Consider the following 144,179-nt stretch of genomic DNA (forward strand, 5'->3'; position numbering starts at 1 on the left):
TGGAGCTAATAATACATTATATGTTAATTTAAAAAATTATTTTAAATCCCCTTTTTCTGCTCCAAGGTCCAATCCAGAGTGCCATGTTGTATTTTGTTGTTATGTCTCCCTAGTTTCTTTCGGTCCTTAACACTTGCTCAGTCTTTCCTTGTTTTCCATGACCTTGACACTCATGAGGCATACTGACCTTGTGTTTTATAGAATGTCCCTCGATCTGGGTTTGTTTGATGGTTTTCTCAGGATTATACTAGTGTTATGAGTCTGGAGAAGAATACCACAAAGAGGAAGTGCTTTTTTAATATATCTGGTGACATACGTTATCAACATCACTTATTACTGATGTCGTTAACCTTCATCACTTGCTTAATGTGGTGTTTGCCATGTCTTTCTGCTGTAAAGTTTTCTTTTTCCTTTCCTCTACTCTAATCTGGATATGAGTCGCTAAGTCTAGCCCACCCTAGGAGATGGGGCATTAAGTTCACTTCCTGCAGGAGGGAGTATCTACCTGTATTATTTAGAATTCTTTTGTAAGCAAGACTTGTCTCTTCTCCCCATTTATCTATGTATTTGACCATTTCTGATTCACTTGGGAAAACAGTTTTGTCTGACATTCTAACGCTAAATACAAAAAGGACCATACATAAACACTGTATTCTAGTTGATAAATTTCTTTTTTTTTTAAAGAAGATTTTATTTATTTATTCGACAGAGAGAGATCACAAGTAGGCAGAGAGGCAGGCGGAGAGAGAGGAGGAAGCAGGCTCCCTGCCGAGCAGAGAGCCCGATGCGGGGCTCGATCCCAGGACCCTGGGACCATGACCTGAGCCGAAGGCAGAGGCTTTAACCCACTGGCACCCCAGCTAGTTGATAAATTTCTCACGGGGTTTAGCCATTCCCAAAATACCTTACATGTATGTTAGGGTTGAACAAAGGAGTACAACAGTTGCTCCTTGCCTGCAAGAGGATATGTTCCAATACCCTCAGGCGATGCCTGAAAACACAGATAGTAGCAAACTCTATACATTCTATACTTTTCCCTATACGTGCATTACCTATGATAAAGTTCAACTTCTAAATTAGGTGCAATAGGAGATTCACAACAATAACTAATAATAAAATAGAACAGTTATGACAATATACTGTAATAAAAGTTATGTGAATGTGGTCTCTTCCAAAATATCTTATTTTACTGTATACATCTTTCTTCTTGTGATGATGTGACATGATAAAATGCCTATGTGATGAAATAAAGTGAGGTGAATGATGTAGGCATTGTGATGTAGTGGTAGGCTACTACTGACCTTATGACGATATACCAGAAGGAGGATCATGACCTGAGCCATAGTCAGATGCTTAACCGACTGAGTCGCCCGGGTGCCCCATGAGTCGTTCACTTTTTTTAAAGATTTTATTTGTTTATTTGATGGGTGGAGGAGAGCATAAGCAGGGGGAGCAGCAGGCAGAGAGAGAGGGAGAAGCAGACTCCCCACCAAGCAAGGAGCCAATAAGGGGCTCGATCCCAGGACCCTGAGATCCTGACCTGAGCCGAAGGCAGTTGCTAAGCGACCGAGCCACCCAGGTGCCCGAGTCTTTCATTTTTAAAAATTACCACCAAAACCACCACCAGAGCCAAATGCAATTATGTTCATTTGCCTGCTGTGCTTTTCCTTTCTCCATCTGGCTAATATTTTTTTTTTTCATATTTCAAGACTCAATGTTGATGTCACTTTCTTCAGAAGCTTCCTGAATCCTCTCCCATCCCTAGAGCGCTGATGCTCTGTTGTACTCCATAGTATGCCATTATTTCTATCATATAGTGATAGTATCTTTCCACTTTGGTGCCCTTTATTAAGACATAAGGCCCTTCAGGCAGAAACTGTGCCTTCATCAGTAATTTCTATCTCCCTAGTTCTGAACACTGTCAATATCTAGCTGCTATTTGAAAAGTGCTTACTGAACAAAACTCATTCATTTAATCAATCATTCATTTATTCATCAAATATTTACTAAGTGTGGAAATACTTGCTGGGCAATATGCTAAACTTAAATACACAGCAGTGAATAAATCAGATCACACATCTGTGCCTTCATCATATGTTAGATAGTAAAAAGTGCTGTGGACAGAAATAAGGCAAGAAATGGTGTAGAGAGTCTTAAGAGTGCAATTATAAATACAGTGGTCACAAAAGGCCTTGGTAAAAGGTGGTATATGAGGAAACACCTAAAGGAGAAAGAGGAAGCCAAGTGGATGTTTAGAGGAAGAGGCACAAGCCTGTGCAAAGGCCCTGAGACACAGGAGAAAATTGGTATATCTGTAGCTGAGTAAACCAAGGCAGGAGTTATTAGTGATGGGGCCAGAGACACCAGATTATGGTGGTATTACATTATGTAGGTGGGCAAGGGAAAGAAGAAATGAGAAGAAACAGGGTATTATAGTAAACAGAAATGAGATGACTGAAAAAGTCTAAATGTATCAGCAATCATAATAAAAGTGAAAAGCTTAAATTCCTCTATTAAAACAAAAGTAAATACTGGACTTTTGATATTTTAAAAGGCAAAATGGCAAAAAAATATTGAAGATAAATGGATTGCCAAAGATACACCATGACATTTCTACAAAAATATAAACAAAAATTTTATCAGACAAAATTGAATTCAAGTCAAAAAACAGTAACTAATATAATAGTGTGTGTTAATTATACTGGAATTTTGAAACAAATAGACAAAGTGTATTTTGTACTGATAAAAGGATAGTCTACAAAGAAGCTCTATCAGGGGCACCTGGGTGGCTCAGTTGGTTAAGCATCCAACTATTGATTTCGGCTCAGGTCATGATCTCAGGGTTCTAAGATGGAACCTGTTTAATATTCTCTCTCTCTCTCTTTCTCTCTCCGTCTCCCTCTCTCCCCCTCCCTCCCTCTTCAAAAAAAGGAAGTTCTAGGGGCACCTGGGTGGCTCAGTGGGTTAAAGCCTCTGCCTTCGGCTCAGGTCATGGTCCCAGGGTCCTGGGATCGAGCCCCGCATCGGGCTCTCTGCTCAGCGGGGAGGCTGCTTCCCCCTCTCTCTCTGCCTGCCTCTCCACCTACTTGTGATCTCTCTCTCTGTCAAATAAATAAATAAATAAAAATCTTTTTTAAAAAAATTCTTTAAATCATAATGGAAGGGGAACCGGGGTGGCTCAGTTGGTTAAGTATCTGCCTTCCGCTCAGGTCATGATCCCAAGGTACTGGCATCGGGCCTCACATCAGGCTCAGCAGGGAGCCTGCTTCTCCCTCTTCCTCTGCCTCTCCCCTAACTTGTGTTTGCATGCTCTCACTCTCTTTCTCTGTCTCTCTTAAATAAATAAATAAAATCTTTTTAAAGAAATTAAATAAATCATAGTGGAAAAAGGGAGGTAGAGAAAAGGTATATACCAGGAAAGATAAATACAGTGGAGCTTGTCTTATAGCCAATGAGAAATAATTGCACTGGGCATCACTTGTTCTCTCCCACTTTCTGGGCTTAGAAACTCTACTATTTGCTTTGGGAGGCCAATACACCAGTATGCTCCATAACCCATCCATCTCCTTGGCAGGATTTAACAGTCTGGAGAGTATACATTTCTGTTTGATGCTAAGTCCTCAATTTCACTCATACTTGTCCTTCACTCAACTCTCCTTTGAAATATGACCTCCACCTCCTCCTCTCACCTAAATCTTACCTACCCTTCTAAATACAGATAAATCTCACCCCTGCACCTTTCCTTGACCTTATCCTAGACATCACTGTCTTCTCTGAATTCCCAAATCACTTCTCAGTGGCAATGCACGGCCAGCAAGTCACTGTGAGGAACACAAATGTTAAACCTTGTCCATCACTCCGCCCAAGGGCTTTCTTTTCTATTAAGGCAAACAAATCAGAACAAAAATATACCAAAACATTGCCAGGAATTAATGAACTGCAAGAGAATTTAGACAAGAGAGAAATCATTGAGCCCTGAAGTAGTTTGGGAAAGATTTACCAAGAAGACACTTGACCTAAGTCTAAGGGAAATGGGTAGGATTTAGAGAGATGAAGAAGAGGGCATTATAGTGGGCACAACAGAAGTAAATGAAGAATCTAGATAGAAAAGAACAAGATACGTTCAAGGAGAAGGAAACAGGAAAAACTCTGGACTGTATTCTTGAATGCTCCTGGGCCTGTGCCTTGCCATAGTAGGTGCTCAGAAAGTATTATTGATTGAATGAACTGCAGAAGGTAATAATATTTTTGCCACATAATAATCTGCCACTCAGCTGATATACAAACAGAAGATAACATTGTGTTATGGAAGTATAAGAGCATGCATGTCTCCCAGATGTGAAATATTAGCTTGTTATCATTAGCAGTATCAGTAAGACAAACTAAAGAGATGTCATCTTTTAAAATGTAGTCAAAATTTAATAAAAGAAATATAAATAGGACCTCGGGGCACCTGGGTGACTGTCAGCTAAGTGTCCAACTCTTGATTTCGGCTCAGGTCATGATCTCAGGATAGTGGGATTGAGCCTCGCGTTGGGCTCTGTGCTAGGCATGGAGCTTCCTTCAGACTCTCTCTCTCCCTTTACTTCTGCCCTCCCCATCCCCAGCTTGCTATCTCCCTCTCTCTCTCTCTCTCTCAAAAAAAAAGAAAAGAAAAGAAAAAAGCAATATAAATATGACCTCAATCACCAACATTGCCAATGGTCTTTCTCCATTTATATTTAGTGATCCAAAATGTCAATATTTAAGTCAAATATCTACAAAAATATGTGCATTAGGTTTTAGCACAGTTCCCTTTTATTTTTTTTAATTTTTGAAAATGCTTTTTGAGATGTTCTTTTGAGAACCTGCTTCATGATGTCTTCTACAAATAAGGACTTCTGTACTCAATTAACCATTGGATATATTGCTTCTGTGAGAGCAATATATGACTACAAGAAGAGCATATCTATTTCTGGTTTCCAGAACCACCATTCCACAATTGTTTGAGGCATAATCACAGAGCTCTTGAGTAAAGGCTTTCTTCTACCGAAATCTATGACATGGCGGGAAGAATTGGGCTCTTTGCTATGAAGTTAAGGGAACCAGTTCCCTCATGCGTGGCTCCGAGCATCAAACTGATCACATACCAGTCCTTTTTCCCCTAAGTGTCAGACACCCTGACTCAACTATGAAAAACCTACCAGTCCAGTTGCTTAGTTTCATTAGTCAAGTAATCTGTCAAGGTTCGTGTTGTGTGAGTGTATATGCATATGTGTTACGTATGCATGCACTGAGAAGGCAATTTACAGACAATAAGAACTCAAATTTAGGGGCGCCTGGGTGGTTCAGTGGGTTAAGCCTCTGCCTTCAGCTCAGGTCATGATCTCAGGGTCCTAGGATTGAGTCCCACACTGGGCTCTCTGCTCAGCGGGGAGCCTGCTTTCCCCTCTCTCCTCTCTGCCTGCGTCTCTGCCTACTTGTGATCTCTCTCTCTGTGTCAGATAAATAAATAAATAATCATTTTTAAAAAAAAGAACTCAAATTTAAAAACAAAACAAGATAACTAGGTCTCAGGGACCATAAACCAGTATTTCCAAGCCATGACTGCATGTGGGGAAGAGGTCACATTTTCCTCCACTTAAGGCATCTTTGACAAGGTCAGCTTTTTCACTCCCATGAATAACCTTTTGTGGGTCATTAATTAGACCCTTAAATAATAACAAAAAAATTAATAAGAAAGTTTGATATTAAATCAAAGAGATGAGAAAATAATTCATCCTCACTAAGAAAGAGAAAAGCTATTTTCATACAGTTAAACAAATGGACGGAAGTGTTTTGTTGAGTTAAACACAGGTTTAGTTAATTCATTGAAAGCTACCCGGGGGTGGGGGGGGAAGATCTTTTAGTAGAGATGTTATCCTCAAAGAATACTCATTAGAGAGGAAAAAATGCAAATGAAATCAAACTGGCAGAGAAAATTAATACGTATGATTGCTACAAAAGACCAGCTAATGTTGGTCTTAAAACTCAGTTATGAGGGGTACTTGGGGGGCTCAGTCAGTTAAGTGTCTGACTTTGATTTCAGCTCAGGTCATGAACTCAGGGTCTTGAGATCCAGCCCCACGTTGGGCTCCACGCTGAGCACAGAGCCTGCTTGAGATTCGCTTTCTCCCTCCTCCTCTGCCCCTCCCCCTGCTCTCGCTTGCTCTTTCTCTCTCTCTCTAAAAGTAAATAAATAAAATCTTTTTAAAAACTCAGGCAAACTGTATACAAGCTGAACATGCCTTAATTAAGCGAGAATGAGCACATCACTTTCTGTCCCTAATTGTACAAAGAACTCCAAGGGAAAAGCATGCTCAAAATAGTACAGAAAATAGAGATGGGCAGGGAGCAAAGTTTACAGCTTCCGCCTCACAGCTAACCATCCTCAAACATACCATGCTTTGAAATCAAAGTAGGCACGACACATAAAAGCCCTCCTAGATCTTGTTCTAGACACAACTCTTTTCATCTTTTACTCAAAAAAGGCCAGTACTCCCCAGAATGATAGAATTTGCCAGTTCTCTGAAAACATGATGGGGAAAACACACAGGTAACAACTTTGCTTTGACAGTCAACTCATGCTTATATGACTGTCCGTGTCAATTATTTCTCCAATTAGGAAATATATATATTTTTAAAGATTTTATTTTTATTTATTTGACAGACAGAGATTACAAGTAAGCAGAGAATCAGGCAGAGAGAGAGGAAAGCAGGCTCCCCGCTGAGCAGAGAGCCCAATGTGGGACTTGATGCCAGGACCCCGAGATCTTGACCTGAGCTGAAGGCAGCAGCTTAACCCACTGAGCCACCCAGGTGCCCCTCCAATTAGGAAATGTATTTTAATTGAATACATAATTCCATCACTCAGCATCCTTTTTTTTCCCTTCTGATTTTTTTGGCTTGGACTAGAGTTATCTAGTTTCCAATGAGAAGAGTTTCAGGACCATAGCCCTTTATCGGCCCTCCCACACCACTCATATCACAAGGCCAAAAGTACAAGTAACCTCCCCATAGCAAATAGGTCCAGTATATTTGCTCACAAATTCCCAAATCCTATGGAAAGCAGGCCAAAAGCACCCAAGAAACTAGAAGGCAGTGCATTTAAAAACAACCTAACAAAACATATCTTTTCTTATGTATTTTATCACGACTTTGCTTGTGGCGCTGGTAAGGGGAGGAGCAAAGGCCTTATTTTCTATACTAACTCTTTACTACTTAATTCAAAGGATTCCCGCCCCCCCCCAAAAAAACACTCAATCGAAAGCAGAAAGTCCTTCAGGAGGATGGTCAATTGTGATGGCTAATTTTATGAGTTAATTTGACTGTGCTAAGGAATGCCCAGATAGTTGGCAAAGCATGATTTCTGGCTGTGTCTGTCTTTGAGTGTTTCTGGAAGAGATTAACATTTGAGTCAGTAGATTGAATAAAGAAAATCACCATCACCAATGCAAGGGAATCATCCATCCATTGAGGGCCCAAATAGAACAAAAAGGGGGAGGAAGGGCAAGTTCACTCTCTCTGCTTGAGCTGAGACATCTAACTTCTCCTGCCCTTGGACATGGGTGCTCCTCGTTCTCAGAACTTTGGACTGAGACAGAATTAGACCATCAGGTTTCCTGGTTCTCCGGCTGGCAGATGAAGATCATGGGACTTCTCAGCCTCCATGAACGCATGAGCCAATTTCTCTAATAAATCTCTTCTATCTATGTATCCATCTATGTATCTATCTATTGTACTGCTTCTGATTCTCTGGAGAATCATCAATAACACAACAATGTTCTTGCAGAATGTGGAAAGCATGGTTTTTACCTGGGGTGGTATAAATACTCTTAGAAGGCTAACTCCAAACTTCCAAGGCAGATAGTAAGAGTGGAGAGATGATCATGTTCAAATGGTTAACATATCCATAGGGATGACACATAAATCTATAAAGCTTCAGTCTATTAGACATCTCATCCCGACACTAAGCCTCAAGTTCACCTTCTGAAAACTTGAACTTAAGGAAGAATGGGGGAAGTGAAAACTCAAACTTTTGAAGAAAAACAAACTCTTCCCCATACCTAAACAATTTCCCCCAAAAGAGACAGAAGAGCTAATGTGGTGTCTTTAGAAGAGAAATTAAAAAATGGGAATCCTTTGGGTTGCTGAGCAGAGGCGCACAGAGTACCAGCCACATCAACATCAGGACTGCTCATGAAGCAAAGGATGACCATCCCCAATAGAAATATAACCATTGTGGGGCACCTGGGTGGCTCAGTTGGTTGGGCATCTGCCTTTGGCTCAGGTCATGATCCTGGAGTCCCAGGATCAAGGTCCGCATCGGGCTTCCTGGCCATCGGGGAGCCTTCTTCTCCCTCTGCCCCTCACCCCACTTGTGCTCTCTGTTGCTCTATCTGTCTCAAATAAATAAAATCTTTATTGAAAATAAAGATTTTACTTACTTATTTGACAGAGAGAGACACAGCGAAAGAGGTAGCACAAGTAGGGGGAGAGAGAGAAGGAGAGGGAGAAGCAGGCTCCCCACTGAGCAGGGTGCCCGATGCTGGGCTTAATCCCGGGACCCTGGGATCATGACCCGAGCTGAAGGCAGACTCAACAACTGAGCCACCCAGGTGCCCCTAAATAAAATCTTTTAAAATAACAAACAAACAAAAAAAGAAATATAACTGTAGCTGACACTGACCATGGCCAGCCCCATACCAGCTGCTTTCTACTAGCATTTGATCATTTAACTCTCATGGCAGTGTTTTTATTCCCATCTTAAAAGGAGGAGACGGAGGCACTGTGGGGCTAACTAATCTATCAAACTAGGTGTATAGAGGCTAACACAACTACTGAGTGACAAAGTCAGGGGGCAGTCCTTGTCTTTCTGATGCCTCCTTTTATGCAACTTTGCCTCCCTTTGGTAGGGACTGACTGTTCACTCCCACCGCTTCCGTGGCCTATTCTTTCCAGACATTCAAGACAGTGGCATGGTTAACTCATGGAAAATGTCATTATAAAAATCACAGAGGTTTTCTCTAGTCTAGAGAAAGCCAAACATCAGACGGAAAACAGGGAGCTTGGGCGGCTCAGTTGGTTAAGCGTCTGCCTTTGGTTCAGATCATGATCTCAGATTCCTGGGACCAAGTCCTGGGATCAGGTCCTGGGTTGGGCTCCCTGCTCAGCAGAGAGCCTGCCTCTCCCTCTGCCCTTCCGCCCTGCTCTCTCTCTCGCTCTCTCTCTCTCTCTCTCTCAAATAAATAAATAAAATCTTTTAAAAAAAGAAAGAAAAACAAAACTCACAGTCCATCCGACATTAATTTACCATGTCCTTAGGATTGAGTGCTACATTTTTTTATTTGCTAATATATCCCCTTTCTAAAGAGTCTTATATAGCTGATATTTTTGTTTTCAATACAAATGGAAAAATATAGGTTTCAAAACTGTTAAAGACATCATGACTGTGCTTGAAATTCTTTTTTTCAGACCGGGAAGTCTCAAAACCAGACCAGGGAATAGCTAGTTTGAATGATTTTTTTAAAAGATTTTATTTATTTATTTGACAGAAAGAGATCACAAGTAGTCAGAAAGGCAGGCGGGGGTGGCGGGGGGCAAGCAGGCTCCCTGCTGAGCAGAGAGCCCGATGCAGGGCTCTATCCCAGGACCCTGAGACCATGACCTAAGCTGAAGGCAGAGGCTTAACCCACAGAGCCACTCAGGCACTCCGATGTTTCTAAGATAATACGTTTGGGACATCTGGATGGCTCAGTCGGTTAAGGGTCCTAGGATCCAGTCCTACATCAGGATCCTTGCTCAGTGGGGAGCCTGCTTTTCCCTCTGCCTGCCACTCCCCCTGCTTGAGTGCTCTCTCTCTCTCTGTCTCTGACAAATAAATAAATGCAATCTTAAAATTAAAAAATAAAATAAGTTTAGCAGACTTATCCAGATGAAGCTCACATGTTGGCACTGCAAAGTTGTGAACCGTCCTTTGGCAGAGGGAAGCAGGGAAGTAATCTATTATAACCCACACCTCAACTTCCCCTTCCCAGCTTCTAGTCTTTGGAATAACAATAACTTGTCTCTGTCTCTCCAGCTTCAATCCTCAGCAACATCTCTATGTTCTGTCAATTGCTACTTACTTTCCTTCTATCTCTGCTATCTTTTCTTCCCACTTCCTTTCTGTTGCAACTGCCTGCATCCTCATTCAGATGCTTCTTCACTCTGGCCTCTAAAGCGGCTTCCTTCTCTGCCCCCAGTTCTTCCTTTTATTAAGCCAGAGTTTATCTTCTTTTTTTTTTTAAGATTTTATTTATTTATTTGACAGAGAGAGATCACAAGTAGGCAGAGAGGCAGGCAGAGAGAGTGAGAGGGAAGCAGGCTCCCTGCCGAGCAGAGAGCCGGATGCGGGACTCGATCCCAGGACCCTGAGATCATGACTTGAGCCGAAGGCAGCAGCTTAAACCACTGAGCCACCCAGGCACCCCAGAGTTTATGTTCTAAAGCATATCAGTCTATTAACAGAAAGCACACAGATGATCTGCAAACCCTTCCAGGGGTTCCCTAGTGCAAAGTCAGAAACAAGAAAAACAATGGAAAGTAAAATGCAAGGCAAAACACAGTTCTCAGTTTGGCATTAACGGACACCCCCCCCCCCCAGCGGAAACAGATCTCTATTTACTTTTCCAGACAAGATGGCTTCCCAGTACCCTATCCCCCTGCAGCCTCCTCTCTAGTCACAGAAGACAACGCAATCGCTTCCTGAAACACCTGCCATTTTCCTACCAGAGCATTTTTGCTTCAAAACACTGATCACTTCTCTGGCATGGAAGTTCTGTGAAGGCAGAAACTTCATTTGGCGTGCTATAAAGGACTGTTGAATGAATGAGTGAATGACCAGAATTCTCCCCGTGTGGAATGTTCTTTTCTCCCATCCTTCCCTGTCTAGGTACTATCAGTTCCTTCCAGGCATCATTTAAATCATTCTTCCTCCACAATCCCTCCCTGCTGATCCTCACAGAGTCTGTCCCTTGACTCTGTCCACTCGCCTCCTGTTTGGTTCTTCTCTGTTCTAACCCTTCCATGGGCTGCCTCAGATTCAAGCACCCCCGTCTCTGGTTCTCCCTGCTAGAAAAGCCCCTGGAGGGCAGAGGTAAAGGGTATGTTCCAAGCACAGGGCCTGGCACATGGTAGAAGCTCAAAAAAAAAAAATCATGTATTAAACTGAAGTTTATTAACAGTAGTCAGACCACACAATACCTTTCTCTATACAATGTTTTTATCTGCTTGAGATTTTTTATCTTCAGGGACAAAATGTGGACTATATATATTTAATACACTATATATGATTAAATCAAAAATTATAACTTCTTCTGAAAAGAGCCAGATAGTCAATGTTTAAGGCTTTATGGACCCTAAGATCTCTGTTACTCTTTTTTTTTTAAAGATTTTATTTATTTATTTGACAGCGAGAGACGGAACACAAGAAGGGGGAGTAGGAGAGGGGGAAGCAGGTGAGCAGGGAGCCCAATGTGGGACTTGATCCTAGGACCAGGGGATCATGACCTGAGCCGAAGCCAGATGCTTAATGACTAAACCACCCAGGCGCCCCATCTCCATTACTCTTATGGCAAAAGTAGCCATAGGCAATGTATAAATAAATGGGCGTGGATGTATTCTAATAAAGCATTATTTATAAAAGCAAGCCATGAAAGTGATCAGGATATCACCCCCAAAATATGCCACTTTGATATAAGAATTATTTTGAGTGGAAGGCATTTGAGTTCCCAGAATCTTTTATGTGCTAAAAGCAAAGCCTCCCCAAAGAGCTCAACTGCCTTAATCTCCTTCCTGGGAACAACTCTGATCTTCTTTTCTCTAGGAGAGGAGAAGGTGACACCACACCCAAACAGGGCCACGACACTACCGTATCTCCCATCTCTTCTCCTAAGGGCCTCTGCTCCTCCCCATACCGCACTGAGATGATATATAAACTCCAAATTCTAACTTCCCTCTGAGTCACATTTTTCTGTGAACTACTGAGTGCCTCTGTGAATCAATGCTAATCCAACTTTTGTCAATTTAATTTGCAGGCCTGCAAGAACAGAGCCTAAGAGGGTAGAGAAAAAGGTGGGGCTTTTTTTCTCCCCCAAAGTTGGGTTTGACCCAAGGGGCACAATTTTCCAACCTCACATTGAATCATAACACCAAATTAGCAGGAACAATGGCTGTTTCTTCAGCTTCTCCACTCATCGAGGTAGACAAAGTTCTGTTTCTAATTAGGATCAAAACACACTCATTCCTGTACTTCAATAAAGGGCTTCTCAGTGCTGATGTCTACGTTCCTGCTGGAAGGATGCAAAAACAAATATGTGAAAAGTCACTTGTGAGAGTCCAGTACATAAATATCTGACATTTTGTGGTATCATTTCCTTCCTTTCTAAATTTCCTAATTTATATCCTGTTGATGTTTAAACTTTGCTAATTTTTGGCATTGAAAATAGATTCTGTTTTCAGAATGATGTGTCATTCTATACATATCTAACATTTTCCCCTTCTAAAGAATTCCTATTCAATGGAGGAGTGAAAAGCACAAAAAATAAATCAAAATACTGGGCTAAAAATTCATTATGGTCTCAAATATGTAACAATGTTCATAGAATTGGTAAGTAAATAATTCTCAAGGGCAGAGACAAATTTTGTTTCAGTAGAGATCTCTGCATTATTTCTAGCACACCCTTCCAGGCTGTCAGACTGTGGCCCTGTTCGTTGCCAATGAACTAGTTTGCATCTCTTTCTAAATTGCTGGTAATTGATAGATATACACACTCTATCTTGTCTGACAGAGATTTCGTTGACTTCTTCTCCCTCTGGAAAGAAACAATGTTGGTCCTTACCTGCAAATTGGACTGGATCCTGTTACTTTGCCCAAATTACCATTCTTTCTAAATTGTCAATTCTTCCAGTTTTCTTCAGCATCCGGCTACAACACTTCAAACTCACAGATCCAGTCTCTTTCCCTCCCACCTGAATGACCGTGAACTAAAACCTGACTGGCCAGAGACTCTAGCTGTGGAGACTCTGGACTCCCTTGCAACTGGCTTTTCCCTTCTAGGACCTGAAGAAACCTTGCAAGCTGAAATCAAAGACTTGATCTAAACCTTGAAAGACCCACTATAGCAACAGACCAAAACCACTGTCTGGACCACTAAAGAGCTCAGTGAAATGTTCAGGTCATGCATACTCTGATATGAGTAGTAACCAAGACTGGGCAGCATGACCAAGAGTGTGAACATATTAACTTAAGAGCTTCCAGAAGGTCAGTGAGCTGTGCTGCCTGACTGGTACTCACAGAATTCTGGCCTCCAGAGAACGTGTATGTGTACTGTTTGGAAGCAACTGCTACCCATTTGTTCCCCCAAAACTTCTCTGATGTCTTTCCAGTTGATAAACTTTATAGTTGATAATCACGTTCAAGGCACCAGCAAAGAAATATGTCAAACATCTACAATTCTCCTGACCCCTGAGCTAAAGATTTTTCTCCACCCATTTTTGGGGATCTACTTGTGTTATTTTTTTTTTTAATTTTTATATCAGCGTTTCTCTTTTTCACTTCAGGCAACCCTGTTTTGAAATGCCTGGTCTCCAGGATCCTAAAACAACTTACCTTTGCCAGCAAATCTCAACTGATGGTTTAACTGGTTTTACAGGAACAATGGCAACAAGAGTCCAGGGAAGACTATTTCTTAGACCTTCCTTCCTCCACTCGGGTTTTCATGATCACCTCTGAGTTGTTAAGTGACTCATGCTATTTGCCTTCAACAAAAGTGGGGGTGAGTGCTGCCTACATTAAATTTTATCTGAGCCCCATGCTCCTAGGAAGCAGCAATGGTTAAGAAATTCCTCCTCCGGGCGCCTGGGTGGCTCAGTGGGTTAAGCCGCTGCCTTCGGCTCAGGTCATGATCTCAGGGTCCTGGGATCGAGTCCCGTATCGGGCTCTCTGCTCGGCAGGGAGCCTGCTTGCCTCTTTCTCTGCCTGCCTCTCTGTCTACTTGTGATCTCTCTCTGTCAAATAAATAAATAAAATCTTAAAAAAAAAATTCCTCCTCCTTTTCTAGGGAAGAACAAATGCAAAGGACCAACCTATTTTTGGAATTCAGAGATAAGACCTACCTCCACCTTTTCTCATGACTCCTGATGACTCCCATTAGTTTCCTTGCCCACCTGCCCCAGGACACCCTTGTTCACTTGCCTCTATAAAACCTCAAGTGTTCTCTTTCTTCTTTGAGATGTTTCTAATTAATAAACATTCTTCCTTTTGCAATGGCCTTAATAAAATCATCTCCTTAACTGTCCAGTGTATTTTGTCTTTTTTGCTATGTTCAAAATTTTTATAATCGACATTTATTGTTGTAGAAGAAGAAAAACTTTAATTTTTTTCATCTACCCTCTTAGGTTCTTGGACTGGGGCTTTGCAAATCAGACTGACAACAGGGAGATTAACAAGAGAAAACAGTTGATTAACATGTACATCGTACATATACACAGGACTACTCAGTGATGAGTATTATTAAGTAATAACTCAAAGAGGTGGTTAGAACTTGGACTTACACAGCATCTTAACAAAAGAACAACACATTTTAGAGAACTGACAAAGGAGAAGGACTTTGAGTTTTGGGAGGAAGCAAATTGTGGGAAAGCAAATATATGGGGAAATGAATGGAAAATCAGGACTAGTTAGTAGTGCCTCCAGTGTCGTCTCTGAGCTGATAAGAGTCTAGAGTTGTCTTCCATGATTAAGAATTTTCCTGTCCTTCCTGGGAAAGAAAGAGAAAGCAGAGAGTTCAAAGTTCTGTAGCTGTTGGACACATGAGAGAAATGTCAAAAGAACAAGATATCAGGTAGGTATTCATTCTATACATTGAAAAGTTCCATCAAGAGGACACTACAGTGGTGCCAGTTTCTAGTCTAAGAAACCTGAGTCCTACCCAAACTCTCCCCCTCCATCATGTAGGGCCTGCTGTATCTGGGGTGAAGGAGGGGGCTCCAGGCCAAAGTCCACCTTTTGGCACTAGCCCATCACTTCTGACATCACCTCCTTTTTTCCCTTCTGGCTTAGCACCTCACCAACTCTAGGTGTCCATCTCATTAATCCCTATTAATTGGTCAGAACTGAAAGTGTGACAGGCTCCCAGGATTTGAATTCCAACAAGAAATACCCAAGTAAAGCCTTCTCCAACCCTGTCCCTTCTCTTGAGAACACAGGTGAAGGAGGATTTAGCAGACCACTTCAGATACATCTCAAAACTCTGATTTAACCCACACCCATAAAACATGATACAGACACTATTCCTATAAGATAGGAGTCTGCCCTTTACTTAGAAATTTTTAGAAAAAGTCTCCCTGCTAACAGGTTCTCATTTCAAAGAATTCAAACATAAAACATAGGGGTTACTACTAGGCTCTTACCAAACCAAGGCACAGAAGGATGGCTTAAATATAAAACTATAAAAACTATGGTCTCTCTACCCTTGGAAATGTGTGAGGACTGGTGTCAAGGCATTTAGGAAGAGTACTTTAACTTCTACCCTCATCTGCAACTTCTCCATGGATCAAGCAGATTTCTTTTGACTGCTGTCAGACTAGAAACAGGAATAGCCTGCATGCATGTGAAGACACACACACACACACACACACACACACACAACCTCTTTTCTACCTCCAATCTTTCTCAATTGTGTTATCGAAAATTAAATAAATATTGACTCTTCCCGTACACACACATTATTCGCAAAAACCTTTAGGTTAAATTCCCAGCTGTTATCAGCGTTAAGGGTACAGTCCAAGACAGCGCCTAGGGTGAGCCTCACCAAACCCTCTCCCCTGATGGGTAAAATATTGGGCAGTTCAAATCATTTCCACTTCAAAAAGGTTTTAAGGGTTGCTCACTGGTCTCCTCTGACAAAAGTCTTTTGAGTCTTTAACAGAGTGTCTTACTTTTTCAAAGATCAAAGTCACACAGCTCTATGAATAAGTGCATTCAAGACTAAGGCATTCAAGCTTGGTCTAAAAACCTATCCTCTGGTCCATGTTGGGACCTCCTTTTAACAAATATTTTTTTTTACCTTAAATTTAATTTTAAAAAAATCATGCCTGCCTGCAACTCTCCATGCCTGCTCATTTTTCTGCACATCCTTCTTCCATTTAGTGTATTCCACAACTACATTTGAGAACTCCTTTGTTTGCAACCCAGAAATGTAATCTTTGTTAACAATCGTAAGGCTTTAAATTTTCCCTGTTCTAGCACATAGATGAGATCCTTTAACACCCTATATAGATTTTTTCTTTCTGATGTTTAATATTCGAGTAGGAAATTGAAGCTCAGTGACACCCATGGTTTCACTCCAGGTGTGGCGAAATAGGATAAGAACTCAGGTCCTTCCAAGATGCAAATTCTGGGACCTGCCCCAGATACCCAGAATCAGAAACTCTAGGGATGGGATGCCTGGGTGGTTCAGTCGGTTGAATGGCTGCCTTCGGCTCTGGTCATGATCCCAGCGTCCTGGGATCAAGTCCCACATGGGGCTCCCTGCTCAGCAGGGAGCCTGCTTCTCCCTCTGCCTCTGCCTGCCACTCTGACTGCCTGTCACTCTGACTGCCTGTGTTCTCTCTCTCTCGCTCTCTCTCTGACAAATAAAAAAAATCTTAAAAAAGAAAAAGAAAAAGAAGCTCTAGGGATGAGGCCCAAGAACCTGTACTGAGTTTAACAAGTCCTCCAGGTGATTTCAATGCTCACTCAAGTTTGGGAACCACTGACCTACAAGATCCTGCACAGTCTGGCCCTTGCCAACATTTCTGACCTCATCTAGTTCAACTCTTTCCCCAGTGCAGTCCACTCCAACCGCTCTGGCTTTGTCTCTCTACCTGTCGAATACTCCAGGCTGGAGATATTTCACTTACTATTCCCTCTGCCTGGAATGCATTTCCTGAGGTTTTGGTATGCCCTGTGCCTTTCTACCTTACAGGCCTCAACAAAGATGTCATCTCCTCAGATGAGCCTTCCCTAACTACCTTAAGTCACCTCCGGCAATCCCCTATCTCATTACTTTCTTTTATTTTCTTAATAACTGTTATCACCAATGTAGGGGAGGATTAAGTGTTTCCTCTACCCTCTTAGGTTCTATACCAGAAGCCTGCGAATTAAAATGACAAAAGACAGGCTAACAGGAGGGGAAAAAAAACACACACATTTCATTGATATTTTTAATTTCATGTGTGCATAACAGAGGGTGGGGAACAATGTGGAAAAGAAGTGAAAACTCCAAAGTGGTGATTAGACCCAGGGGCTTATATCCCATTTGAGGAAAGGAATGATAAATTGTGAAAAAGTGATGGGACAAAGGAAAAGGGATTTGGGTTCCTAGGGGAAGTAAATTGTGGGAAACTAAGTATATGGGGGAAACTAATGGTAGATAAGAGCTGTTTTATACAGTTCATTATGCAGACTCGAGTCAATGCCATCTCCAGGGATGAGAGTCAACTCTGGTGATTAAGGATTATTCTCTTCTTCCTGGTATGTGAGAAGGAGATGCCATTGACAAGATGGATATTTTTGCCCTGCTTTTAGGCAGAAAGGGGGAAGGCAGAGAGTTCCTCCTGTGTCTATCGTTTCTCAATTGCCTTTGGTTCAAAATAATCCTTATGCCAAAGTGGTATATTTTGGGGAAGGGGTATATTCTGACCCTCTTTACCACCTTAAATTATCGTATTAAGTTTCGCTTCTTAAATCTCTGTCTCCTCTCCACAAGACTATAAGCTCCATGAAGGCAAGGACCTTATCTGTACATCTGGCTCAACTGTTGTTTGCTGAGTGAACGGACCTGGAGCTCTTCTGTCCCTGCTCAAGTGTTCCCTCAGAGCCATCTCACCTCAAGTAACGAACAGAGGGATATTGCTATAAATTGACTGGACGGGTTTTTCCTTCTATCTTTGACTTAAAGAGGCAAAAATATGTGAAAATAATTTGCAAAATAAGTGACACCGAAAAAGGCGCTTCTAAAGAAAACTTGATACGTACTCACAGAAGAGATCACAGTATGCCAGCCCAAAATGTGCCTCTTTGACATAGGAATTATTTTGAACTAAAGGCAATGGAGAACCAGCAGACACAGGAGAAGCTCTTCACCTCCCCCTCGCTACCTAAAAATAGGGTACAAATTTTCCCTTTTGTAAAGGAAATTTACATTTATAAAGGAAATTTCCATTTGTAAAGATGTCTCCTACCAGGAAGAGAGCTGCCCCTCAGGAGACAACTTATCACCAAAGAGACTCTTACCTGTTTCCAAGACAACACTTATTTACCGTACATTTTCTCCCCTTACCTTCCCATAACCCACCTCCCCTGCCCAGAAACCCCAACCCTCTTTTCCTTCCTTTTGCCTAAGCCGGTATATAAGCCTCACAATGGTCTGCTTCCTTGAGCCACATTTTTCTTTGTGAACCCCTGTGTGCACATATGTAATTAAAACTGTTTTCTCCTGTTAATCGGTTCTTTCATCAGCTTGATTCACAGGCCTTGGCCAGTGAACCTAGGAGGGTAGAGGGGGAACAATTTTTCCTCCCCTGCACCACCATGAAATATTGTCTGCAAGAAGTATTTTAGGCTTATGTAATAAAATTCGTTTTGTCCCTTTGAATTTATCTTTATCAAGTGGGAGGCATCTTCCTTCTCAGGCCACTAGAAGTTACCTGAAATGAAACACACACACACCACTTTATTATTTATTTATTTATTTATTTATTTTTTAAAAGATTTTATTTATTTATATGAGGAGAGAGAGCGGAAGTGGGGAGGGGGGGAGAGGGAGAAGCGGGCTCCCCGCTGAGCAAGGAGCCAGATCCTAGGACTCTGGGATCATGACCTGAAGTGAAGGCAGATGCTTAACTGACTGAGCCACCCAGGGGCCCCAAAGCACACAGATTTTAAAATCAAGACCCTTGGTACACACCCAGCAAGTTTTCTCCCACCCAACCCTCTTCTTTTTTTTTTTTTTTAATTTGTCAGAGAGAGAGAGAGCGAGCACAGGCAGACAGAGTGGCAGAGGGAGAAGCAGGCTCCCTGCGGAGCAAGGAGCCCGATGTGGGACTCGATCCCAGGACGCTGGGATCATGACCTGAGCCGAAGGCAGCCGCTTAACCAACTGAGCCACCCAGGCGTCCCCCACCCAACCCTCTTCTAAAATCCTCTTCCTCCTCCTCTTCCTCCTCCCTCCTTCTCTGCATCACCAGTACTTTGCTGTGTTAATTCTCTCCTCATTCACGCATCTCGTTTTAGATATTTGGCTGATCTATTTCTTCTCAATGGAAAGCTATTGATTTTCACTGTTTACGTGTATGTCCAATGGAGATAATAAATGTTTTTGATTCAAAAGTACTATATAAAGGACAGGTATTATTATGGGATTATTACATTATTTTTCAAGGATATCTGCATGGGAGAAGGGCCAGATGCTTATCGATTCCCTGTAAGCCATACCCTGTCATCTGTAACCTCCACCCAACATGCATTGATTTGACATAGAATTGAGCAAGATTGATTACTCCTATAGAGACCCAACCTTAAGTAAACGAAGCTAGGAAGTATGGAATCTGAATCAGAATGCATCTTTAGGGAGAATCGGAAGGAAATGAACATTAAAAAAACTAATCAGTGTCCGGCTAGAAGGGCCAGAGGAAGGTCTGTCGCCCCAACAGCACCTATCACTCATCAGATCAGCTCGACTTCAGAAAGCCAGTGATGTCAAAAGCTACAAGTAGAATGAGCCACAACCACATCTCACTGCATCCGAAATTCTCTTTAGAGAATGCCTCTTTGCACCAATTGGAAATCTCTAGAAATATTGCAGTTCTCTCTATCTTACGAGTCTTCTGTTGTGCAAGCTGCTGTTTCTATAGAACTAGAAGTCTGGAGCTCTGTTCAAGACCCCCCAACCTCCTGAGTACCTCCTTAACCGGCAAAAAGAGAAAAACTGTGTTCCAAGAGAAGAACTTGGATTGTGAAAGAACGTGATGCAGCATTTTATGTGATTTCTTTTTCTATGGCCAGGATTTGCATCAGGTCCGCAGCGTGGCATGCCTGTTATTTGTAAGAGCACATCACATAAGAATTGGCACAGAATACCATAAACGCGACTCAAATTTACAGGACAGTTACGAAGTCAGAATCATATAACACCTTGTAATAATGTCATTCCTGCCCCTGTAGGAGCCTCTGGAGCCTCATAGACATTTCTCTGTGGTCAGCTCGTGCTCTACAAACTAGCACTGAGCTTTCTTCACCTCACCTCAGTAGGGTGAGTGAAAGAAATTTTGTCTTCACTATTTTTTTTAAAGATTTTATTTATTTATTTGAGAGAGAGAGAGAGAGAGAGAGCACAAGCAGGGGCAGCGGCAGGCAGGGAGAGAAGCAGATTCCCTGCCAAGCAGGGAGCCCGACGTGGGGCTTGATCCCAGACCCCTGGGATCATGACCAGAGCTGAAGGCAGTCGCTTAACCCACTGAGCCACCCAGGCACCCCTGTCTTCACTATTCTTGAACCAGCCCTCCAAAGCAGAGGTTCTGGTACGAGTTCTCTGGTTAGGTAAGAAATTACCACAAATGGAGCAGCAGCTGAAAACGATGCAAATTTAGTATCTCTCAGTTCTGTAGGTCAGAAGTCAGGCATAGGGTGGCTGGTTCTCTGCTCACAGTGTGACGTGGTTGAAATCAAGGTGTTGACCTGGCTGAATTCCTATCTGGAGACTCTGGGGAGAAAATCCACTTCTAAGCTTATTCTAACTGTTGGCAGAATTCAGTTCATTGCAGCTTTAGGACTGAGGTCCCCATTTCCTTGCTCGTTCTCAACTGGGGGCTATGCTCCCCTCTTAGAAATTCACCTACATTCTTTTTCACACTGCCCCCTTCATCCTCAAGCCAGCAACGGTGCATTGAATCCTTGTGCTTCAAATCTCTGCCTTGCACTTTTGAAGGGAAGGACCTGTTTTTTCCTCTGCTTTTAAAGGGAACATCTGATTAGGTCAGCCCTACCCAGGATAATCTCCCTTTTGCTACACAACATAACATCAGCAGGGGCCTATTATCTTTTATTCACAGGTTTTAACCACCCTCCAAGGGGAGAAGATTATACAAAGATGAAGTTCATTGGGAGCCATCTTAGAATTCTGCCTACTTGGGCCCACAGGGACAAAGGTGGTGGAAGCAGTGGATGTGGGCGAATAGGGGGCATAACAAGTCTCCAAGGTCACTTCAAAGACATGAAGTCCTTCAGCTTCCTCATTCCTCTAAGTCTGCTCACCACAATACTGAATTCACAACACAGTTCAGGTGGCAATACTTTCTCTAAAAATTGTGCTTAGTACGGGAACTTCCCCCAAAACCCCAAATTCAACATAACCTCTCATGTTCACCTTGTCACACATTTAATCACAAAGGGGCTCTGACAGGCTTTTGTTGCATTTGCTACAAGATGCCAAGTTACAGGTAAGACTGCGTATTTGTCATGGCCGTATCCCCATACCGCTCCCTCGCCCCCACTCCCGTGCTTGTGGACAGTAAATTCTGAATGTATGGCTGCTAAATGGACAGCATACATAATGATAGAACTGTCCGGCCATTCCCCCGTGACATACTCATGACTGATCGAATTTACTGGCTTCACTAACCATTGTTTTTGCCAGTCTGTGTGTTATTTATAAAACCCTGTTTACATGAACCGGCATTTATCAAATGTCTTTTATGTGCAAAATTTCATGAGGGATGCAAAAAAACAATGAATATAAAATCCTTCTCTAGGAATTGGCTCTCTCCTCGGAAATACTGGCATATAAACAACTAGAACAATAACATAAATCTGACCCTGCCACTCTACTGATTAAAATTCTCAGATAAACCCCAGCTGTACTTGGGTGAAAATCGAAAAGACTCATTATGGTATTCAAGGCCCTGTATGCCTTGGTCTGCTCCACCCTTCGGTATGGTCCAGCCCTACTAGACTCAGGGTCTTTTTTGGACTCAAGGTCTTCCAACTCATGGTATACTGGTTGAATGTTTAACAATCGCCTCTCTAGACAAGCGAAGAAACTCCAGACTCTGAACTCTAGAGAACAGACTGCTGGTTACCAGAAGGGAGGTGGCTGGGGGAACAGGTCAAACAGGTGATGAGGATTAACGAGAGCACTTGTCTCCATGAGCACCGGGTGATGTCCAGCAGTGTTGAGATCGCTATGTCGTACACCTGAAACTAATACAATACTCTATGTTAACTACCTGAAATTAAAATAAAAACTTAAAAAGAAAAAAAAGTCTCTCCAAAAGAAAAATAACTAAACCCGATTTGTAGCATTTGGCAGTTTCCATGGTGTAAATATTCATTCCCATGGTGCCAGTTTCAAGCTACTGATGCAAAGTGAACCAGGTAACAAAATTGCTAAAAACTTGACAATCAGCTCTTCCAAGTGGGTTCAAACCAGCTCCAGCATATCACTGCTTCGAATGTATTATATCTTCCAGTCATCTTCTGTAATGGAGTGCATAGTGCCCCCCCCATTCATGTCTACTCAGAATCTCAGAGTATGACCTTATTTGGAAATAGGGTCTTTGCTGGTGCAATGAGTTAAGGATCTTGTGAGGAAATCATGCTAGATTTCATGGAGGGCTTATATCCAGTCACTGATGTTGGATGAGAAGAGAGGACACAGAAAAGACCATGTAAAGACAGGGACAGAGACTGGAGGGATGCTGCCACAGGTCAATGAGTGCCTGGGGCTACAAAAGCTGGAATTAGCCAGAAAGGATGCTTCCCTAGAGCCTCCAGAGAGAGCCTGACCTTGCTGTACCTTGATTTCTGACTTCCAGCTGCCAGGACTGTAAAAGAATAAAATTCTGTGGCTTTTAAGCCACCCAGTTTATGGTATGTCATTATGGCAGCCCTAGCAAACTCATATATCCCCCACATTTTACCTTGGATAATCCCTTTCTATCCTTCAGGCTTTAACTTAAATATCACTTCCTCAGAGGAAGCCATTCCTAACTAAAGCAGATCCCCCCTATAAATATTTGCATTGTACCTTTTTTTAAAAAGATTTTTATTTATTTATATGACACAGAGAGAGATCACAAGTAGGCAGAGAGGCAGGCAGGGTAGGGGGGAAGCAGGCTCCCTGCTGAGCAGAGAGCCTGATGCGGGACTCGATCCCAGGACCCTGAGATCATGACCTGAGCCGAAGGCAGAGGCTTAACCCACCAAGCCACCCAGGCGCCCCCTTGACTTTTTTTTTTTTTAAGATTATTTATTTATTTGACAGAGAGAGAGAGAGAGATCACAAGTAGGCAGAGAGGCAGGCAGAGAGATAGGGGGTAGCAGGCTTCCCACTAAGCAGAACCCAATGTGGGGCTTGATCCCAGGACCCTAAGATCGTGACCTGAGCCGAACACAGCGAGTCAACCCGCTGAGCCACCCAGACGCCCCTGACTTTTCTTTTTTAAGAAGATTTTATTTATCTGACAGAGACAGAGAGAGAGAGAGCGCATGCACAAGCGAGGGAGTAGCAGAAGGAGAGGGAGAAGCAGGCTCCCTGCTGAGCAGGGACACTCCCTCCCCCAACACGGGGCTTGATCCCAGGACCCTGAATTCATGACCTGAGCCAAAGGCAGAGGCTTAACCGACTGAGCCACCCGGGTGCCCTGTCATTGTGCTTTTTCTTCAGAGCTTGTTTCATACTTTGTAATGAGATGATAGATAGATAGATAGATAGATAAGATGATTTTTTTTTTTACCTGTCTGTGTACCTTACTTGACATAAGCTTCTTGAGGGGAGGGACACTGTCAGTCTTACTCACTGCTTTATCTCCAATATCTAGCAGAATTCATGTACTTAGATTCTTCCTTTCTTCTCACTCTCTCTTGGTGTGTCCTACTTCACTGTCTGCTCCTTCTCAGTCTCCTTTACTGTGTTCTGTTCATCTCTCCACAATCATTAGATGTTAGAAGGTCCCACAGCTTTGTCCTCAAACATCTTCTCTACCCACACCCACTTCATAGGTGATTTCACCTTGTTTCAAGGCTTTAACTACCATACTATCTATATGGTGACAAATCTCAAATTTGTATCTCCCCTGAACAACACAGCTGCTATCCAGATACCTACTTGAAATCACTACTTCCGTGTCTTTGACAGTGTTTTATTCCTTGATCTGGATGCAGGTTTCAGGGGAAGTCATTTTGTGAAAAATCAGTGTCTATTTTTCTGTTAGAATATGATATTTCAATTAAAAATATTTTTTAGGGCGCCTGGGTGGCTCAGTCGGTTGAACATCTGCCTTTGGCTCTGGTCATGGTCCCAGGGCCCTGGGATCAGGCTCCTTGCTTGGTGGGGAGCCTGTTTCTCCCTCTCCCTCTGCTGCTCCCCCTACTTGTGTGCGCTCTCTCTCTCTCTCTCTCTTTCTCTCTGTGAAATAAATAGATAAAAACCTTTTTAAAAATAAAAATATTTTTTATGATTTTATTGTATTTATTTGAGAGAAAGAGAGAGAAAGATCACAGAGGCAGAGGGAGAGGGAGAAGACTCACTGCTGAGCAGGGAACCTGATGCAGGGCTCGATCCCAGGACCCTGAGATCATGACCTGAGCCGAAGGCAGATGCCTAACCGACTGAGCCACCCAGGTGCCTCTAAAAATTATTTGTTTTTAATAAAAAATAATGAACAACAAGAAGAACAAACCCCTCCTGATGTTGAGCCCCTCACCTGCTCCCTATTTTCCCCTGTATTTGGCAGTTCCATTTTTCCAGCTGTTCAGGGAAGAAAGTTTGGAGTCAACCTTGATTTCTGACACTCCATGTCCAATCCATCATTTCTCCCACTCTGCTCTACCTTCGAAATACATCCAGAATTTGACCTCTTCTCACTATTTCCCAGTGGGAACCACCATTATCTTCTTCTCTCCCTCTGCCTGCCAACAGTCTGTTCTCAACACCGTAGCTTTGTCACGCCTCAACTCAACACCTTCCAGGGACTTTGCATTCCACCCCGAGTAAAAATCCAAGTCCTGCTCCTAGCCTGATCTTATCTCCTCCAGCATTCCCCCTCACTCACTCCACATCCTTGTTTTTCCTTGTTTATTCCTCAAATATGCCAAGCACAGTTCTGCCTTAGGGCCTTTGTACTTGTTCTTCCCTGGGCTTCAAATGTGATTCCCCCAAAATCACTGCACCCTTCCTTCAGATTTTTGCTCAACAGTCACCTTCCCAACAAAGCATTCCCCAGCCACGCAATAAAAAAAAAATAGTAACATCTCTCTCTCTCTCTCTCTCTCTCTCCAGTAGTCCCTACCTCCCTTACCTAGCTTTGTCTTTCTCTCAATACTAATTCATTTATTGTCTGTCTACACCCACTAGAATATAATCTCCATGAGACTGGAGGTTTTGTCCCATGTTCTACACCTGGGCCTAGACCAGTGCCTAGCATGTAGTGGGTACTCAACAAATAAATGAAACCCAGAGGCAGATTTAAATTAAGCACTGGAGGAGATGTATAAAGAAACAGGTTTAAGAATATTGAAGGCATGGGGTGCCTGGGTGGCTCAGTTGGTTAGGCAACTGCCTTCGGCTCAGGTCTTGATCCTGGAGTCCTGGGATCGAGTCCCACATCAGGTTTCCAGCTCCATGGGGAGTCTGCTTCTCCCTCTGACCTCCCCTCTCATGCTGTCTCACTCTGTCTCTCTCTCTCTCAAATAAATAAATAAATTCTTTTTTTTAAAAAAGAATATTGAAGGCGAAGGAATTTCTTCTGATACCTGTGGAGGGGTAGAAATCAACAATGTCTCATAAAGAAAGTAGTATTTGAACATAGTCTGGGAACATGAGTAGGATTTCCATTCTCCAAGAAAGGATAAAAAGCATTCCGTAATTCCTATACAAGCAAAAGTAGAATATGACTTGAAAACAAAATCCTGAAATAAATAAAAAGAGAAAGAGGGATTGTCTCATATTATAATCCAGGATCTTTCCCTACCAGCTGTGAGATTAACTGAAGATACATGAGAGGGCTCCAGGCTGGCTCAGTCAGAAAAGCACATGACTCTTGATATCGGGGTTGTGAGTTCGAGCCCCATGTTGGGTGTAGAGATTATTTAAAAATTAAAAAAAAATTAAGAAAATAAAGGGTAAAGCCTATGCTGGATTAAACAATCTCAAGTAATATATAACTCTTAATAGAATCTGTTCAGTAGCAAAAAATTCACCAACTTAACCGTCAGAGCAAAAACATGTTAAAATTAGACGAGCAACGCCTCTCAAACTTCAGCTGATAAACCTGCTTCAATCTGGTTTCAATTTATTCTAAGCCTGTGCCTATAGGAAAACAAGTTTTTTTGACTACTGGGTTGAATTGCAGTTTCTTATATTAAAAGTAGACTTTTAAAAAAAAAACAGAAACATTGATAAACGTGTCTTCTAAGATTTCTAGACCTAACACTATAAAAAATGACTTCTTCAATTTTGTATGTGTTTCATGTGATGTAACAGGTAAATACGAGTGCAGACAATGCAATGTCAACATTTCTTTGCTGTACTACTATTTGTAAGAAAAGGCATAAAATGTAAGACTGAATGACTCTACAGTAGACTTCATTTGATAAATGTTATCATCACCAACTTGAACAATTGAGGTGGCCGAAGGGAGGGAACACTAAGGAAACTTGTTCGGGTGACAAAGTCCTGCTTTCTGATATTCTGGTCTTGGTTTTACCAATTATTAGCCTGGACAAGCAAGTCACTGGGCCTCATTTGATCTATACTATTTACAAAGTCAACTCCAGCTCTCATTTCCATCTGTAGGAGGTAAATACATTTGGAATTAAGTCAAGCAGGCATCACGGAAGCTCAGATGTTTCGAAATGCTGGTACAGAAAATCACACACTTTCCCAAGGTAATCTGAGATTCAAGAGGAAGTTATTTTAATTAGCACAGATTCTGATTTTGACGTGCCTCTGGCTTACACCATGGGTCATTGTTTCCCCCTTCTAAATTCATTCCACCATGAACCATGGAATGTTACCATCCATCATTCAAGTATTAAAATAATCAATCCACAAGCCAGGTAAATCAGTTGTGAATCTGAGACGTCCCATAAGATTCAAATAAATTACATGATACCAGCCTACACTCAATAAGATCCAAGTAAAATTATGAGCTATTTTTCTTCTAGTCCATTCTCATGTGACAGCAAAGGAAAGGAGGGAAAAAAAAAAAACCCACCACCACTTCTTCATCTTGTGCCTCTACGAATTCCTTCCTAACTGGTGTTGAATCATGGATGGGGGAGCTATTCTTCAAGCCAACAGCTACCATTTCTTTCTCAGTCTGCTTACAGGATAGCACACGCACACTGCCTAAAATCTGACCTCAGACACCGGTCTCTACGTGACCCTGTGAACCTCGCCTGGAACAGTTTGCTTATACACATTCATGAATCATGGCTATCACTTTCCCCTGTCACAGCTGGTTAACCTCAGGGAATTACCATGGGAACTCTCGTGCCCCATCAAGCACTAACAAGATCCAGTGTAGATACCGTGTACCTGGCTAAACTAAGTTCCCTGGGAAGCACTCCTTTTTTCTCCCCAGCCTCCGTCTCCCCGCAGTGAGAGAAGGACTTCTTATGCTCCCACGGACCCTGAGAATTGCACATCTGTAACAAATTGCAAACCCAGGAGACTGACTCCCTCGCTTTCCTGTTGTTTATATTTGAACTGCGATCTTTGAAACCTAGCAGTTTCCTCATTATTATATTAGTTCAGGAATTCCAAATATTTTAACTCAGGTGTAGGGCAGGAGTCATTTGAACATTGAGAAAAGGACTCTCCTGGACACCAGGGAACCCAGGGTCATGCCAGTGGCTTCCACATGCTTAGGTCTCGTTCTGGAAATTCCAGTGGTGCTTCTGGAGGGCTCCCAGTGCAAGAGAAAATCCTAAAGTTCTACAGTTCTCTGACAAATTGCCTGGGTCTGGAAATACTCAGCAGACTTGCAGCCTTTTGCTGTTGGAGTTAAGAATATGCTCAGAAAAGTGCAGCCTTCAGCCCTCAAACAGAATGATGTAGGCTCTAAATAGCTCCCGTGACAGTCTGTCTCAGAAAAAGAATGCATTTCACAAACATATTTGGGGATTCCATTTTAAAGAGTTCTTGCAAGCTGGGAAGAATCACGCACATAAGATATTAGAGAGAAAACAAAGCATGGGAAAATCTCCTTTAGAAGGCACTCCTGAGAAAGGCAATTTGAGGTTCTTAAAAAAAAAAAAATCACTGCTACCATTTGCCAACCAGAGATCTGGTGGAGAAGAGAGGGTCAGGCTCACAGGGAACTTCAATTCACTTCCAGAACATAAGACAAACATCAATATTAGTAGCACAGGTGTTTGCTTAAGCTCACTGACATCATTGGTATAACACGCACTGAGCATTAAATGCCCACAACAAATATGCAATGGCAACTTTCTCAGCGAGTTGGAACCAAAAAGTACTTAGCTACTGTTCTCACGCTCAAGACAACTCCAAAAAGAGAGCCAAACACCAAGTGCATGGGTCGGGCCATTTCTGAATTCACAGACTTTCACTGCTGCTTGAATCAACAAGGCTTTTTGGAAACCAGAAGAACAAAAGTCAAGTCCAGAGGAGAGCTCTTTATCGACACACAAGTGTCCAACAGCTGTAGGTCACTGGAGAGGGCCTGTAAACTTCTCTGTTCGTAGAGAAGGCACCAAACAAAATTATCGTCCTTCCCCCGTGATGCAGACTTCAAGAACAATATCTTGCTGTTCATTCTCAGAAGGCCAGAGAAGAAACAGTGAGGGCAGTTCATGGGTAGGGATGAGGTCTGGGGTGAGAAAGAGAAGATGTGGGTCCAGATCCCAGAAGGAACAAAAAAGCATTACCTGTTCTAGAAACTATTTTCACTTATGTCAAGTTTATTAACTCCAAAGCTAGGCATGTGAAAATTCACTCAAAAGGAGAAAACAACCTATTCCCCACCTCATCATAAATTGTAGGAAATGCCAGGCACTTTGAATATTATGGCCCATATGCCACGAATTCATTAAAACACAGACCTGTTTAAGTTACAGGAAACATGGATTTCTGGAATGAGCGCCAGAGCGCGTCCAGGCTGGGCTGTTCTCGTTTACATGATGCCAGGCAATTCGCTTTAGGTCTTTTTCTGTTTTCTAACTTGCAAACTGTTAAGAAGGTTCGTGGAGAAAGAGAGAAGGGCAGGAAGGAAAGAAATTCTCCGTTTCTCAGGCTTAACATTCAGAGATGCTGTGAGAATCGATAAATAGCATCCTTAGAACACTGAGGGGCTTCTGGAAGCCCCATGTGGGGCATCTCCCAGAGCTGAAGGCCTGGAGCTTGGCCTCTATCACCATAGGACTCCACAGTGGCTGAGGCGTTGAGAGGTTCATGCTACAAATTTCCTCCTTCAGGAAGTCCCACTTGTAAATTATGGCTCATTTGTATTCTCTGATGTTCCTTGTGTGGGAGGTAGGAACTGACTGCCTCTTTCTAAAATAATTTCCTTCCTAAGAGGGATTTTTTTTTAATACCAAGGCATTTTAACTGGGGAGAAGAAGGGAAGGAAATGAAACATCTCATTCAGTGGTAAGTGGATTGATTCATTTACTCATTCCGCCAACATGGATGGAGCCACTCCAGTGTGTCAGAAATGGGGCTAGACTCTGCGAATGCAAAGCCCAATAAGGCAGGGCTCTGGCCTCAGGGAGCTTATGGTCTCATAACAGAGGAAAATGAAGAGTCTGCGATCTCATCCTATGTTGAGGGTAAGGCTGAGGGCTACGAACCCATTGCAGCCGCGTCTCAACTGCAGTAGGGATGGACAGTCGCAGCATGCCTTGGGCTGGACTTTGAAGACATAGAGGGATTAGCTCGAGAAGAAGAAACGGGTATTCCAGGCAGAAGGAACAGCACCTGCGAAATGAGGGTGTAAGCCAGCTTTCCTACAGTGTAAAGACATAAGACCTGAGATCTGTAAGGAGCACCTAAGAAAAAGTAGGCATTCAACAAATGGGTTAAACAAATAGTGTTGGGCCAGTGAAAGGTAAAAAAGTGTTACCCTTAAAAAGAAAATAGCCTGGCATGCCTGGGTGGCTCAGTTGGTTAAGCGGCTGCCTTCGGCTCAGGTCATGATCCCAGCGTCCTGGGATGGAGTCCCACATTGGGCTCCTTGCTCGGCAGGGAGCCTGCTTCTCTCTCTGTCTCTGCCTGCCACTCTGCCTGTGCTCGCTCTCTCTCTCTCTCTCTCTCTCTCTCTGACAAATAAATAAATAAAATCTTTAAAAAAAAAAAAAAGAAAGAAAATAGCCAGCTATCTTAATAGCAAAAAAAAAAAAATGGGTTTATTCCAGAGTAGGTGAAAATTATAATTTGGGACATGCAAGCGATGGCAAAACCATCGTTTGTTGGTAAGTCCAACAAATGGAGGAGAGAATCCTATTTTTTGGAGAAAGAGGAAATTGGGAGAGGTTGTTTGGAGTGAAAGTCTGCTGAAGAAAAGCAGGGGTGCAGCGAGATGATGGTTTCTCTTTGGTCGAGTGGCAGGGATAGTCAGTTTCTAATAGAAGGCGAAAGCGCACCTATAATTGATTATTCTTTCCTGTTGAGGACTCTTCCATTAGGGTCTGTAATTGACATTGAGTGGTATGCTCCCCCTTCTAGCTTTGCTGTTTCACTTTAGGGAGGTTTCCCCTTTTAATCTTCACAAGAGTGAAGGCAGCTGGTGCCCTCATGAGTGCCACACCTCATCCAGGAGACCAGTGTTTATAGCTCGTAGGGGAACAAGCAAGACAGATGGAGTAGTGGGCACAGGATTGCAACCTTGCCCTCCCACCTTCAATTCCCACCCCCAGACCTCCAACTGTAGTTTTGGTGCTGGCACCATATAGGTTGTTAACCTTAAAAATAAAACAGCCAGTTATTTTACCAGCAAAAATAGGTTTATTTGGAAGAGCAGAGAATTGCAATCCCAAAAAAACAAGGTTCGGCAAAGCCATATGCAGGTCCAACGAGGAAAAGAGAGGAACATTATTTTATGGAGAAGAAGGAGGGAGTTGGGAGGGGTTGTTTTGAACAAAAGCCCATCCAAGAGAAGCAAGAGTTCAGGGGACGATGGGTTTCTCAGTGGCTGAGTTGCAGGGGCAGTCTGTTTCTTGTAAGAGATGCAGAGTACATCTTTTCCCTACTGGATCCTGTAATTGATCATTCTTTCTTCCTGCAGATTCTTCTGTTAGGGGTCTGTAAATGACAATTTCCTGTAACTGACATTCCTGGTAGGCTTCCTCTACAGGTCCCCCCTTCTAGCATCCTGAGTCCGCTTTAATGAGGTTTCCTTTTATTAATTTTCATGAGTAAATAAAAAGTAACCATGCCACATATGCTTTCTCAGAATCACCAATTTTTGTTTAAGTTCCTTGAGAAGCTGGGAACTGAATCCTGTCAAATTCACAACCTTAGAACTATAGAAAAGGTGCAGATCTGCTAGACAGTGTGAGTACCCTCAGCTGAAAAGATGTGGGTCCCTCTGGATGCGGTGGTCTGAAAGCTTAGAGATTATGCTTTGTTGAGTTGGAGCAGTTGCCTTCTAAAGACACTAATGACAACCAAAATTTATTAAGCTCTCAGGAGATGCCAGGCGCTATGACTGCCCTGAGGCTATCCAATAACTAAGAAATAGTCCCTTGCTTTTGGTGACCTCTGAAAAACTAGCCACTTAGGAAAAAAAAATCAAGCTCTTACCCAACCTCTTAATTAACATGTGAGGTCTCTGTTGTTAGTATTTTAAGGACAGTCCTTTCTCTCGCTTTAGCAGTCTGGAAAAGACATTTAAATCAAAGAAAGTAATGTGTATGATCACTCCATTTATTACGGTTCTAAGCGAGAAAGCTAGAAAAGCCAAGTGTCTGCTGCCCCAGTGTGGCCACAGTACAGCCTTTGCTATCAGCAACCACATGAATGTAGATTTCCTATACCAACATCAGACATGTGAAATTAACTAGTTTGGGGAATAAGGCTACAATGTTGGGTAAGGTGGGGGGGGGGGTTCTCTTTTACCATGTCCCAAGGGAAGTCCTATGATAAAAACTGGAAAAAAACATTACATCTCTCCAGGACAGCTTAAGAGATCCCAGTATTAAATTCTGGTTTATCCTTTTTGAATTGAAGACCCTTGTTCTGGCATTCTGATTTCTGTTTCTGCAGTGTCCAAACTGGCAAAAAAAAAAAAAAAAAGGTTCATCCTGGAATTCAGTAAACAAATTTTGGAAACCAGTTTTGATCAATGTCTTAGCTATGAGCTGTGTGAATTGTGAGGAATTTCAACCGAATTTCAAACTGGTTAAGTCTTCTTCAACTAACCTCTCCATCTTCCACCCACTCCTTAAAAATCTGCTACAGAATAAGGTTAGCCAACCAATGCATTTGTTCTTCTCCATACACAGTCCAACAAAAACTGTATCAAATTATTCTCCCATATGTATTTCCCTTTCCTGGAGCATTTACTTTATGCTTTTCACCCTACCAATTCCTTCCACTCCAGGAAATTTCTACCCGTAAATTCATCCTTTCTGCAAAATGTTTCCAGACTCCACTCAGAAAACTTAGTCAAACCAATCATTTCAGCATCTTCTACTTGGAGGGGAAAAAAAAAACAGAGACTGAGATAGAGACAGAGAGAGAATGTCGGGGAAACTGCTGCTCTTCGTGTACTTACATATAAACTACTCGAAAGCAAGCATTCCATCTAGTCTTTCCATGTAGTCTTCTACACTATTTCAATGGTAGATAGATAATGGATGGATTAACGATAGAGGAGAGAGAGAGAGAAAGAGAGAGGCTTAATATGAGAGATTTCAGGATGCTGTTATTTAAATCCATCTTTTCCAAGGAGAGGGTTGGACTTTGAGATCAGGTGTGAAACATAATTAGAAAACCATAACATATTAAATATACTTCTATAAATGAAATTAGCTCAAATTATAACATTTGCAGATGTGTCTGTCTCTTCTGTTAAATGTCAGGCACCCTGCATCTTGTGGATAAGAACTGGGCCCGCTTTGACTTTTTTTTTTTAAACGGATTTATTGATGAATAATTTGTACACCGCAAAACTGGCCCATTTTGAATATACGACTCGATGATTTTTTTTTTTAATTTACAGAGTTGAGAAACCATCAACACAATCCAGTTTAAGAACATCTCTGGGGCACCTGGGTGGCTCAGTGGGTTAAGCATCATAACCTACCTTGGGCTCAGGTCATGATCCCAGGGTCCTGGGACAGAGCCCTGCATTGGGCTCCCTGCTCAGCAAGGAGTCTGCTTCCCCCTCTCCCTCTGCCCCTCCTCCCTGCTCATGCTCTCTCTCACTCTCAAATGAATAAGTAGATAAAATCTTTTTTAAAAAAGAACATTTCCATCACTCCAAAAATATCCTACATGGTGTTTGCCATCCCCACTCTCACCACCTAGCCCCAGCCAACCATTAAGCTGCTTTCTGTCCCTATAGATTTGCCTCCTCTGGACTTTTCATAGAAATGGAATCACACAGTATATGGTCTTTGCCTCTGGCTTCTTTCTCTCAGCATGTTTTTGAGATGCATCCATGTTCTGACATGTATCAGTACTTTATCCTTTTTTATTGTCCATTGAATGGCTATAACACATTTTATTTATCCGTCTGTCAATTGATGGACATTTTAATTCTTTTCACTTTTTGGCTATTACAAATAGCGTGGTTATGAACGTGGGCATACAAGTCTTTGCCCAATTATGTTTTCATTTCTCTTGAGTAGATACCTCAAGAATTGCTCGGTCTTATCGTAACTTTGTTTATGTAAGAAACTGCCAAACTGTTTTTCCAGAGTGGTTGTCCTGTTTTAACCATCCCACCAGCAACACATGAGGCTTCTGATTTTCCCACATCTTCACTAACATTCTGGGTAGGAAAGGTGTCACGTTGTGGTTTTTATTTTCATTTCCCTGAAGATGAATTGTGTAGGGCATCTTTTCCTGCACTTACTGGTCGTTTGTAGATTTTCCTTGGTGAAACGTGCATTCAAAATTTTTGCCCATCTTTAAGCTTTTTGTCACATTATTGAGTTGTAAGAGTTTTTTGTACACTCTGGACACAAATCTTGTGCCAGAAATATGATTTGCGAATATTTTTTCTGGTCTGTGGATTGTCTTTCCATTTTCTTCACAGTGTATTTTGAAGCGCAAAGGTTTTATAACTGTGATGAAGATCAACTTATCAATGTGTTCTTTCATGTACTGTGTTTGGTGTTACACCTAAGAAATTTTTGCCTAATCCACCATAAACCACAATATGTTCCCATGTTTTTTCTCTGAAAGTTTTATAGCTTTAGCACTTACATTTATTTGTTTTGGTTTGGTTTTTTGTTTTGTTTTTAATTTAGTTTTATTTTTTCAGTGTTCCAAGATTCATTGTTTATGCACCACACCCAGTGCTATTAACATTTACATTTAGATCCATGACCCACCATGAGGGAATTTTTGGGTATGTTGCAAGGTAAGGGTACAAATCCATGCTTTTGCGTGTGGATATCCAATTGCCACAGCACCATCTGTTGAAAAGACTTTCCTGGGACGCCTGGGTGGCTCAGTTGGTTAAGCGGCTGCCTTCGGCTCAGGTCATGATTCCAGCGTCCTGGGATCGAGTCCCACATCGGGCTCTCTGCTCAGCAGGAAGCCTGCTTCCTCCCTTCTCTCTCTGCCTGCCTCTCTGCCTACTTGCGATCTGTCAAATAAATAAATAAAATCTTTAAAAAAAAAAAAAAAAAGAAAAGACTTTCCTTTCTCCACTGGGTTGTCTTGGCATCTTTGCCAAAAATAAATTAACCATAAAGGTAAGGGTTTATTTCTGGACTCCAATTCTATACCATTCTGTCCTCATGACAATACCACACTGTCTTGATTACTGAAACTTTGTTGTTTTTATTTATTTATTTATTTATTTTTGAAACCCGGAAGTGAAGTCCTTCAACTTTGTTCTTCTTTTTCAAAATATTTTTGCTATTCTGGGTCCTTTTGGAATCAGCTTGTACATTTCTGGGGATGGGGGAGCCAGTTGGGATTTTTATAAGGATTGAGTTAAATCTATAGATCTATTTGCTATCTATACCAATCTATAGATCTACCTAACAGTATTTGGTTTTCTAATCCATCAACATGGAATGTCCCTTCATTTACTTAGATCTTCCTTAATTTTTCAACGTTTTGTACAAATCTTACATTTCTTTTGTTACATTGACTTCTAAATATTTCATATCTTCAGTGCTATTGTGTATGGAATCCCTTCCTTAAATTTCATTTGCAGATTGTTTATTACTAGTATATGAAAACATAATTGATTTTTATGTGTTGATCTTATGTCCTGTAGCCTTGTTCAACTTGCTTATTAGCTCTAGTAATATTTGTGTATACCCTAGGAATTTGAAAATAAAATTCTAAAGTTTTAAAAATTTAAAATAAAATAAAATTTTAAAAAATTTTGAAATACAGGTGGATACCCTAGGAATTTAAAAATTTTTTAAATCACATCATCTGCAAATTAAGATCATTTTTACTTCCTCCTTTCCAATCTGGATGCCTTTTTTTCTTACCCCCGTGGGCAAGAAGATCCAGCTCAATACTGAATAAAGATGACATGGCAAGAGTGAAGATTCTTGCTTTGTTCCTAATTCAGGGAAAGCATTTAATTTTCATCATTAAGTATGATTTCAGTTGTGGCTTTTTCATAGATGCTATTTATCTAATTGAGGAAGTTCCTGCCTATTACTAGTTTCCAGAGAGGTTTTGTTTTTTGGTTTTTAAAATCATGAATGGGTGTAAGATTTTACCAAATGTTTTTTTCTGTATCTACTTGAGATGAAAGTGTGTTTTTTAATCCATTATGCCATTGGTATGACTTATTATATAAATTGATTTTCAAATGATAAATCAATCTTGCATTTGTGAAATAAATTCCACTGGGTCACAGGGTATGATATTTCTTATATGTTGCTGGATTTGGTTTGCTAATATCTTGTTGGAGATTATTATGCCCATATTCATCTGTCAGTTTTTTTTTCTTGTGCTGCCTTTATCTGGCTTTGGTATCAGGGCAATACCATTCTCATAGAATGAGTTGGAAAGTGTTCTCTTCTCCATTTTCTGGAAAAATTTGTGACAGTCAAAGTTAATTCTTGTTATATATTACATAGAACTCACCAGTGAAGCCATCTGAACCTGGACTTTTCTTCACAAGCAGAATTTTATTTTATTTTTTATTTTTTAGAGATTTTATTTATTTATTTGTAAGAGAGAGCGAGTGCGCAAGCACAAGCAGAGGGAGTGGCAGGCAGAGGGAGAAGCAGGCTCCCGACTGAGCAAGGAGCCTGATGCGGGACTTGATGCCAGGACTCTGGGATCATGACCTGAGCCAGAAGCAGATGCTTAAATGACTAAGCCACCCAGGCATCCCACAAGCAAAATTTTAATTACTAATTCAATGCCCTTACTTATTATAAGTCTATTTAAATTCTTTATTTGTACTTAAGTCCATTTTGGTCATTTGTGTATTTCTAGCAACTTATCTATTTTACCTACATTTTCTAATTTGTTGGCATAAAGTTGATCATGATGTTTCCTAACAGTTCTTTTACTTTCTGTTAGACCAATACTGATGATTCCTTTTTCATTCCAGATTGGGAACTTGTGCCTCCTCTCTTTTTTTCTTGGTCACTCTAACCAAAGGTTGTTAAAATGCATGGGACTTTCCCAAGAACCAGCTTTTTGTTTCATTGATTTTCTTAATTTTTTCTTGTTGTCATTTTTCTATTTCATTTATTTGTGCTCGAATTTCTATTATATTCTTTCTTCTGTTTGCTTTGTATTTAGTTTGCTCTTCTTTTTCTAATTTCTTAAGGTAGAAACTTAAGTTATTGATTTGGATTTTTTTTTTTTTTACTTTTCTCATATAGGTACTTAAGCTAGAAAACACTCCTCTAAGCACTGCCTTAGCTGCATCCCATAAATTTTGATATGTTGTATTTTCATCTTCTTTCACTTCAACATATTTTTAAATTCCTTTTGCAATTTTTTCTTTCACTCATGAGCTATTTAGAAGTATGTGATGTAGGGGCAGCTGGATGGCTCAGTCAGTGGAGCATGAGACTCTTGATCTTGGGGTCATGAGTTCAAGCCCCACGTTGGGCATAGGGCCTACTTAAAAAAAAGTGTTATTTAATTTCCAAATATTTGGAAATTTCCCAAATTTCATTCTTTGTGGTTTCTAATTCAGGTCTGCTGTGTTCGAAGAATATGTTTTATATGATTTCAAATCTTTTAAATTTACTGAGGATTTTCATGGCTGAGCACATTGTCTATCCTGGAGAATGTTCCATTGGCACATGAAAAGAATGTGTGTTCTACTCCTGCTGGATGGACTGTTTTATAGATGTCAGTCAGTTCAAGTGTGTTGATGGTGTTGTTCAAGTGTTCTATATCCCTTCTGATATTCTGCTTGGCTTTTCTCTTCATTATTGAGAGATGGGGTGTTGACAGCTCCAACTGTTACTGTTAAATTGTCCATTTCTCCTTTCAGTTCTGTCTGTTCTTGCTTCATGTATGTTGGGGCTCTGTTGTTACATGCATATAGGTTCAAATTGTTCTATGTGCCTGGTAAATTTACACTTTTTTAAAAAAAATTTTTAAGATTTTATTTATTTATTTGACAGAGAGAGATCACAAGTAGGCAGAGAGGCAGGCAGAGAGAGAGGGGGAAGAAGGCTCCCCGCTGAGCAGAGAGCCCCATGCGGGACTCGATTCCAGGACCCCTGGATCACGACCCGATCTGAAGGCGGAGGCTTTAACCCACTGAGCCACCCAGGTGCCCTAAATTTACACTTTTATCATTACGAAATACCCCCTTTGACTCTGATATTTTTTGTCTTAATGTCTATTTTGTCAGGTATTAGTATGGCTACCCAAGCACTTTTACAGTTGTTCTTTGAATGGTGTATCTTTCCTCATCCTTTTTCAATGTAGCTATTCCTCCAGAATAAAGTGTGTCTCTTGTAGACAGCATATAATCAAACCTTTTTTCTTTTTTTTTTTTTTTTGAGATTTTATTTATTTGGGAGAGAGACAGTATGAGAGAGAGCACACAAGTGGGGGTGAAGAGCTGAGGGAGAGGGACAAGCAGACTCCCCGCTGAGCAGGGAGCCCAATGTGGGACTCGATGCCAGGACCCTAAGATCATGACTTGAGCTGAAGGCAGACACTCATCTGACTAAGCTACCCAGGCACCCCTGAATCTTGTTTTCTGACATAACAGTCCATGCTTTTTTACCAGAATGTGTAATCTATTCACACTTAATCTGATTATTTACATGATGAATTTATATTTCCCATTCTGTTATTTCTTTTCTATATGTTTGGTGTCTTTTTTGTTTTACTCTTCCTTCTCTTTCTTTTTTGTGTTAGATTTTTTTTTCCCATTATACCATTTAAATTCCTTTGTTGAATTATTTTACCGTATTTTTAAAAATCATGTTATTAATTATTGCTTTAGGGATTATAAAGCACTATCTACTTCATGTTAATACTAACTTACTTTTGGTAAAATATAGAAAACTTGCACTAATATAGCTCCATTTCTTCCTTTCCCCTCTTTGTGTCATTGTTGTCATATATATTATATCTTTATATGTTATATCTTTATACGTTATAAGCTCAGTAACAGAGTTTTATAATTATTATTTTATGCAATATTATATCTTTTAAATCTGTTAGAAGATTTTAAAACATACAGCATTTTAAATTTACCTACATATTTACCTTTTCTGGAGATTTTAATTTCTTCAAGTGAATTAGAATTATCTAGTGTCATTTTCTGGCAACCTGAAGGACTACTATTTCTAGAAAAACACATCCATCCATGAAAAAAATAAGATTATTTTGGCTTTATAAAATACCAGGTAACCCAAGCTAGAGGCAGGTACAAGGATAAAATAAGAAGAGCACAAATATTTTATTGGTATCCATTAATTCCAGTCATACTCATATTCATGAGGTGTCTACACATATTCTAGAAAATTTAACTGTGAGGTGCCAGCAACTTCTTGGACTATCAGCCCATCCTCCTCCTCCAGCTGATGTGAGAGCAGGTTGGAGATTCCTTTTTAACAATTATTTTTTGGGGCACCTGGGTGGCTCAGTCATTAAGTGTCTGCCTTTGGCTCAGGTCATGATCTCAGGGCCCTGGGATCAAGCCCCGCATCGGGCTCCCTGTTTCTCCCTCTCCCATTCCCTTGCTTGTGTTCCCTCTCTCACTGTCTCTGTCAATTAGATAACTAAATTCTTTTTAAAAAATTATTTTTTGAAAGGAAATTTTGCAGTAGGGAGCACTTTGCCCCTTTCTTCTGGACCTCTGCACCACCACCTCAAGCTAAGAGAGGGGGCCCCAAGGTGATTCAGAATCATGGAGGTTGCCTTCTAGATGGGGAGACTAACATCTGGTCTGCAGAAACTCACCCACCCATCCAATCTTGTCTCTGTGGCACAGCTTGAGAGTTTTTGGTAAAGCTTGCCCTTAAGATTTGGGGGTGGGAGGCTATACTGATGACTGCTCCCACCTGGATGAACCTGTAAAGAGCAGGCTGGTGTGGCAGCCTGGAATGGCCAGGTGAAGAAAGAGAGTGGCAGTGTAGACAGTGTGCAGTTCTAGAGTCTGGTGGAGTGAGGGTGTGAGTTTTCCCAGGGGTCAGGCGGATGCCACAGAAGGCAGCCACCTGGAAGAATCTTGAGGGGTCTTGACCTAAGTTGAGAGTTTGTCAGTGGAGGAGACTGGGGGTTAGGAGTAACCCCTGTGGTAGAAACTGATGCAGTAAGTAACTGAGCTGAGGAGTGTTTGTATGAATTTAATGTCTTTTGGCATGGGACCACCAGAATGACCCTACGGTCCCTCTGCTACTCTTCTGTATCACTGCTAAGCCTGTGCAGAACTTGTGAAGCTCTTGCTATTGTCAATGGTTTGGTTTCACCCATTTGCATTCCGGGGCTCCTGGGGATGCTTGTCACCTTGTTTTGTTCAAAAGGTAGCCAGTGATTTTTTTTTCTTTCACTGTAATGGTTCTGTTTTGAGACCGTGTTTAGGGAAATCAAAAACTACACTGCCATCAGCACCTTCCCCCAGCCCGGTTAACACTGGCTTTTTGAAGAAAAGCTAGTCCAGTTGGCTTGGACTCTCACACTCTGTATCCTCTGTTTCCTCATGATGTCACCTAAACTTTTCCTTTATCTCTTGTACTTTCTATAGAATTAAAGTTACGTCTCCAGACTTGATCAGTTTCAGGTTAAGCATTTTTTTTAAATTTTATTTATTTATTTGACAGAGAGAGAGATCACAAGTAGGCAGAGAGAGAGAGAGAAAGAGGGAAGCAGACTCCCTGCTGAGCAGAGAGCCCAATGCGGGGCTCGATCCCAGGACCTTGAGATCATGACCTGAGCTGAAGGCAGAGGCCCAACCCACTAAGCCACCCAGGCGCTCCCAGATTAAGCATTTTTGCCAAGAATATGTCATAGGTGCTACAGTGCAACCTGCTGTTTGTGATGATAAGTTTTCTATGCAAGGAGCAAATACTCTTAGAGTGATGTTTTGATTCTACACTTAAGGACCTGTTCTAAAACCACCTTTTATCAAATGCTTTCAACATCTGCTGTGGACTGAATGTTTGTACCCCCCCCTTCAAATTCATTTGTTGAAATCTAACCCCCAATATGATAGTGTTAGGAGGTGGGGGCCTTTGGGAGGTGATTAGGTCATGAGTGTGGATTCATGAATGGAATTAGTGCCCTTATAAGAAAAGGCCAGAGAGCTAGCTCACCCCTCTCCCACCATGTGAGGATACAACAGGAACACAGTCATTTGCAACTTGAAAGTGGGCTCTCGCCAAGAAGCCAGCCATACTGGCACCATGATTTTTGACTTCCAGCCTCCAGAACTATGAAAAGTAAATTTCTGCTGTTGATAAGCTACTCAGGTTATGGTATTTTGTTGTAACAGTTCAAACTAAGAAAATATCCCTTAAGCTTCCTTGCTTGAATCTATTATGATTACATGGAGGTATGTAAAATAGTGATTTTATATTTACATCAATTTTTATTATTTATTAGGTGGCATTCTTATAGAATAGCTGCTGTACTGAAAGGGGCGCCTGGGTGGATCCGTTGGTTAAGTGTCTGCTTTCGGCTCAGGCCATGATCCCAGAGTCCCAGGATTGAGCCCCACATCGGGCTCCCTGCTCAGTGGGGAGTCTGCTTCTCCCTCTGACCCTCCCCTTCTTGTGCTTTCTCTCACACTCAAATAAATTTTTTTTTCATTTATTATGTTATGTTAGTCACCACACAGTACATCATTAGTTTTTGATGTTGTGTTCCAAGATTCATTGTTTGCATATAACACCCAGTGCTCCATGTAATAGATACCCATCACCTGGGTCACCCACCCCCCCCACCCCCCTCCCTTCTAAAACCCTCAGTTTGTTTCCCGGAGTCCAGTCTCTCATGGGTCATCTCCCACTCCAATCCCCCCACCTTCATCTTCCCTTCCTTCTCCTAATGTCCTCCATTTTATTCCTTATGTTCCACAATTAAGTGAAACCATATGATAATTGACTTTCTGCTTGACTTATTTCACTCAGCATAATCTCCTCCAGTACCATCCATGTTGATGCAAACCCATGTTGGGTATTCATCCTTTCTGATGGCTGAGTAATATTCCACTGTATATACAGACCACATCTTCTTTATCTTTTTTAAAAAAGCGTCAGACAATACGCCCTCTTTGGTGTCTTGCTTGTTATAGAAACAGAGAAAGATTTGCTGTAGTGAATACTGTAGTACTCATTCAGAGCTCCTGTTGAGAGCCAATACATCGTCCCCCCAGCTTCTGGGAGAATCAGCTTCTGACCTCACAGCTGTCTCTTCCTGGAAACTGCTCTCAGCCACAGAGAACTGCTTCACTCGAAGTTATACCTTCACCCCCCACCACTGCCCAGGGAGCAGGCGGTAGTCAATGAGTGTCTGATGTAGGAATAAAAGTCCAGCCCAATCTCCTCAACTTGGGACAACTCTGAAGGGCCAGCTCAGCTCCAGAGCTCCCCGTAGGGTTGTCTGAGGCCTTGGTTGCGATTACATTCTGGGCAAATCCTCCCTCTGTCCAATCCTATCTTTTTCACCCTCTTGCAGATGTTTTTCCCCAATAAATTTGTATGCAGTTCCCTCGCTATTAAGTTGGAACTCATTCTAAGAATAAGACAAAGAGCTTTGTCCTTTTCTTCTTTTATCTTTTTTGTTCCTTTTTTGAGTATCACGATGAACTCATGGATTTTTATCTATTTATTTAATGTATTACAATAAATTGTAGCCATTACTTTTTGGTGTTCAAATGATCTCAGATGTGGCCAGCAAAGGTCCTTCATGATGCTTCCTGCGTCCTTTAGACAAGTCCCATTAGGCTTTGAGTCCATCTTTGCTTTCTAGAGCGTAAGATCAGTGTGTAAGTTACCCATGCTCACCATGTAGTCTCCCAGCCCCAGAATCAAACATTCCTCTAAAACTCTCTCGCTTCCTTTTAGGGGGCATGGTACTAAAAATCAAGATCTGGGTACTAGGAGGAAACTGTTCTTTTAATTTCACTTTCTAAATGTCTTCTGTTGGTATACAGAAATATAATTTATTTTTATACAGATATTTCACTGTGGTCACATCAGATTACAATCAAGTTCTACTGAATGTCATTCTCTATCAGTTAGAAATATTTCCAGCTATAAATTACAGGAAGGTGGCTCATAATCACCTGGAAAAGCAAGATATTTAGTTTGTTCATCTAATAAGGAGTCTGGTGATAGCTAGTCTGTGACGCAACGGCTCAATGATCCTGTCAGGGAGAGGACACATGATTAGAAAATCTAAATTGTCCTGTATCTATTATACACATTTAATCTATAATTAAAAACTTTTCCACAAGGAAAACTCAAGGTTCACATGGCTTGCCTGATGAATTTTATCAGGTGGCTAAGGAAGAACACTAATGTTACACAAACTCTTCCAAAGAAAAAGAACTCTTCCAGAGAAAAGAAGGAAACTTTCCCATCTTGTTCTTTGAGATCAGCATTACTTTGATCCAAGACCTGACAAGAACGTTACAAGAATGAAAATTCAGTTCAGTCTTTTCCAATATATTCTAAATGAAATGTTAGTACACTGAATCCATAAATACGTTAACAAATAATGCATCATTACAAAACTGGGTTTATTCTGGAAATGCAATATTTGTAAATCAATGAATACGTTACACTGATAGAATAAAGGAGAAAAATCACATCTCACCAGATACAGAAAAGACGTTTTAAAAATGCAACATTCAATCATTTTAAAGCCTCTCTGTGAACCAAGGATAGAAGGGAACTTTCTTAAACTGGTAACTGGTAGCTACAGAAACTGTATAGAAGGGATTCTTCTTCCAAATAGGACAGGTTATCTCGTCTCATACTAATTCTTTGGCTGATAGAAACCATAAAAACTAGATAAAATACCCCCAAGCCTCAGCTTTTTTAAAGGTGTCATATATAAACCCAGGAAACATCTTTAGAGTGGTCTAGATGATTAAATGAAGATAAATACACTGAAGTGAGCTGCTTCTTTTTCCCTTGATGCATTTGTTAATCCTGAAGCTGTATGGAGCCAAGCTTAAGAGCAGAAATGGTAATTCAGAGCTTTGAGAAGTCTCATGAAGTAGGGCATAAAAATTTACTGCTTCCTGCTAAGGTAACCAGAACTTGAAGGTCAAGACCAATAAAAAAAAAAAAAAAGGCACCACAGAAAATGGAACTCCAAATAGTGGGCACAGTTCAATTTCTAAACTACACAAGACAGGATGTCATGAAATCAAGCAGAAAGCAGAAGTAGGGGTGCCTGGGTGACTCAGTGGGTTAAAGCCTCTGCCTTCAGCTTGGGTCATGATCTCAGGGTCCTGGGATCAAGCCCCACATCGGTTCTCTGCTTGGCGGGGGCCTACTTCCCCTCTCTCTGCCTGCCTCTCTGCCTACTTGTGATCTCTCTCTGTCAAATAAATAAATAAATAAGGTTTAAAAAGAAAAAAGAAAAAAGAAAGCAGCAAGTAAGTGGCCTAAAACTTAAGGAGAGCTTTTAGAAATCTCATAGTGACAGAGAGACAAAAATCAGAGATCAAGGTCTGTCAGGGTTTCAGGTAAAAATCCTGAATGGCTTCGACCTAGGAGGGGCAAAGCAGATAAAGATGGGGTCTCATAAACACAAAATAGGGCCTCAAATTATCTTATTCCTTGAGAAGATCAAGGTTATTGGTTTCTACTCTATTGGGCTACCAGAAAAAAGGAAACTGTTTCTGGAAGATAATACCCAGAGAAATCTTTTTTTTAATTTTTTAAAAAGATTTTACTTATTTATTTATTTAACAGACAGAGATCACAAGTAGGCAGAGAGGCAGGCAGAGAGAGAGGGGGGAAGCAGGCTCCCCGCCAAGCAGAGCCCGATGCAGGGCTCGACCCCAGGACCCTGGGATCATGACCTGAGCTGAAGACAGAGGCTCCAACCCACTGAGCCACCCAGGCACCCCAGAGAAATCTTTTAAAACTTTGCATATACAATTTCTGGTGTTCAAAAAAAAAATCACAGGCTGCCATGAGTTGGATGAAGGAAACCAAGATAAAACAGATGATACAAATAAACCCAACAGCAATCCAAATATTTGCATTATCAGACACAAACTTAAAAAAAAAAAGACACTATGATTACTATGTCAAGAAATTAGGTGACAAAATGATTGATATCTATTACAAAGAATGGAATGGAAATTCTAGAACTGAAAACATAGCTTAAATTAAGCACTAAATAGATGTTAGATGTAGCATAATAGAAACTTGGTGAATTGGAAGAGAGTTAGTAGAGAATGTCCAGGCTGAAGCACTGTGGGGAAAAAAAAAGAAAAACAATGGAAAGAATGTAAGAGACATGGAACACGGTAGAAAGATCCAATATATGTTTAACTGAAGGGATACCAATTTGAAGAGATATCAAAATTCACAAAAGATAATGAGCCATCAATTCAAAAAGCTCTCTACTCATGCAAAGCAGAATGAATACAAAGGAAATCAGAGCTAGGCAAATCATAGTGAAACTGCTGAAAACAAGAGAAAAAGGGAAAATCTAATTGCTGCCAGAGAAAAAAGGCATATCACCTTCACAGGAGAAACAATAAAAATGGCAGCTGCCTTTTCAACAAATTCAATGAAAACCAGAATACAATGAAGTGCTACCTTTATTTTCCCTTTCTTTCTTTTTTTTTTTTTTCTGAGAGAGCCTGCGTGTGTGAGCAGGCGGGAGAGGCAAAAGGAGAGAATCTCTTTTTCTTAAAAGATTTTATTTATTTATTTGAGAGAGAGGGAGAGAACATGAGCAGGGGGTGGTGGTGGAGGGAATCAGAGGGAGAAAGACAAGCAGACTGCCCACTGAGCACTGAACGCCATGCAGTGGCTCGAACCCAGGACCCTGAGATCACGACCTGAGCCGAAGGCAGATGCTTAGCAAACAGAGCCACCCAGGCACCCCACAGAGAGAATCTCAAGCAGGGTTCACACTCAGTGCAGAGCCCAGTGAGGGGCTCCTCCATCCCACAAACCTGAAATCATGACCAGAGCAGAAATCAAGAGTTGGACACTCAACTGACTGAATGAAATGGCATCTTTAAAGGGCTGAAATGAAAGTACTGCTAACTTGGAATTCTATTCCCAGATTTTATAAGATTTATTTATTTATTTCAGAGAGTGAGAGAGAGACAGAGTGAGACCCAGCACACGGTGGGGAAAGGCAGTGGGAGAGAGAGGGAGAAACTCAAGCAGATTCCGAGCCAATCATGGAGCCCCAGGCAGGGCTTGATCTCATGACCAGGAGATTATGGTCAGGGCCAAAACCAAGAGTCTGACACTTAACTAACTTTGCCACCCAGGCACCCTGAGAAAACACCCTTTTAAAATAAGGATGGAATAAAGTTGGTTTCAGAAAAAACAAAACTGATCAAATTAATTTTCAGCAACCTATGCTAAAATAAATACTCAAGATACGCCTTAAAGTTAGAAAATAATGATCCTTTAAAAAATAAAAGGGCAAAAAGGAATGGAGAGGACTGCAAAGAGAAAATAAGTGGGTAAATCTATATAGACACTGATGGTCTTAAACAACTATAGTATCACATCGAGAGGAATAAAATATACGTAGAGTTAAAATCCAGGTTGACAACAGAACAAAAGGATGGAACTGAGCAACAATTTTTTACATCACTGAATTCTGGAGGAAGTAATGGCATTCATCTACAGGAGATCAATAAATCAGTGGTGTCTGTCATAAGCTCTAGGGTAACTATACAAGTAGAACTAAAAACTGTAAGAAAGCAGACTTTCTCAGCTCCTGCACAGGGCATGCACCAGGCCCTCTGCTCCTCAGCCATGGAAAAGCACTGCCGTGCCTTCCAGGCCTCCCAGATGCCACTGCTGAGACTCTGGCGTTGCTGAAGGCAGACTCAAACTGGGTTCAGAAGGTCCATGTCCTGGGATGACAAAAACACACCAGAGAGTGAGTAACTACATGAGCATTTGGAGCAATGGTGTGACACGGGTCTCCAAGGCCCCCCTCGGGCTCCATGATGCCCTAGGACTCAGGACTCAGAAACGCTGTTCTGCTTCTCAGAAACCTGTGAGGCCTCCTGGGCTGTTTGATGCAGGGACTTCTGCAGCTGGGGGTTTCTCAGCTGTCCTCGGGACACTAGCATACCAACTCTGCTGAACTTTTCCTGCCTTCCGACGGTGATGGCCGAAAAGAAGGACAGCAGGTCTCTTCTCTAGAAATAAACAGGCGGCGTCTCTAAGCCTGGCCGTCACTTACAAACGCACACGGAATGCATTCACAGTGGGCAGCAGTACCCAGTCACGCACCTCAGGGAATGCGGGCTCTTCTCCTGGGATCCTGAAGGCTTGGGCCGTCACTTCCCAGAACTCTGCGCTGTCGATCCGGGCTAGGAATCCCCCAAACCACCGAGGAACCTTAGTTCACTCCTAGAGGGCAAAGGGAAAGACAGGGAGAAAGCAGTATGTTCCCGTGGAAGCTTACCTACGTGTACGCGGAACTGCGTGATGGTTTTTGCCACAGGCTTCCCTCACGGTGCGTGGCACCTGTGGCTCGAGCTCACGAGGAATCGGGCACATCTGACCTGAGACCCGACCACGCACGGCCCAGGGTTCTGCTCGGGGCCCAGGCAGCTACAAGGGCGCCACACACTTGGCCTCTTTTCCCCCACACCCTGACGGAAACAGCAAACTTTCCTCAACGGCACTGACAGGCTTTATTAGCGGCCACGCTACCAGTGGCTGCCGCTGTCAGAGACCAAAACTCTCTGCTTCTTTAGGCGGCGCTGTCAGCAAAACCACACTCTCCCAGGTCGCCCGGGGTCCCTGAAACTGGAGCAACCCGATTTCTTTCACGAGAATCGGGCAGGGGCGGCCTCGTCTGTGGGTGTGGCTGCCCTCCAGCCCCGCGCCCAGGCTCTCCTTGGGGACTCTTCCCCCCGACGGGGCCTGACCCCTGCCCTCTGACCCCCTCGGACCCGGGACCCGCACGGCTCCCAGGGAACGGCCACGCCCCAAGATGGCCGCGCCCCTGTGCCGCTGAGGACGGCAGCAGGAGCCGCTACCGTTTCTTATTCCGACGAGCTGAAGGAAGCGGAGAGCGTGGCTTTGCGGGGTGGCCGGTGCGCAGCAGAACGGCGCGGGACACAGCGCCTCGGCCTCCGAGGCAGCGGGAGTGAAGCCCCTGAACCCATCCGCAGGCGCCTCGCCGCCGGGAGGCGCCATTCCCGCCCCGCCCCAGCCCGTCCCGCGCCTGAATGTGCGACTCGTCGCGGAAAATGTTCGCACGCTCTGGTCGCCGCTTCGCTCCGCAGAGGAACCCCGAAAGAATCACTGTCCGCCACACGGCCCGTCTCGCCCATCGACAGTGCGGACCCGGCCCCCTCGCCCCGTCTCCGTGCGCGTGCGCCGCGCTCCGACCTCGGGCTGCGGGGCTACAAGAGCGGAAGTGCTCCGCTGACCCGAGGGCGTCGCGCTGTCGCGCCGGTTGTTGTTATCCGCCGCGACCGTCGGGTGGTGGGAGTCGAGTACGGGAAGGCGGAGCGGACACCGGCTGCAGGGGAGGGCGGGGGTGGTGGGTTCGCGCCTCTGCGGGCTCGAGTCACTGGGCGGAGGGCGGGCATCGGGATGCGGGCGGCGGCGAGTGATACAGTGAGTGAGTTTGCCGAGTGCCTAGTAAGTGCGAGGCACCTTTGCGGTCCCCGCTCATCTTCCTGACGGTCTGCGAGCAGGTGCTACGATTATCTTCGTTTTATTGCGAGGAAGCAAGTACAGAAAGGCTGACACCTGTCCCAAGTCACACAGCTACGCAACCCCGGGGGATCCTTCTGCCTATTCCCCCCCTGCCTGGCGCTTGGCCTTTCTAACTAACGTTTCCGAAATTGATCGAGTTTGTGCTTGCTGTCTGCCTTCCCTGCTCGAATAGAGCTCCACAAGGTCGGGGACCTCTGACGAGTTTGTTCCCTGGTGGATCTGCAGCGCGTAGTATAGGCACATAGCGGGCCCTCCCCATTTTCACTGGACGAATAAAAGCGACAGAGCAGGCAGTGAGTTGATTGCAGAGGCAGTGCTCAGCTCCTTGTCTGGTGGTAATAGGGTCCTACTAAATAAACATCGCTCTTCAAACTCAGATGAGGCCTTGGGCTTCCTCGCATAAAGTAAAACACTGGAGTTTTCCTCAGCTTCACTCCATCACAGGGGTTGCTGATTGCATCTCCTGTGTGGTCCTTCTTTCCAGGAGCGGGGTGCGTCACTGGGACCACCGCTCACCGCTGCGGGTCCCAGCTCACCTGCACCTGGGCTTCCGAGTCTACAGAAGAGCCAGTCTGAGGCCTCAGAAGGTGAGTCCCCCTGGGTCAGAGGCACAGATGGGGTGCCGCAGGGATGGCCCCAGCTGAAACGCGTTTGTCTCTGAATCCTTAGGTCCTGCATCCTTAGGAACAAGAGAGCTCTCCTGAGGGGCCTGAGAGGAAGAGCCTCAGCCCAGACCCAGAGCCCAGGGCAGAGGGACGAGGCTCAAAGGACAGACCCAGAGCTCAGGGCAGAATGGCAGGGACTCGGACAGATCCAGAACCCAGTGCAGAGGGTGTAGGTTCCCGGGACAGATCCGGACCCTAGGGCAGGGGGTGGAGGCTTAGAGGATGAGCAGGTCCAAGAAGAGCTGGACCTGCAGTGGCCTCTGTCCCTCCTCCAGCTGAGAGAGAGCATGCCCACTGTGTGACGGTGGGCACTTGGACCCCATCGGAGGAGAGAGATGAGATGTCCAAGTGGATGGAGGGATGGTGCCATGAGGCAGGGGCCCTGCCGCCGTCCTGCAAGGGCAGGTCCAGGGTGACGAGTGACACTGCCGGCCTCGAAGGACTGTCTCCTCTGTTGACATGCCTGTATGCACAGCATAATGGCCCCCTTCTTTCCATTGGCTGTTTCTGACACCCACCTCTACACAAATGTTGACACTCCCCCTGGTCTGAGTAAAGTGCAGAACACTTTTGTATGGTTTTCTTTTTTCCTTAGTAAAATTTTCAAGTAGTCTGGAGGTACGCTGTCTTCTGGTTCTGCTGCCTCGTTTTGGTGCTGCTGTGACTGGGTCTGAGAGCCTGAGACGTTAAGCGCCTGCAGCTGAACCCTGGTGTCCTGAGGCTGCCCCAGGGGTGCTGCGGTGACAGCAGCTACTCCGTGCAGAAACTCCTTGCGGAGACTTTGTTTTGAAAACTGCCAACCAGGTGTGCCTGGGTGGCTCAGGTGGGTAAGCTTCTGCTTTTGGCTCAGGTCATGATCCCAGGGTTCTGGCATTGAGCCCCACTGGAGCTTTCTGCTGGGTGGGGAGCCTGCTTTTCCTTCTTCTGCTAGCAACGTCTCCTGCTTGCACGCATACACTCTCTCTCTCTCACTCTTTGTATGTCAAATAGATACGTGAAATCTTAAAAAAAAAAAAAAAGGGAAGAAAGAAAGAAAACTGCCCAGCAGGGAAGAGCAGGAAAGGAGGACGTCACCAGCCGGGAACAGGGTGGAGGAGGGCAGTGAAGGGCAGTGTTCACAGGCGGCCAAGGTCAGTGGTTTCCAGCTCCTCGGGGAATGACCAGTGCTGGGCTCTTCACCTCCCTCTCTGCCTCCTGCCCCCCCATTCCCTGCCCCTTCTCCAGCCCTGGTTTGTCTCCCTCCTGCAAACCACAGGCAGGGGTCCCTGTCCTCCAGACTCTGCCCAGGTTCTATCACCTCTGGGGCTCAGTGTAATCCGTTTCATGAGTGATAATATCCACATTCAAAAATGCAAGTAAACAAAAGAGAACTGAAATCGCCAGTCAGAGAAAACCAGTGTCAATATTTTAGTAACCACTTTGGGACACTGCCGTTCCTCGGTGTGTACATAATTGGGGAACAAATGAGCTTGTGCTGCACCTGCATTTTTGTAATCTGCTTTTATATATGTTAGGAAGAGAAACTAGATTCACATTGGGCATTTTGAAAGCCCATAGACACAGGTCCTGTGCAAAGCCCACACGAACTTTTCCACATCCCAGGGACCATGCTGGAGCTCCCAAGTTCACTGCACATTATTCTCCCCAGGTGCACGGGTGATTGCCCTCAGGCTGGTGGGGATGGTCTCATGGCTGAACGCACTGATCTCGACCCCCCTCATTCTGTCTTCCTAGATCTCCGCCCTTTGTCCAGGGCAGAACAGGATGGCTATGGCCCAGGTAAGTTCCTTATCCCCCTCCCTCTAGTTTTCAGGGAACTTGAGGCAGCTTTGGGACATCTGGATTGTAAGCTCGACAAACCTGTCCCTCCCTTCTGCTGTGGCTGTTTTCCATTCCAGCTGTAATCCAGCTCCGGTTTCTCCAGTCCTTCCCCTCGCCACAAAAACCAACAATCTAAAATGAGAAAAGACGGAAGGAAAGTGACAGGTCTCATCTGCTTCTTCCCCTGGGAAATGCACCTCCTCTTTGTTCTTCTGCTTCTCAGGGAAGCTCACTGAAGCCCAGAGACCCACTTTTTCTTTGTCTTCGCTTCCACCTCACTGTTTACTTTTTTATTCTATTCAAATAATGAAAGTAAATCCGTGCTTGACATTCTGTGCACTAGGAAGAGTCCCAGCGTCTCCGTTTCTTCTGTGCCCAGTGCCATGCTTCTCCTCAGAGTGCCCGCTGGTACAGTGTGTGGATGGGGTGGGGTGGCTGTGTTTCCGTCAGTTTTGTGAGCTGAAAACGGGTCTGCAGGCTTTGTTGGATGAGTGTTTGCACAAGTGCCATCCGAGTCCCAGTGCCATCTTCCTTTTCCTGCCGGGTTCTCTTCTGGGTGGTGGTCCTCCTCAGCGCAGAAAGATTTCCGTTTCGTGCAGTGCTCTGGGCGTGTCATTCACCTGTTGCTCTGTTTGTACATACTCAGCTCTTGAATTTTCTTTTTCTGTTCTATATGGTGGCTCCTGGATGACTCGTTATGTGTGTGTTCAGGAGTGCAGCTGTTTATGGAGACTACATCGGGAAGTTGGATTTGGGGGTCAAAGGAATTCACACTTGAATTGGCTGTCCCAGATCCTAGACTAATTATGACTGTCGCAAAATGTTAAAGACCAGATCATTTCTGCGTTCAGCTTTTCCGGGCTGTTGAAAGTTGAAAAGGAAACTAGTTGGTTTTATGGAACCGTTTAACCTTGGATTTGATAAAGATGCTACAGAAAATAAATGATACACCTGATTGACTTGAGACCCTGGATGTCAATATCCTCAACACATACTCTGAATACAGGGTTAATACATTGAATTGAGCACTGTGAAAAATGATTGGTATATACGGTAAAACATTAAAAGCTTGTTTAACAAAAGGTGGAAATGAATTCTCCCTGTCACCCCATGCCCCATCTCCTTCCTTGTTTCATATGATCTTGGAGAGATCACGTGTGTACATCTCTTTCCATGTAAGAGTGCCATTTACTTTGGATCTCTTCCTTCTTTGTGTAGTACAACACATTCTGGACTTTTCCACAATCATTGTATTTCACTGTGTGTCTGAACAACCCGTTTTCCCACCTGGGCACGCTTGACATTTGGGGCCAGGCAGTGCTGTGTTGTGGAGGGCAGTTGTGTGCATTGGAGGATATCTAACTGACTCTGCCATGGACTCCCCTGATGCCAGTGTCCCCACCCCTTGCCCCTTGTGGTGACAACAAAGAGTTTCTACAGACCTTGCCAGCTGTACCCTGAAGGGCTCTATCACCCCCAGGTGGTATGCCATTGGCACAAACAGCTCTGTGACATTCCACTGGCTGGAAATACCATATTATATATTTGCTTTCTGCCAGGGGCATACATTGAGGATGTTCTGGTCTTTTGATATCATCAAGATGCAGTGATACTTAGCCGTGTATTGTTCTGTTGGTTCCTTGTGAGCGGGTCTCCTCTGCAAGATAGCTTTCCAGGGGTGAGGCTTCTAGGTCAGAGGCTCTGTGCATCGTGAATTTTGACAGCTGAGGGCCTCTGAGCCAGGGGTTCCCCTCTGCTTACCAGTGTGGTCATGGTCCCTGACACCTGCACTGTCCCCTGGGAAGGTGACAGGAGGGGTGGGCTGCTCTGAGTGCTCCTCCTGCTGGCGACACCTGCCTGTCACTGTCCTGCCACACAAGGCGTGTCCTGGCTCATCTCCATCGGCAGCGCTGGGAAACCGGCTGCCCCATGTGGCCTGTTGGGGCCCCGTGGGTGCCACCCGGGCCACCTGGACTAAAGACCAGTCAGTGCAGGGGGAACAGGCAGGGTGTCAGCGTGTCAGCAGGGGGGTCTTGCTCTCTCTCTGATAGGACTATGGGCCCTCTGAAAAGTGAGCATTTGTTTGGTGCTGCCAAGACCAAACACAGACCTTTCCTTTTTCACCTCCATCTCTGCTGCCCATGCAGACTCCCACCCTCCTGCTTCCGGTTACCTCTCAGGCTGGATTAGCCACAATTAGCGGTCGGGTTCTGTGGGGCCTTCTTCTGTATGGAAACAGCCCAGCCCTTCTCTACTGTGTCTTTCTCCAGCGTGTCTCCTCTGGTCTCACGTAGAACACTTTATCTCTGACACTTCTGGTCACTGATGTGTGGAAGGTTCCCCCACACCAGACACTGCTGCACCTGCTCGGGTGTCCTACACATAACTCAGTTGGAATACTGTGTCCTCGTAGATAGCATCGGATTCCCCAGGTTAAGGGTTCCATCCTACCAGACTGCTGCCCCCCACACCTCCCGGCAGATGCCAGCCCCCAGTTGCAGGCTTTTGACCCACTGGCCATAGGTCAGAGGTCTGGTGGCCCCCTCCTTGGATTCGACTGTTTGCTAGAGCGTCTTGTAGGACTCGGGGACATGCTGACTTACATTTCCGGTTTATTAAAGGATATGAAGAAGGATACACATGAACAGCCAGATGAACATACACATAGGGCCTGGGAGGACCCTGAGCACAAGAGCTTCTGTCCGTGTGGACTCAGCAAGCATCGTCCTCCCAGATGTGGATGCGTTCCCGCACCTGGAGGCTCCCCGAAACCCATGCTATGGGGATTTTATGGCGGCTTCATAACGCAACGATGATCAGTTGTCAACTCCATTTCCAGCCCCTCTTCTGTCTCTGGAGAAGGTGGTGGGGCTGAAAATCCAGAACTTCCAGTCATGGCTTGGCCTTTCTGGTCCCCAGCCCCCGCCGTGCACCTCCAGTCTCCTCATAAGAACATGAGATGCTCCTTGTATTCTTCTCATGTGGGGACTTGTAAGGGTTTTAGGGGCTCTGCAACAGGGACCTAGAGCCAAGACTAGGATATATTTTCTGTCACCTCACAGTCCTGACTGAAGAGCTGTGTTTGTAACTGTTGTCCTAGCTCTCTGTCCTCTGCAAGGCCTTCTCCGCCCGCCCCAAGCAAAATTGACTTCTTTCTATTCTCTTTTCCCTATACTGCCCCTCCCGTTGCCCTTGGAGGACAGGCAGCCGGCCCTCCTGCCCTCTGTCCCTTGCCTGTGTGCGTTTCTAAATGTGGTGTTTCTCTACCAGACGGACGCGCCTTCAGTTCAGAAAGGGTGTCTGTTTTTATCAATGCTGATATTCTCTGGACTTACCGGCTTGGTCGGTGTTCAGTCAGTGAGCTGAGATTGCATTTCTGGAGGAAGATATCTTTACCACCTCTTCTGTTTCTTTATAAAGTTTAAACTAATGTAGGTGACAGAAGCATTCCATACACTACATGGTCTCAAATTGGGCAGGGAACGGCAGGGAACAGTTGTGTCGAGAAAGGCAGTGCAGTGTCGTCTTGAGAAACGTGGGTGTAGAATGCAGAACACATGCATTTTCATCCCTCTTTCCTTGCTTTGTGACCCTGGGCAAGTGACCTTCCGCTCCGCGGAAAGCCAGTCTGTCCTCCACTGTCCGGGGTCTCCTGGGGCGGGCGCCGGATTGAATCTCTGCCATGTGTGGAAGACTGTGGATGGGACACAGTGTCCCGCTCCCCGAGCCCAGCACTTTGGGCTCATACAGAATGTGCTGTTGCAGGAATCCTTGACCTTCAGGGACGTATTCGTGGACTTTACCCTGGAGGAGTGGCAGCAACTGGACTCCGCTCAGAGGAGCCTCTACAGAGATGTCACGCTGGAGAACTACAGCCACCTGGTGTCCGTGGGTGAGGGACGGCTGCGCAGGGTGACTGGGACACATGCATTCGGCTCACCTCAGCTGCTACCCGCTCTGGGGCCTCTGAAGCCCAGAATGAGCCGGGGCCTCGGGTTCGCCACTAGGAAGTTACAGTCCCACCCGGGGTGTCTGTGCTCTCGTCCTCTTGATGAATGTTCTGCACTGAGGAGCACAGAGCTGTCCTCATGGGGCTGCACCGAGGCGAAACTGTCTCGGTTGTCAAGGCTAGGTCTCGGTTCTGGAACACCTGTGGCATTACTAATGACGTCCTGTGTCCTTTTCCTTCTTCAGGATACCTTATTGCCAAACCAGATGAGGTCTTGAGACCGGGACAAGTAGAAGAGGCCATGGGGGCAGAGGGAGAGCTGCCCGCCCGGAATCATCCAGGTGAGCACGCACAGGGCCTGTTGGGCCAGGGCCAGGGACCTAGAAGGTCAGCAAGAGCTGGGTGTCAGGGGCAGGCCTGGGAGTGCTTCTCAAAGCCCCTAGGCTCGGGGACATGACTTGGGTTCACAGAAACCAGCCACCATGGTATCCACGTGATGCCCCCACCCAGCGCCCTTCTGCAGCCCCCTTGTCTTTCTTAGGGTTCCAACCGCGTGGCCACCGCTGCTGTTCAGATCCCATTTCCAAATCCCGGTGCTACTTTCCTGCTCTCCCTTCTTTCTGGAAGCCTTGAGGGTGTTTCCCTTTCTTGGGCATTTGCCTTTTCCTCAGAAGAGGTGTGGTGTCAGTGTGACACGTCCTCTTTATGTGCCATCCTGTGAGCCCTTTACAGCTGACGCTGGGGTTCCTCTTCAGCCTCGAAAAGTCATCTTGCCTGGCTTGCTGGAGCTGGTGGGGACCAAAAGCTTTGCTGGCGGCCTCCAGCTTGGCCGGGGTGGGAAGCCCCCATGTTCTCTGCTCCTGTCGTGCTCAACAGCATCAGCCTTCATGGGATCGAGTCCCTGCTTCTCAGTCCCTCTGTCTCTTGTAATTGTAGCTCCACTCCGCCTGTCATCAGCTTCCTGCTCTTACCACACCGCCTCCCTCCCACTCACCTGTTCTGTCTTCCATGTCATCTCTGTCCTTACTTAGAACACAAGGGACCCAGAGAGGACATTCCTCCCAGGCGGCCTGTTCCAGTGAGCGCCGCCTCCGTCCTGGGCACTGCAACTCGTTCCTCATTCGTGGGTTTGGTTGGTTTGGCTCTGGGCCCCTTGTGGGGATCCACACACCCTCACACACCTGTCCTCCTCGTCTTCTGGCATTGTTACGGTGGCCACTCCGGGCGCCCACCCTGGAGGGCTTCCCTAGAGCCCGCCTTCACTGGACCATGTACCCTATTTCTCTCGGGGCTTACCTGGGCTTGCCTGCACCGGCCTCTCCCATGACTGTTTGGGGGAACAGTGTCCTCTTCATGCTCCATCAACCCCATATCCGCTGCCTTGTTCAGATTTGTCAGCATTGCTGCTCTGCTCATGGCCTGCCTTTTCCTACCTCCAGGGTTTTCAGGAATCGAAGTGGCTGAGTCTCCTTCTCGGTTCAGTGGTGCCCTGGAAGGAGGAAGTGCCAAGTCAGAGGCACAGTCCTCAAGTCCAGTAACCACACGTGAAAACCTGTTCTGTCGGAAGGAGCTGTCCCCGCGTTTGGTGTCGTGTCAGCACATTCCCAGCCCCACCTCCAAGTTCTGCCTCTTCTCGGGGTTTCTCTTTGTCATTCTGTGGATGGCAACCTCCTGGGTCCCGGGAATCCCTTCACACCTACATTTCTGGAGATTGCTAGTTTATCTTCTTCTATGAAAAGTCAGGATTTATCTCAAGTACACCTTGGCCTTCTCCTCAGCTTTTCACAATGCTTGTTAAGTTATTTGTAGTTTCTCTGTTGGTTACATTAATGTGGAAGTAACAGAGCTAAGCTTCTATTTCTGCATTCCATTTGGTAACTTTAAATTTTTTAATTGTTTTTTATTATTTTTAAAAGATTTTATTTGGGACACCTGGGTGGCTCAGTCGGTTAAGCCGCTGCCTTTGGCTCAGGTCATGATCCCAGGGTCCTGGGATTGAGTCCCGCATCCAGCTCCTTGCTCAGCAGGGAGCCTGCTTTTCTCTCTGCCTCTGCCTGCCTCTCTGCCTGCTTGTGCGCTCGTTCTCTCTCTCTCTCTCTCTGACAAATAAATGAATAAATAAAATCTTTAAAAAAGATTTTTAATAAATAAAAATTTAATTTAATTAATTAATTTAAATTTAATTTAAACAATTTTAATAAATAAAAAGATTTTATTTATTTATTTGACAGAGTGAGACAGCGAGAGAGGGCACACAAGCAGGGGAAGTGGGAGACAGAAAAGCAGGCTTCTCATCGGACCTGACGTGGGGCCCAGTCCTAAGTTGTCAGGGTCATGACCTGAACCAAAGGCAGATGCCCAGCGACTGAGCCATTTATTTGACAGAGAGAGACACAGCAAGAGAGGAAACACAAGGAGGGGGAGTGGGAGAAGGAGAAGCAGGCTTCCTGCTGGGCAGAGAACCCGACTCGGGGCTCCATCCCAGGACCCCAGGATCATGACCGAGCTGAAGGCAGACACTTAATGACCAAGCCACCCAGACACCCCTGGTAACTGTTTTTAAACCTGCCTAAGTGTCTGTGGCTTATTCTTTGCCTAGAATACAAAACCTAGAGAGAACGCCTGCATCTTTTTACCTACGTGGCTCTGGTGGGACATTCGATAGATAATCTTCCCTTCTGGAGGAGGGCTGAGCGAGGAGGTTCGGTGTTCATCCACAGCTGGCGGTCACTAGCTCTGGCTTTGGAGCCACAGTCCGGATTGCATTTCTGGCATCTTCACTTGCTAGCTGTCCCTCTGCACACTCGCCTCAGAGCCCCTTTGCCTGTTTGTAGAATGGGGCTCATGCTAGAACTTATGGGATTGCCAGAATTTAATGAGGGGATGAAGTAAAGCACCAAAAAAGGGTGCCTGGCCCCCAGGAGCTTTCCGGAGATGTTACCACTGTTTCTATTGTTGTTGATGGTAAAATAAGTCTTACCACTGTCTTTGTTAACCCAAGGCATTCATGTAGTGACCTGTGGACCTCTCAGGATCCTCACGGTTAGGCCCCATCCTGTGGTAATTGTTCCAGAAAGCCCGGGGTGGTTCTGGTTCTGTGCACTGTGAGTCACACTGCAGATAGTCTGACGCCCATGGCCATGTAGGATCCACTGGTATAACTATCCCCTGGGAAGGGTTCAAAGGCTCAGCCAGGCCTCACCCAGGAGCATGGGGTCAGGTGGGATGAGACGATGGGAGCAGGTGGACTCACTACTGGAAAGCTTTTTCTCTTCTCCCATTCCTCCAGACTTTAAGCTACCTCAGACTGGCTATTCCCCTGGGCCCTGGAAGAAATTTCTGGCAGGTCCCAGGAATTCTCTGGTTGTTCTGATGGGACTTCTGAGTGGCTCAGCTGGTTGGGTGTGTGACTCTTGATTTTGGCTCAGGTGGTGATCGGGGTGTCCAGGGCTCGAGCCCTGCACTGGGCTCTCGACTCAGCGGGGAGTCTGCTCGTCTCCCTCTGCCCCACCCTCTGCTCCCTCTCTGTCTCTCTGTCTCTCCCGCTCTCTTTCTCTCAATAGATCTTTAAAAAAATTCTCTGGTTCTTCTGAAATAAGAGAAATCTTCTAGGAATGGTTAGTTCCAGGAGTGGCCTCACTGTAGTAATCCAATTTGTCTAATCCCATGTAGTGAGATTCACAGTACTTCACATGTACTGTGAAGTCTGAAGTCCATCAAAATGTTGTTGAGCTTTTCACAGAAAAGTCTTTGCCTTTCTGAATTTTCCCTGTCTTCTTTTTTTTTTTAAGATTTTATTTTATTTATTTGACAGAGATCACAAGTAGGCAGAGATGCAGGCAGAGAGAGAGGGGGAAGCAGGCTCCCTGCTGAGCAGAGAGCCTGATGCGGGGCTTGATCCCAGGACCCTGAGATCATGACCTGAGCTGAAGGCAGAGGCTTAACCCACTGAGCCACCCAGGCGCCCCTCCCTGTCTTCTGTGTTCTGTTTTGTTCACTTCTCCTTTTACCTTTATTTCTTTTTTTTTCTACTTATTTCGGGTTTACTTTGCTATTCTTTTTTTTGTTTAAGATTTTATTTATTTATTTATTTATTTATTTGACAGAGAGAGAGAGAGAGAGTGAGAGAGGGAATACAAGCAGGGGAGTGGGAGAGGGAGAAGCAGGCTTCCTGCTGAGCAGGGAGCCGGATGCGGGGCTTGATCCCAGGACCCTGGGATATGACCTGAGCCAAAGGCAGACCCTTAACGACTGAGTCTCCCCTGGGCCCCTTACTTTGCTATTCTTTATCTAGCCTTTCCCTCCAACACTCTATTACAAAAATTTTCACAGCGAACAAGTGAAAGAATTATAGCCTGAACACCCACAGAATTCCCCCTAGATTCTACAGTGACCGTTTTGCTGTATTTGGTTTGTCTTCTAAGTACTAATTCCTCTGTGCTTTCATCAGTCCTCTTTCTTTTTGTGATGACTTTCATAGTAAGTTTCAGAGATCGGTACACTTCACCCCTAAATACTTGCACAGGCAAATCATTAACTAGAGGTCACAACTTTTTAATATTGTTTAGTCTTAATGCTTAATAGCTATTTTAATAAAAGGAAATTCATAAATAGCAGCATACGGTATTTGGTTATATACAATAATGTTTTAATATAATATACATATCTTTCACATATTTTCATTATATATTTATGCAGATATGACTATTCTTTTTTTAAGTGAGGTTTATTGAGGTATAATTTATATATCCTGAACTTCACCTTTGTTAGGTGTATAGTTCTATAGATTTGACAAGGATTTAGTCATGTAACCACCAACACCATCAACATATTGGACCTCTTCATTCCCCTAAAGCATCCCCTTGTGCCCCTTCGTAATTAAAAATTCTTTCTCACTCCCATATCTGAGATTTGGGTTTGGATTCTTCTCGTTTCTGTTCTTCTAGTTTTATTCTTTCTACACTACCGTATAAATGCATTTTATAGTAAAAAACTTCATGTGTCTTGCTTCTTTCACTTGATGCTTTTTTAGGTTCATCCATGTTTGAGATATATTAGCATTTTGTTCCTTTTCGAAGGTAAATTATGTTGTATTTGTTTATTCACTAAGCAGTTCATGCATATTTGAATTTTTTGAATTTTTCGTTATTATGAAAGAAACTGGTATGAAATTTCACGTCCACACGTTTGTATGGACACGTATTTATCTTCTTGGGTAAATACCCGGATTGGGATTACTCGGTCATATGGTGAACATATGTTTCACTTCACAGGACCTCACCACACCGTTTCCCAGTGTGGCTGTACCATTCGTGTCGACCATCAACAGTGCGAGAGTTCTAGGTGTTTTGCATCGTTGCTAGCACTTGGTGTTATGAGTACTGTTAGTCTTTCTAACTAACGTTCAGCATCTTTTCAAGTGCTTATTTGCCATCTCTACGTCTTGGGCGAACTCTCTGTGGTAACGTTTTGCCATTTTTGTTACTATCAAATGGTTCCGAGTTCTTTATATATTCTGCATGCAGGTCCTTTAGCACCTGTGTGTTTTCCGTGCATTTACTCCCAGGCTGTGGCTTGTTTTTATCTTAATATGATCTTTCAAAAAAAGACATGCTTTATTTTGATAATGCCCAGTTTGTCAAGCTTTGCTTTTATGATCCATGCCTTTTGTGCTCTATTAAACAATTCTCATTCTAATTCATGGTAACAGAGTTTCTCATGTGATTTAATTCAGAAGATTTACAATTTTAGCTCTTATATTTAGGCCAATGGACATAATGAGAGAAGTATGTTTTACCTGGTGTGAGGTAAAGATCAGTGTTCTTTCTTTTTGCCTAAACATATTCAGTTACTCCAGCAGCATTTTTGAAAATACTGTATTTCCTCTATCGGTTTACCTTGGTCCACTTGTTGAAAACAGTTGAACACATATGTGTTGGTCTGTGTGCCTATACCACACTTTTTTTTTTTTACACTTCTTAATTACCGTAGCCTTACATTAAGTGTTCAGATCAGGTGTTGTGACTCCTCCAGCTTTGTTCTTCCTTTTCATAACATTTTGGCTATTTTAGATCCTTGAGAGTTTCATATAAATTTTAGAATCAGCTTGCCAGTTCCTGCATAATAACCTCCAGGGATTTTGTTTGGGATTGCATTGAATCTGGATCATTGAAATGCTAACAATATTGAGTCTTCCAATTTATGAACGTGATGTATCTATTTATTTAGGTCTTTTAAAATCTATCTCAGTGATATTGTAGTTTTGTATTGGAAGTGCACTTGTAATTTATTCTCTTTTTAATATATTTACTTTTTGTCAATATCTCATTGTTTTAGTTCAATAGTTGCTCTAGGGATTAAGATACAGAGTTAACCTTTTATAGTCTACTTAGACATGTATTTTAGTTTGCTTTGTTGTTTTCATAACTTTCAGTTTTGATATAGTTTAAACTTTACAGAAAAGTTCAAAATCAATACCAAAGACTCCTGTTGATTCTGCCCAGATTCACCAGCGGGTTGCATTTTGCCCTGTTTGCTTTGCTGTGTCCTGTGTCCATGTCTGTCTGTTATCTATAGGCATATATTTAAATGCACTTTTCTGAACCATTGAAGACTGGAGGTCCAATGTCCCTTCACCCATAACACATCACTGTTCATTTTCTAAAAACCAGGATTCCCACAATTGGGAACTTTGACATTGATACAGTACTGGTATCTAACACACTCTCTGTATTCAAATGTCACCAGCTGCTCCAAGGATGTCCCACTGGGGAGCCTTGGTAACCTAGCAGGTTGCCATGGCAACAGATTCTGGCAGGCTTAGCAGCAGCCAGCAGCTCAGAGGAGCCTGGGCCATGCCTCCTCCTCCTGGGAAGCAGCCTGGGGGAGGAGGGTCCAGAGGGGGCAGGAAGGCAGTCCCCACCAGGCTTGGAGATAGTCCTTGCCCCAGGGTTAGAGTTAATGGAGCCTTTGGGATCACACACAGTGAAGTTCCTCCTGGCTACTCAGGCTTGTTTTAACATTTCAAACAATATGTGGAAGTTTTAATATAGGTCCCTTTACCCTATCTCCTCTTTGTTATAGTTTTCAAATTATATCTACATACATTTTAACCCCCCCCAGACAATGTTATAATTTTTGCTTCCAAATACCGTACGTATCTTAAAGACTTCAAAAGGAGAAAAATAATCTGTTATGCTTATGCAGATATTTTATGCTTTTTGCTGCTCTTTATTTATTCCCGAAGTTCTGTGCTTCCCTCTGATATTATTTCCCTTCACTCTGAAGATCTGTCATTCCTCTTACAACAGATCTACTGGTGACAGTATCTCTTCGCTTTCCTTGTGTGAATTTTTAAATTTTATCTTCATTCTTGAAGGATATTTTTGCTGGATATAGAATTCTGTTGACATTTCTTGACCTATAGTATTTTTAAGATGTTCCTTTATCAGTGTGCCTCAATGGCTCAGTTAAGCATCTGACTTTTTATTTCGGCTGAGGTCATGATCTTGGGGTTGTTAGATCAAGCCCCACATGGCACTCCATGCTGGACATGGAGCCTGCTTCAGATTCTCCCTCTCCCTCTGCCCTTTCCCACCCTCCTCTCTTAAAAAAAATTCTGAAAACAACAAAAGAAGATGTTCCATTATCTTCTGGCCTCCAATGTTTCTGACGATAACTTCACAGTCATTTGGATCATTGTTTCCTCATATGCAGTTCAAGGTTTTGTTTTGTTTTGTTTTCAACTTTCCTTTCCAGCAATTTGATTATATTTTTTTCTAGGGTGCTCAGCTTCTTTTTTTTTTTTTTTTTGTAAGATTTTATTTATTCATTAGAGAGAGAGAGAGCAGGGGGAGCAGCAGAGGGAGAGGGACAAGCAGACTCTGGCTGAGCTGAGGGCCAAGTGTGGAGCTGGATCCCATGACCCAGAGATCATCACCTGAACTGAAACCAAGAGCCAGACACCCAACCGACTGAGCCACCCAGGTGCCCCTGTGGTGAGCTTCTTGAACCTGTAAATTTATGTCTTTCTCCAAATTTGGAGACTTTAACATTTTTTTTAATTTTTAAGTATTTTTTTAAAGATTTTATTTATTTGAGAGAGAGTGAGAAAGCTAAAAAGAGAGCACAAGTGGGGATGGGGGGCTGGAGAGGGAGAGGGACAAGGAAACTTCCTGCTGAGCAGGGAGCCTGATGTGGGGCTTGATCCCAGGACTCTAGGATCATGACCTGAGCTGAAGGCAGATGCCTAACCAGCTGAGCCACCGAGATGCCCCCAAATTTGGAAATTTTTTGGCCATTATTTCTTCCAATCTTTTTTTTCTACACTAGTCTCTTTTTGTTTGAGAACTCTAATGACATGAATATTGGATCTTTTGATATTGTCCTGTAGGTATCTGATACTGTTTTTCCTTTCTTGTTTTTCCCAGTCTTTTTCCTCACTGTTCTGCTGGTTGGCAGGTTGGATCATCTTTGTCAGCTTAACTCCAAGTTCATTGACTCTTGCCTCTGTCATTGTCATTCTCCTAAGTCCATCCCATGAGTTGGTTTTCTAATTTCAGATAATTGTGTCTTTTAGTTCTAAATTTTCTTTCTTTTTTTTTTTTAAAGATTTCATTTATTTATTTGACAGACAGAGATCACAAGTAGGCAGAGAGGCAGGCAGAGAGAGAGAGGAGGAAGCAGGCTTTCTGCTGAGCAGAGAGCCCAATTCAGGGCTCGATCCCAGAACCCCGAGATCATGACCTGAACCGAAGGCAGAGGCTTTAAGCCACTGAGCCACCTAAGTGCCCCTAGTTCTAAATCTTCAATTTCTTCTTTACAGTTTCTGTAATCTTGAGAATTTCTATCTATCCATTTATTTCAAGTGTATTTACCTTTATCTCATAGAGCTTAGTTGTAATTGTTGCTTAAATGTCTTTGATAATTCTAGTACCCGAGTGATCTCAGGATTGGCATCAGTTGATTGTGTTTTCCCTTAAGAATTGGTCAGACTTTGCTGGCTGGTTGTTACATTGAATAATTTTGGGTTCTATCTTGAATAATGGAGATGGTTTTGTTGTTTTTAACCTTTGTTTACTACATAATACACCTGGTTAGATTCAGACCACCAATTTTGTCTCACCTTCTGTGGGTGTTAATTCCATTCAGTTCAGTTTTCAAAGACTTTGCCGTGCTTGTTTGGATCTTTCCTGTGTATGTACCATTCAAGGGTTAGTTTGAGACTTGAGTGGTGATTTAAGTCTTTGTGCAATTATCAAAGACTTTGCTGTCCTGCGTTGGGTCTGTCTCATGCATTTGTTACTCCGGTGTTACTCTCAGACTTGAGCTGCGGGTTTTGTTATATAATAATAATAATTATTATTATTATTATTTTTAGAGACTTTACTCATTTATTTGTCAGAGAGAGAGCACGAGCAGGGGGAGCGGCAGGCAGAGGGAGCAGCAGGCTCCCCACCAAGCAAGGAGTCCAATGTGGGACTTGATCCCAACACCCTGGGATCATGACCTGAGCCGAAGGCAGATGCTTAACCGACTGAGCCACCCAGGCGTCCCTGGAGCTGTTTAAATCTTAGTTTAGTTCAGTTCTTAAAGCTTTGGTGTAAGACTTTCCTTACCCCTGCATGTATAACCCTTGGATGAGCTCATATGCCATGGGGACAGAGTCTTGCAAAAATATGAGGGGGGACAAAAAGGAAACCCACTCTATGAGCTGCTTCTCTACCTTTCAACTCCCCTTCAGAGTGCCGGCGTTGTTTATTTTTTCAGAATCCTCAAGAAGTTGCTTTACATATTTTGTCCAGAGTTATTCATTGCAAGAATCAATAGGAGAGAGAGGCTATGGTAGATCTCCTCCATTGTGGCCAGTAATGGAAACCTTGGTTTTATTCCTTCTTGCTTTTATCTTTGTTATTTTTGTCCTTCTGCTAGTTTGAATTGAATGTTTTCCTTTCCTGGTTTCATATGGTAGAAGCTTAGGTCATTGCTTTGACAGCTTCCTTTTCTAATGTAAGCATTGGGAAACCTTTGACTGTCTCTGAGTACTGCTTTAGCTGTTTTCACCCCTTTACTGTGGTATAATTGACATACAAGAAATTGCACGTCTTTATGTTGTACAACCTGGTCAGTTTTGACATGTGCACACATGAATCCATTACCACAATCAAGATAATGAAGTCATGGGTGCCTGGGTGCTCAGTTGGTTGAGCTCAGGTCATGATCCTGGAGTCCCAGGATCGAGTCCCACATCAGGAGAAGATTTTGCTTCTCCCTCTGACCTTACCCGTCTCATGCTTGCTTGCTCTCTCTCTCTCTCTCTCTCTCAAATAAATAAATAAAATCTTTTTTAAAAAAGATAATGAAGTCGTAGAATGAGCTGGGAAGGATTTCTTCCCTCTTCAGTTCTTTGGAAGAATTTGTATAGAAGTTGGTATTATTTCTTCCTTAAATGCTCAATAGAATTCCCCAGTGAAGTCATCTGGGCCTGGAGTTTTCTTTGTGGAAAGGCTTTAAACTATAGTTTCAACTTATTTAATGGATATTGGTTTATTCATACTGTTTCTTCCTGAATGAGCTTTGGTCATTTGTGTCTTTCAAGGGGTTTGTCTGTTTCACCTAAGTTGTCAAATTTCTTAGCATAAAGCTGTTCATAATATTCTTTTACTCTCCTTTTAATGTCTGGGGGTCCCTGGTAGCCTCATTCTCGTTTTAAAGGTCCAATGACATGTAATAGTGAAAACTGTGAACTTCGTTGAAAGGGAGATCTCTCTCCCAGCCAATGCCTGCTTCACTGCTTTGGGTGAGCAGTTTTCGTGGCAAAAGAAGCATGCTCAGCTTTTTCTTTCTTTACTCTCCTCACTGGCTCTTCTCCCTTCTCCTCATCCCCCCTCCACAACTAGGCCGTCTCTGGCTCCCTGGCTCCCTGGCTCCCTGGCTGAAGCAAGTGAGGAAGGAAGGAGTTGCAAAGGACAAAAATGGTTTGACCTGATAAAGATGTAATCTGATATTGGTGCCCTCTGCACACGGCACATTCCAAAGACCAATCCTTGGCACTTTTGTGGTTTCCTTGGAGATGCCTTGGCTGGGGCCCTGATTGCAGTTTTCTCCTTATAGGTAGTGTCTCTACTCCAGCAAGGCATTTAGCGTATCTCCTCCCCGTTTAGCAAACCTCCAGCCCCATGGCACACCTCCAGTCTGTCTTTGCTGAGGTCACCTTGATGCTAGCAGGAAGCCCTCTTTCCAGAGTAACCCAGCCCTGTTCACATCCCAAGGGGCCATGTCAGCCCTGTAGTGTGTGTCTGTGTGTCTGTGTGTCCATCCATACGTGTCCAGCACCTTGATCTCTTTAGCCCCTATGCAACCTCTTTGCTGCCACGGACTGCCTGAGCCCACCAACACTTACAGGTTTTCTCAGAGCAAACTAGGTGCCAAGTCCTCTGTGTCCCCCAAACTCTAGCCGACATGTGTCAAGCACATTGTCTACTTGAAGTCCTTACTAGACGCAGGGTCAGATGAACATACTCCTCCCACCCGTAATGTTGGAGAGAGAAAATGCTATGGTTTTGCCACAGCTCTCCCGGAAGCAGTCTTCTTCCTCAGCTTCTTTGACCTTAACCTCTTGAGGTATATGTTAGTGCTGAGGAACATGAAGTGGTTTTGACCTGTTCCTGTTAGGTCCTGCAAGGGGCTCTGGACTGGAGAAGCGCTTGGTAGAATTATATTACCAGCCTTTGAAATAAAAAGAGTGTGCTTTTTTTTTCTTGTGATGAGAATTTTTAAGATTTACTCTCTTAGCAGCTTTCAAATACATGATACAGTATTATTATTAATTATAGTCACGTTGCTTTACATGGGTTTTAATACCATGTTAAACCAGTTCCCTAAGAGCATGGGTTGCAGCTGGGTGGGCAGACAGAGCTTCCTGAAATGTCTGCGACTTGAGGTTTGGAACAGGAAGCATCGATGTTAAAATGCAAAGCTCTGTAACTTTATGTGGCCAAACTGTTAGTACAGACAGGGCGTGATTTAGACGAGTGCCACCCAGTAGAACTTTTTGCACTGATGGCATTGTTTCCGCTCTATATATACCCTTGTACTTACCTCCCAGAATTAGCAAATGTCAATATTTTGATACTTGGTGGTGGTATTTTTTTTAATGTAGAAATAGAGGTTTACAAATAAAGGTGAAGGCCTCTTTTCCTCTCCTGAGGCCTGTTGCCCTTATCCACTCCCCAGGCAAACAGTATTATGAATTTGGTAAGTATCCTTCTCATCCATGTTTTTATACTTGCAGAACATATATTTGTATCTGTAGTCAGATTAGCGGACTTGAACTATAAGGTTCTTTCTAAAACTTTCTTTCTGTATTCAGCATTGCCCTTTGAGTCTTATCTATACTGATACATTACATGCAGTTCATTCATTTTAACTCTGGTATAACATTCCGCCATCTGACTGTTGCAGTCCATCAGTCCATACCTCCTTTACTGAGAACTTCATTGTTCCTTAGAATTGTTGCCATTCTTGTACATGTACCCTGGCTCACACCGGCAGAATTTCCTCTGTGGTAGAACTGCAAGTGGAATACTTAGTAGGGTATGTACCTTTTCAACATTACTGGATGTTATTCCGTAGAATCTATTTGCCTCGTATATTTAAGAGTTCTTCATCTGTTTGGGGACCTGCCCGGCCCAGTCAGTGGAGCATGTGACTCTTGATCTCAGGGTTGTAGGTTTGAGCCCCGTGTTGCAAATAAAATCTTCTAAAAAAAAGGTTTGCATCTATTTAAGCGAAATTGCTTTAAAATATTCTCCTATTCTGTCCTTATTTGCTTTTGGCATCACGGTCAATCTGTTTTATGTAACATAAGCGTTGTTTTTCCACCTGTGTTTTGGTTATTAAGTACCAGTACATCTCTTTCCATAATTTTATTTTCAACATTTCTCTCTCATTTGGCTCTAATTGTCTTTGGAAAACATAAAGCTGATTTTGAAAAATACAATTTGGGGCGCCTGGGTGGCTCTAGTCATTAAGTGTCTGCCTTCAGCTCAGGTCATGATCTCAGGGTTCTGGGATCGAGCCCTGTGTTGGGCTCCCTGCTCAGCAGGAAGCCTGCTCTCCCTCTCCCACTCCCCTGCTTGTGTTCCCTCTCTTGCTGTCTCTCTCTCTGTCAAATAAATAGATAAAATCTTTTAAAAAAAGAAAAGTATAATTTAATATGGTTGCCCTTTAATGAATGGGGTTAATATATATTGTGCCATTACTGTGTTAGTATTTCTTCTTGTATTTTCTACATATCCTACTTTTTCTTTACCTCTTTTTTTAGAAGACTTTTTTAGAGAGAGTAAGAGAGCAAGCAGGGGTAGGGGCAGAGGGAGAGGGAGTGAATCCCAAGCAGACTCCATGCTGAGTACAGAGCCCAACACGGGGCTCCCTGTGACCCAAGCCAAAATCAAGAGTCGGATACCTTTTTCCCTTTGGTTATTTTCCTCCTGAAAAATTTAAGTATCAAGCATTATTGTTAGCCAGGCTTTGTGGTGTGGGAAGTTCCCTACCTTTTCTTGTCCAAAAACACTTTTATTTTATCATCTTTCTTTGAGATAATTTATCTGGGGATAGGGTTCTAAGATGACATCAAGCTTCTCTCAGGACTTTGAATACATTGTTTAATCTTTTGGTGTCTTGCTGATGAAATCTAATGTTGATCTCATTGTTTCTCTATAGGTGATTTAAGAAATGTCTCCATGGTAGCTTTCCATACTTACTTCCTGACTTAAAACTCTTGTTGTTCCACTAAACTATGCCCAGGTTCAATTTTCCTTTTATTTACCACACTCGGGACTCTGGACATTCAGTGGTAGGATGTACCTTTCTTCCATCTAGAAAACTGCCATTGTCTCTTCAAATATTGCCCAACTCAGGCATCCCTGTGACCACTACCAAATTTAGAAATTTTTGAGAAGGACTCTTGGGACTCCACATATCGTTGTATCTACAGCTATGCTTCATTACAGCAATGTAGTAAAGATAGTCTACTGGATCACAAGGGGAAAAGACACCAGCAGAGTCTGAATGAATCCATGTACAGGATTCCTTGTGCTCCCTCCCTCCCATCTAGGGTCACACAGGGCACACTTCTCCCAGCAGAGAAAATGCAATAACGTGTGTGCGCACGGAAGCCCATTAGAAACATAGCACCTTCGGTTACTCTGCGTGGCACATACCAAAACTCCAGACTCACAGAAGGAAAGGAAATGTTCAGCATAAATCATATTGTTTGTACAAGCAGTGTTATCAGTTAGGGAATGGTGGAGACATTCCTGAACTCCAAATTCCCAGATGTCAGCCAGGGCCCAACCTTGAAGGCTAGCCTTTCTTTTTCTTATTTTTTTTTTAAAGATTTTATTTATTTATGTGAGAGAGAGAGAATAAGAGAGAGAGCATGAGAGGGGAGAAGGTCAGAGGGACCTGCTAAGCAGGGAGCCCAATGTGGGACATGATCCTGGGACTCCAGGACTGTGACCCGTGCTGAAGGCAGTCGCTTAACCAACTGAGCCACCCAGGCGCCCCAGGCTAGCCCAAGTATGGCAGTTTCAGGGCTGCTCTATTAATCCTTTCCTTGGCATATTGCCCCTGGCCCTTTCTCTCTCTTCATTCCATTTGGATTTTATATTAAATCTGTGTTGGAACTTAGATTTTTCTATTTGTCTTACCATAGTTCCATTTTGTTAGCTCTTTAAGTTACATTCTGGGTGATTTCCTAAGATCTGTCATCTGATTCATTAAATCTGTCTTAATCTGTGACTATTCTACCATTCAACCTCTCTATTTAGAGTTTCAATAATGCCTATATTTTCTGTTTACATGTTTCTTTTCTCAAATGTTCCTTTTTTTTTAACCCCATAATGTAGATCTTACGCTATTTCTTTGAGTATCTGAAATTATAAACTCTAGATTGTTCTGTCAGCTACAGTTCTAGGAATGGGGTATCTTTAAATGTATCTGCCGATTATCTCTCAAGATGGTTCATCTAAATTATTTTACTGTGAACTCTTTGGTGAGAATTGGTTTTCCATAGAAGTTCTGTGAGTCCTTAGCTATAAAAACATAAGAATATATCTTTCGAGTTTGCTACTGCTAGGAATCAATGAATAATAGGACCAATTTTTATGTTAGTTTTTTAGCTTGTGGGCTCTGTACTGTAACTATGATGTTTTCAGATTGAGTTACATTACTAGGCTTTTGCTTTCTTATATATAATACCTTTCTTTCCAGTTTCCTTGACCAGTGGGGAGTCTTTCTAACTCCCCATTAGCAAACATGGAAGTCCCTTGTAATTCCAGCTGTAAGTGGGAATTACATACCAGTTTCCTGAGCATTTTTACCCTGTGGTCTGGATTTTACTGCAAATCCTCAAGCTTCAGTTTCTCTTCACCTCATCGCTTTCAATTTCTGCTTCACTTTTGACACCTAATACATTTCTTGGTTTTGAGTTTGACTGTATATTAAATTACTTTTGTTAAATGTGGGCCAGCATTTCCTTGTGTTTACAGTCAGAGAAGGTGGTACTAGTGAGGCACTGAGGGAGCCCACCTACATCAGCTCGTATCCTGTTGATAGTTCACAGCAAGACATTTATGAACTAATTTTATCCCGTAACATTGTAGTAGAAATGTTTACAAGTTTGATGAGTTCCTTGCATTTTTTCCTAGAATTCTGGCAAGTTGATGACCAGATAGACGACCACAAGGAAAGCCGAGACCAACCTCAGTGGCAAGCTGCATTAGCAGACAAGGAAGCACAGAAGGACCAAAGTGGCCAAGAATTCACAACCTTGAGGAAAATCGTTTATCCAAACACAGACTTTGTTTCTATAAGACAAAGTCTCCCTAAATATTGTTCCTGGGGAAGGTGTTCAAAACATAATTTAAACTTTCTTTGTCAAAATAGAAGCTATGTAAGAAAGAAAGATGGTGAATGTCAGGCGCATTGGAAATTATGCTTCCATTCTAATCTCGATAATGCTCAACCTGCAGAGAAATTTTTTGAGCCTAATCAGCATAGAAGAACCCTCCACCAGAAGCAAGCACTTAATAAAACTCAAAGATTTCAAACTAGGGAGAAACTCTATGAGTGTTCTGAATGCGGGAAAGTGTTTATCCAGAAAGCAAACCTTGTAGTACATCAGAGAACTCACACAGGAGAGAAGCCTTATGAATGCTTTGAATGTGCAAAAGCCTTCAGCCAGAAGTCAACCCTCATTGCTCACCAGAGAACTCACACAGGGGAGAAGCCCTATGAATGCAGTGAATGTGGGAAAACCTTCATCCAAAAGTCGACTCTGATTAAACACAAGCGAACTCACACAGCAGAGAAACCATTTGTATGTGGTGAATGTGCAAAAGCCTTTAAGAGTTCGTATCACCTTATTAGACATGAGAAAACACACATTAGACAAGCATTTTATGAAGGAATTCGCTGTGGTAAGTCCAGCCTTATGCATCAAAGGACTCACAAGGGTGAGAAACCTGAGTGCAATAAACACAGGAAAATCTTTGATGAGAAAGCCAACCCCATTAAACACCAGAGGTCTCATACAAAAGAGAAACCTTATGAATGCAGTAAATGTGGAAAAAGCTTCAGGGGAAAGTCACACCTCTCTGTTCATCAGAGGATTCATACAGGGGAGAAGCCTTACAAATGCAGCATATGCGGGAAAACTTTCAGTGGGAAATCACACCTCTCTGTCCATCATAGAACTCATACAGGAGAGAAGCCTTATGAATGCAGAAGATGTGGGAAAGCGTTTGGTGAAAAGTCAACCCTCATCGTACATCACAGAACTCACACAGGAGAGAAACCCTATAAATGCAATGAGTGTGGGAAAGCCTTCAGCGAGAAGTCTCCACTAATAAAACATCAGAGAATTCATACAGGAGAAAGGCCCTACGAATGCAGTAACTGTGGGAAGGCTTTCAGTAGGAAGTCAACTCTCATTAAACATCAGAGAATCCACACAGGGGAAAAACCCTACGAATGCAGTGAATGTGGGAAAGCCTTTAGTGTGAAATCAACTCTCATTGTACATCACAGAACTCATACGGGAGAAAAACCCTATGAATGCAGGGACTGTGGAAAAGCCTTCAGTGGAAAGTCAACTCTCATTAAACATCAGAGAAGCCACACAGGAGATAAAACCTATTAAGACACTTGAGCATGAGATAATGTCACTATTCGTTGTATCTCATTATGTATCCGTTCATCCTGGTCAGTAACCTTATAAATGTCAAGAATGTCAGAAACTCTTAAGATATTATTTAATGTTCCTTTAATATAATAAATGGTACAAAAGCATAATTCCAGGAGCATGCAGTAAATGTGATCAGATTTTTACCCAGAATTCTTACCCATGAGTGGAAAATTATATATCAGAGAATTCCAAGGTGGCAAAATTGTGAGTGTATTGATGTGAGATTAACTTGAGAAAGAATTTAAATGTCATTGCCTGTCAGGGTATTTATGCTGAGGAAAAACTAAGAATTGAATGAGTTTAGAAAACTGTGTTAGCAATTAGGAAAGAAACATGTTCCATAATTTTTAAAAAGATTTTATTTATTTACTTGAGATAGCATGTGCATGAGTGGGGGGAGGAGCAGAGGGACAAGCAGACTCCCTGCCGAGCCTGGACCCTGAGATCATGCTCCAAGCCAAAACTAAGCCAGTCACCCAACCAACTGAGCCACCCAGGCACCCCCATGTTCCATATTCTACACCAAACATTTTGTGGGAAAGGTGCAGAGGTTGCAAACAAGCACTTAAATATAAAAAGTGAGGTTCACTGTGGAATAGAGTATGACATTTTTGAAAGAATAGTACAGAGCATAAACTATTAATCCCAGCTGGGGCAAACTCCCCCATGTTACTTCTTAAATAGAAAAATTGCTCCCTTAAATAGCATGAGAGAGGATGAGTCATCAGGATCCCTGAAACAAAGGGGCTCAAAGAGATCTTATACATGTTACTCATCATCTTAAGTGCAAAAATGCACATCCCCTTACAGAGAAGGCTCACCTTGCTTAGAAACAGCGCTTAGAATTTAATATCCTTTGTCTTTTAAGAAAGAGTAATCACTTTATGGTGACACAATAAGAGATTTTTAATTTTCAGAGTATCTCCTGTAACAGCAATATTATTTAAGTTGAAAAACAAATGACTGTCCTATAATGGCCAATTGATAATATGGACCAATTAAGAATCATCTTTTCTTTATTATGTTTGAGGATTTGGGGAAATGTTTGTGGTAATCCGTTAAATGAAAACAATGGATTATAAAACAATATACCAAAAAAACCCACCAATATACCATATGGTTAATGTGTAAAAAAAAATACACAGAGGAAGGATATGCACCATTGTATCCGTGATTCTGAGTGGTAGAAATATGGCAACTTTATGATGAGTAAAATTATATGCACATATATTATTTGTATTTATATCTATTTAGATGTGTGTATGTAGGTAGTTGACACATAGAACAAAAAGCCAGGAAGGAAATATACCAAATTATTAAGCAAATTATCATTTGGGTGTTGGGAAATCGGTTTTTATTTTTTTTTTAATTTTTTTTTAATTTATTTATTTGTTAGAGAGAGAGAGAGAGCGAGCACAGGCAGACAGAGTGGTAGGCAGAGGCAGAGGGAGAAGCAGGTTCCCTGCCGAGCAAGGAACCTGATGTGGGACTCGATCCCAGGACGCTGGGATCATGACCTGAGCTGAAGGCAGCTGCTTAACCAACTGAGCCACCCAGGCGTCCCGGGAAATCGGTTTTTAAATGTTTTGAGCACAGTCTTCAGAAACTACCAATAAATTGTTTACAGTAATCCTGTGCATACTTGATTCTTTCTTCCATCCATTTTCCCTTTCAGCTTTGCCTTTGGTTTTGAGAATATATTTGCATGTTGAGAATGGGTATCCTGTGATTTTAATATCTATATGTGATTTTTAAATAAAAATAAAAATACCTCCGTAGTTCATCAAATCCTGTGACATAAGTTATCAGCTAACAGATTTTTACAGATGAGATGTAGTGAATGGTCAAAGATAGCACAAGTAATGAGACAAAACTGACTTCTGACACCAAACAAATATAAAGCTTATTTCACTGTGATATCTGTGAATGTTACTTGCTCACATTACTTCCTTTTCTTCTTGTCCTGTTACCAGGCACTTTCCAGGTGACTCCAATGAATTGTGCCATATGGAATCCTCTCCCCTTGTGTGGGCAGAACTGAGACTTGCTTCTAGACAATAGATGATGGCAAAAGTGACATGATGTCGCTCCTGTGAGTGTGTCATATAAGACTCCATCTTAACAGAAACTTTCTTTGCTGGTCTGATGGGGTAAGCAGCCATGTTGAGGAAACCCCTGGGCCAAAGAATGGCAGCTGGCTTCTAGAACCTGAGGGAACTCTGAGCTAAAACAGTAGGACCTGAGTGGCAAAGCCTTGGAGACAAGAGAAGTGAAGAAAAGTAAGCCCAGTAGGGCTTTGTTCCCCACAAGGAGCAGACCAGTAAGTGGCATAAGATAAATTATGAGAGAGATGCACAACAGCCATGTGCCTGAGGTACCGAGGAGAGCTTTCCGCAGAACCATGTACCAAGATGATCTAACGTGGACTTCAGATCCCACCAGTGATGCAGGGCCCTGGTAAATACCACAAGACCCCCAGCTGGAATCTCTGAAGGACTTGAGGAATTAGGAGGAGGTAAATATAAACCAGAGCTTTAAAAGATTGATACCCCAACTTGAATTAGCTCACTAGCTAACTGAATCAACGTAATTTATATAACTGCCCATCAGGAACTAGAGCTCATCTAGAGTTTATACGATTTCTCACACACCGTTGTATTTGGCGGAAAATTGCCAGGCACATCCAGAGTCAAGAAAAAAGTAGACAGTAGAAACAGACCCCCCAAGTAATTCAGACAGGAAACACAAGTCATGGTTTGTTTGGTTTTTTTAAGATCTTATCTATTTATTTATTTGACTGAGAGCACAAGCAGGCAGAGTGGCAGGCAGAGGGAGAGGGAGAAGCAGGCTCTCTGCTGAGCAGGAAGCCTGATTTGGGGCTTGATCCCAGGATCCTGGGATCATGACCCAAGCCAAAGGCAGATGCCCAACTGACTGAGCCACCCAGGCGCCCCAAGTCATGGTCTTTAAAATAACTGAATAATATGAACAAGAAAATACAAGATGAAACTCTTGGGAAAATGCAAATTATTTCCAGTAATTATTTACTTTTTTGCCTAGTGCTTTATTTTCTTGGCGTTTCTAAATGTCCCCCCATTTTTTTTTCATTTATCCAGGGTCACAAACTTACCATCCAATCTATGGAGGTTCTCCTTCTGGTATTAGAATTTAGGGTAGTTATTAACTGAGGGGGATGGCTGAGAAAGGGCAGAGGGAGGAGCCTCAAAGCAAGCTAGAAACTTCTCCAAAGAATAGTTAGTTATCTGCAGAAGTGTTGCTGTAGTGTTGCTATACTCCCAGATCCTCATGGACGGTACTGTGACTCTCATACAGGGACCTTCCAAAGGCTCGATCCATAATTTCTATCTGCCACAGCCACTTCAGGCACCATAGGATAATGCTAGGTCATGTAGCCGAGGAGACAGTGCATGCGGTAGGCCGGACCTAGTTCAAAGTACATTCACTGGGCACCTGGGTGGCTCAGTGGGTTAAGCCTCTGCCTTCCATTCAGGTCATGATCTCAGGGTCCTGGGATCGAGCCCCACATTGGGCTCTCTGCTCAGCAGAGAGCCTGCTTCCCCCTCTCTCTCTGCCTCTCTGCCTGCTTGTGATCTCAATCTCTGTGTCAAATAAATAAATAAAATCTTTTTTTAAAAAAAAGTACATTCTTGCTTTGGGCCACACTAAAAATTGGCAGTTTTGTGTTATGCAGTAAATGATCTAGCACAGCGTGACAGAAGTGTCTAACAGTCCAGCAGTTGTTCCTCAAAAGTAGTATTCTCTATTGCAGATTCCATGGCCTCCCTCCCAGATCTCAGGGACCTGAGACTCACACTACAACTTTCCCCACCACTGACACCCTTGATGCCATAGAGTCGTCCAGATCACAGGGTCCAAGCAACAAGTCTGCTTGCGCTATAACCTGGGCTGGCTACAGTCTTTCCTGCTTTGGGCCCCCCTCAAAGCTGGCAGCCTTCTGTACTTGGTACATGGGCCAGAGACGTACTTCTAGGTGTGGAATACATTCCCTCCAGATCCCAAAGAGGCCTGTATTTCCCTATTGTGAAGTTCGTATGTTTGAGCTTGTAGTAGTTTAAACACATTATTCCATTGTCCCATTCTTCTAACTGCTTTCTCCAAGGGTCGGAATGAAGAATTAAACAGAAATATGATTAAGGATCACTAATCCCTTTAAGCCTTTACTAGTGGCACTGATCTCCATCATCCCCTAGGGTGCAATATTGGTTTCAGTTTACCATCTTGGTTGGTGGGGGAGGGTGAAAGCAAGAGTTTTCCATTTTGTTCTCCCCACTATGAAGGATCTTGCTACACAGGCCAAGGACCCAGCATGGACGTTAATCCAATGGCTAAGACTGGGAAACCACCACTGGGCGTGTCTGCAGTTGCAGTGGGCACTGTGAGTCAGACTTCAGCTAGCACTCAGCCCCCATTCCAACAGGAGGGCCATGACGATTCTTTGTGTCTGGTATTAATATGAACTCAGAAAGCTATGTTCAGCAGTCCTAAAAATATCTGGGAACTCCCCTTTTCTCAGTGTATAGTCACCCAAATAAATGGCCATAGGTTCGGGTGTGGGGAGAGAAGGGTGAGCAATAGACACCTGCTACAGCGCTGTAGGGGCCTTCCTTCGAGGGACACGGGCAACTCTCCAGTTTGTTCCAGGTCTTAAATTTGGCTCAGATCTGGGAACTGAGCAAGGGACCCTTACTTTTTAATAAAGCAATTGCCCTTGGACTGCTGCTCTTTGAATTTTGCCCTTTTCTGATCATAATGTTAAACAGCATTCCTACTGACTGCCCATCAGTTTTACACCTAGGGATTCCAGGCTTATCAGCAGAGTCAGAGCAGACGAGGAGAACTTAATGAGCTTGAGGGAACGTGTTTAGGTTTTTGCCATTTAATAGGATATTGGCTGTGGGGTTTTGTAGATGTCTATTTAAAGATTTTATTTTTAAATTATCTCTATATGCAGTGTGGGGCTGGCACCCGCAACCCCAAGATCAAGAGTCATATGCTCCACTGCCTGAGCCAGCCAGGCCCCTCTGGAGATGTCTTTTAATAGATTGGGGAAGTTCCTTTCTACTTCTAGTTTACTGAGGGGTTTTTTTAAATCATGATTGTGTATTAATTTTAACCATGTTATTTTCCTATAACCACTGAGATGATGTCTTCCCTTTATTGTTAATGTATTTAGTTAAATTGAATTCTGAATGTTAAACTTGCATTCATTTTCATGTTCTCTTGGATTCCAGCTGCTAATATTTTAAGTGTTTTTGCACCAGTCTTCATGAGGGTTATTAGTCTGTTCTTTTCCTGTAATTTCTTGGGCTGATTCTGGTGTCAGAGTAATGCTGGTGTGAAAAATACACTGGGAATTATTTCTTCCTTATTTTGGTTCAAGAGTTTGTATAGGATTGATACTATATCACTATAAAGGTCTTGGAGGACAGTCTTCATGAGACCACCCTCACTTCTGACGCTAGATCAGGGGTCCCCAGAGTCATTGAACACCAAAGTTCAATAATTATATAGAAGGACTCACAGAATTCACTAAAAGTTATTATACTTATGACTATGGTTTAGCACAGCTAAAGGACACAGACTAAGATCAGCGGAGGGAAGAGATACAGAGGGCAAAGTCCAGGGAAGTACCAGACAGGAAGTACCTGTCTCCCTGTGGAGTCCTGAACAGTGTTTCTTTCCTGGCATTGATGCCTAGCAATGTGCACAGAGTACCGCCATCCAGGGAAACTTCCCTGAGCCTTGGTGTCCAGAGCTCTACTGGGGCTCTGTCACATGAGCTTAGTTCACTGCCCACATGGCCAGTCTCCAGGCCCTCAGGAGGTTGAGCTTATACATGACCCAAAGGCCACACCCTAAAACATGTTGTTGGTGTGACCCAAAGCTCCTACCCTAAATCATGGTGTTACTATCTGCCTGGCCCAAGGTACCCAAACAAATGAAAGCAGGCCTATCGGGCATGACAAGCCAAGAGCTTAGAGATTACCTCCCAGGAGGCAAGGGCACAGCCTAGACCTTTCTTTGGGCAAGATTCAATTATTTACTGTATGATCATCCTTAAATGTGAGCTAAGATTCACCAATGAAATTACCTGGGCCCTGAAGTTTTCCTAGTAGGAAGATTTAAACTTACGAAGCCAAATTCTTTACTAGATATAGGGCTATTCAGATTTCCTATTTCTTTTTGGGAAAATCTGATACTTTATGTCTTCTAGATAACTTGTCCATTTCTTATAAATTTTCTAATTTATTGACACAATTGTTCACATTTCATAGTTTTCTCATACATTTAGTATGTCTCTAAGATGTATGTACTTCTTTCATTTGTTATATTGGTAACTTTATCTTTCCCCCTTTTTTGTCAGCCATCTGGCTAGAAGTTTATGAAGTTTACTGCATCAGGACGCCTGGGTGGCTCAGTTGATTAAATGTCTGCCTTCAACTCAGGTCATGATCCTGGAGTCCTGGGATTGAGTCCCACATTGCATCGAGCTCCTTGCTCAGTGGGAGCCTGCTTCTCCCTCTGCCCACCACTCCCACTGCTTGTACTCTCATGTGCGCTCTCTCTGGCAAAGAAATAAATAAAATCTTTTTAAAGAAAGTTTACTGCATCATTTCCAACATATTTATCTTCCATTCCTTACATCATCATGTTTCGTTTCAGTCCTCAAGTATATTTATAATATTTTAACAGGTGTTTTAAAGTCTACATATTTGTCCTTTCTTGGTCTGCTTCCATTATCTGATTATTTTTCTTGGCTATGAATCACATTTTCCTGTATCTTCGCATCTTAATATTTGATTGGATGCTGGACATAGTAAACTTAACACTGCTGAAGGCTAGATTTTGTTATATTGCTTTAAAGGATGCTGGACTTCATTTTGGCAAGCAGTTAAGAGACTTGGAGATCAAATTAATTCTTTCAAGGGTTGTCTTTTAGCTTTGTTAGGGTAGGTTTATGGTACCCTTTACTCTAGGGCTAATTATCCCCACTGCTAAGACTTGCCCCTGACTCCCCATGTCTCCACTGATTGCTTAGGGCATTTAACTGGAATTGTCCATTCTGACCTGCCAGAACTCACATATTCCAGTCCTGTGTGGCCTGGGAACCCCTCAGCTTCCTAGTTCCCCAGTTGTTCTTTTCCTGGCCTTGTGGAGTTTATATATTGTGTGTGTGTGTGCGTGTGATATAGTATATATTATATATATTATATATTATATTGCATATATTTTATACATGCATATATTATATATGTGTATATATAAAATATATATTGTATATATTATATATTATATATATTATACACACACAGAGCTTAATATCCAGTTAAAACCTGATATGGACTCCCTATTCCTTCTTTTTTTTAAACAGGAGAAAATGCAATTTAACAGGCCTTAGAATGGGGAATCCACACAGACAGAAAATTCCAAAGACATGTGGCAACAAGAAGCTTCTATGAGCTAAGGAGAAAGGTAGGGGCCTGAGGACACCAAGGAAAAGAAAGTCATTAGCAAGAAGGTGAAAGGAGATGTCTGGAAAAACAAGATTGTTCTATTACACAGATGAGTTCCCTTGGTAAAGGGGGCCTCTGTTACTACTCCTCTTCCTGTTGTAGGCTCTCCTCTCCAGTGTAGTTAGGCCATTCTGGGGGAGGCAGAGCACCTTCCCTGACCTGCTGAGTTTTTATTACTTTTAACTGGCACCAAGCTTTATGCCAAAGTGGCACATTTTGGCCTGCCTCATCCTGTACCCACTCAGCTCTCCCATCTGGAACTTCCCAGGAAGTTCCACATTCTCAAAGCTGAGTTAGGAAATAGCTGGTCTCATTGAGGCCGTCTCAGTCCTGACAACAGGTCCGTTTAAATTGATTCTGAGAGATGATAATGCAGATATGTTTTCAAAGTTAGGCCTCTGGTTCAAGAAATCAGGAATTAGGGGCGCCTGGGTGGCTCAGTGGGTTAAAGCCTCTGCCTTCGGCTCAGGTCATGATCCAGGGTCCTGGGATCGAGCCCCGCATCAGCCTCTTTGCTCAGCAAAGAGTCTGCCTCCCCCTCTCTCCCTGCCTGCCTCTCTGCCTACTTGTGATCTCTGTCAAATAAATAAATAAAATCTTTAAAGAAAAAAAAAAGAAATCAGGAATTAAACAAAAGGCACTTCTATGGAAACAAAAGAAAACCAATGGTTAATGATCAGGTCATAATATAAGTCAGTCTCTGAGTCCTGAGGACAGCCAGTGGAAAAGATTTCTAGCTGTCAAGTTGAAACTTCTTCAGTGGCAAGTCTGACCCATTTCCTGGTTTGCAGTTCAAATGTCTCGAGATCTCTAGATGTCCCACACAGCAACAGGCATGGAGATCGCCCACACACGGGCGGTCGTGGTGATTCCTCTTAAGCTTACATCAGTGGTTCATGTTTAGTTTGCAAGGCTTCAAGAAAGCCTTCAGCTTTCGTTTTCAAATGAATTCAACTCAAAGGTGGGAGAAAAATAAAAAATGTTGGTTTGGAGAGTTGCAGTCAGGCACTAGAAGAAATCAGGATCTAGTCCAGTCTATAATAAACAGTATTAGGGGGCATCTGGGTGGCTCAGTAGATCATGATTTCAAAATTGAGCTCAGGCTCTGCACTCAGCACAGTCTTGTCACTCTCCCTCTACTCTCCCCCCGACCCCCTGCATGCCCACTCACTCACTCTCAAATAAATAAATAAGATCTTCATTAAAAAAAAATCAGAATCTAATATTTACTCAGGTATGTTACTGAAACATTTTTTTCTCTATAATCACCCTCATTATTACCAAAGATAGCCAAATTAACATTTGTTTGTAAAATAAGTCTAGTTTTAACAACTTGGCCAAATTATTTACAGAACCTCGGCAGGAATAGTGATTGGCCATATAGGTTCTTTTAAATCTGCTTTGCTGGAATTTTTCATAAGGAATTTCTAGATTGAACTTTTAATAGCCTCTTGAGGCCAGAAGCCAAGCCAAAACATGCACCAAATGCTTGCCAGACTGCCTGCAACACCTACAGATTTGGGTGAATTCCTCTCTTCTTGAGTAGGGGGACTCCCTACTTCTGTTGCTCTTTCTTGTGTGTACTATTATGCCCTGAAACTTCGAGTTGCCTCAGCCTTCTTGAGCACTCATCTCTTTCTCCTCAACTCCATGAACCACTGAACTCTTCTTGGGATCCTCTCCCTACATCATATTTTTGCTAAGTGTCTCCCAGCAGAAAGCCAAGGTGATCCAAGGGCCCACCTCCAGGGTCTTTTCGTTCTCAGCTTTACAATCCTGCATGGCCTTTGCTCACCATGTGAAAACTGTTAGCCTCGTATACTGTATCTATACCTAGTTGTTTCTAGTAGGTGGGGAAGGTTGGTCCTGGTTACTCCACCGCACCATTCCATTTCCGGCCATGATGGAGTAACCAGGACTGAACTTCCCCACACGCTGTAAACAACAACTAGATATCACAGATACACTATACAGGGCTGACAGTTTTCAAATGGTGTGATTTTATTACTCTTCCTTGGGATACCTAGACTTTCTTAACTCCATGGCTTGATCTCTTTCATTGGCTTTTGAAAAATTTAACTGCTGTTTCATAAACATTCCTGCTCTAGTTATATGTGTTTTACCTTTTGGCTGTTTCCCAAATGCCTCTCACAATTTACTTACAGTTGTTTGTACTTTTTCCCTATCTTTGGGACAAGTCTATGGTCCTCAAAGTCCCTAATCATGTCTTCTGCTGTGTCTAATCTGCTGTTAAACCCATACACAATGAGTTCTTAGTTACTGTATTTTTTTTCAGTTGTAGCATACATATTTATCCCTTTTTAAAGATTCCAACAATTTAAATCCTCTTTCACCCATTTTGTCTTCTCCTTTATTATGGTAATGGTTAGAGTGCTTTTTGCTGAGTTCAATATCAAACTCATCTGAATTTTGTGTGTCAGTTCTCTATTGCTGCTGAAACAAATTAGCACAAATGGTGGCTTAGAGCAGCACCCATTTATCAATTCATAGTTCTGTAGGTCAGAAATCCTGGTGGGCTTAGCTACCTTCCGTCTCAGAAAGTGAGACTCAAGGTATAGGCTGGGCTGGGTTCTTATCTGGAGGCTGTGAGGAAGAACCTACTTCTGACTTCATTCAGGCTGTTGGCCAAATTCAGTTCCTTAGGGCTGCCGGACCGAGGCCCTCATTTCCTGGCTGGCTGTCAGTCAGGGCTGCTCTCAGATCCTGTAATGCTCACAGATCCTTCCCCATGTCAGCAATGGAGAATCTCTCATGTTGGACCCCTTCCGTAACTTCAAATATATGACTTCCTTTTTTGCCACCCAGCTGGAGGAACCACCTTTCAAAAGTGCCTATGAAAAGAAGAGACCCACTCAAACCATCTCCCTTTGGCCACAGAATGTAACAATACCAGAGAAATGGGATCTCATCACATTCACAGGTCTTACCCACAGTCAAAGGGTCGGGAGGAGGCGGATCACAAAACAGAGGCCGTGGGGATCATTCTTAGAAGCACACCGACCACAGTTGTTCACTTTAACAACTACATCTTTCTGCTTTTTCTCATGTCTAGTAATCTGTATCAGACACTGTGTATTTAAAGACTGTAGAGTTTGCCTTTTCCTCTATTCAGCAGATAAAGTCTGGGACTGTCACCTCAAACGAATGAGGGTTGTACTGTAGTTTTAAGATAACCCAGCTCTCTGTAGCACTGTTCCTCAGGCTAGCCCTCCTGCCCTTCTGCCTGAGAGCCTGTTGGGTCTCTCTCTGCCCAGGCCTGAGACTGCTTGAGATTTAGTTCCCCTTCATAGGTACTGAGCTGAGCTCTTTAGCCTCCTTCTCCACCATCGTGCAGGCCTCTGGGTCAGTCTAGACTATTTCCAAAAGCCATGTGATACCGCACAAGGGCTCACTTTGCCTTCCTGGCCCAGGCCGCTAACCCCCCTACACCATCACAAATTCAGCAAACATCCTATGGACAAAACTCGTCATGCTCCTGGGGCTCTTTCCATTTCCAAGTCAGCCCTATATAACCTCTAAAAGCTCTTTCGGACCTCCTTCCCTTTGTAAAGTCTGTCAGCTTGGGCCAAGCCCCATCCTCCGCTCATACCCAGAATCAGCAAATGCCTCCAGATAACGGACAGAAGTTGTCTGGTCACCTAGAAAACGCACTTCACTCTCTAGAACTTTAATTCATCTAGTCCTCATTGTTTCCACAGCTCTGCAACAGCTCCAAAATATTTCTTGTACCATTTATCTCCTTTCCCCTCCTAGTTGTTGTGATTGCTGGCCTGGCCAGACCAACTACAATGTCCATGGAAATGCAAGTCTGCTCATTAGTTTCTATTAAACATCTAAATCCAAGACAAAAGGGAGACAGTAGTAAATAACCACATACAATGTTCCCACCTTTATTCTGTCGGGTGAGGTATGGAGGGATGAAGGGCCTCGTGGAAAAGCATACAAATGGGCTTCACAAAGGAGCCACGGACTGTGACTCGGAGTAGGGGGCTAATGCTTGCCATACTGCTTAGTATCTCTGCGTCTTAGACACACTCCTTACGATTGTTTCCTCAAGCTATAAAACATTAGGATATGTGTTTGGTTGGGGGACGTGGGACTGCTGTTATCCTCCTTGCTTAAGAGTGTTGCTGAGAAGGAGAAAAATCCATTAATGTAACATTTTTATGAAACAAAAAAGCCTTTACTTACGTGGAGAAAGTTTAAATTATGTTTGAACACCTTCCCCACAAGTGATATTTAGAGAGTCTTTGCCTTATAGAAACAAAGTCTGAGCCTGGATAAATGATTTTTCTGCAGGTTGTGAATTCTTGGCCACTTTGATTCTTCTGTGTTTCCTTGTCTGCAAATGCAGTTTGCCACTGAGGTTGGTCTTGGCTTTCCTTGTGGTTATCTATCCGGTCTCCAACTTGCTGGAATTCTAGGGAAACAAATGCAATGAATTATCATTTCTACTCTATATCGTGTTAGGGGATAAAATTAATTCATAAAAGCCCTGCTGTGAACCCCTGACACTAGGGCTTGGGCTGATGCGGATGGACTGTCCCTGTGCTCCACCACTGCCACCTCCTCCGGCTGCAAATACCGAGAATGCTGGCTCATATTTAACGAAATTAATTAACACTCAGTCAAGGGTGCCTGGGTGGCTCAGTCGTTAAGCGTCTTGCCTTCCACTCAGGTTATGATCCCAGGATCTAGGATCAAGTCCCTCACCAGGCTCCCTCCTTGGCGGGGAGCCTACTTTTCCCTCTCCCTCTGCTGTTCCCCGTGCTTGTGCTCTCTCAGTCCTTTTATAAGGTAAATAAATAAAATCTTTTTAAAAAAAAATTCAGTCAAACTGGAGATCAATGAAGAATATTGTGACAAAAATCAAGAGGAGATCTAAAGTCAGGGGTGAACAGGAACTGATGCTGTGTGGCTTTGCAGTTGGGGGATTTAAGGCTCTAATTCATGAGCAGAGTGAGTTCTAGGCCACAGGATGCAAATGTACAAAGTACTAGAACTGAGCTACCTCATAAAAGCTAGAAGTCATAAAGCACATTGAAGCTTTTGAAATAGGAACTGGAAAGAGGTCACCCCCCCAGGTGATGAAAACAGAAGAATCAGGAGTTACTTACAAGACATCAGAACCCTGGTCCTGTACCACAGGTAGGCATGCATTCTAAATGGACATGTGAAGTATAATACGAAACCTAGAAGCTGAAAAATTCCCCTAACAGTTGGTCCTGTGATATAGCAGCAGAGCACAGAATTAGTATTGTGGAAGTCTGCTCCTATGAGGGATATCCCTGTCGGAAAGGTGCTCAGGCGGCCAAGCGGGGCGGAATCCTACATAGGAGAGTGTGATCTCAGGATCCCTAGGGTCACAAAAAGGACAGGGGTGCCTGAGTGCTGCAGAGTTTCCAAGCACTGCAGCAGGGAAGCTGGATGCAATCAGTGAACTGAGGAGTGGGCATTCAGCTTGGTGTTGCCATACTGCAAACCATCGCACAGCTGGGAGACCGCTCCCCAGGTAGGGGCCCAGCAAGCAGCAGAATCGCGGTGACACCCCCACGCTCCCCCCCCCCAGGAGTGGGTGCACGCCACAGAAGTCTACAGGGTTTGGAGACTCGAAGTGGGGAAGTATGCCTGAGAAAGACACGCTCGGTCACAGGCCAGGTGAGCACGGAGTACGGACAGAGACCAGCGAGACAGGAGTGATTCACTGCTTTTCCCTGAGGGTGCCCTCAGGAGTTGGGGGTACGAACTTTCCTGGGGCTGGAGATTGGGAGGCCGCCATTTTCATTCTCATCCTTTAAGTGGCGAGGAAAAGCAGAAAGCCTTCAGGGAACAAAAATCACAAAGCAATCCAGAACCCCTTACTTAGCCCAGATCCCTGGCAAGGGCACAGCGCGATTCCACCTGGGGCAAAGACACCTGAGAATCAGCACCCGAGGCCCCTTCCCCAGAAGATCAGCAAAAACATCCAGCCCAAGTTTACCAGTCACACAGAACTGCAAAACTCAAGCGCTAGAGGAAAATAGTATATAGAATTCATGGGAGGGGCGCCTGGGTGGCTCAGTGGGTTAAAGCCTCTGCCTTCGGCTCGGGTCGTGGTCCCAAGGCCCTGGGATCGAGCCCCACATCAGGCTCTCTGCTTGGCGGGGAGCCTGCTTCCTCCTCTCTCTCTGCCTGCCTCTCTGCCTACTTGTGATCTCTCTCTGTGTCAAATAAATAAATAAATTCTTAAAAAAAAAAAAAGAATTCATGGGAGTTTTTTTCTCATTATTCTTTAGTCTTTCAATTTTAATTTTTTTTCTATTTCCCTTTGAACCTGTTTCTTATTTTATCAACTCTTTAAGTCTTTTTCAATTTTCATTTTTACAGTTACATTCTATCATTTCCTTGTATTTTATTTTTGTATATATAAAGTTTTCTTTCTTTACAATTTTGGGATGCAGTTTCTTCTAGTAAACAGACTAAAATACACCAAGGCTCTAGTGTATTGTTCTGTTCTCTTCACCTGTCTGATATTCTTTTTTCTTTTTTTTAAGTCTTTTTAAAATTTCATCTTTACAGTTACATTCTATCCTTTTGTTGTATTTAATTTTCTTTTTGTACATATCTAAGTATTGCACCTGTTATAATTTTGGGATACAGTTTTCTAACAACCAGACCAAAATACACACAGGATCCACTGCTCTGTTGTGTTCACTTGTCTGATTATATTCTCTTTTTTTAATTTTAATTTTCTTTTCAGTTTCGGGTGTCTTCTGATTTATTAGTGTATATTCCTCTGGAGTGGTTGTTGCCATTTTAGTATTTTGTTCTCTTGCTTGTCTATTCTTCTCTGGACAGAATGACAAGACAGAAAAACTCACCTCAAAAAAGAGAACAAGAGGTAGTATTGATTGCCAGGGACCTAATCAATATGGAAATTAGTAAGATGCTGGAACTAGAGTTCAGACTAACGATTATAAAGATACAAGTTGGGCTTGAAAAAAAGCATAGAAGACACTAGGGAATCCCTTTCCAGAGAAATAAAAGAACTAAAATCTCATCAAGTTGAAATTTAAAAAGGCTATTAATGAGATGCAATTAAAAAATGGAAGCTCTAGGGACACCTGGGTGGCTCATTTGGTTAAGCTGCTGCCTTCAGCTCAGGTCATGGGATCGAGTCCCACATCGGGCTCCTTGCTCGGTGGGGAGCCTGCTTCTCCCTCTGCCTCTGCCTGCCTGTGCTCACTCTCTCGCTCTCTGACAAATAAATAAATAAAATCTAAAAAAAAAAAAAAATGGAGGCTCTAACTGCTAGGATAAATGAGGCAGAAGAGAGAATTAGTGATATAGAAGACCAAGTAATGGAAAATAAGGAAGCTGAGAAAAAGATAAACAACTACTGGATCACAAGGGAAGAATGTAAGAGACAAGTGATACCACAAAGAGAAACAATATTAGAGTAACTGGGATCCCAGAAGGAGAAGAAGAAGAAAAGAGAGAGAGAGAGAGAGAAGGTATAATGGAGCAAATTATACTTGTGAACTTCCCTAATCTGGGGATGGAAACAGGCATTCAAGTTTAGGAGGCACAGAAAACCCCCCTCAAAATCAATAAAAATAGGTCAACACCTTGACATATAATAGTGAAGTATGCAAATCTGAGAGACAAAGAGAAAATCCTGAAAGCAGCTCAGGACAAGAGTTCTGTAACCTCCAACAGCAGAAACATTAGACTGGTAGCAAACCTATCCACAGAAACCTGGCAGGCCAGAAAAGACTGGCATGATATATTCAGGGTGCTAAATGAGAAAAATATGCAGCCAAGAATACTCTATCCAGCAAGGCTGTCATTCAAAATAGAAGGAGAGATAAAAAGCTTCTAGGATGAACAGAAAATAAAAGAATTTGTGATCACTACACCAGCCCTGCAGGAAATATTAAAGGGGATCCTCTAAGCAAAGAGAGAGCCCAAAAGTAACATAGACCAGAAAGGAACAGAGACAATATATAGAAACAGTGACTTTACAGGTAATACAATGGCACTAAATTCATATCTTTCAATAGTTACTCTAAATTTAAATGGGCTAAATGCCCAAATCAAAAGACACAGGGCATCAGATTGGATAAAAAAGCAAGACCCATTGATATGGTGTCTACAAAGGACTCATTTTAGACCAAAGATACCTCCAGATTTAAAGTGAGGGGGTGGAAAACCATTTATCATGCTAATGGACATCCAAAGAAAGCTGGGGTAGCAATCCTCATATCAGACAAATTAGATTTTAAGCCAAAAACTGTCATAAGAGATGAGGAAGGACACTATATGGTAATTAAAGGGTCTATCCAACAAGATCTAATTATAAATATTTATGTCCCTAACATGGGAGCAGCCAATTATACAAGACAATTAATAACAAAATTAAAGAAACACACTGATAATAATATAAGAATAGTACACACCCCACTCACAGAAATGGACAGATCATCTAAGCAGAGATCAACAAGGAAACAAGGGCTTTGAATGACACACTGGCTCAGATGGACTTCACAGATATAGTCCAAGCATTCCATCCTAAAGCAACAGAATACACATTCTTCTCAAGTGCACATGGACCATTCTCCAGAACAGATCATATACTGGGTCACAAATCAGGTCTCAACTGGTACATAGACTGAGATCATTGCCTGCATATTTTCAGACCACAATGCTTGGAAACTTGAACTCAATCACGGGAGAAAATTTGGAAAGAACTCAAATACACTGAGGCCAGAGAGCATCCTACTAAAGAATAAATGGGTCAACCAGGAAATTAAAGAATTTTAAAAATTCATAGAAACACATGAAAATAAAAACACAATTGTTCAAAACCTTTGGGATGTAGCAAAGGTGATCCAAAGAGGGAAGTATATAGCAATATAAGCCTTTCTCAAGAAACAAGAAAGGTCTCAAATATACGACCTAACCTTACACCTAAACAAGCTGGAGAAAGAACAGGAGATAAAGCCTAAACCAAGCAGGAGATGAGAAATAATAAAGATTAGAGCAGAAACCAATGAAATAGAAACCAAAAGAACAGTAGAACAGATCAATGAAACTAGGAGCTGGTTCTTTGAAAGAATTAATAAGATCAATAAACCCCTGGCCAGACTCACCAAAAAGAAAAGAGAAAGGACCCAAATAAACAAAATGATGAATGAAAGAGGAGAGATCACAACCAATACCAAAGAAATACAAACAATTATAAGAACATATTCTGAGCAACTATATGCCAACAGATTAGGCAATCTGGAAGAAATGGATGCATTCCCAGAAACACATAAATGACCAAAACTGAACTAGGAAGAAATAGAAAACCTGAACAGACCCTTAATCAGTGAGGAAATGGAAGCAGTAATCAAAAATCTCCCAACGAATAAGACTCCAGGACCAGATGGCTTCCCAGGGCAATTCTACTAAACATTTAAAGAAGAATTAATACCTATTCTTCCGGAGCTGTTTCAAAAAATTGAAAAATTGAAGGAAAAGCTTCAAACTCTTTCTATGAGGCCAGCATCACCTTGATCCCCAAACCAGACAAAGACCCCACCAAAATCCCTGATGAACAAAAATGAAAAAATTCTCACCAAGACACCAGCCAATAGGATCCAACAGTACATTAAAAGGATTATTCATTGACCAAGTGGGATTTATTCCTGGACTGCAAGGTTGGTTCAACATCCACAAATCAATCAATGTGATATGCCACATTGATAAAAGACAAGACAAGAGCCATACGATCTCCTTAACAGATGCAGAAAAAGCATTTGACAAAGTACAGCATCCTTTCTTGATTAAAACTCTTCATAGTGTAGGGATAGAGGGAACATACCTCAGTATCATAAAAGCCACCTACCCAAAGCCCAGAACGAGTATCATTCTCAATGGGGAAAAACTGAGAGCTTTTCCTCTAAGGTCAGGAACACAACAGGGATGTTCACTATCACCACTGTTGTTCAACATAGTACTAGAAGTCACAGCCTCAGCAGTCAGACAACAACAACAAGAACAAAAAAAGAAGGCATTGAAATTGGCAAAGAAGAAGTGAAATTCTCAATCTTCGCAGATGACATGATACTCTATGTGGAAAACGCAAAAGACTCTACCCCCCAAATGCTAGAACTCATACAAGAATTCAGCAGAGTGGCAGGATATAAGATCAATACACAATCAGTTGCATTTCTATACACTAACAATGAGAGAGAAGGAAGAGAAATTAAGGAGTCAATCCCACTTACAATTGTACCCAAAACCATAAGATACCTAGGAATAAACCTAACCAAAGAGGCAAAGTATCTATACTCAGAAAACTATAAGACACTCATGAAAGAAACTGAGGAAGACACAAAGAAATGAAAAAACGTTCCATGCTCACGGATTGGAAGAACAAATATTGTGAAAATGTCTATGCTACCTAGAGTAACCTATATATTCAATGCAATCCCTATCAAAATACCATAAACTTTTTTCACAGAACTGGAACAAATGATCCTAAAATTTGTACGGAACCACAAAATACCCCAAATAGCCAAAGGAATGTTGAAAAAGAAAACCAAAGTGGGTGGCATCACAATTCTGGACTTCAAGCTCTATTACAAAGCTGTAATCATCAAGACAGTATGGTCTTGGCACAAAAACACATCCACAGATCAGTGGAACAGAATGGAGATCCCAGAAATGGACCTCAAATCTATGATCAACTAAACTTCAACAGAACAGGAAAGAATATCCAATGAAAAAAAGACAGTCGCTTCAACAAAGGGTCTTAGAATAATTGGACAGCCACATGCAGAAGAATGAAACCAGACCATTTTCTTACACCATACACAAAAAATAGACTCAAAATGGATGAAAGACCTAAATGTGAGACGGGAATCGATCAAAATCCTTGAGAACACAGGCAGCAACCTGTGTGTCCTCAGCCGCAGCAACTTCTTGCTAGACACGTCTCCAATGGCAAGGGAAACAAAGGCAAAAGTCAACTATTAGGACTTCAACAAGATAAAAAGCTTTTGCACAGCAAAGGAAACAGTCGACAAAACCAAAAGACAGCTGAGAGAATGGGAGAAGATATTTGCAAGTGACATATCAGATAAATGCCCAGGATCACTATAAAGAACTTATCAAACTGAACACCCAAAGAATAAATAATCCAGCCAAGAAATGGGCAGAAGACATGAACAGACATTTCTCCAAAGAAGACCTACAAATGGCCAAAAGACACATAATAAAATGCTCAACATCATTCGGCATCAGGGAAATCAAAACCACAATGTGATGCCACCTGACACCAGTCAGAATGGCTAAAATTAACAAATCGGGAAGCAACAGATGTTGGCGAGGATGAGGAGAAAGGGGAACCCTCTCACACTGTTGGTGGAAACGCAAGGTGGTGCAGCCACTCTGGAAAACAATATGGAGGATAAAAATTGGAAAACAGAACTACCCTATGACCCAGCAATTGCACTACTGGGTGTTTACCACAAAGATACAAATGCAGTGATCTCAAGTAACACCTGCACCCAAAGGTTTATAACAGCAAAGTCCACAATAGCCAAACTATGGAAAGAGCCCAGATGTCCACTGACAGATGAATAAAGAAGATGTGGTATATATATACAATGGAATAATACTCAGGCATCAAAAAAAATGAAATCTTGCCATTTGCAACAACATGGATACAACTAGAGGGTATTAGGCTAAGCAAAATAAGTCAATCAGAGGAAGACAATTATCATATGATCTCACTGATATGAGGAATTTGAGAAACAAGACAGAGGATCATAGAGGAAGGGAGGGAAAAATAAAATAAGATGAAATCAGAGGGAGAGACAAACCATAAGAGACTCTTAATCACAGGAAACAAACTAAGGGTTGCTGAGGGGTAAGGAGGTTGGGGGGGGAATGGAGTAACTAGGTGACAGACATTAAGGAGGAGGGTATCTGTTGTAATGAGTACTGGGTATTACATAAGACTGGTGAATCACTGAACTCTACCTCTGAAACTAATTATATGCTATATGTTAATTAATTGAATTGAAATTAAAAATAAACATAAACCTTCACTGAATACGTTTAAAAAACCTTATCATCAAAGTCACTGAAACAAATGGAACTGAGTATGAAAAAATAGTAATAATAAAAGAATGTTGACCCTTACCTCACAACAGATATAAAAGTTAACTCGTTATCAGTCTTAGCTTTATTTTTATTATTTTTAAAAGATTCTACCCATTTATTTGTCAGAGAGAGAGAGAAAGAGAGAGTACAAGCAGGGGGAGCAGCAGACAGAGGAAGAAGCTGGTTCCCTGCTGAGGAAGGAGCCCAACATGAGACTCAATCCCAGGACCCGGGGATCATGACCTGAGCTGAAGGCAGACATTTAACCAACTGAGCCATCCAGGGCTCCTTCAGTCATAGCTTTAACTATAAGAACCAAATTATAATCTTCTGTTAGAAAACATATGAGAAAAATCTTTCTTAGCATGGGTTAGAAAGAAATTTGATAAATGGGCCACAAATGCATGAACCATAAGAGAAAAACTTGCTAAACTGGACTTCATCAAAAATAAAAATGTCGGGGCACCTGGGTGGCTCAGTGGTTTAAGCCTCTGCCTTCGGCTCGGGTCATGATCCCAGCGTCCTGGGATCGAGCCCCGCATCGGGCTCTCTGCTCAGCAGGGAGTCTGCTTCCTCCTCTCTCTCTCTGCCTGCCTCTGCCTACTTGTGATCTGTCTGTCAAATAAATAAATAAAAAATCTTAAAAAAAATAAAAAAATAAAATAAAATAAAAATGTCTTCAAAAGACACAAACAATCCACAACTTGTGAGTAAATGCTGGAAAATGCATAGAAGATAAAGAACTTGAAAATAAAATATATAAAGAAAACAGAGAGACATATTAAAAGATCTATGTATTTATATATGTATAAAATGATAACAATTATATTATAAAACTGGCAAAAGATTACAATAGACACCTCACCAAAGATAAACAGACTGCAGACAAGCACATGAAAAGATGCTCGGGAGCAACAGTCATTACAAAAATGCAAATTTAAGGGGCACCTGGGTGGCTCAGTCAGTTAAGCATCTGCCTTCAGCTCAGGTCATGATCCCAGGGTCCTGGGATTGAGTCCACATCTGGCTCCTTGCTTAGCAGGAGGTCTGCTTCCCCCTCTCCATCTCCCCCTCCCACCAGCTCATGCTCTCCCTCAAATAAATAAACAAAATCTTTTTAAAAATGCAAATTTAAGTCACAGTGAGCTACCCGTACACACCTACATGAAAAGTGTGTTGTTAGGGGCGCCTGGGTGGCTCAGTGGGTTAAAGCCGCTGCCTTCGGCTCAGGTCATGATCCCAGCGTCCTGGGATCGAGCCCCGCATCGGGCTCTCTGCTCAGCAGGGAGCCTGCTTCCTCCCTTCTCTCTCTGCCTGCCTCTCTGCCTACTTGTGATCTGTCTGTCAAATAAATAAATAAAATCTTAAAAAAAAAAAAAAAGAAAAGAAAAGTGTGTTGTTAGTAGGAAAACAAAATGGTGTAGCCATGTTGGAAAACAGTTTTGCAATGTCTTATAAAGTTAAACATATGCTTACCATATGACCAATCAACCTCACTACAGATATTTACCCAAAAAATATAAAAACATATGTCCACATAAATAGCTGTACAGAAATTCACAAGTTTCACTGATAATGACCAAAAACCATGAACAATTCAAGTGGGAATTAACTGCTCCTGGGATAAACCAAAACAAGACAGCAGAACCAGAAGACAGCGTACCTCCAGACTACTTGCACATTTTACCACGGCAAAAAGAAAACAATACAAAAATGTTCTGCACTTTACTCAGACCAGGGGGAGTGTCAACATTTGTGTAGAAGTGGGTGGGATGTTCACACTGACACAAATCCAGAAACAGCCAATGGAAAAAAGGGGGCCGTTATGCTGTGCACACAGGCATGTCAGCAGAGGAGACAGTCCTTCGAGGCCGGCAGTGTCACTCGTCACCCTGGACCTGCCCTTGCAGGACGGCGGCAGGGCCCCTGCATCATGGCACCATCCCTCCATCCACTTGGACATCTCATCTCTCTCCTCCAATGGGGTCCAACTGCCCACCGTCACACAGTGGGCATGCTCTCTCTCAGCTGGAGGAGGGACAGAGGCCACTGCAGGTCCAGCTCTTCTTGGACCTGCTCATCCTCTAAGCCTCCACCCCCTGCCCTAGGGTCCGGATCTGTCCCGGGAACCTACACCCTCTGCACTGGGTTCTGGATCTGTCCGAGTCCCTGCCATTCTGCCCTGAGCTCTGGGTCTGTCCTTTGAGCCTCGTCCCTCTGCCCTGGGCTCTGGGTCTGGGCTGAGGCTCTTCCTCTCAGGCCCCTCAGGAGAGCTCTCTTGTTCCTAAGGATGCAGGACCTAAGGATTCAGAGACAAACGCGTTTCAGCTGGGGCCATCCCTGCGGCACCCCATCTGTGCCTCTGACCCAGGGGGACTCACCTTCTGAGGCCTCAGACTGGCTCTTCTGTAGACTCGGAAGCCCAGGTGCAGGTGAGCTGGGACCCGCAGCGGTGAGCGGTGGTCCCAGTGACGCACCCCGCTCCTGGAAAGAAGGACCACACAGGAGATGCAATCAGCAACCCCTGTGATGGAGTGAAGCTGAGGAAAACTCCAGTGTTTTACTTTATGCGAGGAAGCCCAAGGCCTCATCTGAGTTTGAAGAGCGATGTTTATTTAGTAGGACCCTATTACCACCAGACAAGGAGCTGAGCACTGCCTCTGCAATCAACTCACTGCCTGCTCTGTCGCTTTTATTCGTCCAGTGAAAATGGGGAGGGCCCGCTATGTGCCTATACTACGCGCTGCAGATCCACCAGGGAACAAACTCGTCAGAGGTCCCCGACCTTGTGGAGCTCTATTCGAGCAGGGAAGGCAGACAGCAAGCACAAACTCGATCAATTTCGGAAACGTTAGTTAGAAAGGCCAAGCGCCAGGCAGGGGGGGAATAGGCAGAAGGATCCCCCGGGGTTGCGTAGCTGTGTGACTTGGGACAGGTGTCAGCCTTTCTGTACTTGCTTCCTCGCAATAAAACGAAGATAATCGTAGCACCTGCTCGCAGACCGTCAGGAAGATGAGCGGGGACCGCAAAGGTGCCTCGCACTTACTAGGCACTCGGCAAACTCACTCACTGTATCACTCGCCGCCGCCCGCATCCCGATGCCCGCCCTCCGCCCAGTGACTCGAGCCCGCAGAGGCGCGAACCCACCACCCCCGCCCTCCCCTGCAGCCGGTGTCCGCTCCGCCTTCCCGTACTCGACTCCCACCACCCGACGGTCGCGGCGGATAACAACAACCGGCGCGACAGCGCGACGCCCTCGGGTCAGCGGAGCACTTCCGCTCTTGTAGCCCCGCAGCCCGAGGTCGGAGCGCGGCGCACGCGCACGGAGACGGGGCGAGGGGGCCGGGTCCGCACTGTCGATGGGCGAGACGGGCCGTGTGGCGGACAGTGATTCTTTCGGGGTTCCTCTGCGGAGCGAAGCGGCGACCAGAGCGTGCGAACATTTTCCGCGACGAGTCGCACATTCAGGCGCGGGACGGGCTGGGGCGGGGCGGGAATGGCGCCTCCCGGCGGCGAGGCGCCTGCGGATGGGTTCAGGGGCTTCACTCCCGCTGCCTCGGAGGCCGAGGCGCTGTGTCCCGCGCCGTTCTGCTGCGCACCGGCCACCCCGCAAAGCCACGCTCTCCGCTTCCTTCAGCTCGTCGGAATAAGAAACGGTAGCGGCTCCTGCTGCCGTCCTCAGCGGCACAGGGGCGCGGCCATCTTGGGGCGTGGCCGTTCCCTGGGAGCCGTGCGGGTCCCGGGTCCGAGGGGGTCAGAGGGCAGGGGTCAGGCCCCGTCGGGGGGAAGAGTCCCCAAGGAGAGCCTGGGCGCGGGGCTGGAGGGCAGCCACACCCACAGACGAGGCCGCCCCTGCCCGATTCTCGTGAAAGAAATCGGGTTGCTCCAGTTTCAGGGACCCCGGGCGACCTGGGAGAGTGTGGTTTTGCTGACAGCGCCGCCTAAAGAAGCAGAGAGTTTTGGTCTCTGACAGCGGCAGCCACTGGTAGCGTGGCCGCTAATAAAGCCTGTCAGTGCCGTTGAGGAAAGTTTGCTGTTTCCGTCAGGGTGTGGGGGAAAAGAGGCCAAGTGTGTGGCGCCCTTGTAGCTGCCTGGGCCCCGAGCAGAACCCTGGGCCGTGCGTGGTCGGGTCTCAGGTCAGATGTGCCCGATTCCTCGTGAGCTCGAGCCACAGGTGCCACGCACCGTGAGGGAAGCCTGTGGCAAAAACCATCACGCAGTTCCGCGTACACGTAGGTAAGCTTCCACGGGAACATACTGCTTTCTCCCTGTCTTTCCCTTTGCCCTCTAGGAGTGAACTAAGGTTCCTCGGTGGTTTGGGGGATTCCTAGCCCGGATCGACAGCGCAGAGTTCTGGGAAGTGACGGCCCAAGCCTTCAGGATCCCAGGAGAAGAGCCCGCATTCCCTGAGGTGCGTGACTGGGTACTGCTGCCCACTGTGAATGCATTCCGTGTGCGTTTGTAAGTGACGGCCAGGCTTAGAGACGCCGCCTGTTTATTTCTAGAGAAGAGACCTGCTGTCCTTCTTTTCGGCCATCACCGTCGGAAGGCAGGAAAAGTTCAGCAGAGTTGGTATGCTAGTGTCCCGAGGACAGCTGAGAAACCCCCAGCTGCAGAAGTCCCTGGTGTTGGGCCCTGGTCAGACTCTCCCGGATCCTCGTAAGACACGGACAGGTGCTCGCACAGAAAGACTAGACCCAGCGGTTGGCGTGGGGCCTGGGGAAGGACACGTGTTTGTTACTCACGCAACGGTAGCATTTCTAGTGTGACTTCGCCATTTCAGACCAGAGAAGCATGCAAGGTGTTCTTCCCGTCCATCCTCTGCCCGGGCTGTTCGGATATATCAGTCCATAGGGGAGAAGGCTTGTCTCCAGCACTTTCTGGCCCTTTGGGTCACAGCTGAGGACCACCTGCCTAAAGGGCTGTTGTGACTGACGTAGGGCGCATCTTAGAGCCCCAAGCCCAGGATTTAGCCCACATCGGGCTCCTGGTTTGTGGTGGTGGTTTACGTTCTTCTCTCGCACACACTCGGTAGCATGTTGATATCGTTGCTGTACCTTCCCATAGCGTGGGCTTCCCCTTTGCTGCCTTCTTGCGCAGTCGTGCCCGTGCCCGTTCCAGCCTTACCCAGGGTCACCATTCATATTCACCTGAAAACATGTTTTCCTGTCAGCCACTAGACTTCTAACGAAGTGAAAATTAATTGTTAAGGGTAAACCCAGGAGGCCCGGATTGCTCGAGGCCCGTATATTCCACAGAAAATCCTGTTGCAGGAGCACTGGTCGTTGTCTGGCTCCTGGGAGACCACCGCTAAGCCCCTGTCACATTCTGCCTAGTGAGACTGCTGGTAGTCTGAGCATCGCTGTTCCAGTGTGGCCCGAGAGCTTCTGCAGACAGTGTGACTCAGGGTGAAGGTCTGGGTTTGCCTGCGTGAGGCCCTGGGTCGTGCTGTATTAGTTTGACCTCTGGAGGGCGGTAACCTGAGTCACGGGGATGCCACTTGCCTGCACAACCTCCCAGTGAGGCCCCAGACCCCGAGGCTCGGGCCAAATTCCCTGGCTGGCCACGCCTGGCAGGTTTTGTCACACACATCATTCCTGGGAGAATGAATGAGTGACCATGGGACTCCTTTGGGGGGCGACCACTGCCATGTCATGCCTGGCTGCTAATGGGCCTCACCCCTACCCCTTTTCCCTTTGCTGCTTCTACTCCACACGCTCTCCCTGCAGTAAGTCCTAACCACGCATCAAACAGCTCAGGAGGCCTCACAGGCCTCTGAGAAGCAGAACAGCGTTTCTGAGTCCCGAGTCCTAGGGTATCATGGAGCCCGAGTGGGGCCTTGGAGACCCGTGTTGCTCCAAATGCTCAGATGGGTACTCACTCTCTAGTGTGTTTTTGCCATCCCAGGACGTGGACCTTCTGAACCCAGTTTGAATCCGCCCTCAGCAATGCGCGGGTCGCAGCAGTGGCATCTGGAAGGCCTGGAAGGCGTGTCAGTGCTTTTCCATGGCTGAGGAGCAGAGGGCCTGGTGCCGTGTTCTGCTGAGAGTCCCTGGTACCTTCCTCTTCCTGGAGTTCTTCCCCACAATGGCCAAGGTGACAGGCCCATCATACAATCATTTGATGGTATTCTGCCCTTTGAACTGCATGAGTTTCTGTCAAGAATGGAAGGCCAATGTCAGGTGTTCTCTTGGCTGGACCGCACTGCCCTCTCTCCAGCTGACCCTATGGATTGCCACAGGCAGGAGCGGACAGGAGTGAGGGGCACTGCTATAGTCAGAAATGAAGGTCTTTGGAGCCAGTCCCTGCAGTAACCTGTGCTTTATAGTCCCCTCCTCTGTTGAAGTCACTGTCTTCTGTGACTTTATCAGTTATTTTGGCCAGTTATCTTTTCAGTAGATAACTTTTGGTGTAATACTGGTTCATATAAGAAAATTATTATCTGGGGGCACCTGGGTGGCTCAATGGGTTAAGCCTCTGCCTTCGGCTCAGGTCATGATCTCAGGGTCCTGGGATCGAGCCCCGCAGCGGGCTCTTTGCTCAGCAGGGAGCCTGCTTCCCTCTCTCTCTCTGCCTGCCTCTCTGCCTACTTGTGATCTCTGTTTGTCAAATAAATAAATAAAATCTTTAAAAAAAAAAAGAAAATTATTATCTACAATCAAAGAGATTTTTACATTTCTGCCCGCTTTGGTTATCTCTATATGGATTTCCTATTGGTTAATTATGTTGAAGCACAAAACAAAATTCTTAACGTCCATCTCTACAATGAATTTCCCATAGCTAAACCAGGGATGACCCATGAATTACAATTATTTAAATTTCATTTTGTTGTCTATAGTAAATTATCTGATGATGAATAAAGTATGAGCTGTGGGTAAAAGAATGTACCCTAGGTTCATATTATCTCTATTTTATATGAATTCGCTGATGCTGAGCTGTGTAGGAGTTGAACGCATTCCTTCCTATCTTCATTCATTACATTCATAGCGATTTCTCTGAGACGAATTGTCTCACGCTTGCCAGCAGTGCAGCCATATCTGTATTTGGGATTTCCCAAATATCATACATTTGAAGGGTGGTTCTCCCCAGGAAGAATTATCTCACATTGACAAGGGTGAAGTCGTGTCTAAAGGCCTTTCCTCATTCACATCATTTATATGTTTATATAAATGTATATGTATATATGTTTATTTCATTTATATTCATTTCAGTATGAATGCTGTGATGTTGAATAAGATGTGAGGATTGGCGAATTCAACACATTTGCAGGATTTCCCTCCAATATGAATTCTCTTATGTTGAGTAATGTGTAGGTATTGGCTAAGGTTTTTCCATGTTCCTAACTTTTTTTTGAAAGATTTTATTTATTTATTTGACAAAGAGAGAGAGTGAGCAGAAGCAGGGGGAGTGGCAGGTGGAGGGAGAAGCGGAGCTCGAACCCAGGACCTGAGGACCATGACCCAAGCCAAAGGCAGACCCCCAACCGACTGAGCCACCCAGGCACCCCTCCGTGTTCCTAACTTTAACAAGGTTTCTATTCAGTATGAATTTTCTAATGCTGAATAAGTTGTAATCCGGAGCTAAATGCACTTGCAAATTGATTTAAATTGTAGGCTTTTCTCTGCACTTTCTGCATTCTCTGATGTTCCATAAAGTCTAAGCATTACATAAAAGTCTGTCTTTTTTTTTCTCCAAAAGACAGCCTCTGTCCTTGGGCAAACGAGTAGAATTCTTTTCATGTCCATTTCATTTCAAGGGGGTTTCTTTTGTGTAAGCAACTTGCTTTATTGTAACTAAATTTATTTGGAAATTTTTAATCATACATATAATATTGTGGTTCTCTAATTTCTTTTGTGAAAATGCTCTTGTTCAACAACCACTGACTTCAAATGGAAACCTTGACCAGTTACATTTGCTGCTGCTTTTGTCTGTGTGTTTTTCTTTGGTATAGATAACACTCTTTTACTTGAAATGCCTCCCCTTTCCCCTCTGCATCTCAAAGCAACCTTTGCATTGTCACTTTATTTTCTGAAATGAAAATTGTATCATTCTCAGTATGCATGGACCTCCTAGCTGGATACCAACTAGGGACTCTATAGAATCTAGATTATCCATCATGTGCATGTCAGTGATAACTAGTAAAATATATATCCTAGGAAGAATGATATACATCAAAAAGCAAAAATACAACTCTAAATAAAGCTAAGAAGATTGAACATCATCTGTATAAAAGAAAATAAACTGTATTCCTGAATATAAATGCAGTACTATAAAAACCCAATTGCACATAAACCTAATCCATGAACTTCAGGCAATTGGACTCATTATCTTTTTAAAAATTTTTTTATTTTAATTAACATATAATATATTATTTATTTCAGGGGTACAGGTCTGTGATTCTTCAGTCTTACACAATTCACAGCACTCACCATAGCATATACCCTCCCCAATGTCCATCACCTAGCCACCCCATCCCTCCCACCCCTCCCTTCCAGCAACCTTCTGTTTCCTGAGATTAAGAGTCTCTTAAGGTTTGTCTCCCTCTCTGGTTTCATCTTGTTTCATTTTTCCCTCCCTTCCCCTATGATCCTCTGTCTTATATCTCAAATTCCTCATATCAGTGAGATCATATGATAATTGTCTTTCTCTGATTGACATATTTCACTTAGCATAATATGCTCTAGTTCCATCCACGTCATTGCAAATGGCAAAATTTGGGGGGGTTTTGATGGCTGCATAATATTCCATTGTATATATACACCACATCATCTTTATCCATTCATCTGTTGATGGACATCTAGGCTGTTTCCATAGTTTGGCTATTGTGGACATCACTGCTATAAACATTGGGGTTCACGGGCCCCTTCAGATCACTACATTTGTATCTTTGGGGTAAATACCCAGTAGCACAATTGGGAATATCTCTATTTTCAACTTTTTGAGAAACCTTCATTCTGTTCTCCAGAGTGGCTGCACCAGCTTGCATTCCCAACAGCAGTGTAGGAGGGTAAATAATTATCTTCAATAGGCTCAGGGGCCTGTAGTTCAATTCTTCATTTTAATTGGCAGGGAAAAAATATATATGAAAACAACCAAGGGTATTCTGATGATAGTTGTAATAAGTGAGGACTTACCCTCCATTATAAACTTCACTAAATAAAATAAGGCACACACACAAAAAATTTAAAAAAATAATAAAATACAGTATAGAGCAGTTTAAAAGAGATCACTAAAACAGAATAAGAAATCAGAATCAAGGGCGCCTTTGGCTCAGGTCATGATTCCAGGGTCCTGGGATCGAGCCCCACATCGGGCTCCCTGCTTGGTGGGAAGCCTGCTTCTCCCTCTCCCACTCCACCTGCTTGTGTTCCCTCTATCATGATCTCCCTCTGTCAAATAAATAAATAAATTCTTTTAAAAAATCAGAATCAAGTATATGAAACACTAAATGTCTAAAGTTTCATCAGTAAGAGTATGAAAAAATTGAGAGGGGAATTTGACTTACTGTATATTAAGTTTCTATAAATTTACTTAATGCTAGGTTATAACGGTTGACGAAAAAGTAGAAGTGGTCTAGTATATATTCATGCATATATGGAAAATAATATATAATAAAAGTGTTGCGTAAACAAAACCAACCTGGAAGCCATAAAGTAAATCCTAGACTTCATTAAAACATCTTTAAGGGATGCTTGGGTGGTTAGTTGGTTAAGCATCTACCTTTGGCTCAGGTCATGATCCCGGGGTCCTGGGATCAAGCACCGCATAGGACTCCTTGCTCAGCGGGGAGTCTGCTTCTCCCTCTGCCCGCTACTCCCCCTGCTTGTGTGCACTCTCTCTCTCTGACAAATAAATAAAACCTTTTAAAAAATAAAATAAATAAAAATAAAACATCTATAAAATGCAAAAGAGGCCCCTAGCAGGTTTAGGAGAACATCTGACTCTTGATCTTGGGGTTGTGAGTTTGAGCACCATGTTAAGTGTAGAGATTACTTTTAAAAAGTTTTAAAAATAGACATGGATATTTCTGATATCCCAGTAGAATAAACATTATAAAAATACAAAAGAGAATATATGCCACGAAAAAATCAAGAGACAAACTGTACATGTGGGAAAATATTTGCAATATTTGTGACAAAGAGTTAATATCCCTGATAAACAATGTCCCCACAAACTCTTAAGTAAAAGAAAACGTACAAATAGAAAAATGGATGAAGAATGTGAAGACCAGGGCGCCTGGGTGGCTCAGTGGGTTAAGCCTCTGCCTTCAGCTCAGGTCATGATCTCAGGGTCCTGGGATCGAGTCCCACATCGGGCTCTCTGCTCACCAGGGAGCCTGTTCCTCCCCCCTCTCTCTGCCTGTCTCTCTGCTTGCTTGTGATCTCTCTCTGTCAAATAAATAAATAAAACCTTTAAAAAAAAAATGTGAAGACCAAATCACAGAATGAGAAAAAAGTTGTCATTATTTGAAATTAATTTTGTTTTTCTTTTGAATGGTACACTGCATGGTTATAGTTTCAAAGGTGGAAGAAAGGATGGGGCGCCTGGGTGGCTCAGTGGGTTAAAGCCTCTGTCTTCGGCTCGGGTCATGGTCCCGGGGTCCTGGGATCGAGCCCCGCGTCGGGCTCTCTGCTCGGCGGGGAGCCTGCTTCCCTTCCTCTCTCTCTGGCTGCCTCTCTGCCTACCTGTGATCTCTGTCTGTCAAATAAATAAATAAAATCTTTTAAAAAAAAGGTGGAAGAAAGGAAATTCATATTTGAGGGGGAAGTGTGAAGAATCTCATATCCATATCTCTAACTCTGACTTTTTTCTAAGCTCTAATTCTACATTTCCTGCTACCTACTGCACTTAATGCTTGGAAATCAAATTCACCTCAAATCTATTAAGACCCAGACAAACTCGTCATCATATTTTTAATCCCACGGTAACATACAATCATTGCATTAAAATTACCGAGAAGAGGGCACCTGGGTGGCTCATTCGGTTAAGTGTCTGCCTTCAGCTCAGGTCATGATCCCAGGGTCCTGGGATCAAGTCCTCCATTGGGCTCCCTGCTTGAGGGTGAGGGGAGTCTGCTTCTCCCTCTACCCCTACCTCTGCTTGTGCTCTCTCTCTCTCTCTCACATACTCTCTCTCACGTTTTCTTTCAAATAAATAAAATTTCTGAGAAGAAACTGGAACCCTCCTATTTCATCGCTGGTGGGAATGTAAAAAGGTACAGCCATGTTGAAAAACAGTTTGGCAGTTCCTCAAAAAGTTAAAATGTAGAGATACCATAGGGCCCAGCAGTTTCACTCCCAGGTGTATACCCAAGAGAATTGAAAACATGTATTCACACAAAGAAAAAAAACTTGTACATGAATGTCCATAGCTGTATTAGTCCTGACAACCAAAAGTGGAAATAAGCCGAATGTCAGTCAAGTGATGAATAAACAAATTGTGGTATATCCATACAATAAATTATTACTTAACCATAAAAAGGAATGAAGTACTGATACAATAAACAGTTGTGGATGAACCTTGAAAACATTGCAAGCAAAAAAAAAACCTGACACAAGAAGCCACATATTCTATGATTCCATTTATAAGAAATATCCAGAGTAGGGGTGCCTGGGTGGCTCAGTCCATTGAGTGTCCTACTGTTTGTTTTGGCTCAGGTCATGATCTCATGGATCACGGGGTCCAGCCCCACATTGGGCTTTATGCTCAGCAGGGAGTCTGCTTGAAGACTCTCCCTGTGCCCTACCCCCAACACTCACACGCAAGAACATGCTTTCTCTCTCTCTCTCTCTCTCTCTCCCTCTCTCTCACATCTTAAAGAAATACCCAGAATAGACAAATCCTTAAAGACATGATGTAGATGAGTGGTTGCCGGTGGCTGAGGGGAAGGGCAAATGGAGTGACTGTTAATAGTTGATTAGCTTGCTAAGGCTGCCATAACAAAGTGTCACAACTGGATGGCTTAAACAACAGAAATGTATTGTCTCACACACAAAAAAAATATTGTCTCACGGTTCTGGAGACTAGAAATCTGAGATCAAGGTGTCACCAGGGCCCATGCTCTCTCTGAAGGTACTAGGGAAGGATTCGTTCCAGACTTCTCTCCTAGTAGTTCCTTGGCTTATAGCAGCATAAATCTAATCTTCACTAGTGTTCTCCCTGTGTGTGTGTGTGTGTGTGTGTGTGTGTGTGTGTGTATCTCTTTCAGTGTCCAAATTTCCCTTTTTAGAAGGGTATCAGTCATATTGGCTTGGGGACCCACCCTACTCCTGTGTGACTTCGTCTTAACTAGTTCCATCTGCAGTGACCGTATTTCCAAGTAAGGTTGCATTCTGGGGTTAGGGCCTTAAACATGAAATCTGGGGGACAGACACAATTCAGCGTGTAACAGATGGGTGTGGAGTTTCTTTTGAGAGTGATGAAAATTTTCTCGGAGTTAAAAGAGTGGTGATGGTTGCACAACATTGTGAATATATTAAAAACCACTGAGTTGGAGACTTTGTAATGGCAAACTTTATGTTATGTGAATTAAATTTTAATTTAACAATTACAAAAACACACCTTAAATCCTCTGATAAGGTCATCTTTTGCAAGCATGGATATGCTGTTATTCACCACTTCTGTAGAATATAAGTGCCCACAAGGACAGGGATTTTTGTATATTTTGTACCTCAGTGCCTAGAATACTGTTGGCAACATAATAGATGCTCAAAATGTGTTTGTTGAGTGACTAGATAAATAAATGGGAGGTTTTATACCTTGTCTTAAGTTTGTGCATTTGAGAGATAATATCTTAAATAGGTAACCCTTAAAATTAATCTGCTTTAAAGTACTACAGTCAAACCGGTACTTTGTCTTCTCACTGCAGAAATCTCATTATGACCTTAATAGAGAGGGGTGACAGGTCTAATTCAGGCTCATAACTGCACAGATAGCCTTTTTAATGAAAAATAGGAGAAAGGTAGCAGAACTCATCATCCCTAAAAAACTTGTCCAAGATGAAATTTCTGATTGTCTCCCGTGTTCCTACTCTAATACTTGTTTTTGGATTCCCATTTTCTCAACTGCTCTCCTGCCTTCCATGTAGCCTCTCTGGATGGTTCCCCCATTGGCTGAATCCAGCTAGAAGCCAGAAGGCAAGAGAGCCTGGTAGATGCAGAGGCCCGCCTCCTAAGACACAGAGGCAGGATAGAGAAGGTGGTGAGTGGATCTGTAGAAGCAAAGAGAAATATCCAACTCTGATATAAGGGGATAAAATTTTCTGAATTGAATTGTCAAGATTTGGAACCCTATGTTAATTGGTGAATTGTGCAAAGTCTTCATGGATTTGGAAATGCCTTTCAGTGTTATCCCTAACTGAGGCAAAGGTGCCAGGACTTGAACTCCACATCTACCAGTTACTGGATATGGACTGCCCTTGGAGATGGGGCATAACTTTGGTCAGTAACTTTCTTCATCCTAGGGCAATGCCTGGACAGAGATTCAGATGAATTACTAGCTGCCAAACCTCTAAGCAGCCGAGAGAACGAGTTACTTCGTTCTCAAGGGGGAGACATCTGAGAGGCACACTGCTGCGTACACTGTGTTTTATTACGTTTCTTATCAAGGCTGTATGATGCTTTCAAGACAGAGGGAATGGATGACGGTAGGAAGTAATAAAACTGGAACTGGAGTGAGGGCCAAGGGAATGATGGAAAAGGGAAGGCAAGAAGAGTCAAAGACTAAAGAACAAATGACGGGTTCTGCCAGGGTCCAGCCTCGGCAGGTCTAGGGGTCCCCAAAGGATGGACGGTGTCGGCAAAAGGAATGAGAGAGCCGCTCAACAGGCTGTCTTCAGCAATCGGGCATCTCTAGTTTATTTGATCGGTACGCTTCCTATGTAGGCAGTGTCTAGGGTTACAGCAGTACAGAAGGTTTTTTACAGTGAGTAATGGAATAAAAGGGAACAAACACAGATTAGTAATAAGTAGTTATATATAGAGGAAGGGTAGCACTAATCATTGTTTTTAACCTTTAGTAGTACAATAGGAAAAAATTTATATCTAAGGCACACTACATTCTGATATGGCCATAAAACGGGCAAGGATTCAGTGGTCTGATTACAAGATATGAGTAAGTCCTTGGGGTCCTGAGAAGGCAGGAACATGATGTTTTTCTTTGAAGTTTTCTAGTCTTTGTTGCATGCAGTCCAGAGACTCCACATCTCCGGACGTGAAAGGATAGGGAGACCCCTATCTCCAGTCCGGAGATAACTGATGATTTTTTTCAGGCTTGTTCATGCGGAGCCATTGCCTTGCAGTTTTTAATGCCCCCAAGTCTCTAGCCCAGGACAGTGGGTCAGAAGTATCTAGTCTAAGGGAGAGATATCAAGTCAGCAGAGATGGCAGGAGCTATGCCAACCATGCTGTAACCCTGAGAGGCTTGGCCATCTATCAGGGCCTCAGTGGCCCTCAACAGGGTTCTTTAGACTTTCAGTGATCAATGAGATCTTTCCCTTACAGTAACCTCCTATGAGTGAAAACGGTGTGTTCCTATCCTCCACTGGAGTACATGGGCTCTGTTGTGAGTCTGGATAAACACACAAGAAGAAAAGCCTGTGAAAAGAACTTAAAGGAGAGTTTTTTCCTAAGGCAAGTTTTATTTTATTTTGTTGTGTTGTGTTGTGTTGTGTTGTGTTCTCATCAGTCCCTGTCATATCATTGTCAAATGCCTCCTTCATCTAACACAAGTCAAGCCCTGGTCAAAAGGATGAATTCCTAAAAAAAATAAAATAATAAAATAAATTTTTTTTAAAAAAGGATAAATTCCTAGTTTGCTAAGGACTTTTATCAAAATGGATGTTGAGTGTTTTCAAATTTGTTTTGCATCAATTGATCGTATCAAGTCTTTTTTTAAGAATGTTAGTAGGACACATTACATTGCCAGATTTTTCCAAATATCAAACCTTCCTTGCATTCCTGGAATAAGACATTTGTTTATATATTATTGGATTCAGTTTGCTAATATTTAGTTGTGGGTTTCTTCTTCCCTTGTTCATGAGGGATACTGGTCTGTACTTGTCTTTCTTTCTTTTTAAAGATTTTTTTTTAAAGATTTTATTTGAGAGAGTGAGCACAAGGGTAAATGAGGGGAGGGGCAGAGGGGGAAGAAGAGGGAAAGAGAATCTCAAGCAGACTACCAGCTGAATGCAGAGCCTGATGTGGGGCTCAATTTCACAACCCTGAGATCATGACCCGAGCCGAAATCAAGAGTCAGGTGCTTAACTGACTGAGCCACCCAGGTGCCCCTGAAGATTTTATTTTTAAGTAATCTCTGCACCTGATATGGGGCAAAAACTTACAACCCCAAGATCAAGAGTCACCAGCCAGACACCCCTATACTTTATTTATAATTAATTCAGCTGCCTGGGTTGTAGCACTCACATCATATTTCCTTTCTAGGAGTTCCCAACATCCTTGCAGTGTTATCTCAAAGCAATTTCATGTCTCTTGCCCAGTTCCAAAGCTGTTAGACCAACAAAATATACCTGTCTCTAGATTTCCATGACAATTAGCCTCGTGAAAAGGGAGAGCTAATTAAATGCTTCACTCAAAATGAATTTTCTCAAAACCAATACATAAAAAGTAGGAAATACTTTCAACTAGATTTTTTTTTTTTATTTGACAGACAGAGATCACAAGTAGGCAGAGAGGAGGCAGAGAGAGAGGGGGAAGCAGGCTCCCTGCTGAGCAGAGAGCCCAATGTGGGGCTCGATCCCAGGACCCTGGGATCATGACCTGAGCCAAAGGCAGAGGCTTTAACCCACTGAGCCACCCAGGCACCCCTCAACTAGATTTATAAAAGATCTATCTGACCTGTATTCCCTTTTCTCCCTATCACATGTGTGTAATCAGTAAATAAAGCATTTATAAGGACCATATTAACAATGCTTATTCATGACACTGACAATATCTAGCCCAACTACCAAACTCACTGGTATACAGCCAAGGGTCGTATTCATTTTCTTCTCCTTGGCATCAGTCTCTGTATTTCTCAGATCCGAGGGGTATTCTTCCATCGTGGTGATCTGGTCCTGTCTCAGTCAGACTGCAGTGAGTTCCTTGTCTTCCTGAAAGTCATCGTGGCACAGTGATTAAAAACATGTGCTCTGGAAAAAAAAAAAAAAAAGTGCTCTGGAGCCGAACTGCCCGAGTTCGAAGCTTGCCTCTGCCACTTACTAGCTGTGTGGTCTTAGGCAATTTAATAAAACTATCTGGGCTTCAGCTTTCTCATTCGTACTATTATAGGAATAATAAGTATACCTACTTAGCGCTACTGAGGGGACTAACTGGAACGAATACCAATAAAGTATTTAGAACAGTGCCTTATCTGTATTTAGATATTTATCTAAATAAATCAGTGCCTATTTGTATTTAGGTACAGAATAAGCACCATATAAATGTTAGCTATTATTGTCAGTATTTCAAAGTGCATTTGTCTATGATGTTCACTGACATTTTCCAGTTCTGGTTTCTCTTCATAGTAAACTTTTCTTCTGCCTTCCCAGCCCCCTGCCAAAAACAAAATTGTTGGGACAGGCAGTATCATCGTTCAGTCTTTTGACTCCCACGTGGCCATGTAAGAATGGGTCTTGGGCCTGGACTATTTCCTTACCAAGAGATGAAGAGCCCATGCAGCCTATGCTCATGTGAATATCTTTCCCTGTTGCAAGTTCAATGTATGTGCCTTTGTTCTGCTTAAGTGTGTATGTCACATGACACCTGGCCAACCCCACTGCTGGCCAACAAGGGGAAGTGACAGGGTTCTTCTACTGTGGCAGAAGAAGGGCATGCCTAGGCAAATCGCCCTGGTTCAGCTGTGGAGATATGGCCAAGATTTGGGTGGGACCAACACCCACTATTGAAGATGATCTTGCTCTGTCTTTTATCTATGGAAATAACATGCTGTTCCATCCAGTGGTTGACTGCATTGTGATTTCTTTTCCTTGGTGACTCCAGTACCAAGATATGGTGGGCAGAAGTATTGGAATTCTCTCCTGGGGTGCTAACTGGTGCACAGTGTTCTGCTTGACAAAAGCAAAGCACAACAAAACAAAGTAGCCCACTCAGGAGGTTCATTTTCAAGAAAGACAGATAGGCCTTGGAGACTTTGGTGTCATGAACTCCAGGCTTTAGTTCAAGCCCATGCCAACAGGAATTAAGTCATCCTGTCTGTCACTGACTCTCCTTAAAGGTACTCTCTGGTGTGGGAAAACCGAAGAGCAAAGGTAGGAATACATGTCTCTGGGTCTGAACAAATGTTAACTCACAAAACAAGCAAAAATTCATACACCCATGTCCTTTCTGGAAATGTTCCTTTGGTAATGAGGATTTTCTGCAGAGTTATTGAGAGTTTCCTGGTTGGTATCTTGAATCCAGCCAGAGTCCTTGTAGGATTGACAATCACAACTGCAGTAGGAGGAGAGGAATTCTGTTATATTTTCTTGGTGGTTAGCTCAGGGTACTGAATTAATATTTATTGAGTGAGCATACACCTCTACTACACTACTGCCAGGTACTAGGACAAACATAAAACAGACAATGGGGGGGGGGGCCTGGGCACCTGGGTGGCTCAGTGGGTTAAGCCTCTGCCTTTGGCTAAGGTCATGGCCCCAGGGTCCTGGGATCGAGCCCTGCATCTGGCTCTCTGCTCAGCGGGGAGCCTGCTTTCTCCTCTCTCTCTGCCTGCTTCTCTGCCTACTTGTGATCTCTCTCTGTGTCAAATAAATAAATAAAATCTTAAAAAAAACAGACAATGGGCTGTTGAGCATAAGACAACACTCTTGGCACAGAGAGGCTTTCAGTAGAGCTGAGGGACTATAACCTGTCTAATTTCAACAATGCTACATAAGCAGTAGGATAATAAATGCATTTCGGGGACTTTAGAAGAACTAGAGAGAATTTCCAAATGACATTGGAAAAGGCTTCCTAGAGGAAGTGGCATTTGAGCGGGTCATTGAAGGGTGGCCAGGGTTTAGCATGCAGAGATGGAAATGAGGGAAAGAGGAGAGAAAGATACTGCAGGCAAAGGAAATAGCTTAACCAAAGTACAGAGACAGAAAATGAATAAAGGGCATATGTGTAGGAAACACTGAATTAGTATCAAAGGAATGGGTATTAAAGGGATAGGATGGAAAGATGCCTTTGACCAGCCAGATTTGACAGTACTTAAATGCTGGACTAACTTGGATTTTGGTTTTAAGATATTGGCTACAGGGTTGTCTGGGTGGCTCAGTTGGTAGGGTGTCTGCTTTTTTCTCGGGTCGTGATCCCAGCATCCTGGGATCGAGTCCCACATCGGGCTCCTTGCTCAGCAGGGAGCCTGCTTCTCCTTCTCCCTGCTCTGCCTGCTACTCCCCCTGCTCATGCGCTTTCTCTCTCGCACACATAAATAAATAAATAAAATCTTTAAAAAAAATATTGGCTACAAACAATGGATTAAGAAATGGCAGGCCAGGTTGAGTGTTGCACTTTAAAAAGTTAACAAGCTGACAAGGGACTCATTTTAGACCTAAAGACATCTGCAGATTCAAAGTGAGGGGATGGAGAACCATCTGTCATGCTAACGGACATCAGAAGAAAGCTAGAGTAGCCACACTTAAATCAGACAAACTAGATTTTAAAACAAAGACTATAACAAGAGATGAAGAAGGGCATTATATCATAATTAAGGGGCTTATCTATCAAGATGATGTAACAATTATGAATATTTATGCCTCCAACTTGGGAGCACCCAGTTATATAAATCAATTAATAATAAACATAAAGAAACTCATTGATAATAATATAGTAACAGTAGACTTTAACACCCAATTACAGCAATGGACAGGTCCTCTAAGCAGAAAATCAACAAGGAAAGAAGGGGTTTGAATGGCACATTGGACCAGAAGGACTTAAAAGATACAGTCAGAACATTTCATCCTAAAGCAGCAGAAGACACATTCTTTATAAATGCAAATGGAACATTCTCCAGAACAGATTACATACTGGGTCACAAATCAGCCCTCAACAAGTACAAAAAGATGGAGATCATATCATGCATATTTTCAGACCCCAACACTATGAAACTTGAAGTCAACCACAAGAAACAGTTTGGAAAGGCCACAGATATGTGGAGGTTAAAGAACATCCTACTAAAGAATGAATGGTTTGACCAGGAAATTAAAGGAGAAATTAAAAAATACATGGAAGTAAATGAAAATAAAAACACAACAGTCCAAAACCTTTGGGAGGCATAATAGGCAGTTCTAAGAGGGAAGTATATTTCACTACAGGCTTACCTCCAGAAGCAAGAAAAGTATCAAATACAAAACCTAACCCTACACCTGAAGGAGTTAGAAAAGGAACAACAAATAAAGCCTAAAGCCAACAGAAGAAGGAAAATAATTAAGATTAGAGCAGAAATAAATGATGCAGAAGCAAACAAACAAACAAAACCCAGTGGAATGGATTAGTGAAACTAAGAACTGGTTCTTTGAAAGAATTAATAAAATTGATAAGCCCCTAGAACAGACTTACCAAAAAGAAGATAGGACCCAAATAAATAAAATCATGAATGAAAGAGGAGAGATCGTAACCAATACCATAGAAACACAAACAATAATAAGAGAATACTATGAAAAATTATATGCCAACAAACTGGGCAACATGGAAGAAATGGACAAATTCCTGGAAACCTACAAACTACCAAAACTGAAACAGAAAGAAATAGCAAATTTGAACAGACCATAACTGGCAAAGAAATTGAATCAGTAATAAAAAATCTCCCAACAAATAAAAGTCCTGGGCCCCAGGGGAATTCTACCAGACATTTAAAGAAGAGTTAACACTTGTTCTAATGAAACTATTCCAAAAAATAGAAATGGAAGAAAAAGTTCCAAACACATTCTACAAAGCCAGATTATCTTTATTCCAAAACCAGATAAAGACTCCACTAAAAAGGAAAATTACAGGCGAATATCCTTGATGAACATGGATGCAAAAATTCTCAATAAAATACTAGCAAGTTGAATCCAACAGTACATTAAAAGAATTACCATGATCAAGTGGGATTTATTCCTGGGCTACAGGGGTGGTGCAATATTTGCAAATCAATCAATGTGATACACCACATTAAAAGGATAAGAACCAAATGATCCTCTCTTATGAGAGAAAAAGCATTTGATGAAGTACAACATCCATTCCTGATAATAGCCTTCAACGAAGTAAGGATAGATAGAACATATCTCAAAATCATAAAGGCCATATATGAAAGACCCACAGCTAACATCATTCTCAGTGGGGAAAAACTAAGAGCCTTTCCCCTATGGTCAGGAACAAGACAAAGATGTCCACTCTCACCATTAATATTTAATATGGTACTGGAAGTCTTAGTCTCACCAATCAAACAAAAAGAAAGAAAAGGCATCCACATCGGCAAGGAAGAAATTAAATTTGTACTATTTGCAGACAACATGATACTCTATATAGAAAACTTGAAGACTCCACCAAAACTTTGCTAGAATTAATACATGAATTCAGCAAAGTTGCAGGATATAAAATCAATCTTCAGAAATCCGTTGCATTTCTATACACCAACAAAGAAGCAACAGAAAAAGAAATCAAGGAATTGATCCCACTTGCAGTTGCACCCAAAACAATAAGATATGTAATAATAAACCTAACTAAAGAGCTAAAGATCTGTATTCTGAAAATTATAGGACACTTATGAAAGAAATTGAAGAGGACACAAAGAAATGGACAATCAGGGGTGCCTGGGTTGCACAGTTGGTTAAGCATCAACTCTTGGTTTCGGCTCAGGTTGTGATCTCAGGGTCAGGAGATAAAGACCAGGGTTGGGCTCTGTGCTCAGCATGGAATCCGCTTGAGAGTCTCTCTCCCTCTCCCCCTGTCCCTTCTGCTCATGCTCGCTCACTCTCTCACTCGCTCTCTCTCTCTCACTAAAATAAATAAATAAATCTTTTTTAAAAAATAAATGTAAAAGCATTCCATGCTCATGGATTGAAAGAACAAACATTGCTAAAATGTCTGTACTACCCAAGCAAGCTACACATTTAATTCATTCCCTATCAAAATATCACCAGCATTTTTCACAGAGCTAGAAGAAACAATCCTAAAATTTGCATGAAACCACAAAAGATGTGAATAGCCAAAGCCATTCTGAAAAAGGAAAACAAAACTGGAGACATCACGGTTCTGGATTTCAAGCTATATTACAAAGCAGTAGTCATAAAGAGAGTATGGTACTTGTACAAAAATTGACACATAGATCAATGAAGCAGAAGAGAGAACCCAGAAATGGGCCCATAACTATATGGTCAACTAATCTTCAACAAAGGAGGACAGAACATCCAATGGAAAAAAAGACAGTCTCTTCAACTAATAGTGTTGGGAAAACTGGACAGCAGCACACAGAAGTATGAAACTGGACTGCTTTCTTACACCACACACAAAAACGAATTCAAAATGGATGAAAGAACTAAATGCAACACAGGAAAACATCAAAACGGTAGAGGAGAACACAGGCAGAAACCCCTTTGACATTGGATGTAGCATTTTTTTTACTAGACACATTGCCGGAGGCAAGGGAAACAAAGTCAAAAATGAACTATTGGGACTTCATCAAGATAAAAAGCTCCTGCACAGTGAAGGGAACAACCAATAAAACAAAAGGACATTTGGGCTCTCTCCATAGTTTGGCTATTGTGGACATTGCTGCTATAAACATTGAGGTGCATGTGCCTCTTCAGATATGTATTATTGTATCCTTTGGCTAAATACCTAGTAGTGCAATTGCTGGGTTGTAGGGTAGCTCTGTTTTCAACCTTTTGAGGAACCTTCATGCTGTTTTCCAGAGTGGCTGCATGAGTTTGCATTGCCACCAACAATATAAGAAGGTTCATAGGCAGCCTATGAAATGGAAGAAGATATTTGCAAAGGACATATCTGATAAAGGGTTAATATTCCAAAATCTATAAAGAACTTACCAAACTCAACACCCAAAAAACAAATCATCCAGTTAAGAAATGGACAGAAGACACGAATAGACACTTTTCCAAAGAAGACATCCAGATGGCCAACAAACACATGAAAAGATGCTCAACATCACTCATCATCAGGGAAATATGAATCAAAACCACAATGAGACACCACCTCACACCTGTGAGAATGGCTAAAATTGACCACACAAGAAGATGCTGAGAAAGTGGAACCTTCTTATATTGTTGGTGGGGACGCAAACTGGTGCAGCCACTCTGGAAAACAGCATGGAGGTTCCTCAAAAAGTTGAAAATAGAGCTACCCTACAATCCAGCAATTGCGCTACTGGGTATTTACCCAAAGGATACAATAATACAGATCTGAAGAGGCACATGCACCTCAATGTTTATAGCAGCAATGTCCACAATAGCCAAACTATGGAGAGAGCCCAAATGTCCTTTGACTGATGAATGTATAAAGGAGATGTGGTATATATTTACAATGAAATATTACTCAGCCACCAGAAAAAGTGAAATCTTGCGATTTGCAAGGATGTGGATATAGCTAGAGTGTATTATGCTAAGTGAAATATGTCAGAGCAAGATGAATACCATATGATCTCACTCATGTGGAATTTAAGAAAGAAAACATGAATATGTGTGAAGGTGGAAAGAAAAAAAGGAGAGTGAAACAAGCCATAAGAGACTCTTAATGATAGAGAATAAACTGAGGGTTGATGGGGGGAGGTAGGTATGGGATGAGCTAGATGGGTGATGGGCACTTACATAAAACACGGGGTGTTTTATGTAAGTGATGAATCACTGAATTGTATTCCAGAAACCAATACTGCACTGTATGTTAACTAAAATTTAAATTAAAAAGAAAAGAAAAAATTAATCAGCTGACATGTAGACCAATGGAATAGAATAAAGAATCCAGAAATAACCATTCACATTTATGGTTAGTTGATTATCAACAAAGGTTCCAAGACAAGCCAAGGGGAAAGGAAAGTATTCTGAACAAATGGTGCTGGGAAAACTGGTTATCCACATGCAAAAGAATAAAGTTGGGTTTGTATCTTATACTATAAACAAAACTCAAAATGATCAAGGCTGAAACATAAAACATAAAATCTTAGAAGAAAACACAATGGGAAAGCTTCATGACATTGGATTTGTCAATGATTTTTGGATATGATGTCAAAAGCACAGGCAGCAAGAAAAATTAATTAGACTACATCAAAATTTTAAAAAGCTTTTGGGCATCAAAGGACACTCTTTTTAAAATTTTTTTTATTTTTTTATTAACATATAATGTATTGGGACGCCTGGGTGGCTCAGTGGGTTAAAGCCTCTGCCTTTGGCTCAGGTCATGAACCCAGGGTCCTGGGATCGAGCCCCACATTGGGCTCTCTGCTCAGCAGGGAGCCTGCTTCCTCCTCTCTCTCTCTGCCTGCCTCTCTGCCTACTTGTAATCTCTGCCTGTCAAATAAATAAATAAAATCTTTTTAAAAAAAATTTTTTAAATATATAATGTATTATTAGCCCCAAGGGTACAGGTCTGTGAATTGCCAGGTTTACACACTTCCCAGCACTCAGCATACCACATACCTTCCCCAATGTCCATAGCCCCACCTTCCTCTCCCTACCCCCCTCCCCTCGGCAACCCTGAGTTCGTTTTGTGAGATTAAGGGTCTCTTATGGTTTGTCTCCCTCCTGATCCCATCTTGTTTCATTTATTCTTTTCCTACCCCCAAACCCCCCACGCTGCCTCTCAACTTCCTCAAATCAGGGAGATCATATGATAATTGTCTTTCTCTGACTGACTTATTTTGCTTAGCATAATACCCTCTAGTTCCATCCACGTCGTTGCAAATGGCAAGATTTCATCTTTCTTGGTGGCTGCATTGTATTCCATTATATTTATATACCCCACATATCCTTTATCCATTCTTCTGTTGATGGACATCTAGTCTCTTTCCATAGTTTGGCTATTGTGGACATTGCTGCTATAAACATTTGGGTGCACGTGCCCCTTCGGATCACTACATTTTTATCTTTAGGGTAAATATCCAGTAGTGCAATTGCTGGGTCATAGGGTAGCTCTATTTTCAACTTTTTGAGGAACCTCCATACTGTTTTCCAGAGTGGCCGCACCAGCTTGCATTCCCACCAGCAGTGTAGGAGGGTTCCCCTTTCTCCGCATCCTTGCCATCATCTGTCATTTCCTGACTTGTTAATTTTAGCCATTCTGACTGGTGTGAGGTGGTATCTCATTGTGGTTTTGATTTGTATTTCCCTGATGCTGAGTGATGTGGAGCACTTTTTCATGTGTCTGTTGGCCATCTGGATGTCTTCTTTGCAGAAATGTCTTTTCATGTCCTCTGCCCATTTCTTGATTGGATTATTTGTTCTTTGGGTGTTGAGTTTGATAAGGTCTTCATAGATTTTGGATACTAGCCCTTTATCTGGTATGTCGTTTGCAAATATCTTCTCCCATTCTGTCAGTTGTCTTTTGGTTTTGTTAACTGTTTCCTTTGCTGTGCAAAAGCTTTTGATCTTGATGAAGTCCCAATAGTTCATTTTTGCCCTTGCTTTCAAAGGACACTATTAATAGAGCAAAAGGACAACCCACAGAATGGAAGGAAATCATTGCAAACAACCCAGTTAATAAATGGACAAGGAGGAGCGCTTAGGTGGCTCAGTTAGTTAAGTGGCTGCGTTCGGCTCAGGTCATGATCCCAGAGTCCTGGGATCGAGCCCCACATTGGGCTCCCTGCTCAACAGAGAGCCTACTTCTCCCTCTGCCTCTGCCTGCTGCCCTGCCTACTTGTGCTATCTCTGTCAAATAAATAAATAAAAATCTTTTTAAAAAAATAAATGGGCAAGGAACTCGAATAGACATTTCTGTAAAGAGGATATACAGATTGTCAATAAGCACTTGAAAGTATACTCAATATCCGCAATCAGGTAAATAGAAATCAAAACAAACTACAATGATATACCACATCACACCTATTAGAATGGCCATTATATATAAAAAAAAGCAAAACAAAAACAAAAAACAGAAAATAACAAGCATTTGTCAAGAATGTGGAGAAATCAGAACCCTTGTGCATTGTTGGTGGGAATCTAAAGTGATGTGGTTGCTGTGGAAAACAGCATGGTGATTTCTCACAAAAAAATTACACATAGAATTACCACATGATCTAGCAGTCCCACTTCTCGGTGTATACACAAAAGAACTGAAAGCAGGGACTCAAACAGACATTTGTATGCCATTGTTCATGACAGCATTATCCACAATAGCCAAAAGGTGGAAACAACCTAAATGTCCCATTAACGGATGAGTAAACAAAATGTGGTATTTACACATAATGGAATATTATTCAGCCTTAAAAAGAAATGAAATTCCAGGGTTCCTGGGTGGCTCAGTCATTTAAGCATCTGCCTTTGACTCAGGTCCTGATCTCAGGGTTGGGGGATCAAGCTCCACTTTGGGCTCCCTGCTCAGTGGAGAGCCTGTTTCTCCCTCTCTCTCTGCCCCTCCCTGCCCTGCTGGTGCTATCTCTCTCTCTCTCCCATTCTCTCTTAAGTAAATAAGTAAAATCTTTAAAAAAAATTAAAATTAATGAAATTCTGTCATGCTACATGCTACAACATGGATGAATTTTGAGGACATGATGTTAAGTGGAATAAGTCTGACACAAAAGGATAAATGCTGTATGAATCCACTTATATGAGGCACCTAGAGTAGTCAAATTCATGGAGACACAGAATAGAGAAGTGGTTTCCTAGGGCTGAAGGGAGGGCAAAATGAGAAGTTATTGTTTAAGAGGTACAGCGTTTCAATTTGGGAAGGTGAACATTTTCTGGAGATGGATGGTGGTGATGGCTGCATAGCAGTGTGAATGTACTTAATGCCCCTAACAATGTACTTAAACTGGTAAATGTTATGTATATTTGAACATAATAAAAAAGTTCAGCTGGCAACAGGGCAGAGAGAAACTTGAGACAAGTAGTTCTGCCAGGAGGAAATGGCCATGCTCCAGATTTGACACAATGCAATCTGGACCAGAACCATCTGGAAGCAGAGGGGACCCCTGAAGGCCTGATGGATCAGACTCAGAAGTTCTGTGTTGGCAGATTTTCACTCCCTGTCTCAATCTGAAAACATTTAGACCTGTAATATTGGTTCAGTGCCGTCTAGTGAAGAAATAGTCTGAAGTCAACCCGCGCGTGATTACTTATGCTTCCGGGACTGGGTCTACTTTTTATTTAAACAAATTTGACTCAAAATTCCAAGTGTTATCACTGCAGTAGCAAAAATGTGTTAAGCAGCTTCACTGAGGATGATGTACATACTGTAAAATTCACCTGTGTTAAGTTTACTTCTTCATTTCCAATCAATATGCCATTCATTTCTTTTTCTTGTCTTATTGCCTTAGCTAAAACATCCAGTACAATGTGGAATGGAAGTGACAAGAATGAACATCCTTGGGGCGTCTGGGTGGCTCAGTGGGTTAAGCTTCTGCCTTTGGCTCAGGTCATGATCTCAGGGTCCTGGGATCGAGCCCCACATCCGGCTCTCTGCTCAGCAGGGAGCCTGCTTCCTCCTCTCTCTCTCTGCCTGCCTCTCTGCCTACTTGTGATCTTTCTCTCTCTCTTTCTCTGTGTGTGTGTCAAATAAATTTTAAAAAAAGAGTGAACATCCTTGTCTTGTTCCCATTTAGGGAGAAAACTCTCAGTCTTTCACCATTAATTTGATGTTAGTTATGGTTTTTTCATAGATACTTTTTTATCAGGTTGAGGAAGATTCCTTCTGTTCCCAGTGTGTTGAATGGTTTTATCATTAAAGGGTGTTGGCTGTTGTCAATTTGTATCTACATCTATGGAGATAATCATATGGTTGTTGACCTTTTATGCTGTATTCCATTGATCAATTATTGTATGTTAAATCACAAACTTACAATTCTGGGATAAATTCCCACTTGGTCATGACATGTAATCCTCTTTACATGTTGCTTGATTTGCTTTGCTAGTATTTTATTCCAGGTTTTTGTGTGTTCCTGTGTTTATAAAGAATATTGGTCTATAGTTTTCTTATGTTTGTCTGCTTCGGGTAACAGGGTAAAACGAGCCCCATAAAATAAGTTGGGAAGTATACCCTACTCTTCTATTTTTTGGAAGAGTTTGTGAAATGTTCATTCGGTAAGTGGCAGAATTCACCAGAGAAGCCATTTGGTCCTAGGATTTTCTTTGTGAGAAGTTTTTTATATTAATATTACTAATTTAATCTCCTTGCCTTTTATAGGTCCCTTCACATTTTCTATTTCTTCTTGAGAAAGTTTCAGAAGGTTGTGTCTAAGAATTTATCCATTTCATGTCAGTTATCTAATTTGTTGGCATGCAATTGTTCATATATTCCTTTAAAACCTTCTGTTTCTGTAGGACCAATAGTAAAGTCCCCCTTCAATTCCTGATTCAATAATTTGAGTTTTCTTTCTTCTTTTCTACCTAAAGTTTTGTCTTTTTTTGATCATTTCCACAAAGTAATTTTTGGTTTTGTTGCTTTTCTATAATATGTTTCCGATCTCTATTTTATTTATTCCCCTATTAATGTTTATCATTTCCTTCCTTCTGCTTGCTTTGGGTTTCATGTGCTCTTCTTTTTCTAGTTTCTCAAGGTGGAAGGTTAGATTGCTGATTTGACATTTCTCTGGAGACTTCTTCTCTGACTCATGTGTTATTTAGAAGTGAGTCATTTCATCTACAAATATTTTAGGATTTCCTAGCTATCTCCTAGCTATGTTTTTGGCTTCTAGTTTAATTCCACTATAATCAGAGAGCATACTTTGCATGGTTTCTATTCTTTCCAATAGAGTAAAGTGTGTCTTGAGCCCAGTATGTAGTCTATCATGGTGAATGTTCCATGTGAACTTGAGAAGAGTGTGTATCCTGCTGTTGTTGGATAAATGTCAATTAGATCCAGTTGCTTGATGATGCCATTCATTTCAGCTATATCCTTACTAATTTTATACTGGCTGGACCTGTCATGTCAAGTATTGATACAGGAGTGTTACAGTCTTCAACAATAATAGCATATTTATCGATTCGTTGCAGTTTTATCCCTTTTTGCCTCAGGTATTTTTTTTAAGATTTTATTTATTTATTTGACAGAGAGAGATCACAAGTAGGCAGAGAGGCAGGCAGAGAGAGAGGAGGAAGCAGGCTCCCCGCTGAGCAGAGAGCCAGATGCGGGGCTCAATCCCAGGACCCTGAGATCATGACCTGAGCTGAAGGCAGAGGCTTTAACCCACTGAGCCACCCAGGAGCCCTTGCCTCAGGTATTTTGATACTGTGTTGTTAGGTGCATGCACATTAAGTATTCTTATTTCTCATTGTTCTGAAGTCCACCTTGTATGAAATGTATATAGCTACTCCAACTTTCTTTAATTACTCTTAGCATAGTATATAGTTATTGACTGATTGATTGATTGATTATGTTCAATTAGCCAGCATATAGTACATCATTAGCTTTTGATGTAGTGTTCAACATATCCCTTTATTTTTTAGAAATTTTTTTTGTGGTAAAATACACAGAACATGCAACCCTTTAACCAATTAAAAGTGTACAAGTGTACAAGTAACTTTTAGTACATTGACAATATGCAAACATCACCACTATCTACTTCCAGGACATTTTCATCACCCAAAAAGGAAATCCCATACACACTAATCAGTCACACTCCACTCCACCTTTCTCCCCAGTTCCTGGCAACATCTAATCTGCTTTCTGTCTCTATGGATTTGCCCATTCTGAGTATTTCATCTAAATGGAACCATATAACATGCGGCATTTTTGTGTCTGGTTCTTTTCGCCTGTTTTCAGTTCTTTTGGGTATATACTGGTCTTTTCTGCTCAGCTGCCATAACAAAATACTACAAGTGAGGTGGCTTAAATAAGAGAAATTTATTTCCTTGCAGTTCTGAAGGCTGAAAGTCTGAGATCAAGGTGTCGACATAGTCATTTTCTGCTGAGAGCTCTCTTCCTGGCTTGTAGATGGCTACCTTTTTACTATATCATCACATGGCCTTTCCTCAGTGCATGAGTATGGGGAGAGAGAGAGCTCTCTGGTTTCTCTTCTTAATAAGGTCAGGAATTGTGTCAGATCCCACCCTTATGACCTCATTCAATGCTAATTACCTTCTTAGGGGCCTCATCTCCAAATACAGTGATGTGGTGGGAGGGGGGGAAGGTTAAAACTTCAACATATTAAGTGGTCGGGAGGGAGGTAGGACATGAAGATTCAGTTCAAAACAATGCTCAAGAGTAGAATTGCTGAGTCATATGGTCATTTTATGTTTAACGTATTGAGAAGCCACCAGACTATTTTTCACAGCAGCTGTAACATCCACCAGCAATATATAAGGGTCCCAATTTCTCCACATCCTTACCAACACTCACTATGTTATGTTTTTTTAAAAAAATCTATTAGCCATCCTAGTGGATGCTAAGTGGTATCTCACTGTGGTATTTATTTGTACTTGTCTAGTGACTAATCATGTTGGCATCTATTCAATTGCTTATTGGGGAATTTATATATCTTTTTTTTTAATAAACATATAATGTATTTTTATCCCCAGGGGTACAGGTCTGTGAATCGCCAGGTTTACACATTTCACAGCACTCATCATAGCACATACCCTCCCCAATGTCCATTTCCCCACCACCCTCTCCCGTCCCCCCTCCCCCCAGCAACCCTCAGTCTGTTTTTTGAGATTGAGTGTTTTATGGTTTGTCTCCCTCCCAATCCCATCTTTTCATTTTTTCTTTTCCTACCTCCCCCCAACCCCCCCGCCTTGCATCTTCACTTCCTCATATCAAAGAGATCATATGATAGTTGTCTTTCTCCGATTGACTTATTTTGCTAAGCATGATACCCTCTAGTTCCATCCACATCGTCGCAAATGGCAAGATTTCATGTCTTTTGATGGCTGCATAGTATTCCATTGTGTATATATACCACTTCTTCTTTATCCATTCATCTGTTGATGGACATCTAGGCTCTTTCCACAGTTTGGCTATTGTGGACATTGCTGCTATAAACATTCGGGTGCACGTGCCCCTTCGGAGCACCACGTTTGTATCTTTAAGATATATACCCAGTAGTGCAATTGCTGGGTCATAGGGTAGCTCTATTTTCAGTTTTTTGAGGAACCTCCACACTGTTTTCCAGAGTGGTTGCACCAGCTTGCATTCCCACCAGCAGTGTAGGAGGGTTCCCCTCTCGCCGCATCCTCGCCAGCATCTGTCATTTCCTGACTTGTTAATTTTAGCCATTCTGACTGGTGTGAGGTGATATCTCATTGTTGTTTTGATTTGTATTTCCCTGATGCCGAGTGATATGGAGCATTTTTTCATGTGTCTGTTGGCCATCTGGATGTCTTCTTTGCAGAAATGTCTGTTCATGTCTTCTGCCCATTTCTTGACTGGATTATTTGTTCTTTGGGTATTGAGTTTGATAAGCTCTTTATAGATTTTGGATACTAGCCCTTTATCTGATATGTCGTTTGCAAATATCTTCTCCCATTCTGTCAGTTGTCTTTTGGTTTTGTTAACTGTTTCCTTTGCTATGCAAAAGCTTTTGATCTTGATGAAATCCCAGTAGTTCATTTTTGCCCTTGCTTCTGTTGCCTTTGGCGATGTTCCTAGGAAGAAGTTGCTGCGGTTGAGGTCAAAGAGGTTGCTGCCTGCATTCTCCTCAAGGATTTTGACAGATTCCTTTCTCACATTGAGGTCCTTCATCCATTTTGAGTCTATTTTCGTGTGTGGTGTAAGGAAATAGTCCAATTTCATTTTTCTGCATGTGGCTGTCCAATTTTCCCAGCGCTATTTGTTGAAGAGGCTGTCTTTTTTCCATTGGATATTCTTTCCTGCTTTGTCGAAGATTAGTTGACCATAGAGTTGAGGGTCTATTTCTGGGCTCTCTATTCTGTTCCATTGGTCTATATGTCTGTTTTTGTGCCAGTACCATACTGTCTTGATGATGACAGCTTTGTAATAGAGCTTGAAGTCTGGAATTGTGATGCCACCGACTCTGGCTTTCTTTTTCAATATTCCTTTGGCTATTCGAGGTCTTTCCTGGTTCCGGAATTTATATATCTTCTTTGAGATATATCTGTTCAGGTCCTTTGCCCATTTTTAAAAAGATTTTATTTATTTATTTGACAGAGAGAGAGAGAGGTATCACAAGTAGGCAGAGAGGCAGGCAGAGAGAGAGGAAGGTAAGCGGCTCTCCAGCGAGCAGAGAGCCCGACGCGGGGCTCGATCCCAGGACCCTGGGACCATGACCTGAGCCAAAGGCAGAGGCTTTAACCCACTGAGCCACCCAGGTGCCCCTCCTTTGCCCATTTTTAATTGGGTTATCTCTTTTTGGCAAAGTTGTAGGAGTTTATATATGTATATAGTGGATAGGAAAAGTTTATCAGACATATGATTTGAAGTGTTTGAAAATATTTTCTCCCATTCTGGGGGTTGTCTTTACACTTTCTTGACTGTGTCCTTTGATGCATGAAAGTTTCAAATTTTGATGAAGTCCAATTTATTTTTTGTTTTGTTACTGTACTTTGCTGTCATACCTATGAAACCATTGCCAAACTGTGATGAGGATTTGCCCCTATGTTTACTTCTAAGAGTTTTATGATTTTAGCTCTAATATTTAGGGTTTTTTAAGAATCCATTTTGAGTTAGTTTTTGTATATGGTGTGAGGCAGAGGCACAGCTTCATTCTTTTGCGTGTCAATATCCAGTTGTCCCAGTGCAATTTGTTGAAAAGCCTATTCTTTCCCCCATTGAATGGTCTTGGCACACTTGTCAAAACTCAGTTGGCCAAACAGACACATGAAAAAGTGCTCAACAGCACTCAGCATCAGAGAAATACAAATCAAAACCACAGTGACATACCACCTAACACCAGTCAGAATGGTTAAAACTAACAAGTCAGGAAATGACAGATGCTGGCAAGGATGCAGAGAAAGGGGAACCCTCCTACACTGCTGGTGGGAATGCAAGCTGGTGCGGCCACTCTGCCGCATATGGAGGTTCCTCATAAAGTTGAAAATAGAGCTACACTACGACCCAGCAATCTCACTACTGGGTATTTATCCTAAAGATACAATGTAGTGATCCAAAGGGGCACATGCACCCGAATGTTTATAGCAGCAACGTCCACAATAGCCAAACTATGGAAAGAGCCCAGATGTCCATCAACAGATGAATGGATAAAGAAGATGTGGTATATATATATATATATATATATATATATATATACTATGCAGCCATCAAAAGAAATGAAATCTTGCCATCCGCAACGACGTGGATGGAACTAGAGGGTATCATGCTAAGCGAAATAAGGCCATCAGAGAAAGACAATTATCATATGATCTCTCTGATATGAGGAATTTGAGAGACAGGTGGGGGAGGGGGTCATGGGGGGTCGGGAAGGGAAAAAATGAAACAAGATGGGAGTGGGGAGGGAGACAAACCGTAAGAGACTCTTAATCTCAGGAAACAAACTGAGGGTTGCTGGGGGGGTGGGGGGTAGGGATAGGGTGGCTGGGTTATGGACATTGGGGAGGGTATGTTCTATCGTGAGTGCTATGAAATGTGTAAGCCTGATGATTCACAGAACTGTACCCCTGGGGCAAATAATACATTATATATTAACTAAAAAATTCAATTGGCCATAGATGTATGGATTTATTTTGGACTCTCAACCTCATTCTGTTGTTCTGTATGTCTATCCTTATCCACATTGTTTTTATTATCATGGCTTTATAGTAAGTTTTGACAACAGGAAATGTTTGTCCTTCTATTTTGTTTCTCTTTATCAAGACCATTTTGGCCACTCATGGTCCCTTCAAATTCCATAAGAATTTTAGGATCAGATTAAAAAGGCCATTGGGATTAAAAAGGCCAAGGGACTGTATTGAATCTATACATTTCTTTGGTTGACTGTTGCCTCTTAACAATATTAAGTCTTTCAAGCCAGGACATGAGACATTTTTCCATTTATTTAGGTCTTCTTTTTTTTTTTAAGATTTTATTTATTTGAGAGAGAGAGCGAGACAGAGAGAGTACGAATGGAGAGAGGGCAGAGGCAGAAGGAGAAGAAGACTCCCCATTTAGCAGGGAACCTCACGTAGGGCTTGATCCCAGGACCCCAGGAACACAACCTGAGCAGAAGGCAGATGCTTAACTGACTGAGCCACCCAGGTGCCCCTATTGAGGACTTCTTTAATTACTTAAAATGTTTTGTAGTTTTCAGTGTACAAGTCTTTCACATTTTTGATTAAATTTATTCCTGAGTATTTTATTCTTTTGATGCTACTATAAATGGAATCCTTTAATTTCCTTTTTGTATTTTTCACTGCTAGTATATAAAAATACAACTGATTTTTGCATGCTGATAATGTGCCCTACAACCTTGCTAATTTTGTTTCTTAGCTCTAATAGCTTTTTTTGTGTGGGGATTCTTTAAGATTTTCTTTATTATAGGCTGATGTCATCTATGATTAGAGATAGTTTTACTTTTTCCTTCCTAATTTAGATGCCTTTTATTTCTTTTTCTTGCCTAATTGCTCTGGCTAGAATTTCCAGGACAGTGTCAAATTGCAGTGACAAAAGGAGACATCCTTGTTTGGTTCCTAATCTTAGAGGGAAAGCTTTTAATATTTCACCATTGAGGATGATGTCAGCTGTGAGTTTTTCATAAATGTTTTTTATTATGTTAAGGAAGTTTTCTTCTATTCCTGGCTTACCATTTTTTTTTTAATCATAAGAGGGTGCTGGGTGATTTAAAATGCTTTTCTGAATCCATTGAGATTATCATGTAGTTTTTCCTTCATTCTATTATTGTGTTGTATTACACTGATTGATTTTCATATGTTGAACCATCCTTATGTCCCTGGGATAAATCCCACTTAGTCATGGTGTATAACCCTTTTAATATGTTGCTGGATTTGGTTTGCTAGTATTTTGTTGAGAATTTTTAATCTATATTCATAAAGGATAATAGTTTATAATTTTCTCTTCTTAGAGTTTCTTATCAGGGTGAATTAGGAACGTCACTTCCTCTTCTATTTTTGGAAAAGTTGGAGAAGGATTAGCATTAATTCTTTAAATGTTTGGTAGCACTCATCAATGAAGCCATCTGGTCTTTGACTTTTCTTTGATGGAACTTTTTGATTACTGATTCAATCAGCTTACTTGCTATACATCTGTTCAGATTTTTTTTTCTTCTTGAAACAGTTTTGTTAATTTCTGTCACTAGGAATTTGTGCTTTTCATCTAGGTTATCTAACTTTTTGGTACAATTATTTATAGCATTGTTTTATAAAACTTCTTATTTCTGTAAGGTCAGTAGGAATGTCCTCATTTTCATTTCTAACTTTAGTTATTTTCATCTTCTCTCTTTTTTTCTTAAAGTCTAGCTAAATGTTTGTTAATTTTGTTATTTTCAATGAAACAATCTTTTAGTTTTTTTCTCTACTGTTTTCTATTCTTTATTTATCTCTGATCTAATCTCTAGTATTTCCTTTCTTCTCCTAGTTTTGGATTTCACTTGGGATTCCTTTATGTTTTTATTTAAATGCCACTTAGTTAATATACAGTGTAATATCAATTTCAGGTGTACAATTTAGTGATTCAGCACTTCAGTACAACACCCAATGCTCATCACAAGTGCACTCCTTAATCCCTATCACTTGTTTCACCCATCCCCCACCCACCTCCCTTCTGGTAACCATCAGTTTGTTCTCTATATTTAAGAATCTGTTTCATGGTTTACCTCTCTCTTTTTCCCCTTCACTCATTTGTTTTGTTTCTTAAATTTCACATGTGACTGAAGTCACATGGTATTTGTCTTTCTCTAACTAACTTATTTCATTTAGCATAATACTCTCTAGCTCCATCCACATCATTGCAAATGGCAAGATTTTGTTCTTTTTTATGGCTCAGTAATATTCCATTGTGTATATATACCACACCTTCTTTATCCATTCATCAGCCGATGGACACTTGGGCTATTTCCATAGTTTGGTTATTGTAGATAATGCTGCTATAAACATTGGGGTGTGGGTATCCCTTTGAATTATTTTCTGTATTCTTTGGGTAATACCTAGTAATGCAATTGCTGGATCATCAGGTAGTTCTATTTTTCACTTTTTGAGGAACTGCCATACTATTTTCCAGAGTGACTGCACCGGTCTGCATTCCCACCAACAGTATAAGTGGGCTCCCCTTTCTCTGCATCCTCACCAACACCTGTTGTGTCTTGTGTTGTTGATTTTAGCCATTCTGACAGGTGTGAGGTGGTAGCTCATTGTAGTTTTGATATGTATTTCCCTGATGATCAGTGATGTTGAGCATCTTTTAACAAGTCTATGGCCATCTGGATGCCTTCCTTGGAAAAATGTCTATTCAAGTCCTCTGCCCATTTTTAATTAGATTATTCTTTTTTGGGTGTTGAGTTTTATAAGTTCTTTGTATATTTTGGATACTAACCCTTTATCAGATGTGTCATTTACAAATATCTTCTCCCATTCTGCAGGTTGCTTTTTAGTTTGTTTATTGTTTCCTTTGCTGTGCAGAAGCTTTTTAGTTTGAAAAGGCATCCAAATTGGCAAGGAAGAAGTAAAACTTTCACTATTTGCAGATGACATGATACTGTATAGAAGCCCCAAAAGACTCCACCAAAAAATTGCTAGAACTGATACACAAATTCAGTAAAGTCATAGGATACAATGTCAATGTACAGATATCTGTTGTGTTTCTATACACCCATAATGAAGCAGCAGAAAGGGAAATTAAGGAATCAAGCCCATTTACAATTACACCAAAAACCATAAGATACCTAGGAATAAACTTGACCAAAGAGGTGAAAGATTTGTACCCTGAAAACTATAAAACACTGATGAAAAAAATTGAAGAGGACACAAAGAAATGGAAAGACATTTCATGCTCATGGATCAGATGAACAAATATTGTTAAAATGTCTATACTACCCAAAGCAATCTACACATTTAATGCGATCCCTATCAAATTACCACGAGCATTTTTCACGGAGCTAGAACAAACAATTGTAACATTTGCATGGAACCACAAAAGACCCTGAATAACCAGAGCAACCTTGAAAAAGAAAAGCAAAGCTGGAGGCATCACAATCCCGGACTTCAAGCTCTATTACAAAGCTGTAATGATCAAGACAGCATGGTACTGGCACAAAAATAGACACATAGATCAATGGAACAGAATAGAAATCCCAGAAATAAACACACAACTACGCGGTCAATTAATTTTCAACCAAGCAGGAAAGAATATTCAATGGGAAAAAGGTAGTCTCTTCAACCAATGGTGCTGGGAAAATTGGACAGCAACATGCCAAAGAATGAAACCGGACCAACTTTCTTACACCACCCACAAATATAAATTCAAAATGGATGAAAGACCTAACTGTGACACCTGACACCACAAAAATCCTAGAGGAGAACACAGGAAGTAACCTCTTTGACATCGACCATAGCAACTTCTTACTAGATCTGTCTCCTGGGGCAAGGGAAACAAAAGGAAAAATAAACTACTGGGACCTCATCGCTTGCTTTTTTTTTTTTCTGGTTTGTTAAGGTATGAAGTTCCGTTGATTTGAGATATTTCTTTTTAAATGTAATCATTCACAGGTATAAATTTCCCTCTGAGCCCTGCTTTTGTTGTATCTCATAAAGTTTGAAATGCTGTGTTTTTAGCTTCATTTAGCTCAAAATATTCCTAGTTTTTCTTGTTATTTCTCTTTGATACATTGGTTGTTAAATTTCCACACGTTTGTGAATTTTTTCAGTTTTCCTTCTGTTATTACTTTCTAGTTTCCTTGCCTTGTGGTTATAAACGATATTTGTATTATTTTAATCTTTGTAAATTTATTGAGATTTGTTTTGTGGCTTAGAATATGGTTTATCCTGGAAAATGTTCCATGGACACTTGAGAAGAATGTGTACTCTGCTGTCAGACGGACTTTTTTTTTTTTAATATATTTTTAAAATATTTTATTTATTTATTTGACAGACAGAGACCACAAGTAGGCAGACAGGCAGGCAGAGAGAGGGGAGGGGGGAGAAGCAGGCCCCCAGCTGAGCAGAGAGCCCGATGCGGGGCTCGATCCCAGGACCCTGGGATCATGACCCGAGCCGAAGGCAGAGGCTTTAACCCACAGAGCCACCCAGGTGCCCCCGGACTGTTCTTTAGATGTCTGTTGGGTCTAGTTGGTTTAAAATGTTCTTAAGTCTCTTTCCTTGCTCCCCATTCTTCTGGCACTTTGAATACATCGTACCGCTGCCTTTGGCCTCCACTGTTGAGAAGTCACTGTGAACCCTCTGTATGTGATGTGGTTTCCTTGTACGTGGTGAGTCATTTTCTCTTGTGGCTTCCAGGATTTTAGCTTTGGCTTTTAATGGTTTGAATATGATGTTTAGGTTCAAAGCTCTTTGTGTTTATCCTACAGGGAATTCATTGAACTTCTTGTGTGTGTAGATGAATGATTTTCATCAAATTTAGCTTGGTTTTAGCCACTATTTCTGAAATGTTATTTCTGCCCCCCTCTCTCTTGTCTCTCCTTCTAGTCAGTGTCCAGAGTCCTGAAGTGGTTGTTTTCGCACCTTTGTCAGTTTTATCATTGCTTTTTGAGGAAGGGATTTGTTGAGTTTCTCACTAAGGCATTCTGGAAGTCCTGCTTCTACAGTAGCTGATTTTTTTTTCTTTTTATTAACATATGATGTATTATTTGCTCCAGAGGTGCAGGTCTGTGAATCATCAGTCTTACACAATTCACAGCACTCACCATAGCACATGCCTTCCCCAATGTCCATCACCCTGCCACCCCCCTACAGTAGCTGATTTTAATACCTAATACTTCCATATTAAGTGCTAACTACAAACACCTGAAAATAGAAGGCAAGTGGTCCTGAAAAATAGCTGTTTGTTAAAGCATTTTAAAGGATACTTGGTCTGAATTGCCTATTGGAGAAAGCATATCTTCGAATACAGTGGTGAGTAATTGTCTATGTGATCTGGTAATTCTTCACTGGCTGAACTAGTATAATCATCTTGCTAAAAGAAAAGTTATGTAGTTCTAAGTAGTTAATCATGTTGACTAGAAATAACAGTCACACAACGAAGTTGAATTGTACATATTTTCTTCCTCCAGCAGATGGTGACATTTTATAGAGTATGGATAAATTGTCCGGACGAACCAGAGAGCTAAGTGAGTGAAATAGAATTCTTTGTTTCATTTCTCCTTTCTCTATATCTTGAACTCCTTTACCAAAAAAAAAAGCATTAATCAAGAAGTTACATCTATAAAAGGAAACCAAGAACAATAGAAAAATCATGACTAATACAGAGAGTAAAAATTTTTAACTTCTTCAATGCCTAGTAGCATAGTGTTTTTACTAGATATTTTCTCATTTGGCACCAGGTCACATCAACCTGCCTATATGCAAAAAATAGAACAGCGAGGACAAAATTATAAAGGGGGCAGATCTGTCTCTAAATAATGTCTCTTTGATATCTCATCATTTCTTTCTTCCATGTAGCCCCCTCATTCCTCTCTGTCCCAAATTAGATCTTTTTTTAAAAAAGATTTTATTTATCTATTTGACAGACAGAGATCACAAGTAGGTGGAGAGACAGGCAGAGAGAGAGGAGGAAGCAGGCTCCCCGCTGAGCAGAGAGCCTGATGCGGGGCTTGATCCCAGGACCCCGGGACCACTACCGGAGCTGAAGGCAGAGGCTTTAACCCACTGAGCCACCCAGGCGCCCCCCAAATTAGATCTTTAGAATCATTTCTCTCTTCTTTTAAGTTCAACACATTAATGTTTGCTTCCCTAGTTTCCAACCTAGAGTACAGCATCTTATTTAAATTCATTCTTTGGTGTATGTAATCAGTAGTCTCCACTTAATGTGCTAGCTAGACCAGGAGTATTAAATTCACGAGTTCAAGCCAAACATCAGTTGAACATCTATTATATTTCAAGTTTAATTGCAGAGCTCAGAGTCTGTCTAGTAAGGGAAACAAAGTCGGGTGATATTTAAGAAGTAGTTCAGTGCAGGTTTGCACTGGGTTCCATGGGAACCCAGAAAATGAATGATTAATTCTGTTGAAGGAACTTTATATGGGGGGCTTCAACTCTGAGTGGGCTATCACACTGAGATGTGCACAAAGGGCGTTTCAGGTAGAAGGAACAACTTGAGTTCAGATTTGGAAGCCTCAAACTCTTAGGCATTGTTGCTGAAACTGGAATAGTCTGGGTAGAGTGTGCAGCATGAAACACACAGCGTGCCAACAGAGCTGGAATGGAGGATGGAAGAGAATGAGGAAGTGGGGCGAAGTGAAAACATAGAGATAGGCCGAGGCCAGCCTGAGACCCTTAGAAGGCAAGCTAAGTAAGGACAGCACTATGAAAACCCTTATGAGGTGTGCTGAGTATGGACTTGATCTTGTGGACCTCAGAGAGTTGTCTTATAAAGGTATGGAGGTACTAAAAGATGGGAGTGGAGAGTCCAGTTAAGAGATCCTGGGTCATAGGGTGCTTGGGAGGCTCAGTCTGTTAACCATCTGCTTTCGGCTCAGGTCATGATTCCAGGGTCCTGGGAGTGAGTCCCACATGTGGCTCCTTGTTCAGTGGGGAGCCTGCTTCTCTCTCTGCCTGCTGCTCTGCCTACCTAACTGTGCGCTCTCTCGCTCTCTCTCTGTTAGATGAATAAATAAAATCTTTTAAAAAGAGAGAGATGGTGGATCACACAAAGCTAGAGAGGAAAACACAGTGTGGATTCATGAATGGTGACATCTTGCAGAAGGAAAAGGCTAATGATGGAGGCATAGTTAAGAGAAATTCACATGGTCGACTGTATAGGCCGGGGTGAATGAATAGATGTGGTGCCGGAGAAGAGGGGAGGCTTGCGCAAAGGTGACTGTGAGCTGTCTAATGCTGGCACCTTGGTGCGTAATGATTGGATTACTCGAAACGGGAAATTCATGAGGATAGTAGATTTATGGAGGGTTGTAAAGAATTTGGCTTGGGATGAAATGAATCTGAGGTGCCTGGGAGGCATCCAGGTGAAGGGGCTGAGACAGAAATGGAAATATGAGACGAGCTGGAGCTCAAGAAAGAAATCTGAGGGGGTCGTGGGTGGCTCAGTCAGTTAAGCATCTGACTCTTGGTTTCGGCTCAGGTCGTGATCTCAAGGTCATGAGATCCAGCATGGAGTCTGCTTGAGAGTCTCTCTCTGCCCCTCCCCTACTTGCTCTCTCTCTCTCTCAGATAAAAAAATTAAAAAACAACAACAACAACACAGTGTCCAGAAAATGTTTGTTTGCTGATTTATGTTTCTATTAGAAAATACAAAGGGACCGTGAGTCATAATTAGATTTCAACCGAAGTCTCCATTGCTGCCCTTTGGGAGATAGTAAAGAGGACTGAAAACTCTGGTTGTCCCTGCTATCTGGATGGTGTTGCCCTCCCTTGCCCCTGTCTCTGGGGTTGGCTTGTCTGTCTTTTCATTGTTTTTTTTTTCTATAGTAAAGCACCTTGCACACTGCCCACCCTCATCCCCACCCTGCAGTTAATTTATCTGTCACTGAAAACGAGGGTGCTCAGGGGCACCTGGGTGGCTCAGTTGGTTAAGCATCTGACTCTTGATTTTGGCTCAGGCCACGATCTCAGGGTTGTGAGATCGAGCCCCAGTCGGGCTCTGTGCTCAGCAGGGAGACTGCTTGAGATTCCCTCTCTCCCTCTGCCCCCCAAGTAAAGAAATAAATCTTAAAAACAACAACAACAACAACAAGGCTGCTCTGTTCCAGCCTCTTCTTCTGCCATATCCCTAATGAAATGTGGGGGACCTCCCTGAAAAAACAAAATCTTTGAAAATGTCAGAGTGTGGTGGATACTGTCCAGATTCTCCTTCAGGAATAAAGGAAATGTTCCCCAGCGGCTGGGAGTGGTGCCCACAGAAAGCCCTCAGCTGTCAGCCTCCTCAGGGATTGCCTTGCCTGAAGAGAACAGCGTCACCCAAAGTTACTTCCCTCTATGGGTCAGCCCGCTTCTAATAACTGAATGACATGGGGCCTGTTCCCTCAACTTGGGACAACTCTGAATAGCCATTACATCTGCAAAGGTCCCCATGTGGTAAACCAAAAGTGTTGCTGGGGTCCCGTTGCAACCCAGCTTCTCCCTCTGCCCAATCCTGCATCCTTCCCTTCCTTTAACAGGTGTTGATCTCAAGAGCTCTCTGCGATAAATCTCCTGGCTGCTACTCTCCATCCCAGAGTCTGCTTCCACGGAGACGTCAGCCTATAAGATAAAAAAATGGGGCGGGGGGGGGATTCCCTCAGTGTCTCTTCAGACAGGAGGGCCACTGGATTTTGTGATATGGATGAGGAAAAAATCTTCCCTACACCCAGGTAAGACACAGTGCAAACAGCCACTCTCTGCTATGGTCTTTGGCGATAGTAACGTAATTCACCTCAGACAACTGCTTCCGAGGGTTGAGCACTGGTTCGAGCATTTACTTTCTCAAGGTAGTGGTGGGAGCAGGGGCCAGGGCTGCGATGATTCTCTGCATTATTCGTAGCCCTCTGGACTCTTCACGGCAGATGATCATGTGGCAGACTCTGAAATGGATTTCATCCTGCTGGCGTTTTAGGAAGGATACCTCTTAGGACCAGCGCCTGTGGAAGGAAGGGGATAGGAAGGTAGTCGGTTTGGGCCAAGACACAGGTGGAGCTATGATGCCGTCTCAGGGGAGGCCTTGGTTGATCCTGTAGGGTGCTCTGAAGATGGGATGGCCATTTAGAGCTGTCTGAAGCGGAAGGGAGAGGCCTGGGGTCTTATAAATCTGCATTAATCAGTCACTGGGTGTGGGCCTCCCTGAGCGGAAGCATGACTTTAGGCAAGGCAGGTCCTTCAACGTAGGCAATCCCAAAAGGGGCTGATACCTGAGGGCACTCCTAGCAGCTGAAGGAAAAAGTGGCCTGAAGGGGGATCTGAGTGGCTCCTTATTATACCCACCACATTGTTTTTTTTTTTTTTTTTTTTTTTTTTTTTTAGTTTTTTTTTTTTTTTTAATTTTTTATTTATTTTCAGCATAACAGTATTCATTGTTTTTTCACCACACCCAGTGCTCCATGCAATCTGTGCCCTCCCTAATACCCACCACCTGGTTCCCCCACCCTCCCACCCCCGCCCCTTCAAAACCCTCAGGTTGTTTTTCAGAGTCCATAGTCTCTCATGGTTCACCTCCCCTTCCAATTTCCCTCAACTCCCTTCTCCTCTCCATCTACCCTTGTCCTCTATATTATTTGTCATGCTCCACCAATAAGTGAAACCATATGATACTTGACTTTCTCTGTTTGACTTATTTCACTCAGCATAATCTCTTCCAGTCCTGTCCATGTTGCTACAAAAGTTGGGTATTCGTCCTTTCTGATGGAGGCATAATACTCCATAGTGTATATGGACCACATCTTCCTTATCCATTCATCCATTGAAGGGCATCTTGGTTCTTTCCACAGTTTGGCGACCGTGGCCATTGCTGCTATAAACATTGGGGTACAGATGGCCCTTCTTTTCACTACATGTAGAAGAATGAAACTTGACCATTCTCTTACACCGTACACAAAGATAAACTCGAAATGGATAAAAGACCTCAACGTGAGACAGGAATCCATCAGAATCCTCGAGGAGAACATAGGGAGTAACCTCTTTGATATCAGCCACAGCAACTTCTTTCAAGATATGTCTCCAAAGGCGAAGGAAACAAAGGCAAAGATGAACTTCTGGGACTTCATCAAGATCAAAAGCTTCTGCACAGCAAAAGAAACAGTCATCAAAACAAAGAGGCAACCCACGGAATGGGAGAAGATATTTGCAAATGACAGTACAGATAAAAGGTTGATATCCAGGATCTATAAAGAACTCCTCAAACTCAACACACACAAAACAGATAATCATATTAAAAAATGGGCAGAAGATATGAACAGACACTTCTCCAAGGAAGACATACAAATGGCTACCAGACACCACATTGTTTAAAAAGGGAGTAACCACAGGAATCCCCTTTATAAAGCAAAAGTTGCAAGAGATGCAAAGAGAAATTGATGTCGATACAGTAATGATAGGGAGCTTTTAACATACCACTTTCAACACAAGACAGATCAAATGGACAGGAAGTAAATAAGAATACAAAGGACCTACTTGGCAAATTAATAAGGTATATAATTATGGATACATCAAGCTTTGCACCATGATAACTGAGAATACAACTTCTCCAGTGTACATGATAGTCACAGACATTGATCGTACAGGGAGTACCAGTAAGTTGCATAAGGTAGAACTATTACAAACAACGCTCTCTGATCATAATGCAATAAAACCAAAAATTCTACCTGGAAATTTAAAAATCTGTTAAAGAATTCTTGGGAGGAAGGGAAATCAAAATGAAATTAGGCAATTTAAAAAAATAATGCTAATGAAAACACTACATATCAGAAATTATTGGATATAATTAAAGAAGTGATTGGACACTGAAAAAAAATTTTTTAAAGAAATTTAAAAGATTAAAAAAAGAGGTGATTGGAGGAAACTCCACACCTTTAGGCATTGTCAACAAATGTCATTAAATAAATAATATCAGTAAAGATGAAAAAAATAACAAAATAAAATTGTACGAACTAAATTCCCAACTCAACGCCAGAAAGAACAACAGAGTAAAATAAAAGCATGGAGAGGAAAGAATAAAGTTAAAAGCAGAAATTAATGAGATAAAAAAGAAAAAACTGTACATGTTTTTACATTGAATTAGTAAATCAGAGTCCTGTTTTCCTGAAAAAATTAATGAAATAGACAAACCACTATTGTATTGACTACTATCCCCAGTTTAACATTAAATAGTTGTGGAGATAATGGCTAACCTTACCTTGTTCCTGATCTAAGCAGAAATTTCTCTAATGTTTCAAGAATAAAAAGGGTGGCAGGCATATACAAAATCATAAATGACATGAGGGAAAGAATCATTGAGACACAAGAAAAATCTCAAGTCATGAGACCTTTTGTAGACCTCTATGCAAATAAATTTGAAAACATAGATGAAATGGATAATTCCCTAGGAAAACACACTTGCTAAAATTGACTTGCTAAACACACTTGCTAAAATTAGAGAGGCAAGGCCTAAACAAATCAATTTCTTTGAAGTTATAAAAGGATTATCTCACAAAAAAGCAGTTGGCCTATATAGTTCCACAGGAGAAATTTGCCAAACATTTATAGACAAGATTGTCCAAATAGTACATAAGTTATTCCACGGCATGGAAAATTAAGGAAAACCTTTATTTTCTTTTAAGGAAACAAGTATCATCTTGAAAACAAATCTTTAAACCTTAAAAAAACAGCCTGAGGGGTGTCTGGGTGGCTCAGTTGGCTAAGCCTCTGACTCCTGATTTCTGCTCAGGTCATGATCTCAGGGTTGCAAGGCTGAGTCCCATGTCAGGCTCTGCACTCAGCGGGGCGTCTTCCTGAGATTCTCTCTCCCTCTCCCTCTGCCCCTGTCCCACTCGCATATTTTTTTCTCTCTCAAATAAATAAATAAATACATCTCAAAACCAAAACAAAAACAAAGATAGCACAAAAAAGAAAATTACAAACTATGCCCCTTTGCCCCTCTCCCACTGTGAATAGTGGTGCAAAAATACTAAATACAAAGTAAGCAGACAGAATCCAGCAAGACATTGAGTAAATGGTACTCCACGTCTAATTGGGATTTGCTCCTGAAGTGGAAGGTTGGCTCAATATTATGAAATTTGTTAACATAATATACCATATTAATATATCTGAGGAGAAGAATCATATGATTATTTCCATTGGTGCTAAAAAAAAAAGGCTTTGACAAAATTTAACTCTCTTCCCTAATGTTAAAAACATGCAAGAAGGGAGGGCACCTGGGTGGCTCAGTGGGTTAAGCCTCTGCCTTCGGCTCAGGTCATGATCTCAGCGTCCTGGGATCAAGGCCCGCATTGGACTCTCTGCTCAGCGGGGAGCCTGTTTCCTCCTCTCTCTCTCTGCCTGCCTCTCCGCCTGCTTATAATTTCTGTCTGTCAAATACATAAATAAAATCTTTAAAAAAATGCAAGAAAATAGAAATTGATGGATACTTCCTTCATGTGATAACATATGTGTGAGTGTGTGTGTGTGTGTGTGTGTGTGTGTGTGTATGAGTGTATACACCTTAATCCTAACCCTAGCCTCTGCCATAATGAGAATCACTAGGAGAATCTTTGCTAAGATCAGGAACAAGGTAAGGATACCCATTACGTCAGTGACTATTTACCATTAAACTGAAGGTATTAGCCAATAGAATGAGACAAAAGAGATTAATTCATGACATAAGAACTTGAAAAACAGAAGTAAAACCATTTCTTTTTGCAGGTGACATGATAATACACCTGGAGACCCTTACAGTCAATATTAAAAACTAACTCAAACAATGAAAGAATTCAGTAAGTTAGCAGGGTACAAAATTAACATACAGGAATCAACTGCCTTATGTATACAATAACCAGGTAGCAGACGTGATCTTAGAGAAAAATCCATTTATAATAGCAACCAAGAAGATAAAATACTTAAGAATAAGTTGGGAGCGCCTGGGTGGCTCAGTGGGTTAAAGCCGCTGCCTTCGGCTCAGGTCATGGTCTCAGGGTCCTGGGATCAAGCCCCACATCGGGCTCTCTGCTCAGCGGGGAGCCTGTCCCCCATCCCCACCTGCCTCTCTGCCTACTTGTGATCTGTCCTGTCAAATAAATAAATAAAATATTTTAAAAAAAAGAATAAATTGAACAAGAAATATCCTCATCAAAACCATGAACACTCCTGAAAGGCACAGAAGGAGCCTTAAACTAATGGAAAGGTATTCCTTTATCATGGATAGGGCAAACCAATGTCTTAAGGATAATTCTCCTCCCTAAGTTATTTTAAAAATTTACCATGTTCTCAATAAAAATACCTATAAGCTCCTATTCTGGATCTAGACAACTTGATACTCAAGTTATATGGAAATATTAATTGCCAAGAATAGCTAAGTGGCCTAAGTTTCTTGAACTGGTTAAAGCTGGTCTCCTCTCTTAGGCCGGAAAGGTCTTGAGAGCAGGGACAGGGACTAGTTTTTGTCCCCACGTATCTCCTCAGCCTAGCCCAACCTCAGCACGTGATTGCATTTGATGCATATTTTTGAATAAATATCAAGATAAGAAAAAAAATGCAAAGGAAAGTTCCAGCCGCTTTTGAGGAAGTTTGTTGTCCAAGCCCAGGGTTTTTAAAGTATTAAAGATGTGATTTTGTTTATAATGTTCAAAACCTCATGAAGAACAGAAAAGGTACCAGAATAAATGAATCAAAAGGAATATTTTTTTTTTCTTTGTCGCAGTCCAAACCCTCACTTTTTTTCCTCAGCCGAGCCTGCAGATCTTGCCTTCCCCGGCTCTGTCCATTTCTTCTTTCCTACTGCTCTGTCCACTTCCGATTCTCTTCTCGGTCTTCCTGCCTCAACCCCCATCTGTTAGGTCCGTTATTAAACGAAACGAGACTGAGACAAAGTGAAAGTTATTTAAAGCTTTATTTTATGATAAGTATTAGAAGTTAGACTGATCGGCCAGGGGAATGAGACTGAGACAAGGTGAAAGTTATGCAAAGCTCTATTCTATGCTAAGCATTAGAAGTCAGGCTGACCGGCCAGGGCCGTCTCTGAAGAGAGCGACCACCCCCAGCTTACAGGCTCGAGAATTGACTAACTGACCAGTCAGGGCTGCCTCTGAAGAGGACGACCACCCCCAGTTTACAGGCTACCTTTTATAGAGCAAAAGTCTGGCCAATGAAATTGTAGTCATGTTGGGTCACACGCAGGTGGCCAATTGAATTTCAATTTACCCTATAGTAGCTGTTTGAACTAACCTATTACTCTGGTCAGAATTGGTGCTCAAGGTTGGTGCCCAAACGGTGGGGTTTACATTCTTTGGTGGTTAGGGAAAAAGTATGTGTGTTTCTTACTGATTGGATGTCTCCACCTGGCCTGACTCATCCTTGTATTCTGGGCTCCGTTATCAGGAACTGGCCAACCTGGCCTTGTATTCTGGGCTCTGTTATTAGGAACTAGCCGACCATATTTTACTGGTTTCCCAGACTTGCTTCTAAGTAAGTTTCTCTGGGGGGAGGGGGGCAGGATCCGTTTAAGTTTCACTGCACAAACAACAAAATGGCTTTTAACCAAGATGGAGTCGCTCTGGCTAAATTGGTCCTTACACGATCCACCAGATCACAGCAAGATGGTTTATGCAAAGTCATTGCTGCTGATATTACTTACTCCCTCAATAAAAATTGTCAGTGGTTTGCTTTCAAAGACCAGAGGTTTAAAAAGGCGCTTTCTCTCAGCAGTCAAACAGGCAACGGATACCCATTGAACATCTACTATGTGCTCAACACCATCATAAACTCTTCCATTCAATACCCCTAATGACTCAATTTATAAGCCTTCATGATCGTCTTTAAGACCAGTTGGAAGCCATGACAGATTCCAAGCCGAGGAGTGACATGACTGAAATAAACCACTGATTCAAAATCAGAGGAGGACAGGGGCGCCTGGGTGGCTCCATCAGTTAAGTGCCTGGCTCTTGATTTTGGTTCAGGTCCTGACCTCAGGGTCCTGAGATGGAGCTCCGCTCAGCAAGTGGCTCCCAGCTCAGCGCAGAGCCTTCTTGAGATTCTCTCTGCCCCACCCCCCCACCTCACTCTCTCTCTCTCTAAAATCAACACATAAATTTTAAAATAAAGTCAGAGGAGGGCAGAGTGGAAACAGAGACAGGCTAAGCAGTTTTTAGACAGGACAGAGGACAGTCACCTGGGCTAGGGTGGAAATACTGGCGACGGAGGAAAAATGAATGGATAAAGGGGACATGATAAGGTAAAAACAACCTGACCAGCCTGGGTTGGATTGAGGGAAGGGGGTGGAAGAAGAGGGAGGCGCCAAAACCAATTCCTACATTTCCGAATGCCTAATAGGAGAGATGATTCCCCCCCCTTCATACGTTAACACTGAAATGACCTTGAGGCCACCAAGAAGGAATGTCAAGTAGGCGACTGGATTTGGAGGTCCGGAACTCCAAGGAGTGGTCTGGGCAGGAAATGTCAGTCTGGGCTTGTTGAAGACACCAACAAGGAGCAAAAGGAGCAAAAGGAGCAAGGAGCAAAAGGGCCTAGGGCTGAACCGGAAGAAATGCTAATATTTTAACATCCAATGCCCCGGTGGAGGAGGACGAGCTTGCCACGACAGCAACACTGACAGTAACTCGCACTTGAAGTTTACTTCGTCTCATGCACTGTTGTTGGCCCTATCTATCTATACATCTTATAAAATGTAATTCTTCCAATAACCCTACAATAACCCTACTACTAAGATCGCGGTTTTACAGAGCTTGGTCTCCCAAATGCTTTGCTCTGAAGGTGCAGCTCTAAAATGGGAGGAGAATGGGCCCAGTGTGATGTCCTAGAAGTTGAAAGAAGAGAATTTGGAGTCGGGAGCTGTCAAGCATCGGATTCTATTGGAAGGTCAAGTGAGATGAGACAGGAAAACGTCCTCTGGATTCAATAACGTGGAAGCCATTGAGAAGCTTAGAAGGGGCTGTTCATGTAGCAATACGGGGCCGGAGTCTAGATTGGAGCGTGCTGAGTTTGGAGTAGATGAGCGCAGGGAGAGAACGAGTGGAAACAGCCCCAGCAAGAAGCTGGACTGTGAGGTTCCGGAAGAGGGACCCGCAGCCGCAGGGCAGGGGCGCGGCGAAGGGCGGGGCAGAAGGAGGTGAGCCGAGGCGGGAACCCTGCCGGGCTCCGCATCTGAGCTGTACACTTTGGCCTGGGGATGTGGCCCGAAGGTGGGGGTCCTTTTTTTCAAGGTGGTCAGCCCGTTTTTGAACTTCCTGTGCCTGGAGAGAGCACCTTCTGATTCCGGTAACGGTGTTGCATGTGTCAGTAGCCGTTGTACCAAAGGAGGCTGTGATTTTTTTTTTTAAGAGAGAGGGATATTTAGGGGCGCCTGGGTGGCTCATTCGGTTAAGTGTCTACCTTGGGCTCAGATCATGATCTCCAGGTCCTGGGATAGAGCCCCGCATGGGGCTCCCGGCTCAGAACCCAGCTCTGCGGGGAGTCAGCTTCTCCCTCTCCAGCTGCCTCTCCTCCTGCTTGTGCTTTCTCTCTCTCTCTGTTTCTCAAATGAATAAATTTTAAAAAGTCTTTAAAAAAAAGAGAGAGAGGGATATTTAACTGTGTTTAATTCTCCCACTGGTGAGAATACTCTGGTTGAGAGTGTGTGATTGAATTAACAGGAAGGAGTCCTGGTGATGGATAGCAGGGGCGGGGGGCGGACATACTCTGTTGTCCCAGAAAGAGAGAAAGGGGTAGCAGGTCTACTAAATTAGGTGTGATAAAAACCACTTTACAGAAAACACCTTTTTTTCTTTAACTGAAGTACAGTTGACGCCCAATGTTACATTAGTTTCAGGTGTATGATGTAGTGATTGACAACTTTTACGGTGTGCTATGCTCCCCACAAAAGCAGCTACCCTGTGTCACCATACAACGCTGTTACAATACCATTGACTATATTCCCTGTGCTGTGCCTTTCCTCCCTGTAACTGATTTGTTCCCAAGCTGGAAGCCTTGACCTCTTAGAAAACAACTTTGTGTCTTTTTTTCTTTTCTTTTTTGAAGATTTTATTTATTTATTTGACAGAGATAGAGAGACAGTGAGAGAGGGATTACAAGCAGGGGGAGTGGGAGAGGGAGAAACAGGCTTCCTGCTGAGCAGGGAGCCCAATGGGGGGCTCAATCCCAGGACCCTGAGATCATGACCCAAGCCAAAGGCAGACGCTGAACAACAGAGCCACCCAGGCGCCCCAGCAGCTTTATTTCTGAGTGAGCTTTCTGCTGGGCTGGCAATTTGCCTAGGTAATTCCTAGGGTTTCTCTACAATTAGGGTTGTATCATAGATCTGGGGTCTTGGGATCATTGGGTTTTGGTCCACATAGCTGCCCCTGAGATGTCAACCAACACCGTCTCTTCGACCCTTCTGCTGCCTCCAAGTTGTGTCTGGAGCCAAGGTAGGTTTGGGTTAGTGCCTCTGTCAAGGCACTATCTGTCAGATAAACCATATAGCCACTTCTTGAATTCTGCTCTTCCCTGACTCATTGCCAGGAAGAAGGGCTCAGGTGCCCTCTGCTGTGGGGCCCATAGCTTTCACTTTCTCCTCAGCCACCCCCAGCCTGGGGGAGGAGCCAGTGGAGTGCCGCTCTTTCCCGCAGCTTCCCCAGGACACTTCTTCCAAGCCCTCACACCTTCTTTGCATCAGCTAGCTTTTGCTGCGTAACAACCCCCCCAACTTAGTATCTTATAGTGCACATCTATTACTGCTCACAATCCTGTGGGTCAGCTGGGCTGGGGCGGGAGAGTGTAGCATCTTTCTGTTCCAAGTGTGGTCCTTGGAGAAGCAGCGCCCAGGAGCTAGTTAGAAATGTAGGTTCTCTGGCCCCACACCGGGCCTAATGAATGCGTTTCTGCATTTTCACAAGATCCCCAGGTGGTTTGTATATACATTAACGTTTGAGAAACACTGGTCCCGGCTATCCTCTCTCACCTGCCTGCCAGTCGGCAGCCTGTGTGGTCTAGGGGGGGCCTCAGCTAGGACAGCTTATTCCTAGAGCCACGTGGCTAGCCCAGGCTTCTTCAACTCGTGATTTCCTGGTTCCCAAGGGCAGCGGGAGGGCAATCCCCATGGTGGAAGCATTTTTCAAGCCCCTGTTTGTGTCATGTTTACTGCTGTCCCACTGGCCCATGCAAGTCACAAGGCTGTCCCAGAGTCAGTGTGGGTAGGCAAAGCCAAAGGGTGGGGAGAGAGGAGGGGAAAACGTTGCGGTTATTTGAAAAACCAACCACACCCTCCATGAATGGAGTTTTGGCTTTTGGAAAGACACACCAGCAACTTTTTGCATTCTGCTCAGCCACATCCCCTCCCTTCAGGTGCACAGAGAGCCATCTACTTGCTTTAAAAGAGGACAGGAGGGAAAAGTAAAAACACGGGGAAGGGAAAAGTTATAGCTTTAATACTGGAAAATAATATCCCGGCCACAAAGGAGAAGATGGGTACAGAGGTAAGTGGATATATGGCTCTGACAGTGGAAAGTGAGCAATTGCCTAACAGTTTCATTTTCTCTATGAAGTAGGAGGTAAATTCATCTGTTGAAAACAGGGAGGCGGGTGCAGAGAGGGTTGTCAGAGGTCTGGGGAGAGCAGAGCAGGTTTGAAATTGTCATAATGGAACCCCAAACCGGGAATTGACAGGAAAAGTAAAGGATTTCAGGAGCCATTTGAGGTGGATGATGATAACTTTATCTGTCCTGCGGGGAAACTTCCTGCAACAGTGTTTGCGGGCAGGGAGAAACCCCAAAGCAGGGTTTAACAGGGGGATGTTGCCAAACGACTACTGAGAAGACAGAAAGTCAGGGAGTTTAGGTTATTGGCCAAACTGTTATTAAAATAATGATCTGGGGTCCTTTAGCCAAATATGAAAAATTAAGAACAAAGTGGAGGAAGTGGTCAATGAGGTTGGAGAATAGAGAGGATTTGAACAAATGGCTGAAAGGCCAGGGAATTGTGGACAGAAGGCAGGAGGCTGCGGCGAGTGCTTTCAGGGGTGGGGTAGTTTTTGTGATGAAAAAGACCAGAGATCTTTGGGGTGATGTTCTCACTTTTCCCATTTGAACACCTTCCCCTGGTGGAGATGAGTAGATTTGCTTTCTAGCTTTCCATAACCTTACAACACCTTCCTCCAAGGGGCTGTTCATTATCCTGCTGAAACAGCAAAAATTATCCTTTTTCGTTCTCTTTTGGATTTCAGGAACTTTACGCTTAATCTGCCTCTATAACTTCCTGTCACTTTTTCATCCATCCTCGACGACAGGTCCCTGCTTATGGGTCCTTTTCTTTAAACACTGAGCTCCTGAGAAAGTCCACCATTCTATCACTCTA

At 42.7% G+C, this 144,179-nt stretch overlaps 3 protein-coding genes and 1 long non-coding RNA gene across 6 annotated transcripts; 2 read left to right on the forward strand and 2 right to left on the reverse strand.

Moving 5' to 3' along the window:
- Positions 1–45,518: 45,518 nt before the first annotated feature.
- LOC308336909 lies at positions 45,519–48,257 on the reverse strand. Of its 2 annotated transcripts, none has more exons than XR_013966279.1 (4): positions 47,911–48,246; positions 47,156–47,275; positions 46,915–47,061; positions 45,519–46,770 (listed from the first exon to the last, which is right to left on the reverse strand). It is a non-coding gene; the product is annotated as an uncharacterized lncRNA (long non-coding RNA). The 2 variants fall into 2 exon arrangements; XR_013966280.1 differs by having other exon boundaries at positions 45,521–46,770; positions 48,134–48,257.
- Positions 48,103–50,267, forward strand: LOC308336908 (uncharacterized protein; the record flags this gene model as incomplete). 2 transcript variants are annotated; one of them, XM_080794783.1, is made up of 3 exons in its annotated part: positions 48,103–48,372; positions 49,083–49,185; positions 49,859–50,267. In XM_080794783.1, the coding sequence occupies 3 exons, from the start codon at positions 48,103–48,105 to the stop codon at positions 49,951–49,953; spliced, it is 468 nt and encodes a 155-aa protein (XP_080650909.1). In that variant the 3' UTR covers positions 49,954–50,267. The 2 variants fall into 2 exon arrangements, 1 of the variants encoding a protein (XP_080650909.1); XR_013966278.1 differs by having other exon boundaries at positions 48,309–48,576; positions 49,859–50,086.
- Positions 50,242–74,060, forward strand: ZNF674 (zinc finger protein 674). The gene is made up of 5 exons (XM_080794782.1): positions 50,242–50,393; positions 50,998–51,042; positions 54,850–54,976; positions 55,279–55,374; positions 70,744–74,060. Exons 2-5 carry the CDS (start codon positions 51,028–51,030, stop codon positions 72,234–72,236), a joined length of 1,731 nt encoding a protein of 576 aa, XP_080650908.1. The 5' UTR covers positions 50,242–50,393; positions 50,998–51,027; the 3' UTR covers positions 72,237–74,060.
- Positions 74,061–83,721: 9,661 nt separating this feature from the next.
- Positions 83,722–108,050, reverse strand: LOC308337345 (uncharacterized protein; the record flags this gene model as incomplete). Its single annotated transcript, XM_080795493.1, has 4 exons — positions 83,722–84,278; positions 94,375–94,477; positions 95,188–95,714; positions 107,967–108,050. The coding sequence occupies 4 exons, from the start codon at positions 108,048–108,050 to the stop codon at positions 84,252–84,254; spliced, it is 741 nt and encodes a 246-aa protein (XP_080651619.1). The 3' UTR covers positions 83,722–84,251.
- Between the last annotated feature and the right edge of the window lie 36,129 nt (positions 108,051–144,179).

The sequence above is a fragment of the Martes martes genome (assembly GCF_963455335.1).
Source record: "Martes martes genome assembly, chromosome: X".
In the NCBI taxonomy this organism is placed as follows: Eukaryota; Metazoa; Chordata; class Mammalia; order Carnivora; family Mustelidae; genus Martes; species Martes martes.

Bases quoted from the DNA above. Each gene is read 5' to 3' on its own strand.
- ZNF674 (XM_080794782.1), top strand. The intron at 54,977-55,278 runs GTGAGGGACGGC...TTCCTTCTTCAG, and splicing joins CAGCCACCTGGTGTCCGTGG to GATACCTTATTGCCAAACCA. The intron at 55,375-70,743 runs GTGAGCACGCAC...ATTTTTTCCTAG, and splicing joins GCCCGCCCGGAATCATCCAG to AATTCTGGCAAGTTGATGAC.